Genomic DNA, 129,544 nt, shown 5'->3' on the forward strand with positions numbered 1-129,544 from the left:
GGGAAAGCAGGCAAGGATGTCCATCCTCCATTGCACGAATGACCATGGGCTAGTGATTGGCTTCAGGGGGACTACAGGTTGGTGGTGGAGATTGGAGTGTTGTTGGCAATTGTCGCATCTTTGAACCAACTAGGTCGCATCCTGTTTCATCGTCGATCAGAAATAACATTGCCGGAGTGCCTTATGTACCAATGTACGTGCGACAGGATGGTCTCCACAAATGCCTTCGTGGATCTCCCTAAGGATGTAGTCTGCCTCGGATGAGGAGAGGCATTTCAGGTAGGGTATAGAATGTTAGTGGCGGTAGAGTTGACCCTGGATAAGGCAGTACCGAGCTTATTTGTGTTGGAGCTTCTTTGCTTCTGTCCGATCTTCTGGAAGTGTGCCTTTGCGGAGGTACTATGTTGTAGGGTCCATCCAGGACGGGTCGTGCTGTATCGGGAGGACGAGGAGAGTTGTCTGTGTGATGCTCGGCTGGGCTAGGGTGTCAAACCATGCTATTTTGCCGAGGTTGGTTCTCGGGGAGCTGGTCAACTTGGATAGTGTATCGGTTCTTATGTTCTTGACTCGAGGAATTTGCTGGATGTTGAAGTGCTTAAGTCGGTGGATGAGCTCCTGCACCTTCTGTAGGTAACTAGCCATTGTTCTCGTCTCAAATTGTCCATGGATCTGGTTGACTACTAGTTTAGAGTCACTGAAGGCTTCTATTCTTCGAGCTCCCAGGTCTAGGGCAAGGTGTAGCCCGGTGATCAAAGCCTCATACTCAGCCTCGTTGTTGGATGCTTTAAACTCGAACCTGTGGGCATGCTCTAATACCGTGTCATCCGGGCTGAGGTGAATAAGACTAGCTCCACTGCCTTGCTGATTGGATGAGCTGTCTATGTGTAGGGTCCATATTTGCGGTGGCGTGGCAGGATCCTCGGTGGTGTACGTGTATTCGACAATTGGGGTGCATGCTCGATGTTGAACTCACTTAACTCCACACTCCATTTGATCAAGCGGCCAGATGCTTCCAGCCTTTGGAGGACTTGCCAAAGCTAGAGTCATTTTCTCTATGATGGAGTATCGGGTTTTTGTGCTGCCAAGGACTTTATTGGTATAAATTGGCCTCTGTACCCGATCTTCCTCTTTGACTAGTACCGAGTTGATGACCTCATCCTTGGCTAAGAGGTAGAGCAATAGCTCATCCCCTGGGCTTAGCTTGGTGAGGAGAGGTAGTGAACTTAGGTACCTCTTTAGTTCTTAAAAGGACCGTTCACATTCCTCGGTCCATTGGAAGTCCTTCTGTCGTATGAGGGATTTGAAGAAGGGCAGATACCGGTCCGCAGATTTGGACATGAACCTGCTAAGGGAAGAAACTCTTTCGGCGAGCCGTTGTACATCTTTCTGGGTTCGGGGGGATTGCATGTTGAGGATGACCTATATTTTCTCTGGGTTTGCCTCAATCCCCCTTTTCGTCACCATGAACCCTAGGAATTTACCCGAGCCGACCCCGAAAGCACATTTGGTCGGGTTCAGCTTCATCTTTTACTTCCTAATGGTATTGAAGACTTCCTTTAGGTCGGCAAGGTGTTGATCGGCCTTCTTGCTCTTCACTAGCATGTCATCGACATATGCCTCTACGTTTTTGACCGAGCTGACCTTTGAACACCTCATTCACCAGTCGTTGGTAAGTGGCACTGGCGTTCTTGAGGCCAAAGGGCATGGCCTTGTTGGTAAGAAGAAGAAGAAAGAAGAAGGAAGGGAAAGGGAGAGAGAACAATTAGAGGTTTGGGGAATTAGAGTCGTCGCTGCTCTGCTTCTGGGTTTGAAGGTAGAAGACGATGAAAATTTATGATTTCTGATTAGCTCGAATGAAGGATTTAGGGTAGTATTTATAATAATGCTAGTATCAGTTTGGTAATTTTAGGGTTTCAAAGGGGGTATTTTGGTAAATTTGAAAAAAAAGGGTCAAACAGGTCTTATGGTTCAACGGTGGGGATTTTGGGGCAAAAAAATGGAGGATTGAGATGGGTTTGACCGTGAAGTGGGGCTGTACATGTGCGGGTTAATGAGATCGCCTAAAATGGAATCTTTTTAGATGGAACGACAAATGAGGGTATTCTTGGCTGAAATTTCAATGGGTGGGGTTTTTGGACATTCTAAGTTGATTGGTGGGGTCATATTGGGCCAAATGGTCATGGATCAGGAAGATTTGGAAAGGGCTTGATTCGGTTAATGCGGAGGTTCAAAATGGAATCTTTTTATGATCGAGGGGTAAATAAGGTTTGCTTTGGGTGAAATCTCACAATGTAGGATTTTTTGGTAGTTTGAGATGATTGGTGATGAGGGAAGATTTGGCCCTCCTAAGTGAAATCTCACATCGTGACACATGGCATCTTGGAACAGTTGGATAACACCTAGGCATCACCTAACTGATGATTTGGTGTCCCAGATCATAGTTCGTCTTCGCCCTGACCTGGCGACTTGTCTTTGCCGCCGACCTAGCAACCTACATTTGTCACCGACTTGGCGACCTGCATATGTTGCCGACCTAGTGACCTGCCTTTTTCGCCGATTTGGCGACCTCGACCACAATTTAGGTCAGCTTGTAGTGCCTCATCCAGGACCGACCTATGACCTCGACGCAAGGAGCGGCCTCCCTCGAGGGCTTGTCGACCTGACAGAGGACCAGGTGGTGACCTGCGAGATGTGCTAATTGACAAATTTGACATGCATATCCTAACGTTCCCAGGTTTCTTGGAAGTTGGTTCACGTACCGAATATTCAGAGGATGGTCAACGTGCATGGCAGTTACCTCCAAGGATCTCGGAACGGTTAATCATGACTTCCTGGAGATCTCGGATGCGGTGCGTAAAGCAGACGCCAAACAATGCCTATATAAGGACATCAACCCCCAAGACTCAGGTACGCACGATTATTTGCTCACTAGTACACTTATCATTAAACTTTTGGCTCGCAATGCTAATTTAAGTATTGTAACGACTTAATCGGGTTAGCCACCTCGGGTTCTCTGAGCTCACTGTTTTGCAGACCGAACCCACTCGCCATGCAGCCAAGTTCTAGATCATCCTCCAGCTAGGAGCATCCAGATCGTGCTCCATCAATTGGTAAGGTGAAATTTCACAGGGCTTGAAACGAAATCTTGGTGTGATTGAAGGATAAATGAAGGTTCTTTGGGACGAAATTTTATAAGTGGGTGTTTGGATGTGTTTAGCATATGATGGTGACGTCTAGTTGGTTGAAGGGGGTCAAGATCGTAGAAATTTAGGTCAACGGGATATTTTGGAACGGAATATTTGTTTAATGGATAGGCAAATGAGAAAATTTAGGGTTGAAACTTTATGGATAACTGTTGTGTCTGGAGTTTAATGGTGTGATTTGATTAATTCGGATGTATCAACATCAAGGGAATCAGGTGGAAGCATTCTATAACGACTGCATACCGGTAGAAGTATAAAGTTTAATCAAACATCAATACTCACCATGGCGAGTATCTTTTTAGGTGAGTGTGCTGTTGGTAATTCAGCGATGGTGAGTATTGTTGTAACCCTAACTCATGATTTCCTTCCCATCATCTTTTCCAAAATTTTTCTACAAGGGTTCTCTTGGCAAAGAACCTTTTATCTTGTGGAATAGGAAGGGTTTTCTTCGAGTGGGAGAAAGAAACTTTTTTCCTCCCCGCGTTTTTCCTATTCCGATCTGTTGAAACATTAGACTGGTTTAAATCCGGTCTATTGTGAGATCCATCAGTCATTAAGACCGTCGGCCCTAAACCAGCGATACAGACTGTTTCTTGTAGTGCTGGTAAGAAACGAGGTATTTTGAGATTGGTTAGGTTTTAAGAGAAATGGCAAGAAAAAGAAGATAGAGAAAGCTTATTAGAGTATTTTAGTAATTTAATGCCTTCCGTACTTAACGATCAGGGGTTATTTGGTACAACGTAAAAGTTAAGGGGGGTCTTTGTAATATTACCATTTTATTTAAGTTAATTAAACATATAACGTGTATGAATGGGAGATGCTTGTGAAGGGCTTTCATGTTGTTGTTAGAGAAAAAATGGAAAAAATAAAAAAGGACAAAATTTAGAATGGGTCTCTTAGGGCAGTCAATGGGTCAATTCTACGTGACATATTCAGACTGATTGTGGTTCTTGTTCTATAATTTAGTTCCAATTAAATTTGGGTCGGTTATGGTTTTTCTCGTTCCAAATCAAATATTTTGTTTATAATATGTAAAAAAGGTTTCCTAGCTTTCTTTGTATATTTTATCGAATTTTATGCATAAAACTATAAATTATTTATCAAAATATATTTATTAAAATTGTATTATAGATTATTTATCAAAATATATTTAAAAAATTATTTATAATTTAAAGTATTTATTTATTTTAAGTAAATTTATTTTCAAATAAATACTGTTGTATATAAAAAATTTCGGGGATTCAGGTCTCCATGGGAAACCCGTCCCCGTCGGGGATCAGGGATGGAGGACAAAATTTATCCGCAATGGGGATTGGGGATGGAAACGATGATTACTTTTATAATCGGGGTTGGAGACGGGGAATATGATCCCCACCCCAAACCCACCCTATTGCCATTCCTACTGTCAAAGCTACAAAAAGATGTTCTGAATTGCCAAACGGGCTTTTAATCGGGATGATTCTGTTTATGATTTTGAATTTATCCCACCTCATAACTGTGACGGGTTGACGGGTCGGGTCGGTCTAGAACCAGACCCCACCCGCTGAGATCTAATATTGGTTAGAGGGGAAATTGTTAAATTGTTTGAAATTTTGATATAAATAGAAGAGTTTGTTTTCTTTAAAATCTCTACCCACCTAAAACCATGGAGGACGTTAGTAGCAGCAGTCCAACTTCGGTGAAGTGTCCGAGTAAGACGAGCGACTCCAGAGGTGACGTTGATTTCTCCGACATTCCACCTGGCTTCAGATTCACTCCAACCGACGAAGAACTCGTCGTTTTTTACTTGCAGAAAATGCTTTTAAATAAACGGTTGCCTGCAAACATGATTAATGTGGTTTCTCTTTACGATTACAGTCCAGAAGCACTAACATGTTTGCTTCTTCTCGACATGGGTGGTGGTGGATGTCATCTTTTTTTTCTTCCTTGATTTCTTGTTCTTTCTTTCTGCTGGGGTGGTGGTGGATGTAATCTTTTTTTCTTCCTTGATTTCTTGTTCTTTCTTTCTGCTGGGGTGGTGGTAGATGTAATATTTTTTTACTGATTTCTCGATTTCTTGTTCTTTCTCTCTGCTGTGTATCTAATGTATCCATTGATACACAGAGAAACATGAAACGTACGTGGGTCAGAAGGAGTGGTATTTCTTTACCCATACCCATAGAGATCGGAAGTACCGAAATGGATCTCGGCCGAACCGGGCTACCGGAGATGGGTATTGGAAGGCCAACGGAGCTGTTAAATCGATTTACAGCGGCGGTGTGCTTGTCGGGTATAAGAAGCCATTGCTATTCTACAAGGGAAAGCCTCGGAATGGTGAGAAAACGAACTGGATCATGCACGAGTACGGGGTCGCTGAATACATTAATCCTCGTCCTAACGAGAAACGCGATGATATGAGAGTAAGTTGTTTATTCCAATTTGCTTTGAGCAAGATTTTCAACCTTCTTATCTTTTTCTTATCTGATCCGACTCTCTTGTTCTTTCCTTGCACCGGCTCTCTTGCATTCTTCGTTAATTTTGAGCAACCTTTCGTTTTCTTTTATGTCTTTCATATCGAGTTTCATCTTTAATTTTGAGCATGTACTCTTTCGTTTTAAATACTAAATCAATCGTTCTTCTTCCTTTAAACCCTATCTTTTTCTTTTCGTTTTTGATGCAGTTGGACGAGTTTGTTCTCTGCAAGATTTATAAGAGGCCAGGAAAATCATCGGCAACGACTCGGGTGGCGGGAGATCGAGAGAAGGCCAAGGTTGATGGTGAGGACAGAGAAACAAGCTATAACGACTGTGATCTTGATATCCCACACACACAATCATAATTTTATGATGAATATATTATCATGCATAAGGAAGATCAACCTCTGCAGTGTAGCAATTTAGAGTACCGGCAGAACTTTCCTAACAACGACCAGAGGTTCGCAAATATGGGGTTGTATCATGGATCTGCTGAATTGGATTCGGACTACTGGAACTCCAACTCGAATCTGCACACTACTAATAATGGTGCAGATAACCCTTGCAGATCAGTGCAGGGAAGCTGTAACGATCTCTTTCGGCAGTTAAGTGATTTCTTGCTTGATACGTTGTCTCCGTGTACTGCTGAAGCTTCAGTTGTACCACCAGAAGTCAAAACAGAGCAGGGTGACGATTCAAGAGTTGTTCCACCAGTGCCACCACTCGGACGGAGGCGCATTGGTGCTTCTCCGTCACCATTGAATTACAACTTTGTTGATGTTCCCCCGTTGCCACTGCAACAATTCAATCACAACCTTGTGGGTGATCCTCTGGTGCAACTACTGAATGAAAACCATTTGGGTGTTCCTCCATTGCCAAGTCAGCAGGTTGATGCTCCTCCAACAGCAAAACCATGGCCGGCGAAGATGATGTTTCTGCGTGTATATATATTGATCAGTAAATGTTTACATCTGAGAAGTTGATCATATGTAGAAAATGATGTCTTAATGTGGGAACTAAAAATCATTCAGGCTTAACTATGAACTTTGGACCTTTGGTGTTTGGTGGAATAAGTATTTTCAGTCTTATGAATTGCTATTTCTTTTCTTTGCTGCTGGATCTTTATTTTATTAAAAGATCTTCTTAATGTTGGCAGTTTGCACAATTCAAGTATGCGTGTATATCTCATGGTCACATCACAATATTCCCACATGGTGCAAGTCGGATCTAGAGGTTCTAGCTGGATCTTATCCAACCCAAAACCAGATTTGGGTCCAACTCTTTTAAAGAGCATCCATATTTCTAATTCGGGTGGAAATTAAATAAATAGTGTCTAATGCCGCGCGTGTACATATTATAGCCATCCAAAACTGATCAGACTAATTATATATTCCGAATCTATTATGTTAATTCAAAAATGTTCTCTCTCTTTACAAATTGCTATATTGGAGGTTGATCTGGCATATCTTCAGTAGTGTAAAATTCTTGTTAGGGGATCTTTCAAGTTGTATCGATACGTATCATATTGACCCTATAAAGGTGTTTCGGGGTGTTGACCGAATCAGAGGGTGGGCGGACCTTAAACCAGCCCCTCTGAAAAGTTTTTCAACCTTGAAGTTAAAATGAAAATATTCATAATAAACAGATGATTCTGTACATCTGGGATATATCAAGAACTGTATGGTATGGTTATAGCTTGTTTCTCTGTCCTCAACATCAAGTACTTCGCCAGGTTGGTGCTCCGATGTTGATGTTTCAGTGTATATCTACTTTATGGAGGTGGGTAGTTTTCTTCTTGTTTTCATTAAAGTTGGCTTATTACCGTGATCACAGACATCAGGAATTGGATTCGCAACATTGAAGAACATGCTTCTGACAATGTGAACAAAAACAAAGCTGATATGATATGGATGAAAGCAAAAGGGTAAGGGTTCTGCCCTTGGATTTGCATGTCTTTATTGGTGGTTCAGCAGTGTTTGGTTGAGAAAATGAATTAACTTAGGCTCACAGCAGTGTTTTCAAGCACGTGAACCTTTCAATCTGTTTAGCAGCAATCCATTCTAATAAGGGAAACTTTTGGGGATTAATATTAATAGCAGCAATCCATTCAAGATAGGGTTCCTGTCAAATGGGAGAAAGTATGCAGGCCAACATCTCATGGGGGCCTAGGTGTCTTTAGAGTTCCTCTTTGTTCTGTCTGACCCCTATTGGTTATTAAATTTAGGCAATTTTAAACTAACAAAGGTTTCATGGCCTAATTCGAGCTTGATCAATTCCTTCATATCTGCCTCAATTAGATGCTATTTTTATGGGTTTTGCATGGCAAATTTTAAATATCCAGTGATTAAAAAGCTTGGGAAAAAAATTAGCTCTGCAGAAAGAGAACTATCTTTCTGAAGGAGACAAGTTGACCTATATTTGAGTGCCAAGGTCAATCCTCTGTATGGGCCATCTAAGTTTTGTGTCCATATTTGGCTTCCAATTTTGTCTATTTAGGTTTAGGGGGTTTGCCAAGATCAATCTGAGGCTCAGAAATTATTTAAGGAGGTGGAACTGGGGGTTTAAACTTCCCGGTGGAGTTTTGGGACAGAAAGGAACAGACCCAACTTTTTTTTTTTTCCTCTAAAATTTTCTTGTTTAAACCAGAATGCTTATTATATTGGTTAAGATGGTGATTTGAAGTCATAAAGAGGGAGTAATATACACTTGGGTTGCAAATTAAGAGATCTGGACTAGATGCAGATGAATCCATTCATCACAATTTATGAATGTACTACAGTGGGAGAACCCACAGCTGTCTGCTGTGGCATGTGAAGATGCAGCAGCTTCTACTCAGTTGGATTAATGGGGATTCTTTTTTCAAGGTGAGAGCTTCAGCTAAACACCAATTCTGCCGATGTCATATACTATTGCTCTATTCTCCTACCTAACTACATAGACAGGAAGTTGCTTCAACCCCTTTTTTGGTTTGTTCTTGCCATCTTGTTATCACTCTTTTAGAAGCACAGAGATGTAATGAAACTTTTCCTCAGGAAAACTGTCACAGGAAGCCACATAACAAAGATACTTACAACTGATATTTGAGGGAATTGGGCATGGAATTAGCATTTGGAAATTATGTTCCATTGAATTGGATTGGATAGAATTAGGTTGGAGTTGGATATATTTGAAAATTTTGCTAGTTTAATTCCATTTTGGTTTTCAATCATATAGCAGTCTGTTAGTAGGACACGGATGGAAGGGTCTTGAATGGACCCAAATGGATCCATGAGTGCATATCCAATTAGGAAGGCTCTTGCTGGATTTAAGGGTTTTAGATCTGAATAGAACATGATGTGCTGGATCCACTTTGGAATATGGATCTTTTGTGATGACCTGAACCTGTTATGTAGAGAGAGAGAGAGAGAGAGAGATTATTTACATTCTGATTTGAAATAATGAGGAAACTTTAGTGTCTAGTGGTTTTTTATTTGGTGGTTTGGCATTATATTTTATAAAACATATATATAGATACTGATTCTGATCAAATGGATATTACCTTACTTTTATATTTTATTTTGTTTATACTTAGGACCCAAATTCACTTAATTGTAGTTTGATATGGTCCATAGAACACATTTTTATTTTGTTTATTTCTGAATCAAATAACACATTTTTGTTTTTCACTTTGCTTTGAAAAGCACACATCCAATAACACATTTTTGTTATTCACTGATATGTTTTTTCCTGAAAAAAAAATCATAGTCTCATAGATAACATCCACAGCAGCAGATTGCTGGGTTACATGGTGTGACAATTGCTGTCTGGCTGTACCACTAAAAATTGCTTTGTATGTTGTGGATGAAGGCTTGGGGAAAATGTCTCATGAAGGATTAATTAATTAGTAGAGACATGCAGATCCTTGACTCAAGGTGTATGCTCTGTCACCAAGATCTGGAAACTGCTTAAGAAGTTAAGATCTTTTTATCCATTGCGCAAAGAGTAGGAGAATCTGAATTTTTCTCTTGGCATCCTTAAATATCAGTTGGTGCTTTCAATGTTCTGTGAAGGAATACTTGCGGAGTTGATATATTCATGGCTTCAAGAGAATGGGAAAACTGGCCTGGTACTCCATGCTTGCATCTATCTTTTGGTTGATTTGAAAGGATTCAAACATAAGATCAATCGAAAACAAGAAGTCCCAGGATGATGACTTTTGAGTCCCAAGGATTGTTATCTCTACTGTCAATTTGTGGCTTTCAGTTTTTAAAGACTACAGTACCTTTTTGTGATTATTTAAGTGCACAGAATCTGTTAGGTGGAGTTAGTCCTCTGTCCTCCATGTATTTTGTGGGCTTACCGCTTTTCCATGATATTTAAGTCCTATCCTTTCTCATAAAAAGAACCCGAAGCCAAGAAAAAGCCTCCATTCTGAGTAGGATTACTTTGTATGCTTTTGGTATAGGAATGTTTCACCTGATTACTTATTGCCACTATGTAAAAAAGGATTTAATTGATAAAAAATCATTAAAGAATCCCTCCACCACCTAGCATCAGATGTTGACCAGGAAAGCATTTCACCTGATTACTTATTACCACTACATAAGATTTCCTTTGCATTGCAAGCTATTAATAGAAGCATTTTGTTCTGTTTTCTAGCAAGCATTTCTGTTTTCTGGTTGGGATTCTAACAGCAGTTCAGACATTGGAATCTACTGCTTTGTGTGGGATTATACACTATTATTGGAGGTCAGCCTTTGCTGATTCTTGGAGTGCCAGAACCTACTGTGCTTGTTATGTCCACATTCATGTTTAACTTTGCCAAAGACAGACCTGATTCGGGACCAAAACTCTTTGTGGTAGAACTTACATGATCTTTTGGCAGGGTATGTGTATGGACTGCAATCTTGCTGTTCTTGCTGGGTATTTTAGGAGCTTGTTCTATTATCAATAGGTTTACCTGATTGGCAGGGGAACTGTTTGGCTTGCTTATTGCAATGTTCTTCATGCAGGAAGCTATTAAAGTAAGATTATAGTGCTTAGTTTTTTTAATTGATTATTTTTCTTGGGTTAATGTAAAATTAAAAAAGATGAAGGAATACATAGAGACCGTGCATTTTGTCATAAATGATCAATTGGATGCAACTTGGTAGATTGATTCCAATTTCAACTCATGTGTTGGATTTTTAGGGCATTGTGGATGAGTTTCATACCCCAAAGAGAAAATCCAAACTTAATGGAGTTTTTACCTTCATGGAGGTTTGCAAATGGGATGTTTGCTTTAGTTTTGTCATTTGGCCTTCTTCTTACTGCACTGAGAAGTCGGAAAGCATGACTGTGGCGATATGGATCTGGTAAGCATGTTTTGGATTTAGTTTATGCTTGAACTGACTTGTTCTAGAGCAACTTTAGCAGTACTTCTTCTTACTTGACTGAAAGAAAGAGAGGCATCTTGTCCATCCATTCCGGCAATAAGTAATGGTTCTTAACACAATTGTGAATGAGAACTGGTGGCCCTCCTCTTGCAGACATGATTTTATCCGCTTTACAGAAAATATGAAACTAAATCTTTTGCAGGCTCGCTATGAGGCTTCTTAGCAGACTATGGTGTGCCATCGATGGTTCTAGTGTGGACTGCTGTTTCCTGCATACCATCTGGTAGTGTTCCAAGAGGGATCCCTCGGCACCTCTTCAGCCCAAATCCATTGTCACCAGGTGCCTATGAGAATTGGGCAGTAATCAAGGCATGTCCAAATCACCCTTGCTGTTTTTTTCTTGATTTTCTATTTATGCAGCCCATACAGATCTTAGTCCATTATGAAGAACTAGTACTGATAATTTGTTCTTAAAATTGACAGGAGATGCTAGATGTGCCCATTCTCTTTATAGTTGGAGCTTTTATTCCAGCAACAATGATTGCAGTTCTTTACTATTTTGACCACAGTGTGGCATTCCAGCTTTCTCAGCAGAAAGAGTTCAATTTGAGTAAACCACCGTCTTTCCATTATGATTTACTTCTCTTGGGTTTCCTGGTATTGCAAACCTTCTTTCATCCTTTTCTTTATCCAATTACTGAAATCTTTTACTTAATTATTTTTACTTCGATCCATAGTACATATTAACCCTTGTAGTAGACCTCTAAATTCTTCTGTTCAAATTTCAGATCATATTGTGTGTTCTTCTTGGTATACTACCATCAAATGGTGTCATCCCACAATCTCCAATGCATACAAAGAGTTTGGATACTCTTAAGCACCAACTAAGGAATCCCAAAGCATTGTTTTTTTTTTTAATTTATCAGTAGTCACTCTAAACCGTTCTATGAGACTCAACCATCATGGTGCAAGAGCATAGCTACTCCTGTTAGCTGAGCCATCAGCTGAACTAAGGTATTGTATGTTGAGCTATGAGGTTCTTGGTTCATTTCAATCACACTTACCTTCTATACCCCATCTTGTCAAGGAAAATTAGGAACATGTATGGTTTGAGATGTATTTTAATAAATCGTTGTTCTAAGTGGACCTGGTTAAAGTTCTATTTTTGTTAGACTCAATGCTTTTATTTTTTCACTTCAAGAACTACATTTTTCAATTCTAACAAGGACTGCTTACCCTGCAGCTTCTATGTAACTGGCTTGTAGCCACAGCTTGCAAAAGTATGAGTAAGAACTCAATCTTGGGACAATTATATGGAAATATGCAAGAGGCCTACCAACAGATGCAGACTCCATTGATCTATCAGGAGGCTTTCAGTTTGAGTATGATATGTAATGTCTAGAATTTGAATTACAAAACATAAAAAAAATCTACTTTCTTCTCTCTATCTAGAGTGACACAGCTAGAGTGGGGAAAACTAGCACCCTTGACCTAGCTAGGTCAAATCACTTTATTAGGTTCACCAGAAACTCCATTCATGGGCCATGTTCTTCTTAGTTATTTGCATGAGGTGGTGTCCTGGCAGAGTTGACAGAGCATTACCATGATGAAGGCATTTTCATTTGTCGAAGGGATAATGATTCCTAAGCTAGTTCATATATATAATTACTTTAGAGTCTATGATAGTGAAAAGGCATAATACCTAGAAAACTGAGAACCAATCAACTGATATTCGTCAATGTTCACTAGAGGTTCTGATTGGTCAAAGTTCTTCCGTTATCATATCATTCTGACATCATAGAAGTTTCCTTACTTTCAAATATATTATTCATTTTGGTTATTACGCAATTGTGGCTCTGGCTATCTAGAAAACTGAGAACCAATCAACTGGTATTCGTCAATGTTTTGAACAGTGCTGTCAGACTCAGATAGGACCTGACTGTTTAACCATTTGGATCACAATCTAGTGGCGAAAAAATTGTTTCTGAAACACCTAATTTTCCAAAATGTTAAAAAATGTTGACTTGGTTAAATGGCAAAATCTCAGTCTGGCAAACGTGAGAATGAAGGTTGAAGGTTGACTAGGTAGCTCCATGAAATTGAATTGTGGGTTCAGTATTCCAGCATCCACTTCACGCGTGCCAACATGTTTTCACTAAGGCCATTTCTGAGCCAGATCATTGAATTCACAAAAGCCAGGCTCCCCTTTGACTCGGGAGACATAATTTGAAATCTTGTTTTAATTTAGATGCCTACTACCAGCTTGATTTGGGACTCTGGGTTTGGCACCCATCAACTAGGAACTTCTGCACAAGTCCATTGGGATAACCATGTATCTTGAATATTATTTGATATGAATGCGTTAAAATATTAAGTTGCATTAATTTCTATATCCAAGACCACATTTTTCTTTTGCCCTTGGAATTTTTTAAACCTTTTGGTTACCATGGAATTCCATATGCAGATTCTCAGCCTGTTATATCAGTCTGAGAAGCTTTAGGATTTTGGCTTTAATGCCATACTCCCCTACTCTAATTCTAACCAATTACAATGGTTTCAAACTAAGCAGATTGTTCGGGCATTGGAAGGAGACATCTCTATGGCCGATCTGAACGAAGGCATCAGAACTGGGCATAGCAGGTCAAATCCGGGCATAGCAGTCTACAGTTCCTATGGGAGCTCAGATTATGACACAATGCAGTACAATGAGGGCAAGAAGAAATTCAGGAATATTGGCATTAGGCAGCCAGGAGTACATTAGACTTTCTGTCCCTCATAAGAATATATGGATCTTGAGTTCATAATAAGAGAGAAAATGCGAAGAGAAGTTTCACTTGCAGGTCAAATCCGGGCTGCCAAAAGCAAAAGAGTGGAATGTGTAGCAGTCACAAACTCTTTGGTTCATGTTATATCTTCTTCAAGTTCTGGGAATTCTATAAGAGGATCAGGGATGGTTCCTACACTATTACCTCTGCTACAGGAAGTAAATGTTACTCATATGCACCTTGTATGTTGTTCTGTAAAAACTCTACAAAAGCTCATGGATTACAGTAATGCAGCTGTTTCCCTGTTCAAAGATCTTGGTGGTGTGGAACTCCTGTCTCAGATTAGAAACAGAAGTGCATAGGGTCATAGGTCTGAGTGGTGCAGATGACAATTCTATGGTTAGTTGTGATCTCTCAAGATATGATGATGATCAGTTGTACTCCCAGAAGCGGCTTATCAAGGCTTTACTGAAGGCACTTGGGTCTGCTACTTATGCTCCTGGATCATGCTGGACTAATCCAATCCATGACTGGAATGCTTCAAGTCTTGGACCTGGATGCACCTAAGGTTGTTACTGGAATTGTCAAGGCTCTTGAGTCAGTAACCAACGAACATGTCAACTCTGCTGGTCTTAATTCTGGGAAGGGTGAGCACTCATGGAAGCCATCTGATCAAAACCCAGCCAGAAGAGTAGATAATGGTGATGATCAATTACAAGTACATGACCAAACTATCTTGTAATTCTGGAGTAATCCACTCCAATGCATATATAAATTTACTTCTGCACATGACCAAGGAGAAAATCTCCTCAATACAAACATCAACCAATAAATTCTTTTTCATATTTATTAATAAAAAAGTTTCCGGGTGAATTCTGATCTTGATCAAACTATCTTGTAATTGATGTTTTTTTTATATTTTTTGTATTTTATCTCGGTATAAATGAATATAGAGAAAACAGGTAGTTTGAAAAAATTAGAAAAAAATGGTTATTTGAAAAAAAAACTTTTAGCAGCAGCCGAATTAGAAGCCACTAATAGCCTTTTGAGTGGCAGTTGAGCATTTATACCGGCAGCCGTTATAACTGCTGCTAGAAAGTTTTAGCGACAGTTCTTTTAGCGGCAGTTTGCCGACTGCCGGTAAAAACTCTAGCGGCAGTTTTGACTGCCGCTAAAAGTCAATTTTCTTGTACTGAATTTCATGAACTGATTGATTCTATGACCTTGCCAATAAGCAAAGTCTTCCCCTTTCCTTTATCAATACTCAATATATGATAGCACCAATACTATGATGCAATTTACAGAGATTCTGACATAATCCTTATGCTTTATATTGATTATTTACTAATTATAAATGCTTTGGAGTTGCATGATTGGTTATTGAGACTGCTGGATTCACACATTGTTTTGCCTTTGTCATTTTTCTTTACTTTGGGGGACAATGTGCATGATTAAAATGCATACTACAACAAAATCGGAATATAGTGGCGGCAAAATCCGCCACTATAGATTAAGAAAACCGCCACTATAGAGGTTTAGCGGCAGATCAGCGGCGGATAAATTTCCGCCGCTGTATGTACCATCGCTGTAGGTTATAGCGGTTTTTACGAAAACCACCGCTATATGTGATCAATAGCGGCGGATATATCTGCCACTAGAAGAAACCCTAGCTGCGGATAAATCTGTCGATAAAAACTGAACATCCCCACTATAAAAAAAAAAAAAAAAAACTCTTGCATTTTAGACGCAGATATATCCACCGCTAAAAAGTAATGGCAGATATTTAGTGATGGATATATCCACCACTAAAAAACTAAGGGTAGATATGTAGCAGCAGATATATCCGCCGCTAAAACCTGTTCAATTTGCCCAACCTAATAAATTGAGATAAATTTGCAATTTATCCAACCTGATAAACTGAGATAAATTTGCAATTTATCCAACCTGATTAACACATATAACATCACCAAAATTTCACATAAATTTTAATAAAAATTAATTACAAACAAAAGTACATCTTAAATGTGAGTTCCATACATTGATGATATAGAAGAAAGTACAAAATTCTTATTACATATAGTAATAAATCACAAAAAATTGTATCTTCAATATCTTCAACAACGCCTTCTATCATTCTTGTATTGGTTCAACCTGAAAAATAAGAAAAAAAAATATAAAAATTAGATTGTGCATGATATATATATCCATCAAATTATACATTAAATTGAAATAGGAAATACTAAAGATTTTTGCTATCATGTTGTAGGGTTTCCCCTTGGTACAAGGACCAAGGAGGATTTAGTAGGAGATTGAAGGCATTCCCTATTAGGGATGAATTTGCAAAGTGAAGTCACTTGACTATAAGGGATATGTGATTCAAGTCAAATCTAGACGCTGGAACTTTTAGAGTTTACAGTCCAGTAAGAAAGTTGAGAACATAGATAGACACATTGGCCATAGAATTTAACTACACATTTCAAACTCGAAAAGATTTGTAGGGTACTCCTGTGATTGGAGAGCAGAAAACTTCCTCCAATAAGAGTTGATGTCTTCCTACATGTGAAATCACATCTAGAGACCACAGGTCAGGTGCTTTTGTTGCAAACACTGAGAATCCAAATCTCTCAAGTTTACAAAAATGCCAAATCTGAGATATCCAAGAGATATGCAGAGAGGCTTCGTCGTCTAGCATAGCTAGTTTTAACAGTTCAACCATGATTCTTAATCACTGTAAAGAGAAGAATGATATATATAACATTTAGGTCTGCCTTTTTATTTCAGAGATCTGATTTGAGGTCTATGTTATGATTTTTCAAAGGAAAAAAATAGGGCAAGGTTAAACCTGCATTTAGGACCTTTTTATTTCAGAGCAGATCACATACTTGAACATTTTACGTTGATCCTTATGATAACAGTAAAGAAGAACACTAGACCACTTGGTCACATACCCAGGTGGCCCACCCTTTAGAAAATCTGTTGAGTTCTGTATACCCCTTGTTAGTATAGAAAATCATTCAAACTGTTCGCTTCACTTCTTGTCCATTGGAATTGAAGTTGTAATTTATGTGCCAACTTCCTCCTCTCAGTACATTACTCTATTGCCAATTTAACAAGCTGTTGTTAACTAAATCTCTTACTAAGATGTGGGAATCTCCTACTTTATTATTTCTCACATTTAGCAGCTTTCCCAGTTTAATCCTTGGTGTACCTCAAATAGTTCAAGCTGTAATGAGTCTCCTTGTCCTACTGATCCTGAATACAAAGACACAAGTTCACCATAGCTATTTTGAATACATCACCAATGCTTGATACTCCATTTCCATGATAATTTAACTTGAAAAGGTTTTTCAATAAAAGCATGGGAATCTTGAACCCAAGGTTTTGGTTTTAGAAAAAAGATGAGGATGTAAACTATTGGCCTCCAAAAAGGTCAAGAAATGACCTTTCTTTTAATTTTTTAATTTTAATCTTTATGTTTTTATTGATAACAAGAAGCAGGAAGATGTTCTTGCATAGACTTTTCTTTTAATTATTAACCATGTCAAAGGGGCCTATTAAAGTAATAAAAAGCTTCTAGTTAATCAATGAGGTAAAACTGGATCTGAAGATTCTTCAAAATAGTAGGTCAAGGAGATCAGAACAGAAATAAAAGCATTAGCTATTCTGAGAAATACTTCAAAACACAAATCTGCTATTCCTACATCTTCTCTAGATAGAAATCTGTCCTGAAAAGGCCCCATGCATTTGCTTCTCCACTCACTATTCATTGGGAAATTTTCAGATTAAAAACTCTTGTCCATGCAAAGTAAGCATGTCTTTGTGGGCAGTTTTCAAATTAGAAATATTTAAAATATGGACGATGGCTAATATAACTCATGGAAGATGTCAATGCATGGAAACTGTTGAGGTCTAAGCTAAAGGTCTAAGTTGGCTAATATAACTCATGGAATTAATAAAAGAGAAATGTGCACAAGAAGGTATACAATTAAAAAGAAAGGAAAAAACAAAAACAGGGGTCAGACCCTTAGGAATTATTGAGAGAGTTTATATGAAATATAGTGCCAATATGCACATGGACCCTATCTTCCTCCAAAATTATTTCTGCCTCCAAATTATATATTTTGAAATTGATAAAAACACTTGTTGTAACAACATAGACATGCCCAAACTTTTGGTTGACAAAAAAAGAAACTTTGTGAAATACTGACCTGAATTGTTAGGATCTTGTGAAGCAAGTTGCCTGACCTATTAAGGCTCTGTGCAGTAAAATCTTTATGAACACTTTGAGTACTTTATTAACCAAAGCAAAGCACAAGGCGGTGACACCTGGCAGGACAGCATGCAAGGGCTTGGGAAAAGTGCTCTGTTTGGTACCAGATTTCTTTGTCCTCCATTTGTAATCACTTGTGCTAAGCCGGCTTAACTAAGGCTTGTTTCTGACAAAAAGATATTTTGGGGTCAGGCACAAGTGTGACAGATTGTAAAAGGGTGGCATGTACCTAACACATCTCTTCTGATCAACAATTCAACAGATTATCAACTCCTCATCTTCAGCTTTCTAGACTTATGCTCTCTGGCACACCCCTTCTTCTTGGAGGATTTCATCTTTCTGCATGAGAAACCATAATTTCCCTTTTTGAAACTTCTCTGTAACCCCCCATGGAGCTCTTCATCCATATTTCTACTCTCCCTTGAGTTGCAGAGGTCCATGTTATCCGTCTACCAGAACCTTTAGCTCTCTTATAGTGGTGTTATGCACTCCAACTTTTTTATTTATTTGAATCAGTAACTTTCATTAAAAATATCAGTTAATCACTATACACTGTCAACAGCTCAGAGTATGAGTGTTTGTTCCAATCAATTTCAATAATTAGAACACAGCACAAAAAGGTTTTCCCTGATGGTCCCCTGCTTTGCCAAAGTATCAGTCACAGAATTGGCTGACCTCTTTACCCACTTGAAAATTACTCCAACATCCCTTGCTACACTAAGTAGACAAGAAATGGTTCTTACGCCACAAACTAGGTATAAAAAGACTAGAAGAGAAATGGAAAATTAAGAAGAGATAACTTACCTGTTGAGCTGGGAATAGTAGAGGGAAAATGGAAGGCTTCTTGTACGGTTAGAAAAGTTTGACCTGCAAAACCCATCCAAATAATCAGGAGATAGTAAAATCAACTATGTTTAGATGCCCTCCCAGAGATATAATCAAATAAACATTTTATTTTTAAATTTATTCAAGGAAATAGGGAATGCTTAATATTCCCAAAAAAAATTAATTTGGGTAGAATAATTTAAAAACAAAAGACACCTCTGTTGACAACTTTGCTTGTACTACTCTCTAAACAAACTATTCCTCATTATGCAATGGAGTACAAACATACCTTTCAAGTTTCCGTCTTAGTGGGTGCACATTGAAATTTGTTTGGTCTTCTGAGAAAAAGGTGATTGGTTTTGTCAGTTTTTTAATGGTGTTATAAAAAATATTTAAGTGTTTGAGGTTCAATGAGGTAATACGAAGGAGCGATTACGATGTACTGAATTTATTTTGCATAGAGATAAGACTGCTATTAGATGAGGAAAATTGGATTAAAATGAGAACTTGTGCAACTAATAGCTAAATCTCCCCTGGTTGAAATGAAACAATTCTTAGTAGTTACAAAGGGTTCTCAGAAGAATGGACCAATTTTGGAAGAGTAAAATTAGTAGCTTGTTGTGGTAGATGGATGTGGAACCAGATACAAAGGCTGGTTAGGGATTTTGAAATTCTCTGTATAGGTTGAGTGCAGTTGGAGAGTTTATGTGAGCAATCGGGGGTGGGATGCTGATGCCAATATAAGAAGGAATTATGAGAAGCTTTAGCAAGAGAAAATTCCTAAGGTGTTAGAAACTATATAGAATTGGCAATTACCCTAGTTTAGGAATAAAAATACAATATTTTCTCTTGCAACCTGCAATGAGAGATTTAAGAGATTCAATTATTTATTAAGGATCTTATAAGGTGCTTCATCATTATTAATATATTTGATGTTGTAGGCATGAAGTAACACGTCCTCTTTCCCTGCCCACCAGGTTGCTAATAGTCTCTCAATAGTGAAAATGAATCTTATCATCATACTGTGGTTGTCATAAGAGTGTAAGTTTGGGCTATATGGATATTACCTGGATTTACTGCTAAAATGTGAAACTCAGGTTTTGGGTTCTATGATGCAACTCATTGAAAAATATCAATTTAGAAGTTTGACAAATTTCAATGGAAAAAACAGAACGTTTAAAGTTTTCTATTTTTTAGTACAGGTAAGATGCACCATTCACTTAAATACAACTAAAAAATTAATTTAGTTTCTCTTTGGTTTATTTCTAATTGAAGGTGTTTGTTATAGGTTATGGGTTCCAGAATGCAACTTCTAATGAAAACTTTATTCAGAAACTTAATTAACATATTTTTTTTGGTGGAATAAGCACAATCTTGAAGGTTTTCTAGTTTTAGTGAAGTGCCTTTCCACTTTGAATATAGCCAGGCAATTAAGTTTGCAGTTGCAGCCTTGTTGTATTGCTCCTGCTAAAGTTTGATCTCCTAGTAGAACCCAAATCAACATCTCAATATTGCCTTTGAAGCCACTTATCCGTTAGTGAACCTTTCAGGATCTTACTACATTTCTATGTTGCATGTTTGAATTATGAATACAAAAGCCTTCATAACAATATATCTATATATGTTGTATCACTCTGCTTGCATGTTATGTTTCTGCTGTAACAGACTTACCGAACTTGGGTGTTTTGCTATTTGTATAGGGATGGAGTCCTACAAGTCACCCTTCCTAAGTTTTGAAAATTCAATACACATACATATTCAATGTATATGGGTTAGTTGTTTTGTATAAATCGTTTCAATTAATTTTTGAAGTTCATTAATGTATGCATATAAAGATACCTTACTGTTGTAAAGGACTATGTAGATGCAGCCTTCAGTTGCTACTATTGTATTGGTAATGGTTCATCTTCTAGAATCCAATCAACTGGTTGGAACAATGATCAATTGGATGGTTGGAATAGAACAAGTGTTCTAGTTTTAGAGAAAAATAGCACGATGCAACTCAACATTCTGGGTAAACCATTAAAGATGTGAAGGCTTTTAAACCATTCATGCATATACAACTACATTTATATAAACAATATGTTGTCTTGTTTCTATCAAAGCAAAGCCTAGTGGTTCTCTTGGCAACATTTCAAACTTCAACTGTTAATGATCTATTATGTGGTCTGGTCTCTGTGTTCCAACAATTTGGTTATGGCAGTGGAGAGATACAGCCATTGCCAATGCCTTAACCACCAAAACTGTGTTCCAACAATCTGGTTATGGCAGTGGAGAAAATCCTACAATCTTTTGTGAGTTTTAAGTTATTGATGCAAACTGAAAAAGAGCCAAAGAAACTCTGTGGTCTGGTCTCCAAGCTTCAATGGAATAGAAAGCAGGGAGAGTTAGTGTCCAAACATATTCAATGGAACAGAAACTATGTATTGCTGTCCAACTTTCAGGATCTATATCAATGATTTGGAGGTTGGAGGTGGGCCACAGATAGAATGTTCCAAGTAGATTTAATGCTATTGTTGAGTTACTAACATGTCCATTACTAGTTATATAGTTATATATAACTATAGTTCAGACTACAGATAAAGGTATAGAGATTGAAGCAATGTTTTAAAACGTGGAAGCGTGACGGGAGGCATTCCATTACCTAGAAGCATGATGCAGGGCATTCCACTACCTAGAGGTGTGAGGTGTAAGCCTCCGGAACACAAGGAGGCATAAGCCTCCTTAAGAGGAGGGGAGTTAGGAGGAGGATGAATAGGAAGGAGGGATCTCATTTTTTCTTTATTTTTATAAAAAAAAAAATCTTTTATACTAAGAAGAATAAAGATGCATAACATTAGTTGAAAGGGGGGTCTTGTTGAATCTTTTATACTGGATTCACACATTGTTTTGCCTTTGTCATTTTTCTTTACTTTGGGGGACAATGTGCATGATTAAAATGCTTGTTTTCTGAATCCCTTGAACCATCAATACATCTACAGGTAAATAAATATGCCTTTTTTGGTGGTCAAGATTCTATAGAGAACCACAGGAAGTATGGAGAAAATCTAGAGGTATCATTTCTTGTCCTTCATTGTATATTCATAATACATCTGAACAAGAAAGTTAAATCCTCCTAATTACATGATAGTGATAATTAGAAGTCTCATATATATATATATATATATGTTGTGTGTGTGTGTGTGTGTGTGTGTGTGTGGTTATATTGTGGCAATGGCCTAGTAAATATACATTACTAAAAGAAATACTTCTGAATATGAATCAAATATCTATTTCTGGAATCCGGAATATGACTCAATTCTTAAATGCTTTATGATTTGTAGTATAACTTCCATACAATTTCCTAATATAAAAGATGAATATGCTCATCTTGTTTGCTTAGCTCCCTATTTGTGTCCATGCTCACAGGTGTTGATATGGGGTTTTGTTGAATGAAAATTTTCATCTGCTGAGCATTTAAAACCTGCCATAGAAGTAACTTTGTGGTTGATATTCTTTGAACTTAATCAGATAGATATGCCAATTAAGTACCTTGGCTTTTTCTTAGAAGATGATGATGAGCTTCAACAAATCAGGAAGGTGAGATAATCTCCAATATACTAGATTTTTTTACATGGAAAAAGCTTGTATCGTTTTCTTCATATATTGCTGCCTGGGGTTAGATCTTAAAAGCACTTAAGTTACTATCTTCCAGGAATATGATGCAGGACGGATGCTAACTGGTGAGGTGAAGAAGCGCCTTATTGAAGTTTTGACAGTGTTGGTGGAAAGACACTGTAGGGCCCGAGCTGCAGTACTGATGAGGTACGGCTTTTTTTCCTTTCTCTAACTCCTTGATGTACTTTGGGATGGTTAAATGAGTTGGTATTGCTGCTTCTAGTTTTAGTTTACCTCAACATTCTTTCATGGGGATGTTGATATCATAAGTAATTAGGTTGACATAGTTTTAGTTTACCTCAACATTTCTATCAGTGAAGATTTTCTAATCTTTTTCCGTTCCTAGATTCTTGTTCTGGGTCAGAGGTTTGCACTGTCAAATTTTACATGTAGAATAGTGATCAACCAACAATTCATTTGAGAAGATTTATTAGTTCTTTTCTAACTATAGATTATCTTTTCCTTCGGAGATTTTTAATATTATACTTTACACTGAACTAGTGATCAAGAAAATAAAGAAAATGCATTCAGAAGATGATTTTCATCACAAGAGATAAGTGAATGAAAAGTTTTAGCATTGGTGTGAAAAGATATTAATTTTTACGTTACAACTGTAAAAATACTAATTTATTTTCGAAAATTTGACTAAACTATGGAATATAAGGGGCTGTTTGATAACCAGGTGAAATGGCTGAACTGAATGGCTTATTGCTTTGTCTTTTAGTGAATAAGTTTTTTTAGGAGGATGTTGAACTTTTTAATGGCTGAAGCTGAAGTTAAGTTAATCACCATACCCTCTAATATTTTATTAGTTAATTATTTTATTCACTAAAAGAGGAAACAATAAGTCATTCAATTCAGACCCTTCAGCCATTATCAACTAGACCAAATATTTGCAAGCCAGCTTCTATTTGCAGCACATGTTTTCACTCAGCAGTGAGCAGTCAGCAGCATCTTGTAGAGTAAATGTTAGCATGTTATGTGCAGTTGTTTTTTGAAAATGTTCATCTTGATAATTTGGTAGCTGTGATGTTGTACAGACCTATCTATAATCTCTTACAAATCAGCTTGAGGAGATGAGAGTCAAAAGGCATGATTCGGAGCAGTGGATGCATCATAGGTTGCTGCCACAAGAGCTCCGTGAGCGAGTTAGACAGTACGATTAGTACAAGTGGTTGGAAACATGAGGGGTGGATGAAGAGAGTTTGGTTCAGACCCTATTGAAATCTTGTACAAACCAAGAATTTATCAAATTGAAATTAAAATGTATTTGTGATTCAAATATTTTGAATGGAGAATGTTTTTTTAAATTTTATTTGTAATTGATGTTTTTTTTTGTGTTTTATTTCGATTTAAATGAATTTAGAAAAAATAGGTAATTTGAAGAAAATTAGAAAAAAAATAAAAAAATAGGTTATTTGAAAAATATACTTTTAGCGGAAACCGTGACTTCCGCTGAAGAAGTTCATGGCTGCTACTAAAAAAGCATGCGCCAAACTTATAGTGGCAGCCAAATCAATGGAAGTCTTCTTTATTTATTTCTTGTCCATACTTCTGGAATGGGTTAAGAATTTCAATTGTGCATTTAACTGCAGATTCCACTTGGGTTTGTATTAGCAATCCCACCTTTCAACTATCCTATTAACTGCCCTGATTGCTGGAAACTCTCTGGTTCTCAAGCCTCCAACTCAGGTATTCTACTAAAAATTTCATTTACTCTAATAATGAGGTTGTCTACTTGTCTAGGTAGTACATGCACATATTTCAAATTCCCCTTCTAAAATGGCTACAACTCTTTAACTATATTTCAAATTCCCCTTCTAAAATGTCTACAACTCAGGTAGTACATGCACATATTTCAAATTCCACTTAAATGGTGAAAATTCTTTGTCATTTGCTAGTTATTCTAGATTAATTTGTTTCCATAAGCTCACTTTATGCATGCTCTGCAAGGTGCTGTTGCGGCTCTCCATATGGTTCATTGTTTTCACTTGGCAGGTTTCCCCAAAGGTCTTATCAGTTGTGTTATTGGAAAAGGTTCTGAAATTGGTTACTTTCTCACAATGCATCCTGCGGTGAATTGTATAAGGTTATATTTCTTACCTTGAGGCCATCAATACTCCATAAGTTGGTGCTTACTTCTTTTCTGAAATATACTCAGTTAATCCTGCCTCGCAAGCATGTTTGGTGTGTAGCTTCACTGATGGAGACACTGGAATAGCAATATCAAAGAAAGTGGGCATGGTCCCTCTTCAGATGGAACTGGGGGGAAAGATGCATGCATTGTGCTTGAAGATGCTGATTTGTATTTAGTTTCAGCAAACATCATAAAAGGAGGCTTCTCTTACAGGTATGAGGATTCAGAGAACCTCTAAACTTGTCATTGAATGATTTAGCTTTTCATCTTAGCAAATTCATTTGACAAATACATCTGGAATGCATTCTATTTTCTTTTGTTACAACGGCCAAAGATGCACAGCTGTCAATGTTGTTTTGGTGATGGAGCCTGTAGCTAATGCTCTTGTCAACAAAGTCAAAGCAAGAGTAGCAAACTGACTGTTGGAGCACCAGAGGATGACTGTGATATTACACCAGTTGTCTCAGAATCATCTGCGAACTTCATTGAAGGGCTGGCAATGGATGCCAAGCAGAAAGGAGCAACATTTTGCCAAGAGTACAGGAGAGAAGGAAATCCCATCTGGTCCCTCTTGTTAGATAATGTCCGACCTGATATGAGGATTGCATGGGAGGAACCATTTGGTCCTGTTTTGCCAGTCATATGGGTAAACTCTGTCAAGGAAGGAATTCACCATTGCAATGCTAGCAATTTTGGATTGCAGGTAAAGATTTCATCTTCTTTTCCTCCCCTATTTTCAGAATAGTCCCCTTCAGCTTGGAGGAAACATTGAATCATTGTTTTCTCCCAACTTAACATAATTTCCTTCTAGGAAATTGTCCAATATCCTTGAACCCAAATGAAGGCTATCATATTAACTCTGGATCTAGCCCCCTATTGAAATTAGGGTTGCAAAGGGTTGGGTTTCATAGAAATTAATTAGCATGATTGAATCATTAATATGTGGTGCTATAGCACCGTGGTCTCAAATACATCTATTGGCACTTCATTATGGTCTGCTTGATGCAAAGTGGTGTTAAAACATTTGTTATCTAACGACTTGTCAAAATAAGAGAGATTATTCTTGCACTATGATACTAGTTACCATCCATATTTGATAGTAAATGTAACTTTTTTTCTTTTTGTAACTGTAATTGGTCCTATTACAACTAGAATTCCATCTTATACATGATTTGAACTCAGGGTTGTGTCTTCACGGGAGATATCAATACGGCAGTTTTGATTAGTGATGCAATGGAGACGGGAACAGTTCAAATCAATTCAGTCCCAGCTCGTGGGCCGGATCATTTTCCTTTCCAGGTATACATGGGCTCTCTGAAACTAATTCAACATTAAAATTTTCAGTGACTATACTCTTCATATGGAGATTCACTGGATTAATTGTTATTTATTTGCAGGGTGTAAGAGATAGTGGAATTGGGTCACAAGGAGTCACAAACAGTATTAACTTCATGACCAAGGTCAAAAGCACAGTCATCAACCTTCCATCCCCTTCATACACCATGGGTTAATAGGTTTTATTAGAGACCACCACTTCTATTGTAGTTAAGTCCTTGATGGGCATCCTTTTCATTGTTTTTCCTTTCTCCTTTTTCTTATATTGTTATTCAGAGGATTAATGGAGATCCGCGTGGCTGTCTGGTTAGAATCATGGGGGGTAGCTAGTAGTTCTGATTATCTATGTACGAGAAATGATTTTTCCAACTTTCTCATCTCAGGCCAAACCTCCAGTTTTGGAAGTTTTGAGCAGTCTATGATGTGTCTGTTCTACTGCATAAGGAGAATATAATATGGAATGATGAATATAAGCTATTTTAATTGATCTATGGTTTATGTCGTTTGATTTGCAGTTTGGTTTGATAACTACTAGCTAGATTGTTTCTAGCAAAGCAGATTGGTGTAATTCAAGGTGTACGTAGTAATGATGAAGGAACCATTACCAATTTATGGATCAGCTTGGGCAACCATGTCTAACTGTCTTTTTATAGGTTTAGCGATATAGAGGAGTCTTTATCAGATACCATAGCCACGTCACCTTATCATAATAATCATGGATATCTCTTATCATATAATGACAACCAGAATTTGGAATAAACCCATTAGTGAAGATTACGATTTACTTGGGTGTTCTATTTACACTGTAAAGGGGAGTTTTACATGTACAGCATAAAGAGCTTACAAGGATAAGATATATCAACAAATGATGGAATTATGATAAGAGCTATCCATGATTATGATACAATATATCATCATGAAGTTGGATTTGCCAGTTCGACACTCTATCAGTCTTGTGTTTGTGAGCATGTCCAGTTTGGCGGCCTCTTATTGAAACCACTTCCTTTTGTTTTTATTCAAAATAAATTAAGATTGTAATCACTAATTTATCCATTCTCATGGTAATGTGGCATTCCCAGAAATTCTCTCAACAGCATATGCTGTTGGGCCACAACAGCTAAAGTTTTTCCCACTTCCTTTACTATGGCCATGTTTGGGAGTGTTTAAAAATAAGTGCTTATTCGGACCATTAAGCACTTATTGGTATTTGCGGAATAACCTCAAAATAAGTGTTTATTTTAAAAATAAGGTCTTATTTTTTAAAACCAAATCTCTAGCTTTTTCTTAAGTGCTTATACAATAAGCACTTATTCAATTATTTTCTTCAAAAATTATCCCTAGTTGAATTTTAAAATACCACTCATAATATTATCCCTAGTTGAATTTTATAAAGTACTTTTATAAAGATACTTTTATGGAATCACTTTTATAAAAGTACTTTAGTAAAGGTGCTTTTGAAAGGGTATTTTCTTAAAAGTGCTTCCATAAAAGTACTTTTATAAAAGTGCTTCCATAAAAGTAGTACTTTCATAAAAGTGCTTTTATGAAAGTACTTTCATAAACGTGTTTTTATGAAAGTACTTTCATAGAAGTGTTTTTATGAAAGTAATTTAGTAAAAGTACTTTCGAAGAGTATATTTTGAAAATTTGAAAGAATATGAAGGACAAAATAGTCATAAATACTTATTTAAGTGCTTATTAGAGAAAAATGCTACCAAATGCCTAATATAAAATAAGCATTTATTTTAAAAAAAAATAAGCACTTGAACACATTTGGGGGCCAAATGGAAATAGGTGCTTATTCAAATAAGCACTTGTTTTTAAACACTTATTTTTAACTTAAGCACTCCCAAACATGACCTATACACCGATGATTGGGTCTAGACTTGGTTCTTTATAATAGCGTAAATTGCTGAAACCCCCATTGAATTTCTTGACCATTGCTGGAATGTCTCCTAAAGTTTGGTAATTGTGTGTGTGTTGATTGCTCCCATCGATTATTCCGGCTCAACAATAAAATTTAGTGAGCCTTTGGTTATCTTTGTTTGCAATTTGGTAATTTTTTTTTTTCTAAGTTGGTTATTGATCTCTTGCTAAGAACATTTCTTGGCTTTACAAGGCTACACAAACCAGGGGGCGAGGGAAGGAGGCTAGGCCTTCCCCCAACCTTAGTGGCAACGGGATTTGATCCTAGGTCTCTACTACAACTAGATAGAGAACTTATCAACTAAGTCACCATCAATTGGCTGTCATGCTAAGCCGTTGATTTATGTAGTCATAATATACAAGCTATATAAAAAGGAATAGAGTTTGAAGTTTGATAACTAAAATGGGAAAGAAAATTATTTTTGTACTATTTTATACGTAAAGAACTAGAAATATATTAACATTTTCGCGAATCACTATTACTTGATTTTTTTCACTTGAAAATGCATTTTAAAAAAGCAGCTTGTGCATTGCACGAGTCATTTTCCTTTCCCCCATTAAATCCATTCTTTCATCTTAAGTTTATTTTGACTCTCTTAATAGAGCAAGGGTATAAATTAGATAGGTTGGTTCCATTTTAAGCCTAACCTAAGACCAACCCTAGATGTAGACCCTAGCTATAGACCCAAACTAATGCCAATACCCAAATTTGCCAACCTAAACCTAACCAAAATTTCTCTCATGACCGAGTTCAGATTTGCTCCTCATAGAGAATGCCTCACATTGACCTCATAGTTTGTTCCAGTCGTGCATCAGGAACATATCCCCATGAATAAAAATTTTCAATTTCAAAGATGTTCCGAATGCATGACTAAAATGAGCCGTGAGGCATTTTTTGTGAGGAACAGATCCGAACTCCTTATGATCTCCTCCTCTCATTTTTAACATATGGTTATTTATTTCTAAATTAGGGTAAAATGCAAAAACCTCCCCTAAAGTTTCTGACAATTACAAAAATCTCCCCTTTAATTTTACTTTAACAAAAATCTCCCCTAAACTTTTAAAGAATTTGAAAAAACCTCATTTCCATACGGAAAACATTAAACCAGTGCATCGTTTTTTTGAAATGTCCATTTTACCCTTTTGTAAGTTAGTTAATATACTTTTACTAAAATACCCCATTTGAAAATCGACCAAAAAATGCCCTTCGACCTATTTATCCTTTTCTAATCCCTGAACTCAACCGTATGAGGAATGCAATTCTTTGATCTTTAATCCAAACTCTATTGGTTCCGAAAAAGAGTAATCTTGAAAAGTCTTTGTCATTTTATTCCTCCTCTTTCAATGTCCCTTAACTCCATCAACTCAAGAAGAGGCAGTCATTGACTCTTTCACCACTAAAACTTACTCCAATCAGGCAAAGAAGCTACATTCGATGCTTGGGACAATGGGGTTTCTTTGAACTCTATTGATCACTCTAACAACTTTCTTCAAGATGGGTTTTGAAATTTCTTCGTAAACATGTCAAGTTTACAAAAGATTAAACTCGTATACAACCAGTTGAGATCGAACATTTCAGATGCGCTTTCCTCTATTGATCTCCACTCAAATCAACTCTATGGGTTGGGCCACTATCAATGCTTTTAGACACTAACAAAATCAGATTTCTAGAGCTTGTAGACATTTTAAACAATCAAATCACAGGTGAGATTCCAAAATTCTGTGAAGGTTCAGGTTTGAAACTGCTGAACTTGGCAAGCAACAGAATTTCAGGTCAAATTCCAGATTCAGTCTCAAACCTGATTGAACTAGAAATGTTTGATGTTACAACGAACCAGATTAAGGGCACCATCCCTGCAAGCTTAGTCCAATTACCAAAGTTGCAATGGCTCAACTTGCCCATCAATGCTCTTAGTGGCAAGACATCAATGTTTTCAATGACGAGATCCTAGACAACTTTCTAGGCCTATAGAGTCTCAGGCATGCAAGTTTCAGGGCAAACAAACTTTGTGGAGGGATACCACAAGGGAGGCCATTAAACATTTTCCCTGTGGCTGCTTACACCCATAATCAATGCTTATGTGACAAGCCCATGCCGCCTTGCAAAATAAACAACCTACAGGAGTAGGGTTAGTGAAATGTTGATCCAATTGCCAATGGGCATTTTTTCATGCCCTATCAACATTGTTAGATTAGATTAAGAGACAGTTCTATTTCACAATAATTGAAATCCTTTATTTTTTTTACTAAATACATTATTACACTTATTGTTTGTTTGTTTTTCAAGGGAAGCAATCCATTGGATTTGATAGTGAATTTAGTTAGCTCTATACTCAATACTATTTAGGCTATTCAAGAATAAGAACTACATCATTCCTTGTATTAGTAGTCAATCGTTCCATTAGAATTGCGAAGACACCGAATAACTCATTTATAGGCATGTTCATCTAAATCATTGTAGAGAGAGAGAGAGAAAGAGAGTGAGAGAGAGAGAGGGGATGTGGAGTTGAAATTAGATTGCTATTATGAAATGGATTCCACTAACAAAATTGGATCACATCTGGTTTAAGCATTTATAGGTGGCAATCAACCCATACGTTAAGGTTACTCAAAATGGCCTCTACGAATATATCTTATAATCTACTCTTCTACTTCCGCTTCTGCTTCCTCTTCCATCTCTGAGCTTCCTTGCTCCTGGTATAGTAAACAAGCATTTGCAATAATGTTATTAATATTATGACATCAAAATGAGAATTATCAAAAGCAAATAATTCAATGTGTTAGTGGGGAAAAGAAAATAAGCGTGGAAGTACCCAAATTCATCTTGATCTTAGAATTAAGGCTAGAACTATGCATATCGATAAGCACCACGAGGACATCCTTATTATATTCTTCATTGCAAATCAATAGAAACCCAACTCCCATCATTAACTAGTAAAAATTAAGATGCTACCTTAAGCCCAGTACTTGAGTAGTGATAGTAACAATTTAGCGACATTAGAAACAAATCCTCATAGAATCAAAATACTACACATACTTCCTCCTAGAAACCGAGAAACAATAGATGAAGATGCATAGAAACAAATCGCAAGGCTTAACAAATAGACCTTCTAAAAGCCCAAAAATCTTAGACGAATAGAACAACTAAATAATAGATGAACTACTGATTGAAAAGATGAACCTTAGCATCTAGTGAAAGTGCTTCCATCCTTGGCATGTTTTAGAGTAATTTTCTCCACTTCAACCCCTCTTTCTTGCTCTTGGAGTAGACTTCAGTGAAGCTTTCGCCATGTTTTGTTCAACAAAGAGACCAAGCTAGTGATATATATATATATATATATATATATATTAGATTGATTGATTGATAGATAGATAGATAGATAGATTGATTGATAGATAGATAGAGAGAGAGAGAGAGAGAGAGAGAGAGAGAGAGAGTGGTGAAGGACTCAACAACTACCTCGTCTTGAGTCGATGGAGTTTAAAGGGACATTGAACAAGGATTACTCTTTTATTGAACTGATATAGTTCAGATGAAAGATCAAAGAGTTGCATTCTTCGTATAGTTGGGTCTAGGGATTAGAAAAGTATAAATAGGTCGAAGGGAGTTTTTGGTCGATTTTCAAATGGGGGTATTTTAGTAAAAGTATATAAACTAATTTATAAAAGGGTAAAATGGACATTTTGAAAAAAACTATTGCACCTGTTTAATGTTTTTCGTTTGGGTCAGTAACGGAAGGGAGGTTTTTGTCAAATTCTTTAAAAGCCTAGGGGAGGTTTTTATTAAAGTAAAATTAGAGGGGAGGTTTTTATGATTGTCAGAAACTTCGAGGGAGATTTTTGTATTTTACCCAATAAATTAAATTATTAAAAATATAAGAAGTGGCAATAAAAATGATCTTCTTTCTTAATTTTTCTATTTTCTATTAAAAACTATCATTACTTTTTATAATAATCTCTCTTTCTCTTTCTCTCTCTCTCTCTCTCTCTCATCCTACCTAAAAATAAATGCTTGTACCATCTCCCTCCCTTATTTTCTCTTAATCTTTGAACCCCTATTGACCCTCTTTGATAGACCAAAGGTATAAATCAAATGGGTTGGGTTAAGACCAACTCTAAATATGGTCATTGGCTAGGCACTAATAGTAAATGTTTGTAACATTTTCCCTCTCCATTAAATCTCTCACCCATGTTCTTATTTAATCCAAAAATGTTTTTGATGCTACTCGATCCAAGGTGTTGCTTGAACTGAGGTTGCAGCCAGATAGTCCTGCTAACTGGGTAGAGCCGAGGTGGAAGGACGAAGCTGCACTCCAAGATTTGAAACCAAGAAAGTGGTTAGAGGCTTGAGGAGTTATTCCCTAGGTAGGTACTTCGACGCTCAAGTTAGTGAAGAGAATGGGTGGTCGGCCAAGTAGTTGAGAAAACATTGTTGGTCCAAGCAGAGTAACAATATGGATGCAAGAAGTCAAAAGTCTCTTACCTTGAGCGGAGATTACCTACTTATAGCCAAAGATCTGTGTCTAATTCAAATGAGGCTTCCGGGGTTGTTGGGATGACGTTGTCCACCGAGGTCTTTGGGGTAAGACCTAATCCCCGGTGGAGCTATCCTCCTTATCCGTACAATGCTCTCCTTGTCTTTGTCGCGTTTATCTGATGACATGGTGTCAATGTGGCCAAAGTGATAAAGCAGCCACGGAGGTGACATGTGGCATCCAAGGCCACTGAAACCATAACCTAAACACCACTCCCCTAGTTTCGAAGTCGAGGAGTGTAGTGCTCAGTCACGATGTGGCATGGAAGAGCTCTCTAGTTCTTGATTGAGGAACTTGAATGTGAAGTCTGGTTGAGTGTCTTATCTAGGTTGATCAACTTGGGGTTGAATCGGTTTTCTAGGAGAACCAGTAAGCTCGAGGCCAATACCGTTTCTGAGATGGGTTGGTAGAGGCACCATTTCACTTCCTAAGGCTACACGTGTGCGAAGGGCAGTGGCATCGTTTCATCTTCCCGAGATGTCAGAGGGCGGCGTTTGTTCTGGATTGTTGAAGGCCCTATAAAAGGGGGTGAAGAGCATTTTTACTTTGTCATTTGTGAAGGAGGTGCTCTTAAAGCTCGTCAAGAGGTAGTCTTCGGCCTGATGTTGCTTTAATTTTGCGATCAAAAACTTCAAAGTTTGGTAAGATGTCTTCCTTGTCTTTTGACTCTTCTCGTTCTTCCCCTTCCTCCACTTCTTCTTATGCTTCCTTTTCATCTTGTCTTGAGTCCGAGCCGAGGTCTCTTGTCGAGGCTGTTATGTTCAATACCCATGAGGCTAACAATTAGGGATCCGAGCCGAGGAGTTTGTGGTAGTTGATTCTGAGCGGGTCATTGAGGCCGAGGAGGGGCCGTCAACTAGGGAGGTCGACCTTACTCCACGTGCTGGTCGTTGATTCGAGACCATGCCATGTTGTCTGACACTCAGGGACATAGTTCAGATCCAAGCCTTGTACTGTATTCCCGAGGGATACAAACTTAGGTGCCCAAGAGCTGGTAAAAGGCCCATAGATGCTTGACCGGGCGAGCTTTGTGTGTACAAGCACAATTTGATAGTCGGGTTGAGATTTCCGCTATGTGAGGGACTCATCGAGGTGTTCAAGTGGTATCAGGTACAACCTGTCCAATTAATGCCAAACTCTTTTAAGTTTTTTATTGGCCTTCGTGCGTTGTCCTGGAGGCTCGCCCCTACCGACCAAGCTCCAGAAGCCGAGGACAAAAGTTAAAGCACCTGACTTGGCCTAGCTCATCGAGGAAGAGAGGGCATCGGTAGGGATGACCGAGGAGGTCGATGTGATGGAATACATGTCCTTCTCGAAATTGATCAGTGTCAAGCTAATGAGTGAGGCAGTCGATTTGTTTGTTGTGTTGACACCTTCAATTTCTCCTTGTCCTGAACTCTTTTACTCAGTGCTGATGTGTTGTTTTGCACAGGTGTCGAGATGGCTACTCGTGAGATCTCTCGCCGTATGGGGGCCGTGGTAGATAGGGTGCAAGCTGTAATGGCTCAAGGGGCTCAGCCCCGAAATGAAGAGATGTAGACGAGGTCCACAGAACACACTCCTTGGCAACTGAAGAGGTCAAGGCAGGCTGACAAGGAGGTAATGGTGGTTGACCCTGAGGAGGGTGCTCAGGCCACCCACTCTCCTTCATTACGAGGCAATGCGCCAGAGAGCGACAATCTCGTTGTTTACGTGCCATAGTGGAACATTCGGCTTGAGGATGGGATGGAGACAAAGGGCGTCCCAGAGCAGCTGCTTCAGGGTCTGCTAACTCTAGCCATCAGGCATGAACTAGTCAGGTCTTCGAGCGGTGTTCTGGAAAGCGCACTTTTGCGCCAGGTCACAACGATAAGTCTTCTTACTTCTTAGTCATTCCTAGTTTGGTCGGTTACCTCTGCTATGTTGACGATTGATTCCTTTTTTGCAAAGTGCTTGCTCGCTTTCGGATGGTGTGATGCCTTTACGAGGCAGGGCAAGCCTAGGTGGAGTGCTCAAGGGCTCGATCAACTGAGCTTGAGGCTGCAAGGGCTTGGTTGGTTAAGCTCGAGGCTGAGAATAATCAGTTGAAGTGCGACATCGAGGACCGCACCTCCCGCATGAAGGGGGCATGGAAGGCATTGAAGAAGGAGGCCAACAAGAGGGTGGCCTGGGCAGGAGAGGAGGCGATCACCATGTTCAAGGCCTCGTAGGAGCACCAACACAAGGTGGATGATTTTGCCTTGCGCGTCTGGGAGGGGGGATTCTACCTTTTTTGCGACAAGGTTGCATGTCGGATCTCTAATGCTATCGAAGTGATACATGGTTTAGGCCCATATGATCCCGTTACACCTACCGAGGGCAACACCGTTTCCGTCGAAGTGCCCAAGGAGGCCGAGGAGTTTTTTGTCGAGGAGTAAGGTGTTTGGCTACCACCGCTGTTGCTGACTTGCTTTTGGTGTTTGTTCCCTTTTTTGTTGTTGATGATGTACATGGCTCGGTATGCCAAGCCTTTACACTTGTAGTTATTTTCTTAATTAATGAAAAATTCACTTTTTGTTCCTAGCTGTGTACTCCACTCTCTTTTGTTTTGTCATACTCAATTGTAAGCCTTAGTCTAATCTTGGTTGAGGTCAAAGGTAGCTGAGATCTTCAGTCTTTGGCTTTCGCTAGTCGAAGTGCTTTCGAGCTCTCATCACTTGGGGGATGCTCAGTGGCACTTGGTCTTAGGGAGCCTTGTGCTCTTCGTGTTTTGGTTGTTCCTTAACTAGCTTTGATCTGATTGCTTGTGTGCAGAGTTCGATGACTGCCCTCTAGCCTTAAGAGGCAGGGTGTTCTTCTTGCTTTGGGCTCTGGCCATCATCAACCGAGTCAGTTGGCTTGGTTGGCTATGTATTGCTGAGTTAGCGCATGGCTATACATTATAGGCTCTGGTCGTTATGGGTCAATCAAATTAGTGTGCAGATGGTCCAACTGTTAGAGGTAGGTTGGGTAAAGCATGTTGTGTGGTGCATGTTGTGTAGTATGCGTTGTGCAGTGTGTGTTGTGCGATGTGTGTTGTGTAGCGCATGCCGTGAAGAACAACGTTATGTCATTATTTGAAGAGATAATTTTGTCCCATAACGTTTTGTTATCTTTTCCATAGGTAGTAAAGTTATTCATTGGATATCACCCAGGAAAGAAACTTACCTTCGATTGAAAAAGAACATGAGATTGTTGGTCAACGGGAATCACAATCTTAATGAGCAATTTGTGGAACAACGCCTAAATATCTTTCAACCTCAACTGGTCCTCTCTTGGAGATACACCCAAACCATCAAAACCTAAATTTGCCAACCCAAATCTAACAAGTTTTCCATTCAAAAACACACCTGTTTCGGCCGTTCGTGTTAGGTTGAGTTATTAAGGTGTCAACAATGAGCCATACGTAGTCTCAGCTCCTACCTCTACTCCGGCGTCATCTCCGGTGAGTTCCTCCTTTCCCTCTTCTTTATCTATTTTATTTTATTTTTTGGTTTCTTGATTTGGCGAGCCCCAATTGTCCTCTCCCTCTCTCTATCTATCTGTCTGTATGTCTATCTAAATCAAAGTTGAACAAAGTCATCACACATGAGGATGAGGATGTCCATGTTATATATAGTAGCTTGTTGTTTTATCATAAAATTAGTAGTAATAGACTTAGAATTGCGCAAAAAAGTTTCAGTATAGCTAATGGTTTGAGTTATTAAGGAGGCTATAAACTCCTTAACAGCTGGAGCTGAATTGCTTATTGCTTTGTCTTGTAGTGAATAAGTTATTAAGAGGCTACAAATTCCTTTACAGCTGAAGCTAAAACTGCATTGAATAGTATGTCCTCCAATACTTATTCAATTTCTTTATCAACTAAAACACATAGCAATAAGTAATTCAGTTCAGCCACACTGATTGTTTTCAGATGGCCCCTAAACTGATAATTAATATAGAACTTGCAGCTGCTAATAACAGATTAATGGCGAATAATGTTGGCATCAACTGGAAGGCTTATTGCATTACTTTATGGACTAAGATACAGCAGGTCACTCTGCATCACAAATCTCTAAGTAGAAGGTGATCCAGGACTATAAGAACGTGGATGAAACAATAAACCTGGCTCATGGTGGTTTAGATAAAATATGAAGTAAATCAGGCAGTTTTCAAGAGTTTTAAATAGAAGATTAACTTGGATTCTGAGATTGGCAAATGGTGTAGGCGTTTAGCTGATTGTCTTCCTAGAAAAGGGATAAATAGGGAGCAAATCCTTTGGGGAACAAGTGATAATTTGGCATCGATATGCAGAGATGATCAATCTATACAGCCGTGACTGATGAGCCCTAGAAATTGTGTTAGAAAAATGATTATTGGACACAAATCACATGGAAAAATATGCGCAAACATCATATTCTTCTACTTTTTTTAATCAATAACTGCATTTTTTTTTTGTGATAGAAGGTAAAGTATTTCATTAGAATGATAAAACATAACATATACAAAACCGTATTTCATCAGAAGGTAAAGTATTTAATTTAAATTTTTTGTTATATAGTAAGAATATTAACTAAATCTATAATTATTTAAATAATTTTTTCCAGCCAAGTATAATTATTATATAATAGATTTGTTACTTCATAATTTGCATTTAAGGATAAACATTAATGATTTGGCTTAACAATTTTAATGACTATGAATAAATATTGATTCTTATTTAAGGTTTAATTGTTGTATTCGGTAATTATTATGGGGCATGCTTTGAGTAAACATTAACGATAATTAATGGTTGTTATTTCTTTTTTATTATTTACTTAATGATTGTTAGTATTATTATTTTTATTATTATTTATTTCTATAAATAATTGATTGTTATTATTATTTACTTAATTCAATAATTTTCAGCAAGTAATTATTTGGTTTAATTTGAATTTTTTTTTTCATTTCGTTAATTATTTATAATAGACATTTAGGGTAGGCTCTTTATTTGATTTAAGAGTTTTACCATGTTTTATCTAGATAATGACCCCAAACTAAGGGGCAACTACAATATCATTTAATTTGAAATTTAATATTTAACAATAAAAAATCAATGTCCTATCGAGTAACCCACCCCCAAAAAAGTATCAATAACTTTGAAATCATTAATCTATTTATAAAATAGTAAAACTAGATGGGTGTTTATAACAATATCACCAATATTGCTTAATATTTAGAGACATAAATGGATAAAAAGCATTTAAATGATATTCATTCAAAGAGACAAAGAAGAAAGAATATCATTCAAAGAAATGCTAAGAAAAACAATCCATGCCAAACAACATTTGCAAATGAATCCATCATCGAAGTAAGATGGGCCTCCATGGGCCCAAGGCCCTAGCGTACATAAATATGACTTAGTGGCAGGATTCAATTGTACTAAGTCCAATATGGTCAATATCCTATTGTAATAGGGTGGTCCCAATGGCAAGACCACTAACTCCCACACAATGGTACATGTATCAGAGTTATTTCTAACCCAACACCCCATTCACATTGGATTGGTTAGCAAAGTGGGTTGAGGTGGCTTGATCCTTGGCTAAAAATAGCCTTGCCTAGGAAGAGAAAGGGTCCTTTTTTCTCCTTTTCAACAATTACACTACAAAAAGCTCTTAAACACCAATACCGAAGATTGCAAATAACCACAAACTACTACAAACTCCAGCAACTGCATGATCAAGAGAGAAGAAAGAAGGAAAAAGTTTCTTCATTCTCAACAACACACTTGAATTCAAGCTCTCCCAAGAAAATCAAGCCACTACAAAAGGGCCATTCTTAAAGAAGCATCCTTCATAGTCGATCAAGTGCAAAGCCTAGAGTGAAGAAATCTACATCAAATCTTCCAAAGCACCAGGAATAAGGAAATTTACATCAACACTTCAAGAAGTACGAGAAACACACCAAAAGCCCTCGTCTTCACCAAATTCGACCGTTAATCAGAGGTTGCTCACATCATCGAGCAGAAATCAATGAGAGTTAAACTCCCTTATATTTTTTTGTTACAAATTTATTTTTGTAATTTGACTTTATATTTTGTGCTAATTGAAATACACAAATTTGTGTCGACAATACTGCAGTGGCCCCACTAGGAAATCACTTCATTTAATTCAAGGTGGGGCCATGGCAACGAATCAAGGTCTCCAATTTAGTTGTTTGAGCATAGGGCTACGACACTATTGTAGCAAATGTATGTTGTAAATGGGTTAGGTTGGGTTGAGGTTGAGCCAAGCCTATCCATATCTCCCTCCAAATTTATCTAAAGTGAAGAGCTTCCCCTCTATTGAAAATTGCAATCTCCCTCTAATTTTTGGATAAAATATAAAAACCTCCCCTAAAGTTTCTAATAATCATAAAAACCTCATTTGAAGTTTCACTTTCATAAAAACCACCCATATAGTTTACCCAAAACCTGTAGTTACCTCCCTTCCATCTTTATTCCAACAAGGAAGATTTCAAAGCTATGAGATTACCCTTACAACTTATTAGAGAAATTTTCAATATAATTTAAAAGGCCAAATTTCAATATAACTTGGAGATCTTTTTTAATTAAAATTGCAAGTTTATTTTGTGAGTATTTAGTATTTTTTTCATGTAAATTGATAGGTGTAAGAATAAATTGTATTTTTGAAAACCTAATGCCTTAGGCCAAAATAAAATCTAGATGAGCTTGAAGGTAGGAGCCTATATAATTTTTCCTTGAAATGGTAAATACCAAAACAAAATGGCAGCCTCTAGATATCAAACAAAATCACATTGCATTTTTTTTATATTATTCAGATTGATATTAGGTGTGTCAATGGTATTCGATAATCCGGTTTTAAATTCAAGATTCAACATAATCGAATTGAATTCAGATAATTCGAATATCTAATCGGTCAAATTTGGATATCCTATTAATACCAAATAGTTAATCGGATTCAAATTCGGATATGACCTGATTTAATTTGATAAATATCTGAATTCAATTGATTATTTAATTCTTATATATAATATATAAAATGTTCAAATATTTTCTATATTTTATATAATAATTAAATTATATAAATAATTTATATATTTATATACTTTATATAAAATAAAATATTTATTAATCACCTAAAATAATTAATTAATTGATTTCAAATCGAATTGAATATTTAAATATTTAATCTAATTCGAATATTAATTTTCAATATCCATCAGATGTCAAATTTTATAATCAGATTCAAATTCAAATTTTGCCTGATTCAAATTAAATTCGACCTATTTACACCCCTAATTGATATGAGAATGCAAAATAAAAAAAATCACAAACATAATATTCTAGATCCTAGTGAAGTGGTGGCAAAATCTTATGACTACATAGATTAATCTGATTCGAATATTAATTTTCAATATCCATCAGATGTCAAATTTTATAATCAGATTCGAATTCAAATTTTGCCTGATTCAAATTAAATTCGACCTATTTACACCCCTAATTGATATGAGAATGCAAAATAAAAAAAATCACAAACATAATATTCTAGATCCTAGTGAAGTGGTGGCAAAATCTTATGAAGTGGTGGCAGGATGAACAAAGAGGCTTTCTCACAACAAAGAGAAACGGAGGTTTACATCTATATGGATGGGCCGTTTAATCCAATAATTGAAGAAGGATTCACCAAGTACACAAGCAGAATGGTGTGGGCAGCAATATATGGCCATAGGAAAGCAATTATTTTGATATATAAGAGTATAAATCTGACTATTTTGACTGATCATCAAGAGATCGTGAGAGCATCATTGAAGGAGCGGATTAGCAAATACAAATACTGCACCTAAAGGAGGATATTTTGAAGTTTTTTTTTTTTTGGGTAGTACAGATAGGTTCATTGCAGAATTTTGATTTACACTGCAGTACAACATTTCAAAAGGTCAATTATTCTCACCCTATGCACTAATGTCTCTTCGTAAATTGGCATCAATTCCAAACTGGCACTTACCTTGATTATACTTTAGGCATATGAATTCTGACCTTGGGCTGAACCATCATTTTCCTTTTTTTTTTCTTTATTTTAATATATAAATAGAACTTATAATAAAGCTGCTCATGAATTAGATTATACTGCCTGTATATGTAATATCCAAACTACAGAACCTGGACCATCATGTATGAACTTTTTGATGGATGAATGAAGTTTGTTTTTGTTTAAAAAAAAATAAGCATTAGACCAACATGACAATAAAAAATATGAGATAACTTCAGGTTTTTCCAATAATTCAAGGGAGGTTTTTATGAAAATGAAACCATACGGAAAGTTTTTACGATTGTCAAAAATCTCAAGGAAAGTTTTTATATTTTACCATTTTTAGGGAGGTCCTTTCAACATAGGGATGGCAATTTCTATCCTACCCGGTGGGTATTTGCCCCTACTCTATGCCATGGGGCAGTTTTCTTTGTTTGAAGGATGGGGACAAGTTTTAGGATTCTACACAATATTAGGAGCCCAACCTCCAACTCATATATTATTGGAAAGCATATAAACTTTATGTATTAAGTGTTGAATTAATAATATTTTGAATTTTATGAAAAAGATAATTGATAATTTATGCATTTTTTATATATGTAAATCAAATAATTAAAGAATTTATTTAATTTTTATATATAATAAAAAGTAATAAAAAATTAGATTCGAGTTTTAAATCCGCCTTAACCCTTCGAATGTGGAGAGGTTGGATGAGGGAGGGTTTTGCGTTTTGGGGTGGGTACGGGTTGGTTGCGACTTGCGAGGGTTAGAGAGGCGGTTAGGGTCTGAATTTACTAAACCCGCGCCGTTGCCATCCCTATTTCGAGGTTTCAAAGGTATCCTCTGAAAATGGGAAGCGTTGCGCAGATTCCGACTAGCTTCGGCCACGAGCTCAGGGCTTGCCTTCGTTGCAGGCTCGTTAAAACTTATGATCAGGTAGTCGTCTTATCCAAGGTTTATTTTCTTCTCTTACTCTCTTATTGTTGATGCTTTATATTTCTTGTTTCTAGGGTTAGGGTTCATTTATTCTTCCTCCTTGTCTGGGTTAGCTCACGGAGCTTAAGTTCTTCCTTAAATTTAGTAATTGCCGAGCATTATCGAAAAGTCTTATTTCCACTCGTTTGTTTTCATTCCTTTAACTTTTTCACTCGTATTCTGCAGTGAATGACCTGGAAGCGATTTTCTTTTTCTTTTTTCTTTGATCGACAGTATGAATCGATAGATAATATCTAAAAAAAATGCTCTATCTTTTAGCTTTGTTTGCTTTATTTGCCTAAAGTTTGTTTCTCATTTTCCATATTTTTGGCATGTTGACGTGTTCTTTTGGTGGTGAGCACATAGTTTAGAGAATCAGGCTGCGAAAATTGCCCCTTCTTTAACATGGACAAAGATCACGAACGTGTGGTGGATTGCACAACTCCTAATTTTACTGGGTATGTTTTGTCCTGTTGATTACCTGATTATTTCATCATTTCTGCTTTCTTAATAGAATTTAACTTCGTTTAAATGCCTATGGATATGGTTGTTAATTAAATATTGAAAATGTAGAAGGGGTATCTAGCTACACTTTGAAACTCAAATGATACTCACTTTATGGAAAGAAAATAATGGTGCATCTATCTTCCCTTAGTTCAGGTTGATTTCACCATGCCATTGGATAACATGAAAACTTTATTCTCTTTTTGGTAGCTTTCATGGTTCTGTTGTTTGTCATCTCTTATTGTCATGTTTGTTTATCTTTTTTTTTTTTTTTTTTTTTTTTTTTTATCAATATCATGATTGTTTATCTTGAACTGGAGAAAATTTGATTAACGTTATACCCATAAACAAATTAGAGCTGCATTATTCAGAAATATTCCAATTAGAGATAATTGAGATCTAAAGTTTAAAGATAGTCTCTTTTTGTATTCTTTTTATAGAATAATTTCAGTCATGGACCCAAGTAGAAGCTGGGCTGCTCGTTGGTTGCGAATTGGTAAGTTTTTAGGTGTATCACTTATTTTATTCTTATTTTCATTTGTGCAATTCTATATTTCACTATTGTACCAAGAAAAAAACTATAGAATATATTTTTTTATCAGTAAAATGAAATTTTATTAATGTAGAGAAATTACAGGGGTTATAGTTAGCCTCTGCTACCCCACTACAGTGCATCCACTAACATATTTATTTTCACTTTTACAATTGGGCCCAGAAGCAGTAATCCCTGTTCACCCCTTGTTTGGCTAGCTGATCTGCAAATCCATTTGCAGTTCTATGGGTCCACTGAATTGATAGTTGCATATCCTTGGATAAACTTTTAATCTTCTTGATGTCATTTCTGAATATCCAGGGTGTGTTGTCATGCTGTTTTAGCCAACTGATAATAACTTTGGAGTCCCCTTCCACAACCATTCTTTCCACCCCCATCTCCTTAGCTTTTTGTATCGCATATACCATTGCCTTCAGTTCAGCTGTAATGGAATTACCCATTCCAATAGGACCCGAATAAATCCCCAACACATCTCCTCTTTCATTTCTTATAATCCCTCCGATTCCAGATCTTCCTAGGTTTCTGAAACTGCTGCCATCAAAATTTAATTTGACAAATCCTGGTTCAGGGGGCACCTATTCCTTCAGGATCTTCCTTTCAGCTGAGGAAGAAGAAGCAACCATCCTCCAATTTCTGATCATATCATCCACTATAAAATTTGAAAATAAGTTCAGTGTTTTCACCCATGAGATCACCTTCATCATAACACTTTCTGTCACTTCTGCCTTGCATCTTTCCTTATCTTCAAATAATCCCCGATTTCTTTCCTCTCATATTACCCATACTATTGCTGCCCTTGTGCATCTCCACAATATTTCCCCTCTTCTGCTAGCAAGAGGACAGGAAACAAGAATATGAAAAGCATTCTCACCATTTGACTTACATAAATAGCACCAATTTGGTGAAAGGCACCAGCTAGGTCTTTTCCTCTGCAACAGATCACTAGTGTTAATTGCACTATGATATACTTCCCAACAGAAAGCACCCACCTTGTGAGGGATAGGTCGACACCGAGCTTCCTGTAAAGGGAAGGGTTCCCCGGGTTGGGTAGGAGAAGACAAAGACTTGAAAAAAGAGGCACAACTGAAAGCACCTGGTGGATGGGGAGACCGAAGTCTAGTGTCTTGTTTAGAAGTGTCAAGCCACACCCCATCAAGCACCTGAAGTAGAGAAGACAGACTCCAGTTCTGAGTCCCAAGCATTTCTGCGAAGTCCTAGGTTCCAAGTCGGACCAGACAAGGGTGGGGAGGGGGCAAGAAAATCAGCAACAGGTCTACCTTTGAAGGATGAAAGAGAAAAACTGCAGGGAAAGAGGGTTTTTAAAGGAGATTCCCCCACCCAAATATCTTCCCAGAATTTGATTTTATTACTTGAATTAAGATCAAATTTGATGTGACTAAGAAGCGAGGGGGGAGAATTTTGTGAATTGCCTTCCAAGGTGACAAGCTCGAAGCCCTATTGGAAACTCCAGCATCCCATCCATTCTCTAAGAGCGCATGAATTCTGGTTACCACTTTGTGCTACAACCTATCTGTCTCACTTGGGAATCTCCATAACCACTTGCCTAAGAGAGCTTCATTCCTCTCCTTAAGTCTTCCGATGCCTAGCCCTCTCAAATCCTTCCTTCTAGTTACTACTTCCCATCTAACTAAATGATCTCTCTTCTTCTCATCAGGTTTCGATAGAAAGTCCCTCATTATCTTCTCTAATTTCTTCCCAATAGCTTGAGGCATACTAAACACTGAGAGATATTAAACTAGAAGATTTGCTAAGGTGGCTCTGATAAGAGTAATCCTTCCCCCCAAGGAGATATAATTTCTCTTTCATGCTGCCAGCTTCTTTTCTGGGTTTGCACCTAGAGGGAGACCTAGATATTTTAAAGGCCACTCACTCCACAGACAACCTAATTCCCCTGCACAAGAATTGATCTCTTCTTGGTATAGGTTAACTATAGAATATTCAATTCAGTGACTTTTGATCATTTTATTTATGTTTCTTTTAAGTAATCCCTGAGATTATACTAAAATCAATCTAGCAAAATACATTTCATATGTATAAATTAGAAATGATGCTGTTGCAAAAAAGCTTCTGGATATTACCCATTAATTCTACCATATAGTACTTGTGTAATAGACTGCATCTTGTTGTGCATTGAAAGACATTTTGTAACTTAAGTAACACAAATGTTTGGAATTTTGAATTCAGAAAATACATGGCATGACAGTTAGGAGTATTAGTGTATCAGATGTCGCTGCTTAATCTAATGTAATGGATAAATCGAGGAATGATGCATATGAGGTCACCCACATAGTGCCTTAGGAGATGATTGTGCCTTATCCGCCAGTGTGAGCTTGTCTTACACTACCGGTCCCAACTCCCAAGCCTGGATAAAGGGGGAGGGTTGTATCAGGCTTGCAGCTGGCACAAAAACTTTTGCCAAACCTAGGGAATGATATTATTCTTTGTTTGGGTGGAAGTGCTGCCATTATCTGGACCATTTAGGAGGAAAGGAATTCAAGATTATTTTTAGACAAGGACAGAAGTAAAGAAACTATTTTAGAGTTGATCTTTACCAGTGTCACAGTGGCTGGGAACTTTGGAACTCTTTCAAAGCTTCTCGATGGATGGTCTGTTAAAATGTTGGAGAGCAGTTTCTGCTTCACCCAGTTAAAGAGTCTTCATTCCTTTCTTGGATCCCTCTTCCCAATGGCTTTTTCAAGCTAAACATTGATGAAAATAGTGCTGGAAATCCAGGGCCTTCGGGGTTTGGGCATTGGAGTTAGCGGCTCCCTTAGGCCTGAGATTCTTGCATCTTTAGAAGGTGTACAAAGAGCCAAGGAGCTGAGCATTAACAAACTGATAATAGAAGGGGCTTCCAAACTGGTGGTGGGATGGTTGAAGGAGAAGCAGAATGGACCGTGCGCTTACAATAATGAAAAGAAAAAATTCATATATCTGACTCAGGGCATGGAAGTTAAATTTTTATGGATTAAAAGAACTGCCAATACCTTTGCTGATGGGTTAGCTAAACAAGGGGTCAATAGGGCAGCTTTGTTCTGGTTTCACTTGTAATTTTTCTGTTTTTTTACTGTTTTCTTGGGAGAGTTAAGAGAGCTAACTGCTTACCTCTCCCTCTTGTACTTTCATTCTAATTTAATGAAATCTTTCTTTGCATTATTGATCTATATATATATCGCAAAATGAAGATTGTAGACTATTCGTTTCTTATCATTCTTTTGCTGTATATTTGAATTTTGAAGTTTATTATATACAAGATTGCATCAATATCATAAATTCATTATGTATCTTTTTACAGCCGACTAGTCAATGCTAGGCACCAACTAGTCATGTCATCACCTAGGGAGGTCCAATTGAGTGATCAATAACCATTGCTTTACCACATTGACAAGACTGGTTTTGAGAGACAAGTTGTGGTAGTAATCAATATCAGTGTAGGTGATGCATGTATTGTGATAGGTAGGGTTAACATGATTGATATGGGCGACTGAGTCCTGGCTCATTACATGAGAGAAACCTGTTCCTTATTGCATATCATCTTCTCCCCCGTTTAAGGGGAGTTCTTTTCTTTATTCAGTTAAAAATTGGAACTTCAAACCTGACACATGCTCTAAAAATACTAGTAGTCCTGTACACATCATACAACTGAGTATCCTTCTAGGCTTCTACAAACAATTAACCCCTTCCAATATCTATAGAACCTTCATTCAGTTTATGGTCAGACTCATCTCTATTGCATATTAAACTTCAGTTCAGTGAGTATGCCATGAGCTTGTTAGTTGTTCACTAACCTTGGGTCTCTGACTGCTTTCCTATTCAAGCCCTTAAAGGATTTTATTGGTGAGTATGTCTCTATCTTCTGGCATCTTTTTCAACCATGTGAGTTATGAGTATGATCACCAGGGTAGGACTCGGGATTCAACAGTTGTTTCATCACATCATGAGAAGCTTCCGTTCTACATCTTTTTTAGTTGAGTTGAATGTAATTTGATTTATACCCTTATGGCCTTTAAATGATCTCCTACGACCTTTTTAGAACCTTTTGATTTGGCATAAACTGGGAATTATGGTTGGTATATTTTTTAATATTTATCTTTTGATGATGGCAGATGACAATTTTGCATTTGAAGCTCAGTACTTTTTTGCGTTGCTATGAATTGCCTTTTAATTCTTTAGGAATTGGATTTGAACTTGTTGAAATTATCCAGATTATTAAACTTGAGTTCTTATTTGAACTTTTGTAGGGAGATTTGTTCCAGGTTGCTACACTCTTGCAGTCTCAGAAGCACTCCCGGAAGAATTTCAGGTTTGCCTTTCAAGCATGGTTCAAATTATCGATACACCTCTGTGTATTGGCACTTTGAACCACACACCTTTTTTTTTTTTTTTCAAATTTCAGTTTTAAGACTGCTTATATATATATATATATATATATTATTTAATAAAGAAAGGGTTCCCAAAAAGACCTGTAAACAGGTGTATCAGGCACCTAGAAAAACAAAAAGCGCATGGTTCAAAGCACCGATACACATTCATAAAAAAAAGCACCAATACACCCCTGTCGATACATTTTTTGAGAAACTTTATTAAAGAGAAAGAAAGAGTAAATGAGATTCTGTACAAAGAAGGATAGCTTCACATAGGGTACAAAGGCATATTACTATCACTATAAAGGTTTTCCCTGGTGCCAGGCTTGGCTAAACTATCTGCTACAGAGTTTAGAGCCCTGGGAATCCAGATTAAGGTTGCATTCAAGGAGTATAACAAATCTCTAGCCTCATCCAGGTAGTGAGCCAGTCTCCAAGGTCCACCTTCTCCCCAGGCCACTTTATCATGTTGCTAGAGTTGCCTTTGACCACCAAGTTGGTCAAGCCTAGACTTCTTGTGATACGGAGGCCATTTAGCATTGCTAGAACCTCAGCCATTGTAGAATCTGCATCCCTGTTGATACATTTGGGTGTATCAATACTTTAAGCCATGATGCTGACTCATCAGTATATGAGGATAGTACGACTTAGAACCAAGGTTTTTAAAACCGATCCGGACAACGAACCAGTCAGGGGTCCGGTTCCTGGGTTGAACAGACCAAACGGTCAGCCCATTCTGACAAAAAAAGGTCAAAACCATTAAACGGTTTGAACGGTTCAACCACCCGGGTCAGCAGTTTGCTGACCAAATCAATGTTTTTTCTGCAAAAATCCGGTTTTGGGGAAAAATGGAACTGGTCACCTGACCAGTTCCTGGCTTTTCTGGTCTGACCATCCAGTCCGATCCGGTTTTGAAAACCATGCTTAGAACCACTGGGTTTTCTTGACCCTGACCCTTGATTTTTCTGGGTATTCTACTATGTTTTGATCAGTTGAGGTTCTTGTTGTTTCTGAAATGCCAGACCCACTTCACTACTGGATGAGGCTATATTGTTGGTTTATGAGTTGCAGAGGGTGATGGAAATATTACTTTTGAATTCCCATCGAGTCCCCAAACATCAAGACCAGAATTTTCCACCACATCACACTATTTGTTACTACGTATAATAACTTCATCACAACTTATATATTCATTATATATATAATTCTCTATGGTTTATACAATTGCCATGGAGATAGCCTGGCATATGGATTAAGGAGGCCTACTGCTTGTTTTCTTTGAATGATTGCCTAAGAATTGAATTGACTGGCAACAAGCTGGGTCGTATTGGTTAAAATCTGATCGTAAAAAATCGACTATTCATTGGATTGTGGTTATCACATCGAGTAGTTTCTTAGTTTTGGCTTGGGGGATATACAATGTCATCAAAATTCCAGGCCTTCCATCAACTCCACGTGTGTACAAGTGGATGGTGATGTTGACTGTTGAGCTGAGATGTTTCATAATTTAATTTAGATTGAATTTATGGACGTTCAGGACTCTTCCATTTTCTGGTTTTGGGCGATTCACATATCCATAAAAATAAAATATAAAATAGGATTAAGGTTAAGAGGTAGAGAAAACAGGATGGAAAATTGGGAAGACAGAAAATGGTAGGCTGTTTAAAATTTATCATTATTTTTTTGAAAGGTAAAATTCTATCATGTAAAGTTCTAATTTCTTCGCATTCCCCAATGATAATTCAAAAAGGGCCTGGTAATAACCTAGCTTGAAATTAATTAAAACCTCCTTGAGGCATTTAGTTCTTACATTTTTCTGGTATCATTCTGCAGGCCATATGTGAAGAAGAGCGCGTGCAATATGTGCCACCAAAACGTGTATAGGCGCAATAGCACCACGCCGCCAGTGACAATGCTAAGCAAGTGCTCTATGAATGAGACCATTAACCAGATTTTGGAATGGAAGACATGGAATATTTCCAGGAAGGCAATCTGTTGCTGCCAAAAATTGTTTAATCAGGGTCACTAGTTTGTATAATTTTTCCCCAGAAAAAAGAGCCAGATACAACAGGTTTAGTGTGTAATCAGACATAAGATTATAAGAATGCATTGAGATGTGTTCTGAGTTGTTGAAAACTACTCTTTGCAATGGTATATTGATATTTGGTAATTTGTCCCTCCCGTTCCGTGATAGAGGTTTGGCAGACTCGAATTTGTAGCAAAGCAACAGGTTCAGTGTATCGTGTGCACACACACACACTATATATATATATCTTCCTGTACAATCAACAAGAACACCATTGTTCCACTTCAGCTCACAGATCCAGCAAAGTATAAGAAGAAACCAAACAATAGAGTGATGCCCAAAAATGTCTACCAAGCAACAAACAGTGAAATAAATCTTGTTAGACAATTAATTCTGAGTTAATGGTTGTCCACGTGACAATCATTCAGAGCTGCCACGGAGACAGAACATCAAAATGTTGAAAAAACTAAGGCATGATACGTGGTTGCCAAGGAGATCGGCTTCCGTCAGAGCAAAGTCTGTTTGAACACTGTTTGAGAAGCCTTTATAGTCTTGCATTGGGAATATCTCCGTATTTCTATGTTTTATTTCATGGGAAGATATTCCCAATGCAAGGCTATGATGGCTGTTTGAATGGGCTTTGCTCTGACTGAATCCCAGTTTGGTTGGCAATCAACAAATATTCTCTCCATATCTGTAAATTTTTGCTGCAAGCAACCCTTCATCAGATAAAAATTATTTTCATCGACTATGACCCAGATAAAATCTATTGGGCAAAAGGTCGAGTCAATGATCTAGTCATCTTGCAAATAATCAAATTTGGCAGTATGACTATGAGATATGAATGAATAATCAAGAAGACAAGACAAGACACCGCTGCTATTTCTAACTTCAAAAGAAAATCAAGAATCAGACATATCAAGATCCATGTTGAGATCTTAAGCTATAATATTATGTAAGAGATCTTTTTGTTTATATATATTTTTTATTTTTTGATAAATAACTTTGACTTACATTAGAAAATATCAATATATACAAGCAGTATAAGCATCCCAAAGAGAGGAGAAAGATGCAACCTCTCACATAATTAACTTAAGAATACCAATGACCAAATTGCAACTGGGCCAATACAAATGATCCCTATTTATCCCTTGCTTCACTAGAACCCATTGTACCCTCAAAGTCATGCTATTAGTTAGCCATTTGAACTTTTTTATTTTATCCCCACAGGTCCAAATTACAGAATCCAGCTTCTCCTTACATAACTACTAAAAAATCTCCCTACTACTATTATTGTGCTATTATTTCCTAACTGCTATGTCATATATATATATATATATATATATATATATATATATATATATATATAAAAGAGAGAGAGAGAGCGCCAATCCAACTAAGAGAAACTACTAGACTACTTACTACGCATAACTAAACTACAATTAAACAAAGCCTAGAACTAAATGACCGCAGCCAAACCATCAATAAAATGAGATGTTGAGGCAAGATCAGAGCAACATGAGGAACAAATTTGATGCAATTCTATGGTTATGCAAAGATTTGAAGAACTTATAGAAATCACGGTGCTTGTGATTTTGGACGGAGTAAAAAAATCTTGATATGACTGAGAACCTTCCTGCCATTTTGCAAACTGCCTTTCAACAACCTATAGCCTTTCAACTCCTTGGGCCCAAAGCTCAATGGAGAAGGATCAAATTGCAACTTTACAGGGCACAATTCATCAAAATATTCTAATCCAACCAATCCTCATTAGAATTTGGAGAAAGTTCCTGATGCATTTTGGAATTTTTAAGTGGATTAGGATCAAGTTCTCTCTCAGGCTTTTTACAAACAAAGGTTTCAAACCTCTTGTCCTCAGAAATAGTCTCATCTTGTGTGGACTTAATGGTAGGTCTCTTATCTGAAAAAGGCTTTAGGCTTGTATGTAAAGAAAGGCTTTGGATCTTGCTGCTCTACTGAACTACTCCACCTCTCATCTCTATGATCAGCAGGGGAGACAACATAGGAATCATTAAACTCAGAGCAGGATCCTGGCAATGTCATCTCATTAACCACTTTGATGACCTAATTGCATTGGTGATTCAATTCTGTCTCAGTTGAAAATGAATCCCCTTCATCCAAATCTGAATTTCTCTGTCTCCTATCAATCTCGCGAAGTTAAAGAAGCATAGGCAGAGGAAGCACGGGACCTACAAGTCATCATCAAATTGCAATTTGAATGACCACTTATGCTTTGGCTTGAAGGCTTCCTCAAGAAAAATGGTGGCAACTGGGGCAAACTAGGAACATCCAAGAACTCTAGTGAGACCTTCTTCTGGTCTACAAGAACTTCAAGGAGTTCTGGGTAGTTAGAAAAAGCCAACTGTAAAGCATACATTGGCAGCCCTGCCCACATTCTCCTCGAACCAATCTCATATGCACTTGTAGGCAATCTGATATCATTAAGAACATCAGTAAGCACAGGAGAAGATCCCATTTGGACGATACCAGAAGCCTTCAGTTTGTCAGGAATAAGTTCACACCAGTCTTGAGTATATGGAGATGTTTCAGTCAAATCCATTTGAGTATTTTGCGTATTTGATTCCATGAGCTTGGTTAGATATCCATTTGAGCATTTTGTATAAAAGCAATCTGGCCGACCTCCCCTCTTTTCCCCTCGTTCTTTCTCCTCTCATACAGTTTCTCTCGTTCCTGGGTGCAACTGACTGCCATAGTGCCATTTACACAAACCAGTCTCTTGTAGGCTTATGTCTTTTGTTAGGGTCATTGAGGTTTTGGTTTGGAATCTGGATATTTTAATCAAATGGAAGTCAAATATGGATTTCACAAACAGATCCTTTAGGTATTGAACTAAATTTATTGTCAAACTCAGTTCAATGGTAATTTTCTCCATCCTCATTGGGTGCTGGCTTCCCCAAACCGATGGGGTTAAGGATGGAGATTGCCCTAGCAAGGATGGGGTGGGACTCGGGATGGAGGGATTGGTAGTGATACCTGTTATGGTTGTGCTTTTTTTTTTTTTTTTTGCGACTGGCTTTTATGAACCCGGTCCAAAGTAAGTTGAGAAAACCTGATGGTATGGACCCGATTCGTATTCAACTTATGGTACGAACCAAATACAAAGAGTTATGTATTTTGGGGGTTTTTCTCTTGTATATTTAATCCTTATCTTGTGAGAATAGAGTGAGACATTGGGTGTATTTAGGGATTTTTTGTGAGTGAGGTTGTGAGTACAAAACTCTATATTCCTCTCCATTATAGATTACATAGTGGATTGCTATTCCTTCTTTGCCGGTAGACAGACATAGACTAAAAGTTAAACCACATAAATTTGTGCATCCTCTTTGCTTGCTTCTCCTTATCTTTGTTTTTCTTTCATTTTGGGGTGTCATTTGAATTTGTATTTCTGGGTTTTGCACAATAATACCTGACTTGGCACGGGAACAGAAATGGAGAATGAATTCCCCACCCTGGCTCTACCCCTGTTATATATTAAATATATAAATTATATTTAAAATGTTTTTATTATTTTAAAAACTTTCCTTCTTTTAAGTAAATCTATTTTTAAAAATAATTTTAATTTAAAAATTTCAGAGATTTATGTCCCTGATGGGGAATTCATCTCCATCAAGGAATGGGGATAGAGGGTCATTTTTATCCCCAATTGGAACAGGTCAGGGATAGGGAATATGATCCCTCCCCGTTGCCATTCTTACTCGGTTCAATTGGATGTGGGCCCCGCCAGATATGGATTGATGGACCCTGCTCTTTGCTCTAGATGGGTCCAAATTTGGACCTGGTATGGCTTAGAACTTTGCATCAAAGACCAAGGTACTGATACTTTCCCGTAAGATGAATCAAGCAGCAAATGGAACTTATACATTGACCATTGTAACTTTGGGAGACTTTATGATCAAAATGAAAATAAATAAATAAAACAAAGGACAATTACTTATTTAATCCAAGAGGTTTGAGGAAATTACTTATAAAGTTATAAGTAGTTTAAAAAACTACTTAATATGCCTTTTTAAGAGAAATCGCATCAGCACCCCGGCACTAGTTTGGCTTCGGTCAGTGCAAGCCCGGACTTACACTGTTCAAACAGCCTCATGCAACTTTATATTAGGAATATCTCCCTACGAAATAAAACACATAAATACAAAAATATTCCTAATGCAAGGCTGTAAAGACTATTCTAACGGGCTTTGCACTGACCGAAGCCCAATTCCCCTGGCATTCCCCACAGCATATTCCAATTCCCAACTGTGTATTGTGAACATCTCCCCATGACAAGTAAGTGAAATATTCTCAATACACGTTGAGATGTGCATGTGGGGCGCACTGTGTAGTGCGCCAATCTGAACTCCTTTTAAGATGCTCCCACATAACATGTATTGGCCTTGGGGTAATGAAATGCTTAGTGCTGTTTATAGCTATTGTCAAATTTTTTTTTAATCCCAAATTCAGCCTTTCATTTAAAAACTCCTTTAATTATGAAACACCCTACATATGAAACACCACCCAACTGAAAATACCAACATCCTTATTTATTACTGGTACCTAGTTTTCTCTGAAAATGGTCATAGTTGCTGCCTAACAAATCAACTATCCTCGTAGCTACAATAGTTGAAAGTTGGAAGTGGACGGAACAAAAACTTCTCACAGTGAAGTGGGTTCATTTCAGAGCTCGCTAACCCAAGTATAGTGAGAGTTAGTGGGAGTAGGAAGACAAATTAATGTCCACAAATAAGCTCTGAAAATGATAATAGCTGGATTTTAATTATAATGATTCTTTCAGGCTGTGAAACAAGATTAAAGTCCACCAAATCTATAGAAAAGGATCGACAAATTAAAGCAATAACAAACCGGGTATTAAACCATAGAACAACGAATAATACAGTTCTGATGCAACGAGAACTATACAAAATTAATAAGAAAAAATAAAGGTTCGTTTTCACTCTCTTCCACTTCTGTCTCTGCAGCTGTGCTTAAACCATAAGATTTCCGTGTTTACTCTCAAAATTCAGCTGAATTTTAATGAGACCATCAACTAAAACAATAAAGGCGATGACCTGCTTGGGGAGAAATTCTGGGTAGTTGTCTTGGAGCAAGTAGAGGGCTTGACGATGTTCTAGATTTCCAGGCAAAAACCAAGTTGTCTTGGAGCAGGTAGGTAACTTTTATGATGGTGTTGATGTTGTTGGGGGTGAAATCAAGGTGGGGTGGTACAGTAGCTACTGCCCATTACAGGGGTATGCTTTGAAAATTTAAAGAATAGTTAAGGATACTTTTGTCTTTTTCTTATTTTACAGGATTGCTTATCATTGGTTCCACAGCCCGCTGAACAGCCATCACGTTCAGCTAGTCTAATCCTTGTGTATTCTTCAAGAGACGAGATAGAAAAAGCATTTTAGGAGAAACCATGCTAGCAGTAATTTCTAAAATCCGAAAAAAAGGCATGATTAGCAAATGAAAAGAAGCAAACAGGTCCCTAGGTGGATCTGGTGGTCAGTAGGATTGGAAAGTAGTAGTTATAGAGGTAGGTGGATCTGTCAGTGTTTTTTTGGAGGGATCTAAAACTTGGAAAGTAGTAGTGTAAGCAGATATCTTGGTTTGCAACCATTCCAGCATTTGACTAGATGTTATTATATTTCTGCCACCAATAAGATGAAGATCTCAAGTTTGACATTTTGATTGATTCTTTTAACTACCTTGCTCTCCACAAAGTTCTGTTATGCCTTTTTTATGCAAGGAGTAGAAAATATGGTTGAGCTCCTCCTTATTGTTTAAGCCCAAGGTCTTGGGGGAAAAGTTGCAAAATGTGCTTTATAACAAACAATAAAATGAGAGAACCCAGTTGATGACTTGCAACTTCTTGAGCAAATGAATTACCAGGTCCAGATGCATAGTAAACTTTTGAAATTGAGAAGCATCGGTGCCTCTACTCAAAACATCAATCCTTCCTGCTCCTTGATGGTTGAATCTATCAATTTACCCTGCATCTCCTTGATGATTTACACTTGTCTTTTTAAAGTAGCTTGCAGACATGAGCATGAGAGCCATATCGAAGAATGATTAAATAGGCTTCTTCATTATTGCATTTAAGTTTTTCTCAATTTTGTTAGGTAGAATGTGGACCTACTTTTGAATAGGTCATTGTAAATTTCAACCTTTTTCCAGTTGTTTTTTGAAGGTAAAAATGAAATTTCATTAAAAGAAGAAAAAATTACATCCTAAGAGGTGACAAGGCATCACCCACATACAATCAGAAAGATGTTAAAACTTATAAAAGTGAATTAGCTAACTGATAATCATCTGAAGATGATCAAATGAGCTTTGGAACCTCGGCACTCATGTCTTTAGATCTAAGATTTTTAATTGCTATTACAGAAACTGATTTACAGATCAACCCAGTCATTATTTCAACTTAGATCAAGTGACTCCTATATGGATTGCAAAGACCTTTACCAAGTTATCCTCTTGCCTAGCAATGACTTTGGAGAGCATTATTTTAGCTTAGCTTCAGCTATTATTTGGATATTAACTTCTTTAAGCACCACAGAACAATTCCTTTGCCTCCCTCCTTGTTAAGAAAAAGACAAGAAGAAACTACTTAATCCCCTTTTTATTCTTGATAGCCAAAATGGACACCTACTTTGCCATGCTTCCTTGATACCATACCATATTTTCTTCACTTGGGTAGCAATTACCACAATCTTCTTTCCTAGCAATGTCAAGAGAAAGACATCAAGAAATAATTAGTCTCCATTCTATTGTCAACAGTCCAATTGGATTACCTTTGTACAACTTCTGCAAACTCTCTCTCTGAAAATGAAATTGAAGAAAAGTAAACCAATTGATTTCACTATAAAACCAAGATCTCCATGGAAGTACCTGGCGATACATGAGTATTTCCCAAGTGTGAAAGGACATAATTTCAAGTTTTGCACAAAGTTAATTATTGTCTCCCTGGCTTATGACACTGAACCATGCAAAACCTCACCTAGCCCAGACCCATTTTCTTGATAATTGAAAAAGGAATTTATTAACACTAGAAAGAAACTGATACCAGACAACCTAGGGAGAGGCACAAGTTGCAACCCTACCTTTAGAGTGAATATGGCAACAAGAATTCAAAACAAAACAGAGAAGAAATAAGATTACGAAGCAGCCCAATAGAGGCATTCCCTGTTAACCTCTTGTTCTGCAAAGAAATAAAATTTTCTTTTATTGCATACATGTAGAAGTTTCAATCAAATGTCCAAATCAAAATTCTTTGATGAAATAAACTTATTGATCCAAGTAGCCTAATCGATTTCTCTAATGGAAGTCTCATTGCTCCCTTACTTTGCAGCTTTTCAGCACTCACTTCTAGATTTGCTGGGCACTAGAAAGTGTAGATCGTACTCTCCTATAGGGCTGGACAAACTGCAATTTTATGAGCTCTCTAATATTTTATATATTGCGAGAAGCAGAGCTCAAGGGGGGTGTGAGATTCTATTAGGGTTTCCATCCTCAAGGATTTATGGTTTCCTAGGAGATGCCTTATTTCTTTGTTCTTGGATTGAAAATTTCCACCCACTCTCTAATATGTGGTCAGGATTAGAAAGACTTCTTAAAACTGCAAAAAAGTCCAACAACACATTTCAATTAATTTTTGAAAATTATCACATTGGTCACTACATGCAAAGTGAAATTACATTTCTGTTCCTTTACACTAGTGTCCAAATCTAATTGGGATACCATGTGTAAAGTCACTGTATGGACCGATCACCACTAAAAGATATTTAACAAGGAGTCCTATTCCAACAGGGAAATCACCTGAAACTCAGTTTTTTGCTTTGAAACTCTTTCAAGGCAATTGCTAGCATATGATCACTTGGGCATATTAGGGGTTCCTAGTTCAATCAGGACAATACAGGACAGGCCCTAGGAAGTCCTTCCTGAGAGTTTTAATACCACAAGGACTATTCTCATATTTGCTCCAAGCTCTTCTGGAGGCAGAATACCAAAGTCCTAGTGCAACTAGGATTCCTCCTTAGGAGTCCCAATTCAATTAGGATTCTCCCATACTCATCACGATGTTACCTTGAGACTTATATAGGAGCCCTAACATCATTGAGAATCCTCTGCTAAGAGTCCTAGTCCAACTAGGATTCATAGTTAAGGCCCTGATTCAACTCAACCTCTTAGTAGTGACACTCTCTTCTTATTTGAGGGTGCAGATCCCTTATTGGACATTCCAGAACCATAAAATCACAACCATCAAATGTATGGAGTCTGATAGCTACAGATCTTCAACATTTGTTCTTATGGTATATTAGCGACTGGTCATAATCTTAAAGCCTTGGAACTCCTGTCCAAGGACAAAAAAAAAAAAAAAGACTTTGCATCTAAATGATTTGTGTAACTTAAGTGACAATACATTCTTCCTTGAATCAACTCAATTGGATTATATCAATGTGTATCCTAGTACACACCCACATTACAAGTGAGTTGCCCAAACTCACCCTTATAAGGAACTAAATGTCCTACAGTACTACCTGAGGACCTACCAGTCATAACTGACCATAATTGTAAACAAAATGCCTCATAAATAAGTCTTATTTTATTGACAAAGAGGATAGAATACATAGTACATTTGGTTTCGAATGAACACATGTAAATCTCTCTCTCTCTATTTTCTTTTATCAGCGAGCATGAATTTTATTTAACTCTCAGATTAGAAAAAGTTTATACAACTTAGTGATGGGAGTAATGATCCCATTTGAACCCTCTTTTCTGTCCCTCATTACAGTGCAGCCCAAAACAGTTGCTGTCTCAATGCCCCTTGTTTTGCTACATAATCAGCTAACCCGTTTGCACTCCTTTGAGCCCATTTGAATTAAGCCTCTACCTCCTTTGCAATCTTTTCCACTTCCCTAATCACATGTTTAAATGTCCATTGGGTATGGCTGCTGTTTGTAGCCCAGGAAATGACTACTTTTGAGTCCCCTTCAACTTCAATGTGCCTGTACCTCATCTGTTTAGCTAGCTTCCAACACTCGCCTTTCTATTTCTTTATTATTTTCCTTCAAACCAAATATAATTGACTGGGGGGTAATCCATGTGAAAGTACAATATCATCATTTTTCCAGAACCCAAATTCCATAAATGGCACATACCAAGCATTTAATAAAGCAAAGTAAAAAACAAACTTACAGTTTCTTTAAGACCATTTATTGGCACATCAAACATGATCCTAGTCCAATTTATTCCCATTCGAAAAAACACTAATACCAGTGTCTCTACCCAGATTAAATTCAGTATCAGGATCAGACCAAAAGCTCAGCCTTTCCTCCCTGAAAACCAAGTAGACAACCAACTCATATTAAATATAACAAATCAAATATACATGATTAATATTACCATAATGCTAAATTGCTAGTATAGAAGCAATAGGTTTTAAAATAGTGGTGACAAAATAAAGAGGAGGTGTTCCATTAAATCCATGTAATATTGGCTCAGGCTTTGGCTTGCCTTACCTTTTTGTCAGAAGGTATGGTATATTCATTAATATGATTCAAAAGCCCGTGTACAAAGGGATATACAAGTATAACCTATTTGTATACAAATTTTCAAAAACCAAAACCGAGTTGTGTCCCAATCCAAAAAATTCTTTGTGAACCAAGCTCCAAGATATAATAGTCCCATTTGTTCTTGACAAAGATCTCTTCACTAACAAAAATTCTTTGATCTGCCTAACTCCTTGCATCTGGAAAAAAGAAAGCTAACCATTAGAATAAAATGACATTCAAATGCAAAGGAAATTGAAATGAACAATAGAAATATACCTTGATATTTTACATTAAGATGGAATTATCAAGGAGCTTTAGAGCAATTAAGGCCTAAATTTAAATTAAAAGATTCATAAACCTAGTATTAGAGTGATGGATAAATATTAAAAAATCAAAATACAAATCACTTGTAAAGCCATTCTTAAGCCCATGTGCATTCAATTTTCAGAATAAGTGGGAATACAACTATTTGAAAATAAATTAAAGAGAAGAGGATGGTCTAAAGAACTATGATGAGATTGCAAAAAATGTCATTGGACACTACCACATTGGATATTGAGATGTTGAAAAAATAAAAAGCTCTTGAGATAGAACCAAGCTTCATTTTAGAATGCACAGGAATCAACTTAGGATAAAACCTAAATCTATGAAGTAACCTGCTAGTAAATATATGAGCAGACATATCTAAGCATAAATTAATTGGTTAAAACTCATTTTCGAAAAAAAAAAAGGTTAGAACTAAAAAAGAATCATGATATCAAAAAATCTACTTTGCAGAATTAAAGATGAGCAGATTATCAAGAAAAAAACTCATTTCAGAAATGAGATGACAACATAAATGGATTCCTTTAACACTCTTTAAGTTTTTCACTTCCAACCCTTATATATGATATGCTTCAGGTTAAGAGTGAATAAACTGTTCATCAGTTATGGCTTAGGATAAACTTAACCTACATAATGAATGGAAACATTTGGGTAGGCTAACCTGTACAGGCAAATGTCCTTGACCTCACCCAACTTCTTATTCAAGGGTACAAAAGGGTACAAATCAGAACCGTCCAAGCATTTTACCACCAAGGACGATCCAATCAGTTGTTTTTCCTTCTTACCATAACTAGCCAATTCATTAGTGTGACATTCTAAAATGCAGACACCATTGTGAGTTGTTCACGGGGGGAGGGGGCAGGTTGGACCATGAAAATTAAACAAATCATTAGACCATGAAAGAAACCCCATAAGTCCTTATCACCTATTGATGCCCATTCCTAGATATTCCTGGAAGGGAAATAAATTATACGCATGCACCCAGAATACAAGAACAATCAACTGACACCCCCCCGCCCCCCCCACAAAAAAAAAAAAAAAAAAAAATCAATTCATTGGCCATACCCATCTTCAATTTTAGAGAGATTAATAAAGGAGTGTGCATCAAAAGTTCATTACATGCCACAATGAAGGTCACTTTTTGGGCCTCTAAAATCAGGAATGAAGTGAAAATGAGAAAGAAGAGGAGATATTGCCATTACATTACAGTAAGTTGAATTGTTCTGTAAATGAAGAACATATTGTATCAAGCAAGAAAAAGAACATACACATCTATCTGTTCAGAGGTTCTAACTGAACTTCCATTTGTTGAGAGGAATGCAGCCCTTGTGTTCCATTTGAGTGCAGAAGATCAGTAGAGTCATCCTCCTCGATATTGCCCAATACCCAATTGCTTTTTCCAAAGCTTCTGTCCCTTCTTCTCTTTCTTTCACCATTTTCCAAGTACACAACTAGTAATGCACCCATCAAGAACCATATTATTAAAGCCCAGTTAAGCCCATGAACAGTCTCACCTCCATATCTGTCTCCTAAATGATTCATCCCACTAATAAGTGCTGCAATTCCAGCCACAATGGCACATCTCCCCGTCATGACATGGAGATACTCCCAAAGGATCCGTTTGGAGGAAGCCACTTCACCATTATCAGGTCTTTTTGGCCTTAGATATGCATTCACGGGCTGAAAGCAACCCAAAAGTATAGCAATAACTCCAAACTTTACATGTACTGAGTTAATGAAGAAACCCCGAAGTTCAGCAGCAGCAAAAAGAACACCAAGCACAACAATTGCTAAACCTGAATACTGTAAGTAAACATGAATCTGGAACCATCCATCACCCTTTAAGTGTTTTAGGTACCTGGCTGCCAATATTCCACCTGGAAGCAGGATGCCCCAAGCAACAAACATCATAAATCCATGCACAGCTAAAACTGGGCGCAGATCCTGCTCTGCCTCTGCTGAGCCACTTATAAGCAGCACACGAACAGGTCTGCTACTTGTAATAGAATGCATATTTCTCTCACTTAAATGATCCTCTGACCACCTAGCACCCATAGCCCAAACAACCTTAAGAGGAGTTGTGGGGTCAATAATATTGTTGCACTCTGGCCTACTACCTAGAGCACACGAAGGCTGCAAGGGACGGGAAAACTCGAAAGTGATAATACCATTCTCTGACTTGCATCTTGCATGTGTCAAATTCTCGTTAGTAGGATGCACACTTATGGCCTCCTTCCCATCAATCCAGTATGCGTTCACGTGGCCTTTGCCATCATTGTCAACCCAACCTACATAAGCATAGCTATTCACCATTCCACCACCAAATGCTACTGCAAGATAACCACTTTTTTTCTCACCTCGAGCTGCTATAGATATTGAATCACCGGACAGTGTCCAAAAAAATGTAACTTGCTGGTCATCCAGAACAACATTGTTATTGTACATATCCGAAAGACCCCCATCCACAACCTGAACTTTCCAACCCATTTTCTGTTCATAAAATGATTGATAATAAACCTGATCTGGTGTATTCCTGTCAGGTGACCAAACCAATTCTGTTGGACTTGCTGGAACTCCTTCAGCTTCTGGCCCTCCAGCATATATAGTTTCCAGTGTGTTTCTAGAGGTTGCATTCCCACCAATTGGATCAGAAGTTATGTATAAAGCAACGTCATGTCCAGCTTGTATTGAGAACTTTACTGGAACCCCTCTTTCTACTCTCAAGACAGGAGACTCTTTCTTGTTAATATAGAGAACTTTTGAAGGATTGGGAGGATTTGGGTAATGCACTGCTGGACTTGTTGTAACAATAAGCGGGGTCTTTCCATCTGCATAAATAAGGTCCCGATCCTCCTTCTGTTCTGCTTCTAATGGCCCTAAGCAATCATTTACATGCTCCGATACATTGAGAACCAGGTGCCCATAAGTCACAAGAGGAGGCCCACCATGGTTTTGGGGAAGGTAATATGGGCGGAGAGCATCAGGAGGTCTAATCAGCCCCAGAGCCCATATTACAGTCATGTTATCCGTATAGTTCACAGTTAAGTCATACTTTGTGTCAATAGATTTGAGAGGCCGTTGATATCGGATGAAGGACACTCCGTCCTTTCTGTGTCCATATACCAACTTGGTGTTGTCCACCAATCCAATGGGGGCAGATCCCTCATAGATCGTATCAGGACAAACACCCTGAACTTTACCATCCTTATTCATTAAGCACTCACTGTATCTGGTAATGTAATAATCATCAGCAAAAGGGATACCTTCCTCTGTAAAGCCAGTCACAGCTACATCAGCATGAAGCATAAACTCAGAAGAAGACGTGCGGTTGGCCCAACCGAATGCCATATAGTATTGGCTTTCTTGAGCTGCCTCCAGCCCAATGTCAATCAAGTTCTCCTCAGGAGCCAACGTCCACCTAAGACGGTAATTATTGGCAAGAATCTTGCAGTTATCGAACATGGTAGGTTGTTCATAAACCCGGTTCTTTCCTCCAACAGAACTGTTCCCAGCCGACGGAGAGGGTGATGGTGCCAAATTAGAACTAGATGCTGAAGAATTCGACGAAGGGTTCGAACCATTCCTAGGGTTTTCAAGAAGAACATGTCCAAAATCCGAACCTGTTGGTGTGTCCCAGACGGCAACCACTTTGATCTGATCCAATGTGAAATTGTTCAGAACAACAACGAAGCTTTCGTTTCTGTACGTTCTGTTCAACGGCTGATCAGATATCACAAACCCGGTCGTTAGATTCTCAAAAGCATCACCTAAGGCGCCCCACCAGTGTACATCAGCACCCTCAATCATATCGAATTCGCTAACCCTAAATGAACAATCATTAATCACTTTCATCACCCCTCTCAACTGGTGCTGAACCATAAAGAATTCTGACTCGAAACCAACCAGAGAACTGTTACTCGCGCAATTTCTACCACCGGAATCCGCATCGCAAAACTCAAACAGAAAGAATAACAAAAATGCCAGCCCCTTTAAACCACCGAGCATTCTCGCCATGATAACACGATCCGGGTGATTCAGATCTATTAGATGTATTTTCTGGTATCTTGTAATTTAAGAAAGAAAAATTAAAACTTGAGCAGAGATAAACAAAGAAGAAAAATACCTCTCGATCTAAGTCTAGGGTCTCTTGGATCCCGTTGTCCACAATGCTGAAGAGGTGTTCGAGATGAGGCCGGAGAGAGCAAGTTGGGAGCACTCGGTAAGCATAGAGATTCATGCATTTCCGGCATCATAGATCAATAGACAATAGTCGGTTATTTACTTATTTCTTAGATTGAATTTGAAGCGATGAGCTAAGCCCCAGCCCCCAGCCCCCATCCCCAGGATTCGTTTACTACAGAACCTTCTCTGGCTCTCTCCCTCTCCACAATGGCCACGTGTAAAGTGAAGAACGCGGTGCTTCTTCACCAAACTTGTACACGTGGCATGCAAATGAAGAAAAGATTGGACAATCTTACCCTTCTGATCTTATGGTGGGACCTGTGATGGATGCACAAGATCCTATGTGCCGTGACCACGTCCTATACGGATGTTTGGCATAGATACCGTTTTATGAGAAAACGGTGCCACGCCATATACGGATGTTTGGATAGACCTCACAAAATGTTGCTTCAAATAATACCATCTTATTTGATGCCGTGTTTTCGGAAAAATACATTGTTCTAGATCATGTCTTGAAAATCGGGAAATTATAATATGACGTAATATTAAATTCAATATTTTATGAGAAAACTGTGTATTATTGCTGATGGTATAATGATGTGGCATTCATCTTGGATGCTGTATAATACAGATTAATTGATTTTCTTGGTTTTAAAATCATACAAGTACAAAATATTTATTAAATAAATATAAATAAAATAAAAAATCCTAAAAATAAAATATTATTTTCTCCAAAAATGCTTGTGGCAACATCAATTCCAAACAAAAAATATTTAAAATTCCACATGCCCACCATTGTTTTATGAAAAAATGGTTTCCCAACATTAATACCAAATACCTACTTAATAAAAACCAAAAAACCTTAAAATCAAATTGAACCGAAAAGTCCAATGAATTGAATCAATCGATTTAATTCTTTTAAAAAACTGGTCATATCGGTTGATTTTGATTAAAAATCAATGATTAACCAAACTGATTGATATCTATGTATATATAATTATATAAAAATTCGATAAAATAAAAAAGTGAACCGATTAAAAACTGAACCAATAAGTCGATTTTTTATTTGATTTCATTTAGCAATTTTTCAAAAACCACCGTGAACACCCCCTGCCCATGTGTGCGCAAGGAGATGTATATAATAAGAAGACTGAAGAAAACAATTGTGGAATGTGGACTTATGAAGAACGTGCAAAGTCGGCGATTGGGACGAGCATTGGACCACTTGAGTCTGAGATGGATCTCACTTCAATTTTTTGTCATGTGCACTGAAAGCCAAAGGACAATTTTGACCTCAACGGCAGATCTCCAAGGAGGGTTGAGGTTCCTTCTCAAATGCAAGCTGATACATCAACGTCATAGATCACGCATTCTTGCATCTTGTTTGGTAGCGGGGGAGTTCCAATCTGCGCCCAAAAACGCCCCCAAGCTGCGCTTGCCTTAAAATGCGTGCAGAATTAACGGAACGGACGTTAATTCATTCCATTAGCTCCTAAAAGACCCAAAAATCTAAAAATCTCATCTCATTTTCGCTTTTTTTTTTCTCTCATTTCGTTTTAACGGAGCACCAAATTTGGGGCTGTTTGATAAATTTTTTTTTGAAAATTTTCTAAAAGTTTTAGTAATTAAAAGATGATGTGAATTTTTGTATTAAGATCTTAATAACTTGAAAATTGTTTGGTTAAGTCATGTCTTTCTACATGAAATCGAATTAAAAAAAAAGAATGAAGAACTTCATTTGGAGCCTTTGGAAAATAGTCTGAAATGAGATTTTTATATATTTTCGGGATTATAATTTTCTGCGGCTAAATCTTTTTTCAACCAAATAAAAAAAATCAAAACAAGAACTATAGATTTTTAAAAAATCATTGATCTGCAAGAAAAATAAACAAGGTTTATTACCGATAACGTCGTAATTGGTTTCATAATTCGTTGAACAGCCAAAGCGTTCAACTGATCCGAATTCGCCAAAAGAAACCAAACGGGTAGCATCGGACAACCGAATAAGACTCCACGTTTCACTTCCTACACGTACTACCAGACTCACTCCCACCACGCTTAGTCAGAGCTCGAATCCAGTGAACCCGTCGGTTCACAGGAAGTGTGCACCCTCTAATGGGAGGCATGCATGTTCATTTTCACCTGAGCCCTGGCCCAAGAGAAAGAGACCATCGACAGCAATTTCACCAAGCTCTGACGGCATGAATCCAACTGGCGATAAGAACAAGTCGAATCCCTTCTTCTCATTCTCCTTCCAACCCTATTATTCTTCTTTGTTAATATCTTCTTCCTTTCTCTTCTAGCAATAGACCACCGGCGACGATTCCACTGTTTCACCGAATTCCAACGACATGTAGTCAACCAGCGGTAAACATCCTTTCTTCTCCCTTTTCTTTCAACCTTGTTATTCATCTCCGTTAATATCTTCTTCCTATTTTTTGGCAGGAGGCCACCGACAGTGATTTCATTTTTTCACCAAGCTCCGACAGCGATTGCCATGTAATTCTGATGACATGTCACCTAGCGGGAGGTTGGTGCCGTCAAGCTCGAAGAAACAATTGTGCCTCCGAGTTTTTGCATGCTGTGTTGACTATGACGAACCCAAACAATATTGAATGGAAAACGGAAAGAACCTGATTTCCATTGAAGGGGTACAAGTGTTTATTGTTTATATGTTCCAGGCAAAAAAGCTGATGCCCTTGAAGTCATGGGAACATATGGAGATTACATTGGAGCCTTTTAATTTTGAGCTTCTTACAGTTTCTCCGGTGAAATTATTATCAAGCAAAATCCAATTTGCTCCTATTGGATTAGTCGACATGCTTAATACTAGTGATGCCATTCAATCACTAGAGGAGGATGACGAGATAAGTTTGCTTCAAATTGGAGTGAAGGGAACCAGAGAAATGAGGTTGTTTGCATAAAAAAAAAAAGAAAAAAAAAAACAAAAGTTTGTTTAATTGATGGTGAAGAGGTGCCATTTACGTTCGAGGAACACATGGTTGTGGTTCAAGTTCCATGGCCTACTTCTGTGTTATTTATAATTGATTGCCAGCTTTAGAATCTGTGGTGGGGATTGGATCCACAAAAATGGATGCTTTTGTGAAAGCCACAAAAAATGGATTGATGTTTGATTTTTATTGAACTAAATTTATCATGGTTTTCAAATTCAGGCGATTGGACCGGAAAAATCGGAAACTAGTCAAGTGACTGATTCCATTTTACCCCAAAACCGTTATTTTCCTAAAAATCATTGATTTGGTCAGCAAACCGTTGATTCGGGCGATCGAACCATTCAATGGTTTGGTGATTTTTAATTTTTTTAATTTTTAATATTTTTTTGTCAGAATGGATCGTTTATTCGGTTTGAATAATCAGACCATTCAACCTGGAAATTTGACCCCTGACCGATCCATTGTCCGATTCAGTTTTAAAAACCTTGAAATTTATGTAATGTGAATAGTAGTAAAATGTGCTTTGTTATTTATTGTTAAGGAAGAGGAATAATAGGGTTGGAAGGGGAAGGAGAAGAAGTTACTACTAATTGACTCCATTTCGTCAAAACTCTGTGAAATTGTTGTTGGTGGTCTCTTGCTCTTGGGCTAGGTTCGGGTGAAAATGAAAATGGAAGAAAGGGGAATTCGAACGAATGAGAGGCAAAAGGATTTGTTTCATCTAATTTTGTCTTTTTCTAACAAGTTGAACCGGATTGACTCGCTTAACGGGAGTATGAACCAAACTTAACTTTAACGGAATTGCTGGATTCAAAAAGGGTGTTGTGCATGCCTCTCATTGGAGGGTGCACGCTCCCCGTGAACCGACGGATTCACTGGATTCACCCTCGCTTAAGTGGCATTTGATAAATATGAAATTTTATATTTGAAAAGTAAAAAAGATATTTTTTGTGCTGAAATTTGAAAAGAAGCATCAAGCATAGATGCTTTTCTACTTTTTAGAAGCTCTCAATCCATAAGTTTGTGTTCGATCAACCCTTTATCATCTGAAATTCACTAATTTTATTATTTTACTCCTATAACATACTATTTGGAAATGTTGTATTCAATTTGCATTATCTCATAAGAAATCATTTTCAACCTCAAAATAATATTGAAACAATACAAATAAAAAAATAATAAATTATTAATTAATAAAGAAACAATTAAAATTAAAAAAATAATTAATGACTATAAAAATATTAAAATAGTTAATAATTTACACAAATAAAAATTAGAATAATTTTTAAAAATTAAGTAATTAAAAATTACTAGTTAATAAAAATAATTATTAATTATTAAAAATAATTTATAATTAATAATAATAATATTATCATTACTACTCACCGAACTGTCGTTGCAACTTGTAGTGACAGTAGCGAGAAGAAGGGGAGAGAGAGAGAGAGAGAGAGAGAGAGAGAGAGAGAGAGAGAGAGAGAGAGAGAGAGAGAGAGAGAGAGAGGAGGAGGTACCGCCGCCGCCGCAACTTGCAACGACAGTGACGGGAAGACAGGGGGAGAGAGAGAGAGAGAGCGCGAGAAGGAGTTGCAATGGTGGTGACAGGAAGATGGGTGAGAGAGAGTGAGAGCAAGAGAGAAGGAACCATCGCCACTACAAGGTGGTGGGAATACAGTAGAGAGAGACAGAGAGACTGCAACAGTGGTGGTGGCGGTGGAGCTTCGTTAGGTCGCAATGAGGGTTCGATTTGAATTATATGAAGGACAAAACATGTAATATTAAATTTTTTTTGAGGGCACTTATGTCTTTTATACACCTCTGAATTACATCTGACCGCATTAAACAATCACTCCACCTCCTAGAAATTAAGATCCGAAATCTAATTTCAGATCTACAATAAGAGGGCATATCAAATGAAGGTAGCATCTTAAAAGCAATATTTTTAGATTCAAACATCTAAAAGGTGCAATCAAATGCCACCTTAGTGGTACGGATGGGCAAGTTACGTCGTTGCACTGGGTTTTTGCCTTGTAAACATCTGAAAAGTGTAATCAAGCTCCCAGGAACTCTTTCGGTGCTACTTTGATATAAACCCGCAATTTGTTTTCAAGTTTCATTTTGTCATGTTTTGTCATTTTCTTTAGTAAGTTTTTGTATTTAGTTTTATATAGATTTGTCGTGGGTTTTAATGGGTGTTCTGCATTTAACTTCAAAATAGTTCGTGTTTGATCTCCTTTCAAGCATCTTTCCTTCTCTTATTTTCATTTTTTTTTTCTGTTCTACACTTTATGTACATATTTCTCGTTGTAGGGAGGATAACTATCCATGGTTGTCTCATTTCTTTCTTAAAAACACTGTAAAGTGGGTTTGGTTGTTCTGTCAAAGAGATCCCTAGAGGTGAATGGAAACATGAATTCATGAAGGGAGCAGCTATCAATTTCTTCATGAGATTGTTGTTTAACATGATGAATGGAGAATTAATCAATAGTGAAGTTTAACATGTATAATAGAGGTCTGATCGTCAGAATCGATGATTTCTTGCCAAGCTTGGATGGATGGAAGTGCAAGGGTCAGACCAGGGGTCAGGTTACACAGCGCAAGTCGAGTCTTGGAGAATAATGAGCGGGAATAGGGAGCGTTAGCTCCGCATGCGTGTAAGAGGACACTTGGCTGGTTTTCATTGTGTGGGGCATTTGAGATCAGTTTCTATGAGGACAAATCTTGTGCCTACACTTTTCTAGCAGCCTTTTATAATCTTGCATTGGGAATATCTTTTCATGAAATAAAGCACACAAGTATATAGATATTCTCAACGCAAGTCTGTAAAGGCTGTTTGAATGGGTTTTGCCATGACTGAAGCCGAACTCCGCCAAGCATTGGAGCTAAGATTTGAACTCAGTAGGGGTTGGGATCATTCAGTGACATCTGAATCTGTTATTCACAGAATGTTTCTCACACCAATCTCACAATGTGTGCCAAAGGCACATCGGGAATATCTCTCATGCTTCATATTATTATTTATGGGGACATGTTTTTAATACACAGTGGGATGGGGTTGTGAGATCGGTGTGAGGTATACTAAAGCAAGTGTTTGCACCACTGTAAATAGCACGGGCTGAATAGATAGACAGAGAGAGAGAGAGAGAGAGAGAGAGAGAGAAATAAGAAGAAGGAGGAGGAGGAGGAGGAAGAGGAGGGATTTTTAGGATAAGACAACAACAGGTATCGTTCCCTAGATAGGGCAAAGGGGGAGAATAGATAATCCCAATCTGTTTGATAGGTTGATCAGGTTTAAAAAATGTATTTATACATATTTTTATCTTGGGTTATGTGAAATTCGCTTTTAGATGAAACATCATTTTTAATGTTTTTATTTTTGTGTTTCCATTTTATCTATGTGATGCCTAATAGATCTTGTATGTAATTACATCGCACCTCATGCTTACAATATATTTTTTGATCAAATCCTGCTTTCACCAGGGTTGGGGTGGATAACCCCGTTTCTGAAGCCCCATAAAAAAAAAAATCAAAATCAAAATAGAGTTGGTTTATTATCATCACTTTATGGGCAGAAAATGAATTGGAAAATGGTTCAGGTTGTGGATGAGGTCTTTAATTCATATACAATAACAAAGTTGTTTTGGAATGTCAGCAAGTTACATACTTTTGGACACAGGGGCCTTTTACACTGATTTTCTTTTTTTTTTTTTGGTTTCAAAACAAATCAAAACCATCTTATTTGAAGACAAAAACACAAGAAACATGTTCTTGATTGTGCATGTGTTTTTTATTTTCGAAACTGAAACAAAAAACTTGTTCTTAAATCTGATTTCAAAATCATGTTTTCATTTGATTATTTAACATTATGTTTCATAAATCACATAATTTCTATACTAGAAAACTTGTTTTTGTTTTAAAAACTAGTATTTTGTGGTTTCAAAAACATGTATCATTTGTTGAAACAAAAACCAGCTTATTTTTTTTTCCTTTGAAAACAAAAACATTCATATTGTAGAACCCCCCTAAAATGTTTTTATGGTTGGGGGCTTGCAATGTAAAGTTCACTACCAAGGTTTTCTGTTTCGATGGGGGGAAGCAGTCTAAAGTTCCTCTTTCTAGTGATTGTCTTCAATTGATTAGGTGGGGTTGGAAATTAAGAGTGTCTCTAAGATGTAATTTCTACTTTGGGTGTGTGATTTAGACGATTGTTGTTCCCTTTGTGGTTTTGATCTTGAATCTATTATGTTTATTTTTTTATTGTTCTCTTTCTGAAGTTGTTTGGTTTTCTTTTAAATGGGGTGTAAGGATTAAGGATACTTAATGATGATGTTCAGTCTGTGTTAGCGGGTTAAATTTTTTTTTTTGTTGTCTCAATTACTTAACTTTGTGATAAGAACGATTTTCTTTCAATTTGGCTGGATGTTATTACTGATTCAGATTTCAACTGGAGGATTCCTCAAGTGGTTTCTGGGTTTGATGTATTTGTATTTTGTGATGGATGAATTCCAGGAAGTGATTTGGGTGCTTTTGGTTTTTGTTTGATTCAGTTTAAAAAGAATAGAAATACAAATATGTAGAATGCAAAACTTTATATTTTGTATTATTATATATGTATTTATATTGTACATATTTACATTTATATTCTTTTCAATTGAGCCTATGATAGTGATAGTTAATAATTTTGTTACTGGTGCAGGACGTGTTTTGGAGCTTAAAGATGGGGCTTTAAAAGCTGAATGTGTAGCTATTTTGCGGGTGGTGAAATTTGCTAGTCATATAGGTTAGAATGCTGCCAGTGCCTTCAATATATATAGGTTAGAATGCTATTTTGGTTATGTTTTTTAAGCGAAGCTAAGACTCCTTGGTCGTGTTTACATTTTCTAGACCTTACCAATCTGGTTGTGTAAATATTTATAAAGCTAAGGAGTAAGAATCAAATGGCTCATAAGTTGGTTCTATTTGTCAAATCTGTTAAGAAGGGTGTATTTTGGTACAGGGAGCCTCATCCTGATGTATTTTGGACTATGGTTGTTTGAATGAATTCATTTAGTTTTAGCATTACAATGTTTTTGGGCAGTGTCTAGTGATAATACTTATGGCAGCCTGAAGTGAGAAAAAAAGTGGTTATATTGCAATAGCACTTAGTAGTGGTGAACTATACTTGTAGATTGCCATAATTAAGTGGGCAATACTTGGTTCCTATTATGGTCTCCAATCCAACCACCTCTTGGTTTTCATGTTTAAACTTTTAACCCTGAACTCTAAGAGTTCATTTGGTTCATATTTAAAATTGGAATGAGAATCCCTTAGAATCGGAATCAGAATCACTTATTTTCTTTACCTGTTTGGTTCAGATAGGAATCAAAATCGGATTTGGATTGATGATGTTTGATTCATGAAGAGGCTAGAATCTAAATCAACCATGGTTTCTAAATTTTTCCCTAATAAAAACATATAAAGAAATAAAATTTCAAGTCTAATACAATCTAATTAACATGTAAAGAGATAGAGGGCTAAACCAGGTTTTGGTTTCATCATTTCACTGTTCACATGGTATGACAGCTCCTTTGTCATTGAAAAACTAAATTTCAGCTTCCAAACTATCCCTCTCTCACCATGCAAAAAGACCACCGCAACATTATTAGACATACAAAAACCATAAGAACTCGATATCTCACATGCTGAGGTAATGTGCCTTTAGGATTTCATGTCTTCATTTCATCTGTTAATTAGCCTAAATTTCCATGAAATGATCACTCCCACCTAAAGAGGTCATCCTGTTAAGTTATATGTTTGAAAGTAAGAGAGAGAGAGAGAGGTAAATTAGAAGGATTTAGAGTTACTAAATAGTAATTTGGATTGGCAAACCAACAAAAGAAATCTAGATGACCCATTTAGGAAATTTTCCTCTCAGTTTTAGTTAAAGAAAATTGTTTAAAACTTCAATTGAAAATAGTGATAATGTTAAAAAATTTTCCCATGTTTTCTAGATAGCTCAAGGAAAGCACCTGTATAGGAAAATCAGCTAGGAAAGTCATAACTGACCCATCAATTGGATGGACTATGACTACACCATGTATCCTAAGGAAAGTCATATTGTTATATGCATGTTGTGGTACATATTTATAATTTCATCAAGTATGAATTGCAGGTTGCAGCTATTACTAACTGAATTGCTTAAAATCTCAACTTACTTGAGACTGAATTTTTCTTTCATTCTGCAGTAGACAATAAGAGAAGCTTTCAGACTTAAAAATACAACCAAAACATTATCAAGAAGCCCAAAAACTGTTTCTTTTGGGCTGCACTTAAAAGTCAAAACATTATCAAGAATTAAGCCTAGAAATTTGTTCTCTCTATCAAATAGCTATGCAGCATCAACTACCAAGTGTAGTCTGCACAGTCACAGTGATTCAAAAATCCGATTACATGCTAGCAGAGAATTAATTATATACAAGCAAGTGCAAACACCTATATATAGGGGTGTCAACGGTATTTAAAAATCCGATTTCGAATTCGATATTTGACATAATCGAATCGAATTCAAATAATTCGAATATATAACCAGTCAAATTCAGATATCCTATTCTTATCGAATAGTTAATCGGATTCGAATTCGGATTATTTAATTCTTATATATAATATATAAAATATTTTATATAATTTATATATTTATATATTTTATATCAATAAATTATTAATTTTTTTATTTATTAATTATCTAAAATAATTAATTAAATGAATTCTAATTGAATCGAATATTCGAATATTAATTTTCAATATCCGTCGGATATCGAATCGAATTCTGATATTGCCTGATTCGATTCGAATTCGATCCATTTACACCCGTACCTATATAACATTTTTTGCCTAGGCACCTAATAGCCATATAAATTAAATGGCTTAATTTTCTATCAAATTTTGATTAATTCAGTTTTGTCAAATTACAGAAGTGAGGGACTTTTTTTGGGGGAGGTGGGGGGCACAAGCATCCATTGATAGCTAAATTTGTACTGATTGACATACGAAAATATCATAGCTAAGCTTTATAATTTGTAATTAATTGGTTATTGTCTCTCTGAGAATCGTTAGTAGATTAACCTCTAAGATAGCAATACAGATGTGCTTACAAATTTTTTTTTCAATAAAACACTTACAATTAGATTATTTTATTGCAGATTTGAAAGAATCCATTTGATATTTTAGCCATTAGATTGAAAGTTCTTCACCAAATTTCTGTACTATTAAAAAAAACCAATGCCCAATTTTCTCAAATCATAATAGGTTTGAAATTCCATCTAAACTTCCTTCTTTTCCTTATCTTTTGCAGGACCGAAATAGCCCATTCATCTAAACAAGGTATTCACAGAATAAGTCAAAGATCTCACTTCCCTAAAATAATTAATATAGAACCAACATGCAGAATTTTCTGTCATTTAATAAAATCTTTGTTTATGTTACTGATTAAAAATATCATCCTTATGATCATGGAATGCATCTCCCATATGGTGATGTGTGATTTGAATTAGGAAGAAATAGTTAAGAAGTATTTTAGGAAGGTAGTTATGATGCTTGGTCTGCTCAGTGCAATCAAATATCATTTTTTTTGCCTCAAACATACCCTGAAAATATTATTTTCAGGGTCATGGAACATCCAGTTGTTTGTTACAACTGTTTTCCATGTACTAGGGTTTCCCTTGAATATCACTCTGTAGCCTCTTTCTCTAAAAAAATTTCTGTTGTTTTCAACATTTTAATGACTCTAATTTGATAAAATCCTTTAAGTAATTAAATTCAAGATGAATAATGCTTACTTTTAACTAATAGATTTTTTAACATCTAAAGTGGCTTTTTCAAACTTCTTGAGCAATGCCACAAAAGCTTACTTTTATTATTTTATTCATTATCTAATGGATCTATCAATGACGTCTCCAATGCCATTTGGTTTTACTTTATATGGCCTTTCCATTATAATTTGAGGGTGAAAATGGCCCTTTTAACTTGTAGGGTCTAAAGTGATTATTTTTGGCAAAATTCAAGGGTTGTTGAAGCCAAAAATCATATTTAGAAATAAAGTTACTTATCATTATATTAATTGGAGTAAGAGGCTCATATGTTAGTTTAGTTTGCTAAATCTGTTAAGTAAGATGTGTTTTGGCATAGGGAGCTTCCTCCTTGGTTGGTGTTCAATTAGGGGTGGGTTTGAAATGAGCTGAGCCGAGCCAAATACCTAGCGATTCGAGCTCGGCTCGCTAATAGACTATCAGGTTTAAGCTCGACTATAAATTAAATGTTTTATAAAAATAAAAATTATTTTTTATTTGACATATAAAAAATTAAGAACTACAAAAAATTAAATATATTATATATATAAAAATTAAAATTTTATATATAATATTTTTATAATGTATATATATATATACACACACACATATACATATGTATGTATGTATGTATCTATACATATATGTAAAAGCTGGATTTGGTTCACAAGCCTAATGAGCTGAGCTTTATTAAGCTCAAGCTCGGCTCGATTAGTAAACTTGGCTTGAAGCTTGGTTTAGACCGAATCTAACCAAGCCTTTTAAGCTCAAACAACTCATGAAAAACTCAGCTCATGGTCACCCCTATGTTAAATCCTGGTTTATCTTTTGACTGCAGTTGTTAAATGAATTTTAGTTGGCAAAAAAAGTTACGACAAAAAAAAAAGTGATCTTGTAGTAGCACTTAATAGTGAAATGGTGAACTGCCATGCATTAGCATTTTGTAGTGGAATGGTGAATAGCTATTTTTACAAGGTCTCCAAAACCTTGATTTTTATGTATAAACCTTACATCTTTAAGCCCTAATCCCAAACCCTCAAATCTGAACTCGACCCCTAGGCAATTCAATTACTAGAAACTCCGATTGAGGACCCCTCCATTCAAATATGTTGAACATAAGGAGGTATTTATTGCCATTACTTAGGGACTGTAAGATTCATCACCAGTTGAGACAATGCATGCATCTCTTTGTTCCCTAAATGTTGAGTGTGATTCAACAATTTGAGTTGAAGGAGAGCCCTGCAATTGGCGATAATGGATATAATTTTCCAAGGAATTGAAGAAGAAGCTTGAGACAGAGCATATACAACATGTAATGAATCTGATTCTTCAGACTTGGCACTGTATAGCCAATTGAACACCACACAAGAAAAGCTAAAGCCACTCCAATATGTTTAATTAGCAGAAGCACCCATTAAGTTTCCATTTGAGTTATGTATGATATGAAGATCTTTACAAATCTTGTATAAATTTCTTTATTTTACCTTTTCCTTCAAACCAAACAAGCCATAATTTCCATCAACATTAACAATCGGTGGTCGTGTCTATTCCCTCCATCAAAGAACCATATTGTGACAGTAGTCCCGATATTCTAAAGCATGTTCAAGGCATGCATCCAAACTCTCCATAGCTCTGGTGTAATATTTTCAAAAATCAAAGCGCATCTTGCCTTCCAAATACACCAGGCAGTACACTTCATTTACCACAGTAGTGTATCATTAGAGTCTATTTGGTTATACCAAGATTGCAGCCACTCTACAAAGAGCAGTTAACAAAATCAATTCGAGTGGTGAGCCCTGATCCAAACAGACTCTTTCTAGTAGGGCTGTACACGGGTCAGAATTCATAAATTAATTCTCTATATGTATTTATCACCATCCTCCCATAAACAACATCCCCCTTGACACAGACTCGAATTGTACAATCACATTATGAATAATAAATATAAGATATGAAGCATGTAAAAAATAATATATAAATTAAAAATAGAAATATTATATATAATCATAGCTAGTTTTTATAATTTTTAATTTTTCATATGTCAAATAAAAAGTATTTTTTATATGTATAATTTTTATTTTTATAAAATATTTTACTTACAGTTGAGCTAGAACTTATAAGCTTTTGATTCAAACAATGATAATGTATTGAAAAGCTGGGCTCGAATAACACACTACATATTCAACTCGGTTCGGCTCCAATCCACCCCTATTCAGGGATTCAGGGAGGGAGTGAATGATGGGATGCTTGGGATTCATGGGACCTCCCACACCTTTATATGTAGACCATTGCTAACCATCCAACAAAGTGCCCGACCTTATATATTTCTGTTTCTATGTTGCACAAATAACTTTTTACGCCTTTCAATGCTGTGGTCAGACATCTCACCTTTCAAAACCTTATATTTCAAAAGGGTTTGAGTCATTTGATTATGATACTAAATACATGTAATATCATGAAAAACTTCTGACGAATCAATTATAATCTTAAACATGGTAGTCTGTTATTTATCAAAATTCATAGGCGAATTTTGATTGATTGAAACTCTTTCAATATCATATCTTTCCCACATCATAGATTTTCCCATTTCAAAAGTTGCGCCAATAAGATGGTTGGTTGGGATATTAGCCACACCCTAATTTAGAAATTTGCCCAAATCCCAATTAAGGCTGGCACTAGGGGTGTTCACGGGTCGGGTTGAGTTGGTCTGAGTATTTTTTTTTAACTGACCCAATCTAATTAGTTTACTTATTGATTAAATCGAAACTGACAGACCCTAAAACAAACCGATCCAAACATGAAAGGTCGATTTGAGTTTGTTTATCGGTTTTTATATATATGTTTTAAACTAAAATATCTATATCTAAATATCTATTTACACTTAAGTTTATTTCTTTTTATTTTTTATGCAAAACCAAAATATATAATTAAATCGATTAATTTTTTTATGCAAACTGATTTTTTGTATATATATATATATATTTAAATTTATATAAAGCTGAATTAAATATTTTACCATTGTATTATATTTGTATTGATTTTGCGTTTTTAGTTTTTATCATAAATAACTTTTTTTTTCAAATTTCAAACAAGACAAAAATTATATATATCAATATTTAACATATAGGGTAGGGACTAATTAGTAATTACCTAAACATATATGATTAGTTCGATTCAATTTCAATTTTCTTGTATGAAAATCAAAACCAAACTGAGTTATCGATTTATTTTCTCATACAAATCAAAACCGACCGATGGTTTTAAAAAATTGATCAACTCGGATTGGGTCGGGCCGATTTGATCGGTTTGACATTTAATATGAACACCCCTACCCATTAGTGGGTCAAAATACAAAGTCGTAAAATCTAAAACTTTAGGGGTCTTTATTGCAAAATAAAATTCACAGCCCCGAATAGGAAGAGGTGGCTCTTTGTAGTTAACACTTTTTGTTTTGAACTCCCTAGGTTCAAACTCAATTCGTTTTACCTTGGATTAGGGGTGCAAATGGAAATCATGATTGGATTCAATTGAAAATCCGATCCTATTTGATCGAATTTGGATCATCCCTAGTGGATCTTCGGATCCTATGATCTATCTTATATATATATATATATATATTATTTAATTATTTATAAATATATTATTTATATTGTATTTTTATAAATTTGTTATGAAAACATGTATATGATAAAAATAATTAAAAAATACTTGTATTTTTTATTTTTTTATTAAAATTGGTATTTTTTATTTTTTATTTTAATAATTTATTAATTAAAAAAATAAATCGTATCAAAACACATCAGAAAATCCGATAGGATTCGAATTCTGATCGAGTCTTATTAGATCTGCATCCCTACCTTAGACAGCCCATTACACAGCCATCAAATTCAGCAATTCCAGACTCGTTACATTCATTCCCTGATTCCCTTTCTCACACACCCAGCCAGAAGCAGAGACACTGTAACATACTAACATCCAGTTACTGCTTTGAAACAAGCGAACCCAAAGCAGATCCCGAGTCCCGACTCCGTTCAGTTGCCGATATGCAGCATAGCCCAATTCCATCTATTCTTTTTGTTTATTGATCTGATAGAGAGAGTTTCGACCCTCGAGAGGTTGCCAATGGCCTAACGGGGTTGATTCAGAGTGAAAAGCAAGTGACCAAGAACTGAGAAAAGCGAAAGATAAGTTCTTTGCCCATTTGGCCAGTGCTTCAACCTCTAATCTTATATGATGGTTCCTCCATATGAAGAGAGAAGATAAACACAAGAGTAAAAGATAGATGAAGAGTAGATTTTTGAAGTGGAACCAAAAGATCAAATAAAGGCCATAGCAGTGATCAAACTCTGCAATTTTTCTTACAATACTATACATGTTTGAAAAGGCAAAAACATCCCCTTGTTTTGATACAGTCCTGTAATTAATTTTTGAAATCTGTGAGGTCTCTGCTGCTGCAAAGATGGAGAACGGAGACGACTGGTTTGCCCTAGACAAGCTTTACCATGTGCTCTTCTGTTTTTTTATCGCCATTATCGTCTCAGCTCTGGCCGGCCTCTCTCGATACTCGTTTTTAAGAAGATGGAGTATCTGGTTGGGATCCCTGGCCTCGCTTGCATCTGGTGCTGCCAAAGAAGCTGGGGACGAGATCGGGTTGTGGAAGTCTGCCGGTGCCTCTTTTAAGGACGTCATTGCTGATCTCGTCGGTATCTTAATAGCTTTGTGCGTTCTTTCGCTCTCCAAGCCCTCGTCTTCGCGGATAAAAGTGGAGGAAACTACAGAAAATGGAGTGCTTTCGATGGTATAACCATCGCTTCAGTTCAATCATTTCAACTATTTCCGACTTTTTTCAGTGGTCGGGTGAGCTTCGTTGCTCAATTCTGTATAGTTTTGTATTCTGGAAGTAATTGGTTTCTTAGATCGAAGATAGTGATTATTATGCTATGAGAGACATGATTGAAAACTTGTTACGAGAGAAATTTGATCTGAAAAACCAGGATTTTTTTTCTTTTTTGTACGAAGATAACAGATTTGCCTATCATAGGTAAATGGATTTTAGGTCCTAGCCACTTCGAGTCATCTATCTACTCCTCGCTGTTGATAAATTATCTTTTGTCAAACCCTAATACACCTTCTATTACAAGGCGGATCTATTTGGTTTCTTCTACTACAGCCACTTGATTTCTTTAGCAAGGTTTTACTTACTATTTGGTAATGATGCTCTCACTCTGTTCCTTAAATGTATCTTTGTGAGTATGGAAAGAATCGTTCAAGAGATAAGCTTCATTATATGCAACTATACAATCTAAAGTTCCTATGAAATATCTTGCTTTCTATACATGTTTTAAATCAGACTCGAAAAGAGGATTCTCCTTTTGTCATAGTACTACTTTTCATCTTCTTTACGAGTCTGGAGAATTACGAGGTTTTCAAGCTCCTGGATTACCGCCCCCCCCCCCCCCCCCCCTTTTTTTTTCTTTTTTAGCTTTTCAATCTCATGTTGCTATTTGCTAATCTTGTTTGATTTTTTATGATGTTTTTTTTTTTGATAATTGATTTTTTATGATGTTATTTGTTTCATGCCTTTGCACTCCATATAAGATTCGATTGCTCTTAGTTTTACTCTTGCTGATTTCCTTGCACACAATCATTGGTAGATTGACAATACGAGAGAGTCATTCTGTGACACATCATGGATCATTCTCTAGTAATGTTTAACAATCATGTAGTTGGGAAAGAAGAGTTAGAATGGTTCTTTATTGTGAAAGAGAAGTTTTCTGGCACCATCTAATGCTTATGTTCTTTCTGTCATAAGCATTAGATGGTGCCTTCTTTTTCTTTTTTCATTTGAAGTGAATACTTGTTAATCACTTGATAGACAACTTTTGTGATTTGTGACATACACCATTTTTTTGGTAATAGATATATACTTCGATGAAGGACAAGGAAAAAGCTCCTACAATCTTTACATTGGCAGGAAGGAGAGGGTAATTGAAAATTTGAATTATTAGAAAAGAAATTCAGATCTTAAATAGAGAAGGAAATGAGAAGAAAGATTGCATCTTTAGAGGGAGAGAGAGAAAAGAGAGAGCAAGATCACACATTTACCCACAGGTAACTTCAGGACAAATTTTTATGCCTTTCAACTCTTATATTTCAATTACATTAACTGTATTTATAAGCTCAGAATAAGGCCTAGGATCTTGCTTTACAAATTTCAATTTCACTTAAGAAACCGAGTGAAACCAATTTCTAGTTGTTTTTTTTTAATATCTGTCACAACTTCTGATTGTTTCATTATTAACTGAAAGAAGTGGCATCATTATGTCTAACTTTCAAAAATTCTAAAACCTCTATAATAAGAATGTTTGAACTAGTTTGGCCCATTAAGACAGCTAACTATAGTCTTGACAATGCTTTAAAAGGTGTGGGAGGCATATGCCTCAGACATGTCTAGGTGCACAGACGAGGTGCACTTTAGGATATGTGCCTTGCATGGGTCTTTGACACAACACTTTCAAAAGGTGCATGCAATGTTTTAAAAGCGCCAGTCGCAAAAAAAAAAGCGCAAGGGCCAATTTGTGCCTGAGGCTCAAGGCGCAAGGGGAGGTGCACACCTTTTTAAGCAATGCACAAAATAAAAAAAAAAATTAAAAAAGCCAAAAAATTTAAAAAAAATGCAAAAATTCAAAAAAATATTAAACATAATGTTAACAAAAAATATAAACTTAAATTATAAAATAAATGTTTTAAAAAACCTTTTATCTAAAATTAAAATACATAAATATAACATGTAAAGCGTATTCTATGAGCTACCTTTGTACCATGCCCATCGAGACAAGCCCAAACAAGTCTATGATAGGGTTCGAAATTCTTATTTCTCACATAAAAAATAATGATTTTATAACTTTCATTGCCTTTTAATATGGACTTGTTTGGGCTTGCCTTGAGGTGCATGGTACACATAGAATGAGGATGCATAATGTTTAACATCACATTAGCTGTTTGAAGTAATGCAATTGGGAAAAAAATAAAGAGATTAAGAGTTTACATGCTTGAATATGTTTTCTATGTTATGCTTGATTTTATTTTTAAATTTTCATTCAAATATGTTTTACATGTTATGTTTACATATTTTAATATGAGATAATAGGTTTTTAAAATATTTTTTTATCAGTATTTTTAAAACATTTATTTTAAAATTTAAGTGTATATTTATAATTACTATTGTGTTTGATATTTTTAATAGTTTGCATTTTTTTTTGAAAATTTGGCATTTTTTAATTTTTTTAGCATTTTTGCTCCTTGCTTCAAAAAAGCTGCATGCCTCACCTTGTTCCTCGAGTGCAGAATGGCCCTTGCGCTTTTAAAACATTGGGTGCACCTCTGGGCGAGGCACTCCCCAAACACCTTGAAGTGCATGCTAGAGGTGTTATTGAGTGTCAACTTAAACTTGCAAAAGAAAATAATGGTAATAACCCGATTTGGGTTGGCCAGCTGCCTAGATTGATCCTCCTTCTTGCAATCTCAACAACTTGCTTCTTGTACATGAAAGCTCTTCCAATGAAAGCTAATGGACTTGCACGATTCAACAAATTTTCTTTTCTTTCAATGGTTCTACTTACTCTAGTACTTGACTAGAGAGGCTAGAGCTCTAGTCTTTCTTTGTCAACAATCTCCTCTCATACAATGTTAAGTTTGGTGGTGGTAGAATGGAATGGGGATTCTCCACAAAAGAAAAAAAAAAGATTGTTAAAAGGGAGGGACCTTATCCACCCTACTTTGTAGGTGATTCCCCCCCATTAAGGAATCTCCTCATACTCTAGCCAATGAGAATCATACGCATCCTCACATTAGCTTAACCACTCCCCACTCTCTCTCTCTTATCTTTATCCTTCACATTTAAATTTTAAATTAAAGTTAGAGATAAGGGGAAGTTGAGAGATTTTAGGGCTTATCAATTTGGACTCAACCAGATGGGAGTCCTTAATTGAGAGACCCTCAATGACTACATTGGAAGTAGTGTTTTAAAAGGCGTGGGAGGCGTATGCCTGGAGGCGTGCCTCCAAGCGAGGTGCCCCCCAAATGCCTTGAGGCATATGCTAGAGGTGCTGACACCTCTAAGGCGTATGCCTCATACACTTTTTTCATGAGGCATGCTAGAGGCATACGCTTCATGTGCCTCATGCACAACCCATGTAAAATGATAGAAAAAAACAAAGAAAAAAGAATAGAAAAGGGAAAGGAAAGGAAAGAAAGGGAAGGGAAAGAAAAAATAAAGAAAAGGAAAGGAAATGATTGTGGACTAAGGTTATCTTGAGTATTCATGGACAGATAGATAATGGGTGGGATTTTGGGCTCATGGCAAGGACTAACTTAGCCTCTCCTTGGAAGTCCATTCATGCCATTCTTCCATCCTTTCTGCATCAGGTATGACCATTGCTCTGGGAATCAGGTAAAATTTTAGGAACACCCTTGGGTGGGGGATGCATCTCTAAAAGACCAATTCCTCTCTTTATTTTCCCTTTTTCGTTTCAAAGGGAAGTGTGTGTATGATTTTTTGGTCCCTTCTGATCAAATTTTGGGTATGATTGGGATTTGAATGGGGTGGCCTTGGATCCTGTTGAAAGCTTTTATTTTCCTAAGTATAGTACCACAGGGGTACTATTGTACTTTTACCCTTTTATTATTTTAGTTGCTGTCACCCTAGTATATATAACAAAATAGCTAGCGACGCCAGCAAGTTTTTTGACTCTCAATCTTTTCTCCTCTCTTCTGCTCTCTCTCTTCTCTCTTCTCTCTTCTCTTCTTTTCTCTTCCATCACTATACTGATAACAGATCCTTCAAAAAGGGATGGTAGAATTTGGACTTTATCACCCTCAAGGGCTTTCTGTTGTGCTTCTTTTTTTAAATCCTTGACACATCAAACCGACAACTTCATACAATCTTTTCCAGTCAAGGGAGTCTGGGGTGAGCCGATCCCTCCAAGGATTGGAGCTTTTTGTTGGGAAGCCTTTTTGGAAAGATGTAATACATGTGACTTACTCCAGAGAAAAAGTCCTAATTGGTGCTTGTTCCCATGCTGGTGCACCCTCCACAAGGCTAATGGTGAAAGCTCATACCATTTATTAATTTCCTACCCTTTTGCTTCTGATATATGGGACTGGTTTCTCACTTTATTTGGATCCCTTTGCCTGATATACAAAGCTTGTTTGCTTCTTCTTTCTTTAGATGGCCTAAGAAAAGGGGTAGGGCTATGTGGAGGTGTGTGAGGGCTGCCATATGTTGGACTCTATGTGTAGAAAGAAACTCAATGACCTTTTCTGATAAAGAAAGGAACAAAGAAGGTATCATTGAAGTGATAATGGTTAGGGTGGTGCACTGGTTGAAGTCTTGGATATGTTTGCTGATGTCTCTACAGATATGCTGCTGAACAGATGGTGGGAAGTGGCAAATTTTGCCCCTATTTCATTAGGTGTCTGTCCCTTGTGGTCCCCACCAGCCCCAGGATTTATAAAGCTAAATTTTGATGGCAGCAATGAAGGCAACCCAGGACCCTCTGGTGCTGGTGGTGTGTTCAGAGATGAGAATGGGAAGGTGATTGCATTGTATTCAGGCCCCATTGGGAGTGGAAACTCTCTCAGGGCTGAGATATGTGCTTTAATGGAAGGTCTAAGGAAGATGAAGGAGTTGAACATTCAGAGGCTTGGTTTTAAATTAGTTACAAAAGGACAGTAGACTTGGGAAATTTGCAAATGAGAGGAGGGAGGCTAAGTGGCTAACCATGGGGTTGGAGGTTCAGTTTCAGTGGGTGAAGAGGACTGCAAATGCTTTTGCAGATACATTGGCAAAACAGGGGATGGGAAGGAAACAAATGTTTTGGGCTGTATTATAATTTTCATTTCTGTTCTAATCGGGAGAGTTAAGCCTCTTTACCTCTTCTTTGAATGATGTAATTAATTTCTTTTAATAAATTGATTTCTGTTATTGATAAAAAAACTAAATTCTTCAACCAAATTGCATGTGCCATAGCATTATGACATCCTATGAGTTCTGCTTCCATCGTGGAGGATGCTCTAAGCTTTTGCTTAGTACTTTTCCATGACACGACTCCTCTCGCAAGCAGAAAAAGCATATCTTGATGTCAAGGCTTTGTTGTCGGGGACAAGGAAAAAAACCATGCTGTGTTCTTCCTATTAGAATGGTATCAAGAAAGGAGAAACAAAACACTTATGGACATGGTGACGCATATGATGTGCAACTTGTCTCTACCCCAAAATTTGTGAGGGGAAGCTCTTCAAACTGTAGTATACATCTGAATAGGATTTGAACAAAAGCAGTTCCTAAGACACCTTTTGAATTGTGGGTTGGAAAGAAGCGCAGTCTAAATCATGTACGCATTTGGGGTTGTAAAGCCGAAGTAAGGGCATACAACTCATAATTGGGGAAACTGGACCCAAGAATCATAAGTGGAAACTTCATAGGATATGTAGAAAAGTCAAATGATATAGGTTTTTCTACCCTAATAATGCTTAAGGGTGGTAGAAGCTAGAAATGCTTAAGGGTATACACCTCTGTGTTTTAAAACATAGGTCCTGAAATGGTAACAAATTAGAAAATAACTTCTTCAAAGAAAAATAGAACCTGAAACTGATGTAAAGCCTAATCATATAACAAACACAAAGGATGTCATCTCTACTAGAATAGTTGAATAAGCTAACACCATTTGTTTTAGCTTGGCTACTATCAGTTGCCAAGTTGTTTTTGCAAGATTGAAATGGTAAGGCCCTTTTGATTGCCCTGAATTTGTCCTGAACTTGTTTTTTTTTTTGTAATTTTTGGAATCTTAAATCCTTTTTAATCAACTATGTTTTACAAACCATTCTGCCCTCTTAACCCCTCTCCCCCAGCAAAAAAGGAAAGGCAAAGAAAAAGACTCGGCAGTTCAACTTATCAAGATATCAAATTTCTTCAGCCCTCCAAAAACTATAAAGGATTTAAAGTTGTATTTGCTTTAAATAAATTTGTCAAAAACACAAACTCAGTTTAGTTTGATCATGCCAGTTGCAATATCTTAACAATGAAGAAGAAATGGCTGGAAATGTGTCTTATCTCATGTCTGTCTCCTTCAGTCTTACATGATGAGTTGGAATTTGATGCATTCCCAGACTGTCTCAAAACGATACAATAGGGGCTTGGGGACACGTCCAAACTTGGAATTGGCTATTAAAACGTTTCTGCTTTTTTTTTTTTGTTGAATTCTTTCACCATATACTTGTATAAGATTGATATGTAAATCTAAAAGCTTATTTTTGTTACCTTGAAACATTCTATAAGAAGAGATGGAATTAATTGTGTATTAGATGTTCACTTATGCTAATCACTAATGTATGAAATTGTAATCATATAATAAATTGTAGACAAGGTTGAATCAAATCAAATCGTTAACCTTATTGTAAATTGTAAGGTAATTTCTGCTTTTAATGCTGCCAAGAAATTAAAAGTATATGCTAGTGCCATGCATCTTCATTTTTCTTAATATAAAAGATTTTTATTAAAAATAAAGAAAAATGAGATCCTCCTTCCTCTTCATCTCCCTCCTCTTAAGGAGGTTTATGCCTCTTACATTCTGAATTATGCCTTACACCTCTAGGTAGTGGAAAGCCTCGTGTCATGCCTCTGCATTTTAAAACATTGGTTCACACTTAGCATAAGCTACTAAGTTATAGTTTTTTATGCGTTTATACCTTATTATTTTCATGAAGACTTGTGCTTAGTGCTTTTTATGTATTTTTGGATTTATTTGTTTCCCTAGCATATATGCATGACTATCTTAAGTGTATCTTGATACATCTCTTAAAATTGCCTTTCTAATGCTTAGAACATTTTTCATGGTTGTACTTCTGTTGAGGGTCATTTCTCATCTCCTTTCAACTTCAACAGGATACTTAACTTAGCTTGGGTAATCTCATTTAAAGATGGGTGAGATCAACCAGCAAGTTGGCTAATGTTCTCTTTTGGAGATGACTATGTTATCTGTTTCTGTGCTTTTGATTTTCTGTACTTGTCCTAACCGGAGGTTCATTTTTTCAGTTTGATGCTTCCTTGCCCATGCCGAGTTTGTACTTGCAAGGAGAAACTGGAAAAGAGGGCAGGTTCAGGAGCAATAGTATACCCATTTATGTTAATGGGGAAGTGATTATTACATCCTATCATTGGTGAGTTTTGTTCTCCTAATAGTGAATCTCCAATACTACACCTTCCTCATTTTTTGTTAATGGTTTTTGGAAGAATGTTCAGAAAATCTGAGTGATGCACTTGTAAGTATGAACAACAATAGACAAAGTTTGCTCAAATCATATATATGTTACCATCCCTCACTTGAACTCATGGGTGCTATTAGCACTATGAAATGACACTTGCCTCCATTGGTTTGTCAACAGGAACTAACACAATGGTAAAGCCTACCTGAAATCTCGGCTGATCAAGAAGAGATGCAGCTTTGATTGTTTTATGGGGCTGGCAGGTTTTTCTGATTTTGGTTTTTATGATCCATTGATATTTGAATAAGAAATTGACATTAGAAAACTGAAGAAAATGGCCATACGAGCAGTACTGTCTCAATTCAGGAAGTGTTTCGAAGGATTCTAGAGGTGTTACAAATAAAATAAGCAAAATTTTGTGAATCACATTCTTATCTCTTGCCTGTGTAATGGTAAACTCTTGGGCTGACCAGTGTGAACCTGGGGTTTGAGTCTGAACTCTGAAAGCCAGCTACTATGTCCAAAAATTAAAAATAAAAAATAAAAAAGAGGAAAAAAAGGAAAAGAAAAGATAAAGGTTAGGTGATTAGGTCCATATATCCAGTCCACCCTTCCGAGATCGATGATAGCTGGGACCAACATTGGGCCTTTTGGCCCTTTTCTACATTTTTTCTGTCACGACGGGATGCTTGTTCTTGCAGAATATGTGCAGAGTTTTTGCTTGCTGGAAACCCAGGTTCTTTTCTGTCGGCGTACATTCAAATTATACGTGCATTTCTATTTAGTCTTTGTTTGGTTTATGACAAAATTATTGAAATTGGGAAAGTTATGCATAATATCCTCAAGGCATTTAACGAAGGAAAATCTATGATGTGGAAAGACAGTATCGGAAGAGACGAAGAGTTTTGACCAATCAAAACTCAACCATGAATTTCGTTAAATAACACCTGATTGGTTAAGACGTTAAGACGTTTATGATTCTAGTTGATTGGTCAAATGTTTTTCATATTTTTCCGATACCATAGTTGAAACCTTTTATAAAATCACTTTATAGTAGAGATGGCAATTTTCTGTCTTTACTAGTACCTGGCCTCCCTGATCTGATTAGGTTGGATATGGAGATTGCTTTGGTGGGGACGGGATAAATTCAAATACTCGATTGTGGATGGGATGAGAGTGAAGTCCCCGATTGGAGACAAGGATGGGAGTGAGGTCCTTGCTCTGACCCAACCTAATTGTAATATTTTAAATGTTTTTTAAAATATTTTTTTTGTATTTTAAAATATATATATTAAATATTTTAAAATATTATTTGTATATATGTTTTAAATTGATTTATATTCATTTCAACTCAAATAGATATTAGTTAAGTGTTAAACTAATTTAGATTAATGATTCTTTTTCCTTTTTTAAGTAAATCATTTTTCAATGCAAACCTTTAGGTTATGTTTGATTTGAAGGAAAAGGTAGGGAAAGGAAGGGAAAGACAAGAAAACCAATACAAGGTTTGTAAAGGATTCTCTGCCTTTCCCTTCCTTTTCTTCCATTTTCCTTCAAATCAAACATAACTTTAGTTAAAAATAAAAATGGAATTGAAAGATTCAGATCCTAAGGAAAACTAGTCACCATCGGGAATCGTAGATGAAGTTTCATTTTTCTCCTTAAGAGGGATTGGGGTTGGGGGCAAAGAGTTAATTAGAGGGTGTTTGGTAACATAAATATATCATGGATGGGATTGTTTTAGTCCTCACCATGATAGAATGCAATGTTCCGATTTATGTTGATAGCCTTTGTCCATAAAATGGTATGGATAGGGATGGGCCACACCCCAATTTATCCTCAATAGTATTTTCTTGTGGATGGGCCACACTATGGCGCAGACAGTTTATGGAAAGGATTTGGTGTAATGCACTTGTGTTACATTGGTCCAATTACCTTTATTTTATTTAATCTTTAACATATTTTCATTTATATTGAAATTCTTTTTTAAATTGTTTATTGTTGAAGATAATATTATAATGATTTTTCTAAACATTGAACCAATTTTTAATTATTTTTATCACCATTTTTTATTAATCAAAATGGTTTTATACTATTATATAAATTCATCTTATATATGTTTTATCCCTTAATAATTGACATAAATGACAAATGTATTTATTTTATATTTATTAGTAATTATGTATTGGTGTTTTATTTTATCCATATTATTTTATATCATTATTTTAAATTATTTTTGGCTTAAATTTATTTTCTTTCATTCATGATCGATTGTATAATCCACAAGCTGTATGTGAGATGTATGGAATCAATAAGTGTAACCCACAAACTGTCTATCCCCTATGGGTATAAACAGTTTTTATTTATAGTTCAGAACAACTGCAGTTGTGTGGTGTGGATTAATCCTTACCACAGGGTGTAGTTTAGACCAGTCTACACCCATCAACTTCTCATCCACATTACAAAACACCCCTTCAAAAATTGGGATCGGAATTTGGAGATGAAGAATATGAACTCTGCCCAAACCAGACGCATTGCCTTTCCTAACTTCTCCATTTCAATACTTTTCTTAGAACCCAAATAAAGAGTGAACTAGGCGATGTTACGAGCGATAGAGTCTTGGGCGTGGGACTAGGGTTCAAAGCATCGACTCTCACAGTTTTATTAGCTTTCAATTGATCCACCATTATTATTTAACTTTAATAGATGCCTCTAAAAGCTATCATTTAGCATATTGCTTGGTTCAAAATTTGATACCAACTAGTGAATGACCCATACTAAGTACAGGGAAGTTAATTACATATATATATATATATATTGAATAAACATTAATGATTTTTATTATCATTTTTTATTATTATTTATAAATTGTCATCTTTTAAGACATTCATATAGTCTACGGGTCCACATAAATTGACCCTTATATGTCAAACCTACAAAATTATACGGGTTATTAAATTCAACTTGGTCCATTTATTACATTAATTTAACCATTCTTATTCTTCTTATTATTTTATTTTAGTATTTAATTTAAAATTTTTGTTATATAGTAATAATAATAACTAAATTTGTAATTACTTAAAATAAAATTTTCCAGTCGAGTATAATTATTATATAATAGATTTATTAATTCATATTTTGCATTTAAGAATAAACATTAATGATTTGGCTTAACAATTTTAATGACTGTTAACAAATATTGAATCTTATTTAAGGTTTAATTACTGTATTCGGTAATTATTATGGGGCATGCTTTGAATAAACATTAATGATAACTAATGATTGTTATTTCATTTTTTATTATTTACTTAATTAAGTACTTGATGATTGTTATTATTATTAATTATTTCTATAAATAATTGACTGTTATTATTATTTACTTAATCCAATAATTTTCAGCAAGTAATTATTTGATTTAATTTGAATTATTTCATTTTTGTAATTATTTATAATAGATATTTAGGGTAGGCTCTTTATTTGATTTAAGAGACTTACCATGTTTTATCTAGACAATGACCTCATACTAAGTAAGGGGCAACTATAGTATCATTTAATTTGAAATTTACTATTTAACAATAAAAAATCAATGTCCAGTTGAGCAACCCACCCCAAAAAAAGTATCAATAAGTTTGAAATCATTAATTTATTTAAAAAATAGTAAAATTATATGGATGTTTACAACAATATCACCAATACTGCTTAATATTTAGGGACATATGAATGGATAAAAAGCATTTGAATGATATCCATTCAAAGAGTTGCTAAGAAAAACAATCAATGCCAAACAACATTTGCAGATGCATCCATCATCTAAAGCAAGAGATGAAAAATATATGACTACATTTAAATCATCATCATTATGGCTACAATCAACTGATAATATAATCAGGACTCCAAAGCCCATCCAACAGAGGAAACATGAAAGAAAAGAGAATAATGGTGCCATCCTAAGTATGAAAGTCACCTCCAAGTTAGGTGGTAACACTTCTTTTGCCTAATCATGGTTATGGATTTTAAGTCTAAACTCTCCACAGTGCATGTAGACTGGCTAGAATTTATCTTTAGGAAAAAGTTAGGGAAACCTATACATAACCTAATGATATGTTTGAATTATGGGATTTGGAAGATAGAAATAGGAAATGTAGGTTGAAATTATAATTTTGGACATGTTGATGTGTCAAACTCAAGTTAATTAGAATAATTATGGATTTTTAGTTCATTCATTTAGTGGTAATTTGATTTTTTTTTATTCCATGTCTTTATTGAGTAATATAGAGTAATAATATATTAATAATTATGGAATCGGTAATAATAATAAGTATATTATTATTATTATTTACTAATATTATATTCTTATTATGAGTGTATTGATTTTGAAATAAGTAATATTAAATTATTATTATTATTATTTATTTTTATAATGAAGTAATTGATTTGTTATAATTATGATTTTTAGTTAATTCCTAAAATAGTAATTTCTTTTATAATTCTTTTAGTTTAACAATAATGAATAACTGAAAGTTTATAATTTAACTTTCACTAAATGAAATATTTATTGAAGAATAATAATAGTATTAATTATAATTACTTATAATAATAATAATGTAAATAAGTAACACTAATTATATATTTATAAAATAACTAATATGAATTAATATCAAAATAAAATGATTATATCCCAATTAATAATTAACATTATTAAAAAACTTATTAAATATCATTAATTAATTAGCATTATGAAGTAATAATTATCATTATTATAAGTAAGGAATTAATTATCAGTAAATAATTATAATTAATAATTAATTTTTATCATAAATCATTATTATTAGTAATAATTAATTATAATTAATTATAATACTAATAATATAATTATATTAATTAATATAGGTATTAATTATAATTATTAGACTTGCCAATGGAGGGGCGGCTCAACAGGTATTAGCTGAACCATGCAGCGCACAAATCGGCCAAACATGCGCTTTCTGTTTCTTCTCTTTTTATTAAGGGGTCATTTGGCATGTCTTTTTTGAAAGATCTGTTGTTCGACAGTTAAAAGACGATGTGAGCTTTTGCATCAAGATCTTAACAGCTTGAAGACTGTTTGGTTAAGGTGCATCTGTTCGTGTGTCTTTCCGCGCAAAGATGAATTGCAAAAAGAAAAGGTGAAATGCTCCATTTGGAGCTTTCCAAAAATAGTCCAAAATGGGGTTCCCACGTCTTTTCAGGGCTGCGGCTTTTAGCAGCTAGATCTTTTCCCAACCAAACAGGAAAAGACCAAAATGCAAGCTGCCAGGCTTCTAAAAAGCCGACAGCCTATGCAAAAAGACATGCCAAACGGGGCCTTGGTCTTTGCCCCCTGAATTTCTTATTGATACTTTGTCTTCCAATTGTAATATTCAGCAAGTTTCTTGATGAAAGTAAGCTGTCATCACTCAGGCTTGTTTGCCTTAAAAAAAAAAGTACATTAGCTGGTTTGTTCTACAGGGAGATGGATCCAAATCCTGCATAAATGTGGTGCGCCACTCAAATGTCCCCTTGGAGGATTTGCAATTATCAACAAATACCAAAAAAGGATAAATTGCTAAAACCTCCCTCGAAGGTTTTGGTTGTTGCTAAAACATTTTTTAAAGTTTGAGAATTGCAATCACCTCTCCATAAACTTTCTGACATAGTTGCAATTAGATTCCCTTTGTTAGATTCTTGTGAAAAGAGACATAAAATATCCAAAATACCCATGCAATTGCTTTTGACTAAAATGTTTATTTTCCAAATTTTCTTTCATATGAATCGCGAGCTAAAACCCTTTCGTTTTTTTTTTAATTTTATTTGTTTACCAAATTTTCTTTATAAAGTTTGTATTGTTTTTTTTTCTAAAAACCAGCCTCATAATAATTGCATGGGTATTTTGGACATTTTTGTATCCCTTGTTAGAAGATTTTAATAGAGGGGGTCTACTTTGTAACCATGTTAGAAAGTTCAGAGAATATAATTACAATTACCAAACTTTAGGAGAGGTTTCAGCAACGGCTAGAAAGTTCAGTAGAGGTTTCAGCAACTTACCCAAAAGAAATAAGAAACAATAAAGACTTAAGAGGCTAGGATTTTTATTTAAGTAGTGGATAGATTTTATTAGAGACCATTAAGACCAAAAGGGAAATTTTGACTTCTTATGTTTTTAATGATTTAATTTAAAAAATAATTAATTACATTTGTGAAGAATGCGTGGTGAGGGGACCCTTCAACTCCCCTCTCCTTACCCCACAACCACCAGGCTAAGGCGTATGTACATAAAACAGCTCAAGCTGTAGTATTTATTTATTTATTTTTGTTCAAATAGCCTAAGTTTTCTCATTTCGTTGGTACTTCCTTTGTCCAAATGTAAGGTATTGATAAGCTGACAAAAGGAATACCGGGGAAGTGGGGATTTCTGACAAGGAACCCTGCTCTCTCTCTCTCTCTCTCTCTCTCACTCTAAATATGATCCATTCGTTGTTTCCATTTTAAATAGGGAGATTTTCCGTTTTAAATTTCATAAGCATCTTGCTCACACAGCTCTGCCACCGTCCAAAGTCTAATACTTTGACAAAATAACCATTTCTCATAACCCTAAAATATAAAATAAATCAGATCTCATAGTACATATTGATTACAATTTCAGTACAACAATAAACTACGTAGAAACAAAACCCATGTTATTTACGAAACTGCTAATTCCCTACAGATGTGCTGGATTTGAAACAGAGGGGGAAAGGGAGGGATTACCTTTCTCTTGCTGTCCTTACCTTTTCTTTCAAACCAAACACATCCTAATTTTACATGATAAAGAAAGAAAGAAAGAAAAGAAGAAAGAGAATAAAAACTTATTACCACTTTATTCTTTTCCAAATTCATCACTTCTCAACCTCTGCCCAACTTGATCATTAAATCTAACTAGAGTTACCATCTAACAAGGATCAACTCTAAAATCACTGTCTCCCTTTCTTCTCCTGTCCACTAAGATCTATAATTCTACAGTAGACAAGTATTCTACCAGAGTGGACATTTTTATCTTTTGTTCTGTCTCTGGTGAATTCATCTTATGGCATCTTTCTTATCTTAGTTATAAGTGTACAACTTATACAGATTGCATTCTCTGGTCATCTCCTCAGGCTCCGGGCAGCTGCGGGCTTATCCTGGGTGTCACTGTCTTCCGGCAACTTGACCGCAGAGTAAGCACCTGCCCCACATAGTGCCCCAAGGATGGGGGCTGTGAGGTAGACCCAGATGGCCTTGTAGTTGTTTGCAGCTATGGCTGGCCCCAGAGTTCTCACTGGGTTCATGGAAGCTCCAGTTGTCTCCCTGTACCAAAACATGAAAACGGCAATCAAGGAGAAAACTCTGCAACATGGGAATTAAAATCACTGACACAGATTTTTATAATGATCTGTTCAAGGTTATTAAATGGGTCGTCTTATCCATGTTCTCTTGATGGATCTCTGAACCTCTGTCAGCCACATATGGGTGAATGACAAAACTGATATCCAGAGTTCAGAGCAACCAAAGTCGCTTCCTAGTGGTTGATGTTTACTGATTGGATCTCATTGGAGGATGAGAACCAGTCTGTCAGACAGACCGAATTGAATGGTTGAACCGGTGATGGTGATGATCCTTCTGGGTCCCGGTCTGACATCATTGATCAGAACCAGAACCACAAACTTAGCAGAGGCCTGCTGCATAGAATTAGAGTACTCCAAGCGGAATACTGAGGAACTCCGGATCTTCTATGGGAATTGGGAGGTGGGAACCGGAGGATACTGGGCCAATCATGATATTGGCCTACGTGTATGAAGCTGATTTCCAATATTACGTAGAACTGTAGAGGATTTCCAAGTTCTAACTCATCACAGTGAGGGGTTCAGGGTTGTAGCGTAAAGAGTTCCATTCTTATGCATGAAGAACTGTAGAAGATTTATTGAAACCAGAAGTGTAAATTGGAAACTTGTGATATACCCTGCAATCAGTATGTTGAGCATGACAGTTGCTCCAACTGCAATTCCTGCGAGCTCTCCCACCTGCATGTATGAAGAACCATTGAAAACAGCACAACAGCACAGAAGTTTCCAAGAAAAAGCAAAAGAAAAAAGCTCTCTCTCTCTCTCTCCCTCCCTCCCTCCCTCTCTCTCTTCTCAATTTCAGTTTTCAGCACACTTACAGCTCTTGTATCAGTGGCCACAGCTGTAACAACGAACATGAGGTTGAAGGAGATGATGAGCTCCAAAACAAAGGCCTGGCCGTAGCCCCCAGAAGGAATGGTGACTCCAGCTCCCATGATGGGGTGGAAAATCCCCTTGAGTGCAAATGCAGCGCACAGAGATGCCATCACCTGTGCTGCTATGAACATGGGTACCTGCCAAAATAAACATTTATAACTCCAGAAAACTTCCCACAAGGAACCAGAAACACAGAGCTGTGCTAACTAGCTACTACAATACATGTTTCCATGGAAAGTGTCTCAGTGCTGCAAAGGCAATGGTGACAGCCGGGTTGAGATGGGCGCCGGAGATGTGACCAGTCGAAAGTATGACTATCATCACGGCGAGGCCTGTGGAGGCCGCAAGGCCGAGGAGTGTCTCCGATCCCTGTGTCTTCTGGTTTACAATGCCGGTGGCTGTTCCTGCAAAGATGAGTATGAGCGTGCCTATGAACTCTGCTCCTACCTGGGTTCATCTCCACAGTAGTGGAATTTAGAATGAGTCAGTCTTCATTAGTTATAACTTTTGATCAAGTTTTCGATAAAAGAGCTTCTGTGTTTGTGTGGGGCTCCTGTCTTACCTTTCTTGCAAGAGAGACTAGAGGAGGAGGTATTGAACAGCTGACACCACCCAAGCTTCCTTCTTCCATGGCCCATGCTTCTACACTGAAACACCTGCAGCTCTGAAGAAGGGATTTTCTAGTGTTCCTACTTCTATCTGCCTTGAACCCACCAAAGAGAGGAGCCCCAGGTGTGCCTGGAGTTGCAGGAGTAGAAGGAGCTGATGCAACATCTTCAGAGTCCACCATCAGTACAACACAGATAACACAGAAAAAAAAAGAGGAAATTTGGTTCCTTCTGTCTTCTTTGTATTTGTGAAGTGGAAGGGTTCGGCTTTATATATATACTACTAAAGGGTTGTTTGACTTGAGAATCCCAAGAGAAAAAAGAATAGAAAAGTGGTACAAGGGAAAAATATTGATGGGTAGAATCGAATTTGGCATAGAGGTTTGTGGTGGAAATGGTTGGTATAGAGCACTTGTTGAGCTTCAACATGAATCATGGTTTTCCTGTCTCCTCCACTAGGTGTCGTACTCATCCAGAAGTAATGGAAAAGACCACTCTCACAAGCTACTATTTTTGTCACAAAGAAAGAGAGAAAGCTTAATTAGAAGCAATTTATAAAGCAAAAGCCACTCACAGACAGATGTGAGAACTTGCAAATAAATAGATCACTTTGACAGCTACTATGCTCTGGTCACTAAGGCCACGTTTTTGAGAGAAATAGTAACAAAATTTATGAGATACTTACCTTCAACTTCCACTTTATAATCTCTCTCTCTCTCTCTCTCTCTCTAAACTGGAAATGCATCACTGTAGGGGGTAATTGAAGAATATATAATCAAACTGACAATACCTCAATTGGGGGAAGATCAGCATATTGGTACCTCCTTATGTTGTGCCTAAAACACTGTATATGACATATTTGTGACCCATAGATGATCCCTTAAACAGGGGCTTATCAAACAAATTTAAAGAGAAAGCATGATAGAAACGCCAAGCTAGTCATTGGTTGTTTGGGTCCTTTGCTATACTAATATGAAGTTCAATGAAGCATCACCTTAATTACATTCATCAAGGACCTTATTAGGACCATTGATATCTGTCATGTTTGGGAATCTTGTCTCTGCAATGAAAGAACTATCACTGAAAAATACTGATGACCACCACTTAACCCCAAGTAGCAGTGCAGGACCAGGAACCTGCCTTCTTGAACAATTGAGAATTAAATTTCCTGAAACAGTCACAAATTTTTAGGATGCTTTCTTGCTCTAAAACAATATAAAATTGATTGAGCAAGAATTCTCTAAAGAAAAGGTAGCACGGATTCCCTTTTCCATGTGAACTTGATATACTCTCTCCTCTCTACTTCCCATGTCCCTTCTAATTCCAAAAACAAATAAATAAATAAATAAAAATATTGGTTTAAGCTTCAGCCTCTCCTTTTATTTTATTAGGTTATAGCTGGGGATGAAAAATCTTTGATCAGATACTACTATTCTAAATGAAAAGTCCTAAACTTTTCCACATTTTTCCTGTCATCAGAACAACTTCTCTTACCTTACAAAGTTGCAACAACATGACTAAAATTGAGAGGAAATGATGGCATCTCTGTATAGGTATATCATTCTCACTTGAAAGGAAATGATGGCATCTTCCACTAGTTCAAAATGTTAAATGGGTGAGACTCCACCTTTCTATGCATGAGGACACCTTACCCCAACTACTGGGTTGGTTTTGGTCCATACTCAATGTGTGTAAGGGTGTCAATGGACCGGTTTTGGACTGGATTGGACAGACCAACAAGGCATATTGGATTGGACCAATTCAGTCTAAAATATTTATTAGATTGGATTGAACCTGGTCCGCCCCCAATAAATTTATATTGGATTCAGTTGGATTAAGCCAATATCTGATCCATTGATATAAGATAAGAATATAGGTGTCAATGGACCAGGTTTGGGTTAAAACCAACCTAAATTAAAATGGATTTGAACAGATGAGACAGTCCAGATAATTGAATTGAACTGGTAAAATATGGTCCTAAACATTCATTGGATTGGATTGGACCTGGTCTATTTGTAATGGATTCACATTAGTCTGTATCGGATTGGACCAAATCCAGTCCAATTGACACCCCTAAATGTGTGGTTTGTTGGCAAAAGAATGAAGAGTCCGGGACATGCTAGTTTTGGAAGGAACTAATACTAATTAAACCAGTCCCAGACCATCATTTCTAGCCTGGTCCCAGCACTTTGAACCATTCGAAACTTGATTTGGGATTCACTCGCAGCAGAAAAATAGCTCTTATAGACATGCTTGAGATGGCCAAAATGCTAGGCACTTGGACAAAAAAAATGGTGCTCCTGGGGTGCACAAGCCATTTCCCTTTTGGAAGGTTAGGGTCATGGTCATTCTCAATTCTCAAAGCACTGAGTTTAGTATATGTAGATGGATATAAACAAATTAAAGTTTAGTTTTGTAATGATTATTTTGTACTCTTACCAAATGAATTTTAGTTGTGATAGGTACAAACACAAATCTCGAGATTCAAATATATCTGTTTTAACATTGATCAACTTCGAGTGCATTGGATGCAAACTTTTCCCTCATTTTGAGTGTAAATATGTCTTAAAATTTGTATTTGCTGTATTTTTCAAGACATAAATACACTCTCAAGTCTTACCAAATACTATCAAAATTGAACCAGCCAGAGTGTAAATATGCACTGAACTGGCATATGTAATCTTCCCAAACAGTCTTAAGAACTTTACCTCAATTTTCGGTTTCTCTCTTGATTTCTATTAGGGGCGTTCTTTTTCCGGATTTTGAGAAAGGGGAAAGTTGGTCAATGAGATTTTGATTCCCATTGACCAAGAATCCCATGTTCTTTTTTTCAGATTTATGTGGGGAATAGGGAAAATTTATTTTCTTGGGTATCATTTACCGAGGAAAGTGATACCCATCTCCTAGGTGGGTAAATGACTTTCCCACCTTGGGGAAAAGCTGCCTATACTTCAATGGGACAAAAATGCCCCTTGTAATAATGGATTTTTATGACTAAAATGACCATTGTCTTGTTTGCATGGGAAATAAAAGAACATGGGTAAATGCATTTACTCGGGTAAGTCTTTCTTGGGAAACACTTACTTGGGTGAATGCATTTACCCGGATAAATAACTTACCAAAAAGCGAATGGGGCCTTAAACCAAACACATTTCATTGTGATGAACACTTGTCACAGGCTGGATGGAAGTGTGGTAGATCAGCTAGACACTTGAAAACCATGAGGATGTTTGGAACTGTGGCCGTTTTTCAAAGAAACGGGCATGTCTCGAAAATTTGGCGTTTCATGCATCGGTGAACTGTTTTCTCCAATGGTTGACTGATGTGCATCCTATGTAGTGCTTACCTGTCAGCGCATACATAAAAAACGGTGATGAAAATCACCTTACCAAACAGTATATTGTTGCTCACTGCCTGTGTGGTAGAAGCATTTTTTATAAAAAATAGGTCTTAGAAGTATGGGCATTTTTTCTTCAAAATCGATCCAAAAAGCACCCACACTTCCAAACACCATGCATGTGATGAAAAGAAGAGAGAAACCACCCGGGATGAAATCATTACATATTTGCATGATACACCCTTTTATTTTCTTGGCATTTGGAAATGTAAGCCCGTCATCTAGAATGGACTCGTTGCATCAGCCATGCACGCGAAGTGAGAGTGAGAGATGCTTCACGTCATCCATACATGTATGCAAAGTGAGCGATTGAAGTGGTTGTAAGGGTGCAACGTGACCAGATTTCCTACTCATCATCTCTGCCCACCCCCTTGGGCCCTACCCACGGTACATTACAGCTGCACATCTCACAATACAAGATAGAGATGTGCTGCAATTCAAGGTAGGTAAAGAGTTTTGGGCAGGAAATCCGGATTAGGATGCAACTTGGATGGACTCGGATTGGATTAGGGTGCAACTTGGCTGCAATTCAATGTAAAATCTTAAAATCAGATGCCCGAGTGGTTCTCTTCTGGGGCATACACGCTTGATGGCTGACATGTAGCGTTTTTATTGGTCAAACAGCCCCAGAACAGCCATGAAGTTCAGCTAATATAATTCAGATCTCATAGAAGTCTATTTTGAGATCTAAAGAACTGAACTAGTCCTTGATTTTAATGCATTGTAAATGTATTTTGAAGAAACAAACATTCAAAATTTGAATCGACAGGGGAATTGAACTAGCAGAAAATGACATCATTCATTCTTCAAGCATCCCAAAACCCACTTAGCTAGTGAACTAATATTTCCAAATTTGAGAGTCTCAGAATCAAACCCATAAAAGAAGTAAGAAAATTATCGAACCATGAACCTGGCAATAATGGTATTGATGCATTTATTCGTTGCGAGCGTAAGGCATATATGGTGTAGTAAGTATAGACTTAGTCAATTGGATGGGTGTATTCTAATTTGGTTTGGGTTGATCCATGAAAACCTGGGTTGGTTTATTCTAGAGAAATTCAGGAAACCCCAGACCCTATCATAAACAGTTTGTGCACCCTTTATGCTTCCTAAGGGAGATTTACAGTAGAAAACAATTTAAACTTTGCTTTGCACAAAGAAAAATGGTTCTGATAAAGGATACCAATATTATTCCAGATAAGGATGAGGCAGAGATAGAGTTGATGTGGATATAGACAAACAACTTGTGTTGGTTTCGGGTCGAGGTTTTATGCCATTGGATCCAAGCTGATTCGGCCCAACTTGAGCCTGACCATAGATTTCATGTTTGCATATATTATCATATCTTTATATGTAAGTATTAATATTAATATATAGAAGGCATCCAAAATCCAAGGTATATTTATGGAATAGTTTTGCCAGTTTGCTTTAGGGTTGCAGTTTGGCCTTGACTCCTATTCATCTATTCTATAGGTTGTTTTTGTTTGTAGTGTAAATTCAATCCGGGTGTAAATTTTGCATCTAGACTTTATTTATATGTTTTCTTTTGGGAAAAGTACAGAAACACATGATGCAGAATTCTGAATTCCAGCCCCCTTTACAACTAGCCCCCTCCCCCCTATAAGCCACATCCGGCTCGTGAATTTGGCATCAATTCATGGTTATGATGCATTCACCCTGTACTTTGGGCCTAGTAAAATCTGATCTGGGCTGATTGGTACTTCTCCCTTTTCCTTTTGGTAAGTTGACCGTTGACATGTCACATCAGTTATTAACATATAAAACGGTTAAAATCCCTTTAAGTCTTATTATTTATGGTACGGGTGACCCTGAGAAGCAATACATATGATACTTTGAGCCTTGCCCTATCTAAATAAAAAATTGGCATTTTTTGTCTTATTTGCATTCCTTGACCATGGAGATTTTGCATATCAAATTGATGCAAAAATCACACTATTAACGTTCATTGTATCTTATTCTTGACTAGAATATCTCTATTTTTTAATTTGGTCATTTTCTAATTGTGAAGACACAAAATATAATTTTTTGATGGATTGACACAAAATGTAATTGGAAATACTGCATTTCTCCTCATTAAGTCTTATGTTTAAGGTATTAACTCCTATTCATATATTAATTAACCATATTAATGAAAATAAGTGTGACAAATAATAATTATTTTTATTGATGATAGAAATAAAATACAAATTCAAGACCAACCCAAAAAGGAATTATTTTCCTGTTTGGTGGTGAATCAACAATTCAGCCTTTTGGGTCAAACGTGTAAACCTTTAATTTCATAGTTACATAATAATAAAAATTAAAAATATAAAAACATACAAAAGTATAAAATACAAAAAAAATTGTAAAAACATTTGCAGTGAATATATTAAACACAATAAGTGTGGCAAATAAGAATAATTCTTATAACCATACAAATATAAAAAAATGTAGAAAATTTTGAAAACATATTATTTACTATTATCACCATATAGACTTACTAGTGTTTGAAAAACTCTTAAACATGATACTAGCTATAAGCATGAAAACATGGGAAATGCATCCATGTTTTTGATTGGTCCATTGCAGCATACCTGCAACGCATAGCAACAAAGTAAACCAATAACTTGTGTCTAATATCATTTAGCCAATTAAATTCAAACATTGATCATGAATTAATTTGTCATTTTGAGACTGCATATATGCTTTGGAACTAAACAACACTTATCCTAGTTGTATTCTTAGTTAATTATCATTCGTCAAATCATCCCTCTACCACTTACCTAGTTCACTAGGTGGTTTTTATTCCTAAATGATATGGCTAGACGAAACCTTTTTCTTATTCTGCTCTCAATTTCTCATCTATATAGATTCCTCTTGTTTCCAATTCTTTCTTGGAAAGTGCTGGAGATTTGTTATTAGTGCAAACAATGAAATTGCTTGCTAGACTTTGTTTCTGTTGACTCATGGTACCTGTTTTCTAAATATCATCAACAGGAATCTTCCCTCTTTTGCGCCTCGTTATTGTCTATTAGCAAAGGATAGAGAAGATAGTAATTATATTCAAGAGGTTGAGCTAAAATCAATGGTGATGAAGATGCATACCTAATTAGGTGTGCTAGTGTTATAATTTTTCATTAAATCTTATAAGTAAGGGTTAAAATATCAATATGTCCGATATTCTCAATGGATATCGGTGTGTATCGATACGACTAATACCCGTTTTTTTTAATTTTATTTTTTACTTTTCTAATGTAATAGATATTGAAGGGTCCTGCTAATTTATAAAGTTTAAAATGTATAAAAAAATTCTATATTTCCATGTGTATTCAAAGGAATCAATTCAAATAGTTTCCATATTTTAATTTTTGGCACCGAGAGAAGCTCAAAAAAATACCATTGGAGCCAAACTCGAGTATAATAATAATAATCAAAGCTCGATGGGGTGTTTTCAATATATTTGGTTGAAATCTTATATGGTTGATTTTGTGTGGTCTAATAACCCACCCAACTCATAATATGATGACAATCCCCAGTTTTCTAGCCGAGCTAATAAGCTCAACTTAAACCCTTACCATAAATAGAGCCATGATTGGGCTGCGTTTTGCCTGGACAGATTTTGGTTTTGGGGTGTGAAGAATAAAATAGTAGGGGTGTCAACGGTATTCGAAAATCTGATCGAATTTGATATTTAATATAATTGAATTGAATTCGGATAATTCAAATATTTAATCGCTTGAATTCGAATATGACCTGATTCGATTTGATAAATATCTGAATTCGACCGATTATTTATTCTTATATATAATATATAAAATATTTTATATAGTTATATATAATAATTAAGTTATATAAATAATTTATATATTTATATACTTTATATCAATAAAATATTTATTTTATATATTTATTATATATCTAAAATAAATAATTAATTGAATTTGAATTGAATCAAATATTTAAATATTTAATCAAATTCGAATTTGGATATTACCTGATCCAATTCGAATTCGATTCGTTTACACCCTTATAAAAGAGAGCATAACTAGGTTTATATGGAGCTTATCTAAACAACTTTTCTACCATGTGAAGGGATGATATAGCTAGAGGCATAATGTGGGCCATGCCCCATTTTTGTGGGCCCCCCACACTTTAGCAATCATGCTATGCTGGCATGCAAGTTTTAGTGGAAATAAAATTCCAAAAAATTCATTTGAATCTAATGTATACAATTGATTATATATGAAGTAATAAAATTAAATTTAAAACACTATGTTCCACCCCCTTCATCTTCTTGATCTTAATCTACATCATGTAGTGAACCATGAGTTAAAGTGTCATGTCTTCCTTAATCTTGCAATCTATTAGTCACATTTAGCCAATCTTTCAAACATATGCATATCTCCAAACTTTCATCATTGATATAGTTTTTCTTATCATCCAATACACTGGTACTTGTACTAAAACAAGACTTTGATGGAATTATATACAGTGGAGGGGGTTAATAGATATAATTTTTTTTTCCATTTTCTTTCCACTAGGTTAAAATATTAAAATTACATAATTTCTTAGATGTGAGGAAATCTATTAAATTAACTTGTAACTAAAAATAAAGTTTAATAAATGAATTTAAAGACGAAGTGGTAAATGATTGTTGGCTTTTATTTATTAATGACTAAACTTTATCTATTTCACCACTAGAACTAGTGGTTAGGGTAGTGGAGGTTATACAAGTTCTACTATGTCCTAATGTTTGTGATTCATATATACTATACATTTCAATAATAAATTTTTAACTTCATCTTTTCTTTTTGTTCCAATATTAATTTCTAAATTTTCATAATCAAATTCAAGTAAAACATTTAAACCATCATTTTAAATCTTAAGATCTAATATTATAGCTAAATAATATAAAGGATAAATATTTTTCAAATTTAATTTCCATTACATCAACAATATTTTTAAATTTTTAAATAATTTCTATATTTTACAAAAATTCACTAATTATATACAATTGATTAACTAAAATACAAGATGTTGGGTAGTAAACACCTAAAAATAAATTAGTTGCATCATAAAAAAAGTTGTAGAAATCTTTTATATAAATTGCAACTTCCCAATCATCATCAATTGTAAATTCATGGGGCATTTTCCCATTATAAAAATTAGTAAGAATGTGTTTATATGTAATACAACTATGTAACATAGTATATGTAGAATTCCACCTATATGTTGAACATCTAATACAAATTTTTCATATTTTATAGTGATGATATAAATATTTAAATTCTTGTTTTCTTGTTTCATAAGCTTTAATATACCTAAAACAATTTTTAATTTTAGAAATATAAGGTGAAATAATATTTAAATCTTCTTGTACACATAAATTTAAAGTGTAACATGCATGTCAAATATGAAAATAATTTTTTATTTGAAATGATTTTAATTGAGATTTTAAAATATTTATAGTTGAATCATTAGTACTAACATTATCGAAACTAATAGAAAGAATTTTATTTTCAATACCATAAGTATGTGAAGCATTTAAATACTTACAACAATTGCTAGGCCAATATGTGGCCATTCAAATCTTGTGAAACTTAAAATTCTTTTTTTGTAAAAGTCATGATTCATCAATAAAATGCCCCATGACATAGACATAATAAATATTTAAAATACATTTCATTATTATTTTTCTTTTCAACTAACTGGCCATGTGTTTAGCTAAATGGCTAGTGCCACCTTTACTACTATAACTAAAATTGCTTTTATATTTTATGCTAACAACTCTTTTTCCCAATCCCTCAACATTTTCTATATTAAACATAGTTTAGACTTTATCGGTCTTTCTCTTGCCACCCCTAGCACTAGTAGTAAGAGTGGCTTCATTAGCAACAATACCACTAACACCCATATCAGTGCTATCATACTATGATTGGGCATCATCTAAGTTGTAGGAAAAGGGATTTTGAGAGGAACCAACCATTTAAAAAAATTAAAATATAAAACCCTAAAAATGAAAATTAATCACCAATTACCTAGTTCATTGGTTTAATATTCCAAATTGATTTCAACTAATGAATCTTTTAAGCAAGGTTTAAATTTTCAGAACTCATTAGCCCATATCTTTAAGAGTTCGACTTCATCAGGGCATTGTTCACACAAAAGGAGGACGTGGGACGCGTCCTCCACTTCGTGTGAACATTTGAAGCGTGCAGGAGATTTTAATGTCGTTACAAACAAAAAAAGTGGAATCCATCCACTTTTTCGAGTTTTCACTTCCCGCTCCTCTCCTCTCCTCTCGCCCGCTCGCAAGTTCTCTTCTCTCTCTCCTCCCTTCCAACCAGTGGCGACAAACAACCATTACTGGTGGTGAACAATAACCATCACCGGTGATCGGGGCCAACATCAGGTATTGATTGTTGCCAGTTGTCGGTATCTGATGATGATGGCTACCATCCAAACCGGTTAGGGTTAGTTTCTTCAGGGAGGAGATGCAAAGGAGAATACTTGAAAGAAAAAGTCAATACTTGAGGTTGACCCCGATCATTAGTGATGGTTATTGTTCACCATTGGTAATGGTTGTTTGTCGCCACTGATTGGAAGGGGGGGGAGAGAGAGAGAGAAGAGAACTTGCGAGCGAACAAGTGAGAGGAGAGGAGAGGAGTGGAAAGTGAAAACTCAAAAATTGGATGGATTCCACTTTTTTTGTTTGTAACGACATTAAACTCTCCCACACGCCTCAAATGTTCACATGAAGTGGAGGACACATGGTGCGTCCTCCTTTTGTGTGAACAGTACCTTGATTGAAGCTGCCCTGAGTGAAGTCGAACTCTATCTTTAAGGGGTCAGCATGGGAAATGCTATAAAATCCTTTGTACTATCTTGTGGTCGTATTGGGGTGTATCGACTAGTATAGTATGACTTTTCTATAGGCGAAAAGCAAATTAAAATCCTTTGGGAAAGAAGGCTTGTAACTCTCTCCAAAAGTCTTCTTTCTCTCCCAAACTCACCAAATTGTCTTTACACATTCTTGGGGTGTAAGATCTTTAAAAAGGACCCAAAAACAACCTCCCAAACTTTAGATTTTTTTAAGTTTTTCAACTTTTTTTAAAATTGCAAAAATAGGTATTTTTTCAAATTATTTGATAATATGTTGCAATATTTTGTGTTTCTTTTTGCTTTGATGCTTGTAAATGCTTCTATATACATTGATATACTCTTCTTGTATTGAAAATCCTATATATTTTGGTGCTTTAAATAGATCTTTCTAAGTTTTTAAAGAAAATTTTAAAAATATTAAATAACAAAGGAAAGAAAATTTTATATTTTTGGTGTAATCACCCCATCTAGAATAATTATGTCATAGATCTATGAATGATCTACCACATCCATAGATCTATTGAACTTTATTGTAAAATATCTATTTTTTATTTTTATAATTTTTGGAATAAAAAATATTTATTTTTTTCTTCTTTAGTATGATTTAACATTAAATTTATTATATTGTAGATCTATGGATGACCTATCATATCCATAGATATATTTAAATTTATTGTGATATATTTATTTTTATTTATTTTTTGTAATTTTTAGAATAAAAATAATAATTTTTCTAATTTAGTTGATTAACCATAAATATTTACTATGTTTCAAATCAATGGATGATTTACCATATTCATAGATTTATTGAAATTTCTTGTGGAATATTTATTTTTATTTATTTTTTGTAATTTTTAGAATAAAATATATATTTTCTAGTTTTTGGTGTGATCTAACCATAATATTTACTATATTGTAAATCTATGGATGATCTATCATATCCATAGAGTTATTTTTTGTTACATATTTATTTTTTAATTTTTATTATAAATTTTGGAATAAAAAAAAACAATTGTTTGATTAAGAAATATATAATTGTTTAAAAATTATAGAAAATGTTTTATTAAATAATTATTAGACTTATATTTTGTAGATATAACCTTATTAGAGTATAGCCCAATGTTTTTAAAACCGACCCAGAGGTCGACCTGTTTTTTCTTCCAAGTTGCGGGTCATCAATTCGACCAAGCGGTTCAAATGGCTCAACTCAATGATGTTATATTTAAAAATATTAAAAGAATGTAGTATATATACATTGATATAGTCGCCGCTCGCCAGCAAGAAACAAGGCTAGAGATCTGGTCTGGTGTCGCCCAAACTCAGTGGTGTTAAGAACATGTGTTGCCCAAACTTGGCAGTCTGGTGCCGTCCAATCAAAGGCCGATGTTAAGACTGGTGTTGCCCAAACAGAGGCTGCGTTAAGACTGGTGTCATCGATGACTAGAGACAAAAATCAGATTCCCTTAAACTTGTTTAGCCGTTAGTTCTCTCTATTCTCTCTTGAGTCTCCTCTATTCTCTAAATCTTTAACATGAAACATAAACCCTAGAGGCTAGAATAGAGAAAGTGAGAAAAAAAAAAAAAGAGAAAATGAGAAAGGGTTGAGCTAATGCTGGGAGTTGGTATTTTTGGGGAATTCTTAAAATTTTTAAACCTAAAAATTAGAACTAAAAACATAGGTCAATCGCCCTCTAATTGGGTTACCGGTTTGACTATTTTTTGGCAATTATTGAGTTTTATAAGAACCAGACTTGAAAAGTTGATAAGGTAACGGTTCGACCATCTGGGTCAATGGCGGGTTGAAAACCTTGATATATCCTTATGTTCTAGCATGTTGATTATGATATATTTTTTCATAAAAATTAGTAAAGCATGTGATTTTTTATGTATATATAGCTCATTTAGGTCTTATATTTAATGTTATTAATGTATTTTTATGATTTATTGGAGTAGTTATAGTGTTTCCATGCATATCTTAACTTTTCATCTATACCTATGCATATCCAAGGTATATCTCGATATGCATACATACCTAGAGGCTAGAATAGAGAAAGTGAGAAAAAAAAAGAGAAAATGAGAAAGGGTTGAGCTAATGCTGGGAGTTGGTACTTTTGGGGAATTCTTAAAATTTTTAAACCTAAAAATTAGAACTAAAAACAGAGGTCAATCGCCCTCTAATTGGGTTACCGGTTTGACTATTTTTTGGCAATTATTGAGTTTTATAAGAACTAGACTTGAAAAATTGATAAGGTAACGGCCTGACCATCTGGGTCAATGGCGGGTTGAAAACCCTGATATATCCTTATGTTCTAGCATGTTGATTATGATATATTTTTTCATAAAAATTAGTAAAGCATGTGATTTTTTATGCATATATAGCTCATTTAGGTCTTATATTTAATGTTATTAATGTATTTTTATGATTTATTGGAGTAGTTATAGTGTTTCCATGCATATCTTAATTTTTCATCTATACCTATGCATATCCAAGGTATATCTCGATATGCCTCTTAAATTTGTCTTTCTAATATACTTAGCGTTTTTTATACTTTGAACATTGCTTCTAAATTGCTAACTTGAGACACTTAAACAAGCCTTCTCCTTATTGAAATTTAAATAAAATTGAAAATTAGAGACTAGGAAACAAGATACTAAAAAAGTATGTGAATATAGGAGAATAAAAAAGAATATGAGAATTGATGTGATGAGAAAAAAGATAAGGATATTTATAAGAATTGAAAATAATTCAATTAACTAAAATGCTGTTTTTTTCATAATTATTGGGAAGCACCAAAAAGTAAAAAATAGTTGTTATCTATTGGTGGTCTGATGTATGCCACCTTTGTGCCATGTGCCCATGTCGTACCGGACCAGCATGTGGATTGTGTTGGACTGTGGGTCATGCTGGTACAACCCCTTGTTCGTGTTATACCGCACCAGCTCGCAGGCCTCAAAAGTCAAAACCCAAGCCCATCATGGTATAGGTGTTTGGGTCTAGCCTAGCATGGCCCATTTAATTTGTTACAGTGATCGGGCTATGCCGGCCTGATTGAAAACTTGTTCACCCTTTAGCCCATATCTGCCTCGCACTCAATCTTTTATTAGTGTTTTCCACAAATTCATACAATACAAGTGATATTTATTCTTTATAATTTATGACTGAAGTTTCTTTGTACTGAAGGTTAAATTAGTCCGGATATTTTATTCACGACAATTCTATCCACACTTACCCATATCCATACATGAAGAACATCTCATGTTATTATGTACGGGAAATGTTTTCAATGCACGAAAATAGTATTTTGTAGATAGAGATAAGTGATAAAATATATGAAACCCATGATAAAAGTTAAATAGAGTCCGGATCTATTTCTCACAGAACACTCCTCACACAAACCTCACACATGTCCCAATGGAACCGGATCTGCTCCTCACACATGGGTGTCTCACAGGCACATCCATCGTGCATTGGGAACATCTTTCATAAGTAAGAACTTATAAGCATAAGGAAATATTCAATACAGGATAGGATCTGCATGTGAGGCGCCCTGTGTGAAAAGCAGATCTGGTCTCTGTTCCAACTGCACATCGGAAATATCTCCCATTCTTATAAATGGAAAATGTTCCTAATAGACGGAGGGATGTGGCTGTGAGGAGCAAATCCCAATTTAGTTAAATGGGAGTGGTTTATGTATTTTACCACACCTGCATACCTTCAAACCAAGGAATTGCAATGAACAACGATTTCATGCAACTCTTTCGTTCACCGCCATACAGACGGTGGCCCATCAAAGACATGCTACTTGCTACAAGACAAGTTCAGCATGTCTTATCATGATCCCGAACTTGTCTGTAGCGCGGAGAAAACCAATTGTCCATACGCTGCATTTCTCTGTGAAAGCCACATCTTCAAAAGTTCGTGCTTGTGCCACCGGAACATCAAATGATCAACTGTCTCCCCTCTCAGGTTCTATTTCACTTTTCAACGCCGGAAGAAAACGGACCTGTCCGGAATCCGGATCGATTTGTAGAACATCAGAACAGAATTCCCGGTTCAGCTTTTTTGTTCTTCGACTCCACCTTCTGAGGATTGACTGAACCGAGAGAGAGAAGAAACGATGATTGGAGTAGGAAAGATCAAGCAATATAGTAACGTCCTCGATAAACCCCTCAGCAAGGGCAAACAAGAGGTCTCTGTTTCGTCTTCTCTTCTTTCTTTCCAGTCTCCTTTGGTTGATTTCTTAGATTTTCCATTTCTACCATCATTTCCATCTGTTTATTGATCCAGTCTGACTTTAATCCGTACCTTGGAGGCATATAGGTCGTCATATTCAAGATCTCTCAATTGATTGATTAATTTCTACTGTCGATTCCAGCCAGGTGTTTAGTAGATACTCTGAGATGATTTTGTTATATGGGCGATTTCTTGTTTTCAGGTCAGTTTGAGTGCATTCGCATTCTTGTTTTCGGAGCTTGTGCAGTACAATCAGACTCAGGTTGACAACATTGCTGAGTTAGAGAGAAGGTGATGACTATGCCATCTTTCTTCAGATCCTTTTTAGTTATTGATGAAAATGTGATTCCGATTAAAGCTTAAAGCCATGTGAATTTTATCTATTAGTTGGATCCGTGACTAGAATGATGGGAATTTGGTTGTTGTATTGACATATTAGGTATTCTCATTTTTATTGTAATTGGCAAGGGCTTGTATTGGTGGTTTACATGAAATAGTTAATATTTTTACAGTTTAGCTATAGATTGTGACCATCGGGGATAGCACAGGTTAGAGGATGCAGGCTATGCTGTTGGAGCAAGAGTTCTAGAACTTCTGTGCCATAGGGATAAGGTATGGCATTATCTAAGTACTTCTAGTAAATTCTTTTCTCATAGTCTGTGATGGAAACATAAGGTTTAATGAGGCTTTTTAAAATTTTCACCTTTAAGGATTCATTACATATTATTAATTTTCATTAGAAACCTATACTAATCAAAATGTTGTTCAACTTCAATATGGTATTTTCAATACCAAGTCACTGAGAAAGGTCAAAAATATACGAAATTCTCTGAATTAAGTGCAAATTATATGTAAGAGATTTTGGCTAGGTTGACTGATTTTTTCTAAATCTGATACCACAGGGAAATAGGAGGGAAACACGACTTCTGGGGATTTTGTCCTTTGTGCACAGTACAGTCTGGAAGGTGTTGTTTGGAAAGGTGAATGGATTCTCTTAATTCTTCTTTTTAAGCAATTACGTGTTGCACTCTTTCAAATAATGCAACGTCTTGCATATTGCCTTTTCAATATGAGCAATTATCCATTTCAATTGAATGGAACAAATGCACATTGTTGTGTATTGGTTTCTACCATTTTTACTGCTAAAAGCATTGTACAAAGAGGTCAACTATTGAATATATCGGAATGCTTCTATGCATATCATCTCCAAAGATTCTGCTAAGATTTCTTTTTTTTTTTTTTTTTTTGAAATGAAAATTGGATAGAACTATCTTCTTCCTATGATACCTGGATACCTGTACAAGCGTAGCACTCTAGTATGGGGCGCAATAACAACAAATGCAACACTAGAACTGCATGGACACTTTTAGATATAGTCTAGAGCATTGACACTTCTAAAATATGTAAAATGGCATTTTATGACAGATTATACTAAAGAAGATTTGTATATGTTAGAACTTCAATTAAATTCGGCAAGACATAATTCTTGAGAAAAGACATTAGCTTCAAAAACTAGATAAAAAACATGATATAAGCAAATTATTTGGGATACCTATTACCTTTATCCCTGTCTAGGATTTTAGGAATTGGAGTGTCATATCCCCATTTCCTGTATTCCTGTCTGTCCAGTATTTGTATCTGTGTATCATAGTCTTCTCAATGTCCTTACTCCAAAGAAGTTTCTCATGTCTATTGCTGATCTTTTGATTTGCATCGTGTTTGTTTTTTTTATAGGAGATAATATGTGCTTAATGGTCTTCATAGAAGCAGTTTTATTTTTTGTGATAGGATGGAAGCAGATTTTGATGTTATTTTTTCCTGTTGATGGTGTGCATTGGTATGATTTTCTTTTGATCTAGATTCCAACTTCTGAGTAAGCCAGATAGCTTCCCTTGACGCTGTCACATGGTCACTTAAAGAACTACAATCCCTTGTTGAGGATTTGATAACTTGGAGGGCTTGTGGCCTATACTGGATCAGAACTTTTCTTTTTGGGAAGCTAGATGTACAGCTAGTGAGTTTAGCAGGTTAGTAGGTGAAGACAGTGTTCAAACCCGGGTTTGTGGTATCTAGGAAAGCATCATTCTTAGAAAGCTGCAATTTGATGTATAGGGTTTGTAAAATTATATGAAAATTAACAACTGATCTTCATGCTTTAAGTGAAACTACAAGTAAAGCTCTATTTTGATGGATGTTCGTTGGGCAACCCATTTAAATTAGGCATTGAAGGGGTGATCAGAGACAGTACTGGGGCTGTAATAACTCTTTTTTCAGGTCCTGTAGGTCATGGGGACTCCACAAGAGCCGAGTTGATGGCTGTTTTGCAAGAGCTTAAGGCTGTGTAAAAGACTCCAGTTGGGTAACATAGAAGTAGAGGGAGATTCTTAAAACATTGTGGGTTGATGGGGAAAAACAGTCAAAGGACTTGGTATTACAGGCACATATTAAGAGAAATAAGCAGCATAGCAAGGGAGAAAAGGGTCAGAGTAAAATTGGTACTACAGCCAGCACCTTTGCTGATTAAGGAACAAATGTTTTGGGTTGTAATTTATGGGGAAAGTTTAAGAAGCTTGAAATGAAAAGGGATTATATATTGTCAACCATGTTTCAGGGCCTCATTATTTTTATGTTTTGGTGATCTTAAGAGTTAAGACTAAGGGCGAGTTTGTGATATGATTAAATAGCTTAGGTTTTGTTGCCTACCAGTTGTCCCTTCTCAAAAGAGTTCGCTATAGCATCTAGATTGAACATTTTATTCTAACGAATGAGAATCGTTGACTTGATAAAAGCCAGGACTTTAGAGGAAAGTGTCATTGTGGAATTCTACTCCCTAGTCCCTGCATGGTTTTCCATATTACTTTTGATGTTTTGCTCCCTGTCTTGGGATAATGCTGATTATATATGCCAACAACAAGCCACAGCTTATGACAAAAGATAGTCTATCTGAACCAAGCAAACCTTCATCTTCTCATAAATGTTAATGCCTACAAAGTCACAAGGTTTAAGAAAGCTTACATTAATTAAAAAATGTTAAAGAAATGCATGACAAATATTACAATAAATAATTCTAGAAGGAGAGTAAAATGGTCATATATATGCTACCAATGCTAAGAAATGAGGGACTACAAGAAAGAATTAAACAGAGAATGTTCATGTTAACCTGTGTCAATGTTCAAGCAAACATAACAATGCCAAAAAAAATGTTTACCTATTTACCCACTGATATCCACATGATTCATGGTTTAGTCATTTGCAATAATTCATATTCTTGATCTTTGGCTTAGGTTTCTTAATCACATGAGTTGTCTAGAATATGGTTTTCTTGTTTTGATTCTTTTAACATCTTTTGAACTTTCCCTTTCTAAAACAAGTTCCTGTGTTTCCTACATGTTTCTCAGGTAATACATAGTCAACCATTACTTTCTGAAATATAAGCCAGTATGTTGCAAAATTATTGAATTTCATGTTGGAATGTTCACTTTGTATGAGGACTGGGGTTTAGATAAACTCATTTTTTCATTTATTACCAGTTGCCCCATTTGTATCATTTTGTACATTATGGATCATCATATCCATAATGTAAATATGGAATTGCTAGTAATCCAGCAAAAATGTTCAGCTACCCCTAATGCGCTTCCACCCCAAGGCCATAACACAATGTTGGTCCCAGCAATTTAGGGTCTTGGGAGGGGTGGACTGGATATGGACCTAACTTTTTTTTTTTTTTTTTTGCATAAATGGCTGCTCTCAGACTTGGATCCATGGTCTCATGTTTGTCAGCTCAAGATTTTACCATTATACCAAGCAAGAAAATTCATCTCGTTTTTTTGGGAGGTAGAAAATTTTGAAAATATAACCATATTGAGCTTATCACGGGAAACTATGAAAGATTGTGGCATCTAAGCAGTTCCCTGAATGGTTATGCATGTATTAATTTTAAGCACCTTATTATACATGTTTAGAGTTACGGGGCTTATAGCATTTGAACAGTCAACACATTAGGATGTTAATAGTTATATATGTTGATTTATTAAGCTCCAGTATCCTATCAGTGTTTGCAAGGGTGATTATTCCTTATTCCTTTTTCAATCACATAATGGGGAAATCATACTAGAAAACAGACGGAAAATACTCTTTGTTACTGGTCAAGAGGGGGGGAGGGGGTACAAATTGTACAAATGGACCCTGCATCAAGCTGGGATGCTTACAATGGCAAGGTACCATGACTTATAAAAAATCCCTCCCAACTAACAACATCCATCTTCTGGTTATGATGTATCTCTGTACTATTTTATATAGAAATTCATTTGTATAGAGAAACCGTTTTTTCTTTTCACTCTTATGCTTGATATGCCGCTAGGTAGCTGATTCACTTGAGAAAGGCACGGAACATGAAGATGAATACATGATAAGTGAGAAGGAACTTCTTGTGAATCGGTAACGATTTTATCTCTGTATTCTTTAGCATGTGACAGCTAAATTGCCTGATAAAAGTTGTATTTTTAGTCTAACCTTCTCACTAATATACACTTTCTGTTGAAGATTTATTTCAATACCCAAAGACATGGGAACATTTAATTGTGGGGCATTTGTTGCCGGAATTGTAAGGGTGAGTATCTGATTAATAAGCAACATTATATTGTTTCTTTTTTTCATATTCAACCTGTAATTTGTTGGTTGAGATCTCTGAAAAATAGTTGTTTTGTGAAGGGTGTTTTGGATAGTGCAGGTTTTCCAGCTGTAGTCACAGCTCATTTTGTACCTATGGAAGGCCACCAGCGACCTAGAACTACCATTTTGATCAAATTCGCCGAAGAGGTGAAATCTACAACATTACTTTTTTTTTTTTCATTTTCTTTCGTCGAACTTCATGTAGGAAATTTTCTGCTAGACCAGTTCCTCATGTTGGTTTGAACTCTTGTGATCATGAAGTATTTCCTAAACAATTTTTAGATCATTCAATATAATTCTCAAATCTCAAGTGGACTGAAGGAAGTCACAGGAAATCTATACTTATGTTTTTTCCCTTGGAATTAACCAACAACACTGCAAAAAAGAACAAAGAAAAGAAAAGTTCACCATCATAGAGTATGTGACTTCCTCCGTCTGCATAAAAAGGGCAGCCCAGTGCACGAGGCTCCCGCCAATGTGGGGTCTGGCCGTCTGGGAAGGGATGGATGTAAGCGGCCTAACCCTTGCACATACAGGGAAGCTGTTTCCAAGATTTGAACCCTGGTCACCCAGGTCACAATGAAGTAACCCAACTGTTACACCAAGGCCCACCCTCTTTTCCTCCATCTGCATATTACTTTTCTTATTGGAAATGGTAACTTTCATTACTGAATTAGTTAGAGTACAAATGTCAACCACCCACAACAAGAGTGTTGACCCCAGAGGTCCAGAATTTATCTCAAAGATTACAACACAGCCCAAAAAAGATATCCCTAAAGGTCCCTTGCTTTGACAACGTATCAGGCTATCAGCTAAACCATTTTCTGATCTCCTGGTCCACTTGAAAAGTACCCCAACTTCCCTTGCTAAGCAAATTATTTCCCCCATTTGCTGTCTATATGTCCAAACCCCCAAACTTTTTGTCTGCAGCCACCATATTATTAACTTGGAGTCCTCCATCTGCATATGTTGCAATTAAAACTTTTAATATGGTAATACTTAGCTTTGATAAGAACCCCAAATGCAAGTTTCATATGGGCATACAGATCAGAAAACATTGTGGCTGATGCTGTGGCAAGACTAAGGGATGAACAGGGAACAGTTTTATTGGGGTATACTATAATAGGGAACCGTATACAAGTGGAAGGGGTTGGTGCCAGCCTCACTAGGAGAATGCTAACTCATCATTCTTTTATACAATTTAATAAAAAAATTATAGTTACCAATAAAAAAAGAAAACTTAGCTGATAATAGTTATAAGGTAAGGATATAAAAAAGAAAACTTGGCTTCGGTTGGCAAACTCACCACAAGCTGGGTTATATATCTTCCAGAATTTATGCAAATCAGCCTCTCAGACCTTGCTGAGAATTTCTGGGGCATTTCAGAGATTCAAACCTGTAATGCAATTCAGTTCGATCTGAACTGAAGTTTCTGATGTATGTTTGCTTTGATTTTAGGTGTTATCTTGACACCTAAACAGCTTTTACCTGTTTTTGTTTTTAATAAAAAATACTCTTCAAAAAAAAAGGTATCAAAAACCCATTCTGCTATACAGTATGTTACTCTCCACACCCAATTAAAATTAAAATCCCTTCTTCTAAATGAACTGGAATTATTCAGACCTAGAGATGGATCCACAAGGATATGCAAAAGAACTATTGTTTCCTTTAATAAAAGGCACCATATATTTCTAAATATTGCAGCATATAGCAAAAGACACTGTAGCTCACAAACTTTGTCTGCAAACAGATTGGGTTGAATTTGGATAGGGTATATATTCAAACCCAGATTTAATAAGAATACAGGAGTTCTGAATTCAATTCAATATCTGATGGATACGTAACCATGGACTCATAATTCATTCCTTTACTAGTATTGGGCATGTTTATTGTTCACAACTCCTTGTTGCATCTTTTTCCTTAATTTAATAAATCTATTCTTTGTGGTTGCTGATAAAAAAATGGATATCCAATTTGATTTGAACATCAGTAAATCTGTATAAAACTAGCATAAATCTACAAAAGCAAATTTAAAACAAAAAATATGCATTGCAGATAGAAAAAATAGGTTTATCTAAACCCCAAATCCCACTTAATTCTAAAGAATTTTAAGTTAAACTTTTAAAAAAGGTCTTTTGTGTCACATTGTTAAATCAGATTTAATCTGACTGTGTTTAATCAGATTTGAATCCAACCCATTTGCGTCCTATTAGAAAGAAGCACCCATGAAACCTAAAGATAATATAAGCCAGCCGAAAAAACTCCATGAGCCAAAGGCCCAAAGCCAAGGGAAATGTGGAAGTATAAAGAAGTAAATGAACAATAGACTCCTCAGTCAGTAGCTTTCCACATGCAAAATCTATTTGGAAAATAGAGACCTCTATGATTTTAATGATCCACTGTGAGGCTTTCTAAAAAATGATCCATTGTGAGGACCTTATCAAGGAAGACAAACCACATAAGGCGTCAGTCTTAGGGAGACCTTCCTTAAATCATATGAAAGCAGCCTGCTAAAGGATTGTTTTCCCAATCAAAAGCCGTTGATCTAATTCCACATTATTTTGCATGTGGTTGTCAAGTTGAAACAATTAAAAAAAAGAGGAGGCAGCAATTCTTTATATTAATTGGTCTTATGAAAGCATCAAGCTTAACCTAAAGAATTTGGCTGCAGAGAAAATGGAAGAGGAAAATACTAACAAAAGAAATAGAAAAGAAACCAATTGCTTTCTGCTTCAGCTTTGCAGATTGAAAATCAAAGAAAACATGGAATAGAAAATAATGTTATGGTCACCTTTTCCATTTTCCATCAATATTGTGCATACCTTTCTCCCCTAATGTTTTTGGAATAAAAAATCTGATAAAAGAAAAAGGAAAAGAAAATCTTTTGGCAAATTTCTTCAGCTGATGATGATAAATATTGTGATCAGATCTTCCCCAGTGAAGTCTTTGCCTTCCAGAGTTGGCACTTGCATAGTTCACATCAATGTATAGTATTAGTTGTTGATACTTGATATGGCTTTTTTTCTTCAAACATATACCCGCCTAAGTTCCGTTTTTTCTTCAATTTGTGCCTCATATTTCTTCTCATTACCAGTCAGCATTGTAGACACAAGAAACCAATCTATCTATTATTGTAGAAATAAATGAGTAGTTCATTTGCAGTCCATACGCTCAGTTTCCCAAATATAACAGATCCACTGGATAGTTGTGGTTCTCGATATCTTTTTCATTAAAAAATCCCATTATGGAAAGAAATATTAGGCCTACCATTAATAAATATAAGTTATTTTATGTTGATTATGTTTCAGGTACTTAGAAGAGAGGCAAGGCTGGGTTGATGTTTGCACGAGCATTTAGTAGGGTTATGTTAACTGATTAGTTGGATAAAATACTCTCAATGCTGTCAACTTGGAAAGCATATTTGAAGGGCTTGATTTCTCTTTTCCATGGTTTAATTATTATCGAGCGGTGATAAACCCTGCAGATTTAACTTAGAATGTATCTCATTTATGCCATGGCAGATGGTTGGCCTCACTTTTCTACTTTTCTGTATTCCTTTTGGCGTTTGTATTAATGTATGCGTATTGTTTTACCATGCACCGATTTTATTACCCGTTGGGATGGGATTTCACTGTCTCTGGTTGTACGCCATATACTCAGTTCATCTTGTTTTGAAGGAATTGAACCATGTAAAAAGGAGTCAATGGAAATTTTGATGTTTTCTTATATCAATGTCATAAAGGTCCAAAGCAAAACTTGTATAAGTTCAGCTGCAATCAATCAAGGTTTAGAGTATTGGAAATATTAATTGATGTTTGATGTTTGTTGGTGATATAATATTAATTTATGATACCAGCGAAAGATTAAATGTAAAATTAGGTTCAGAGACAATTGTGTTAAAAAAAATGTGGTTTTACAATAAGTAGGACTAAAACATAATATATGCAATGTGCATTTAATAATAATAGGAGTGCAAATCAATGGAAATTATGGAATATTAGGATTGGAGATCAAGAGGTCATTCAATGTAGTCCCTTCCATTATCCTGGTTCAAGAATTCATAACAAAGTAGAGAATAACGAGGATATCAAACTATAGAATTAGAGTGAGATGGATAAAATAGAGGGTACAAAAACGAGGATGCATCTTAGAGTCTTATGTGGCATGCAAATACCACTTAGGCTAAAAGGAAAATCCCATAAAATAGGTGTAAGGCCAATCATGCTGTATGGAGTAGAATGTTTGGCAGTTAAAAACATGTCTAAAAAATGAGGGTACAAAATACACAAATGCCTATTTAGATAAGCAGTAGAACTAGAAAGGCCAAGGTTCGAAATGAAGTCATACAAAAGAACCTAAGAGTAGTTATAATTGATTATAAAATGAGAAAATTTGGACTAAAATGGTTTGATCACATGCATAAAAAACCACAAAAATTGGACTGAAATGGTGTGGTCACATGCATAGAAAACCATCAACAGCAGCTGTTGAGAAAAGTGATCTGTTACAAGCAAGGTTCAAAATATTGATACGCTCGATATGCCAGTAGGGGTGTATCAGGCGAATAGAATGGTGAAACATGATTCGTGCAACTTATCTCATACAATCAGGACAAGGCTTGGACAGTGATGATAATGGATATGCTAGGAAATTTAAATAAATTCCCAAAAAAAAAAAATCAATCCCACTAAACACAAATTCTAAATGACCTTAAATAAGTCATATGTACACAAGACAAGAGGCACATATTTTGCCATTATTTGTATAGTGGAAACACAAAGAAGTATGGAGAAAATTTTAGGAGATGTGTCCTGATATGTTTTAGACATACATGCATGGATACTATGAAAAAATTAAGATATGCATATAGATAAGTTGAGATTAAGAAACTGAAATAAATTCCAGAAAAATATATCGATAACACTAAATATTAATTTTAAGTAACTATAAATAAATCATATGGATCTTGAAAGTTGAAACACAAACACCGTGGTATTTGTACTTGAATCCTATTTGGTGAGAAATTGTGTTTTTCATCCAATGTCAACACCACATCGATTAGGGTGTTGAAACTTACTTCCAAAGTAGTATGGATGTTTCTTGAAACATCCACTAGCTAGGTTAAGGCTGTAAATGGGTCAGTTTGGTTTTGTGGTTTTGTTACATGTAGGGATGGCAACAAGACGAGTACAGGAAATGTTTTGTTTTCCTTCCTAAACCTCCCAATTTGTACCCTCCCCAAAATTCATAGTGGTTACTCTCCCCATATATGAAAACGCCAAACCCTTCCGGACCCTATCCTCTCCACATTTTGTTTTCTTGAGAAATATTCTCTCCACGTTTGAGAGTGGGTGGGTCAGGTTGACTAGTTGGATTTAGAACCCACATCTAATTTCCGATTATTTCTTATCATATATAAGCAATAAACAAATAAAATGAACAAGCATAAAAAATTCTAATTATTTGATTAGAACATGTAAAAAATACATAAAATATCAATTATCCTTCACATAAAATTCAAAATATTATTAAACTCAACACCGAAAACATAAGTTTACATGCTTCCAACTATATGTGGATTGAACTTAACCTAATATTGTATCATACCAGTAACTGTACAAGTTGTAAAGCCTAAAACCCATACCTACCCCAAAATTTGTTTTTCAAATAAAAAAAAAATCTCATTGAGATGGATAGGGTTGTAGTTGCCATCCCTATTTACGTCCAATCTTTCCAACCGAACCTACCTATTCGAATTGAGGACCACACCACTGAAACTGACCGAATTGTCACCCAAACATGAGTCATTTATGGTCAGTTCAGTTCAGTTTGATTGGGTGGTCAGCTATACCATCATCCTTCACTGTAAAGACAATTCAGATTTACTTTTTGCTTGCTGCTGTTGAGCAAGGACAACGACAAAAGCATCATTCTCTTATTTTATTGTTGACAGGGCATCTAATCAACGATAGAAATGTAAAGAGAGTCCTCTTATTTGACAAGTTTTCTTTTAAACTTAATAAACTAAATAGATAAAAATATTAGAGGAAGCAAAAATAACAAAAAAAGTAAAACACATAATAAATAGATAGAAATGAAGGTTTTTAAAATCGAATCAGACAATGAACCGGTAATGAATCCGGTTTTCGGGTCAAACAGTCCCACTGTTCAAACTAAATGAACATGTTCTGACAAAAAAATAAAGAACTGCTAAGCCATTGGACAGTTTGAACAGTTTGACTGCCCAGGTCAGCAGTTTGCTAATCAAACCAACAGTTCTTAGGAAAATAGTAGTTCTGGGGTAAAACGGAATCGGTCACTTAACCGGTTCCCAATTTTTCGGGTCTGATCTGGTTTTGAAAACCATGATAGAGATTAGAGAGAGAAACCTTGGACCTCTGATAAAGGGAGTAGGGTGCAAATTGAAAGTCTTGAATCTTGATTCTTGAACACTTGAATCCCAACCTTGCATTTGGAGTTTGTACTTGTACGATTGGAAATTTGGAATAGTTGAAAATACTAAAACAGAATTAAAAAACAAAAGAGAAAAAAAATAGAGAGTCCTTTTTTAACTTTGTCTTTTTTGATTCCATACTCGCGTTGGAGTCTCGGAAAGTAGAAGGAACAGAATCTAGACTAGAGCATCAAATGTACCAAACGAGGGCTGGCTTGTGGTGTGTTAGCTGGTTTATTTCAGCATTAACAAATCGAATCCAACAATCAGCACTTTAGGGAAAAAGGGGTCAAAGGAGAAATTATTAATGGTGCATGACACTGAATAACAAAAAAAGAAGCATCAAATGTTGTGCCATTTTTTTGGAAACTAAGAAAAAAAAAAAGAAATTCCATTATGAAACTACTATAATGGAATATTGGGATTGGAACATGTGTGATGAGGGAGAGACAGACACAACTCATGAATAGGGCTGTTAATGGGTTGGGCCTACCCGATGGACTTAAACCAATTAAACCAATTATAACAGTTCTGGTTCCATGATTTTGTTCCAATTAATAGTTGGGTTGGTTCTAGTTTTAGTCTATCTCAAACCAATTCAGATCCAGAATCAATTATTTTATTATAAATAGCACAATATAATTAAAATATTTAATTTATTAATATATAAATAATTTAGTATTTTCCTATCATTTTTATTAAGATTATATTATCAAATTTTAAAATTTAAATTATTATTTAAATTAACCATGATATTTATGGATTTACAATTTTGTCCCAATTAATAATCGGTTTGGGACTGGTTCTACTAGACCCTAACCCAGACCAAATCTGTTGATAGCTCAACTCACGAGTAGGTATAGGAGATGTGTAGGACGTTTTCCACTTCTTCCATTGCATTAATAGGCCATAGTTACTATGGGTTGGGTCAGTTTACACACTTAAAAACCGAAATCGACCAGACTTTTGTGTTGTATATAATTTTTGGAAACCAACCAAACTGGATCGAGTCAGACCAATTTAATCAATTTGTTTAGGTAGTGAACATCCCTAGCTAGGGGTGGGCATATTTCGATTGAAACCTGAAAATTAAACGAAAATTTTGGTTTTCCTTTTTTCAATTGGGTTATTTCAGTTAACAATTTCGGTTCTCAAATTTGAAAATTCAGTTAATTAAAAAATCCAATTTAACTAGTCTGGTCTGGTTTTGAAAACAAAATAAAGGGAAAAACTGATATGGAAAAGATATGGTATAGGAAGAGTTTTGACCAATCAAAACCTACCCATGAATTTTGATAAATAACACCTGATTGGCCACTACGTTTATGATTCCAATTGACTGATCAGAAGTTTCTCAGATATCATATCTTTTTGATATCATAGTCATACCCTCTAAAATAAGCATGCATATATCTTAATTTTCAGAAAACTAATATAATAAGCGAGTATTTATAAATATAAATTTTGATAATCAACTTTTTTTAACATTTATTGATAAGCAATTGAAACATGGCATACTAGTTGTCTTTCAACCTAAAGACCAAGGATTACGTCCTTGTAATTTTGATACCAAATAATTATAAGTTATAATAATTACTAATTACCGTACTAATTATAAGTATGGAGCAACCACACCTATATATATCCTTTATGTTTTTTATCATTATATTTGGTATTCACTATTTATCCTAGTTAATTTGAATTTTTATTTAATTTAAATAATTAAATCAAATTTAATTCATATTTAATATGAACCTCACATTCTTTGGAGTGACTATCTTTTATTATATTGGGTGGGGGTCCTGGTCCCCCCAAACTTTTCCCCACCTTATATCTAACTAGGGGTAGCCCATCCCATATACCAACAACCAGATTGGGTTAATGCTTGGCCTAGAGAAAATGTTATTGGGTAGGCAAAGTCACATTAATACTGATATTAATACTGATTTATCTCAATCATAATCCAATTTGATTTTTTGAAATCGTAATTCTAACTTTAACAAAATTCATTATTTTTTCCTATGTCAATCCAATTTGTTTGAATTGGACTTTTATATTATAGGGTCGGATTGAACAATGTCTCAATATTAACTTAGCCCGAAATTTAATAGGATTCATTTTTTAAGTTTAACCTTAACACAAACTTTACATCGAACTTTCCGATAGGATTTTAGTTGTAGAATTAACTATTTATTTTTTCTAAGAGTGGATAGACACATGTTTGAGTATGAAAGGTTATATTTAAAAGTAGGTATTCATCATCATCTAAGCCCTATACCAACCACATGGGATTCCATTCCATTAAGTACCATATCTATTGTTAAATTATTAACATTTAAATCATTTCTTACTATTTCAACTCATGTTATTTTTTACCTGCCCCTATCCTAGTAATAATGATTAATAATATTATCAATTATAAACTATTTTAATGAAAAATAACACGGAGAGACTATTTAAAAAGAGAAATTGTCTAAAACTCACCATGCAACTAATTTGACCTTAAAAAGACTAATAGGTGTTAATATATTACTATTTTAACTGATGCAGCACAGTCTAGTAGGCTAAGACTTGGCTCCTTGCTGTGACGGATGGCACCTGAGAGGAAGAAGAAGGTGAAGGGTTCCCGGGGAGCTCTCCCAGCGGGAACACTCCGATGGCTAAGTTAGAACTCTTGAGGAAACTCAAAGAAGATACAGAGAGTTAAGAGTGCTGAAAGTGCTAACTTCAATACCTTTGCTTCATGAGGGTTGGGGTCCTTTTATACCGGAGCTCGGTCACATCAGGCATAACCGCCACTGCCCTAGCCGTTACCGCCAGGGCAGGGGTGGCAGGTGCAGGTTGCTGCTACTGCAAGGTACGGACTCGACAAGCGTGTCATGCTTTTCAAAGATGGCGGGCAAAACACCGCCTGACAAGGTATTCGAGCATTGCCACCGGATTCGGTAGGTACGGATGTCAAGCTGGCACGGATGTCAGGCAGATCTCCCTGCAATCTATCGAGCTACCATACACCGAACCACCCGAGACAGATTTGCCTTGCACCGAGATGCCGAGGTACACCGAGGTGCCCGCACTGGAGGCAAGCCTTAAGCAAGTTCAAACAGGAGTCTCGACAGTGCTGCCCCGAGATGTTTCTCCCTTGGGACACTTAGCCAAAAGTCGGGGTGCTCCTTCCTTAGGAAGGGAGAGCTCGGGGCCCCTTAGGAGGAGCTCGGGTCTCAAGGGGAGCTCGGGTCCCCTTGCATGGGGGAGCTCGGGGAGCTCCGCCTTTAGGCTTGGGGCAAACTGGGCCTTGCTACTCGACGAACTGTCACACCCATCGAGTCGTTTGGCCGGGCCTCGGCGAGCTCACTGTGCCGAGTAACGGCCAGGTTGTCACGCTGAATTGTCACTTATGCCAAGTCATGTCCACGTGTCCCCGTGCTACAAGGTCGGGCCAAATCACCCTACATCAATTACTATTTTAACCTTCATAGAAAAATATTAAATATATACAAAATAAATTAACAGGTGTTAATATATTACCGTTTTAATATTTAGACATGAAAAATATGAAAAAGTTCAAAAAATATTTTCAAATATAAAATACACAAAAACATAGAAATTACAAAAAATTATAGAAATTGCCAACAAAATAAAAATTATTTTCAAATATAAAATACACAAAAACATAGAAATTACAAAAAATTATAGAAATTGCCAACAAAATAAAAAATATTTTCAAATTATAGAAATATAGAAATTGAAAAATAAAATCAGAAAATAAAAATTGTAGGAAAACACCAAAAATTATAGAAAAACACAGAAATTACAAATAAATAACAAAAATACAGGAAAATTTATAGATTGTAGAAAATAGAAAATGTAAAAAAAATATTGAAAATTATAACAAAACACTAAAAATGCAAAAAAAAAAAAAAACAAGAAACTAAAAACTGAAAAAGACCATTTTTCCTCTAACTCGCCATTCAAGGGTAATTTGGTCATGAAAATTATTATTTATGCTAACATGGACACCTCTGTTAAGAAGCATTAACGGTGCACACTAAGAGAATGTGAGTTTTGGAAAATTAAAACTTACTGACTTGGTGAGTTTTAAATATTTTGAAAAGTTGTGGTGGGTTTAAGGGAAATGTTAAAAATTCATGGTGAGTTTTAGATAGTTTCCCTTTGAAAAATATAGCTGATATGATCATAGTACCATTCAGCATTAGCCCATTAGTATGTGATACAAGCCGATATGAAGATGGCATCAGCCCATACTATGAATACAGGTAGAATAAATTTATGCTCTATTCGCTTTTCGGTAAGTCACTTATCCGGGTAAATGCACTTACCCAGGTAGGTGTTTCTCAGGAAAGGCTTATCCGGGCAAGTGCATTTACCCATGTTCTTTTATTTCCCATGTAAATAAGGCAATGGTCATCTTATCCATAAAAAATCCATTACTAAAAAGGTCATTTTTGTCCCATCCAAGTATTGACAACTTTTCTGTAGATGGAAAAGTTAATTTACCACTTAGGAAAATAAACTTTTACTGGTCCCCACATAAATCTGAAAAATGAACATAGGTTTCTTGGTCAATGGGAATCAAAATCCCATTGACAAACTTTCCCCCTTTCAAAATCCAAAAAAAGAACACCCGTTATGTTTTGATATCATTCCACACATGCCATATATCCATAACAACAAAAACTGATACATATCTACCTATCAATACTTTGGCTGTAATTTAACTATTATGCCACATTTGGTAGGTTCAAACTAAACCTTTTGGAACACTGAACATGCGAAAAATGCAGTAGTCACGATCTCATGAATAAAAGTTGAGTGGCATTTGGAAAACTAAGTCTAATCAGATCATATTGGATAATGGGTGCAAATCGGACTGGCTGGGCCAGATTTTTCAACCCAGGCCCAATCCTAAGAATTAAGTTTAATTTTTATGCTCGAGGTCAAATATGAATTGCTCAATCTGGATTTAGCATGAACTGAATTTTGATGCACTTGGATTGGGTTTGGACTCGGACAGGGCCAGGCTCGGGTTAGGTTCAGGTTACCTAAGGGTTAGGCCTGGTCTTGGCCCAAAAAATAGAAAAAGTCCAAACTTTTGGACCCATGCCCAAACTGACGATTGAAAATCCAAACCCAACCCAACGTAAACTTGTGGGTTGGGTCATCCTGGCTCAGGATGGGCCCGCCCGAATTCACCCCTAATATTGGATAAGAGTAATGGTGGAGAATTTTCTTTTGGGGTTTGTTATATAGATTTTTTTTTGTTTTTGGTTTATAGTAGTGAAAAAAATTATATTAAGTCAGTTACATCATGGAGATTCGCAACATAGACAACACAAATATTATTATAGGAAGTCAAAATTGCATATATGGTGAGAGGACTATCATGTCTTTGGATTATAGGTTTTGTGACTAGGGTTGTCAATTGTACTGGATTTGGTCCAATCCGGTTCAGTCCAATGTGAGTCCATTACAAATGGGCCTGGTCCAATCCAGTCCAATGAATATTTTGAACCATTTTGGACTGGTTCAATATAAATTGGATCAGATATTGGCTCAGCTGCTTGAACCATTCTGCTAAAACCATATCTTTCTTTCTGTGGCCTCAGCTGCAAATTGGTGTATCTGTAGGAGTGATGTGAGTGGCACAGCCCTTCAGAAGACATTAGATTATGCTTGTGGAGCTGGAGCTGACTGCACGCTTATCCTTCAAAATGGGGCTTGCTACCAACCCAACACTGTAAAGGCCCATTGTTCTAATATGCTCCTAAACCAGACATTTTTAGCTTAGATTTTTATGGCGTTGGCATGAAAAATGGCAATTTTGATTCACAATGTTAGATTTGAAGTGGCTAATGTACAAAAACAAAGAACTGCCTTGAAGGGGAGACTAGATCTAGGCCTGCATCTTATTTAAAATTTCTTTGACACTAATAGAGCTGTTACTGGTTTACAGTTGTCACAATGTTGATGTTTCCTTGTCTTTCAGTCTGGTGCTGTGGTCGTTTTGTCTTTCATACAGAAGTTCACTAAGCAAGGATTTTGATTCTCTTTTGTATTTCCATCGTTGACGTGAACGACTGAATCCATAATCAGTTTGATATCGAAGGTGGTTACTGGTGAAAGGCATTTTTGCCCTTTTACATGATAATTAATGTCCGTTAACGGGTAAGGATCAATTTGATATTTTTTGAAAGTTTGGGTATTATAGTGACATGTTTGAAAGTTTGGATACGAATTTAGCACTACCCCAAAGTTTAATAGTAAAGTGAAATTTTCCCAATTTAAAAAGTCAGAAAAGATAGGGACGGACAAAAAAGATCTTGAATTTAAATAATAAGGAATTATTTAAGTACCTATAATTTAATCATGAATAATAGTATGGAATAGCTAAACAGGAAATTCCTGTAGCCAATCCATATTATTGGGACAAAGCTTAAATAATGATGATTATGATGATGATGATGATGATGATGAGGTATAATTGCATCAAAACCAAAACATTGACAGCAGGGCAAAACTTAACAATTATTTTGAATGGAGAATACATAGGCTGGTTTGAAGAAGGTTTTATAAATTCTAGACTCTCCCCACCTCCCAACTTGCACCCTCCTCAAAACTTGTAGTAAAATGAATTTTCAAAATTCAAATCTACTCCACATGAAAATATAAAATCTTCTCTAACCCTTATCCTCCCTATATTTGAGGTTGAGTGATTCTAATATAGTACTTGCATCTAATTTCATATTATATATAAGCAATAAACAAACAAAATAACATAAACAAACATCAAAACTTTCAATTATTTAATTGAAACATGCAAAAAACACATGAGCTATCAATTATCCTCATAAGATTCAAAACATTATTAAATTCAACACATAATATATAAATTCATATTGTCTTACAATAACAATTTGATTGAAAGAATTAGCAATATTTTAGTAAATTCAAGATATGGGTTGGAGAGAATCGGGTTTAGCGTAGGGGTGTAAGTTGGGTAGGTTAGGCCGGGTTTATGATCAACCTGGGCCTGGCCCTAACATTTGGGCTGGCCCGAGGCTGGACCAAGTTGAAAGACAAGCCCGACCTTCCCAACCCGAGCCCAACCCACACTGTAATTTGATGAACATGGGTTGGGCTCGGGCCTGGGCCTGGGCCTGGGCCAGGCTTGGGTTAATCAATAAACCTACTCTAAAATTATACATATATGTATTTATACAAATATGTACACATAATGTAAATAATTAAATAATATATATATATATATATACACACATATGTGTATAGTTGGGGCAGGCATAATCCGGGTTCAAGCTACCTAAAGGTTAAGCCCAGGCCCGGCCTGAAAAATAGAAAAACCCAATTTCTTAGGCCCAAGTCCAGCCCATGTAAAATTTTATGCTTGAGTTGGGCCCGCCCAAGTTACACCCCTAGTTTAGACTTTAGCGTAATATCATTACCCTAACCATTTTTGTACGGATTGCAAAATCTTATAATCCATTCCCCTACCCCAATTTAAGAAAAAAAAAAACATGCAAGGGTAGGTACCCGTCTGAGTAGGGTGGAAAATGCCATCCCTACTGGCTCAAATATAAATGGACGATTTGCACAAGCAAATGATTATATCTATAATTCGAAGGACCACTTGAGGATTTGATTACCTCTCCACAGTAGGAACGCTCTCTCTTCCCCCACATACATTTATTGAATAAATAAATTCGTTAATTCTATAATTTAAGTCAATAATTCTGATTCTTTTCTCAAATTTAATTTCTTATAATTTGCTCTTAGCCAATGCTTACATTACGCTATCATGCATTTGACATTTTGAAATTTTGAGGGAGACATTTCTTCCGTTTTTCCACCATATTATATATATAAGAAAGATCAAATTTGCAGTTAGTAAGTATGGTTTTCAAATTGTCATAGATTCAGACGGTCAGACTATTCAGCCCAGAAATCGCTAAGTAATTGGTTCTGTTTTATTCCAAATCTGGTTCTTGATTAAAAACAGTTGAATCAGTTAATGGTTGATCCGGATGATTAAAATGTCGATCTGTCGACCTGTTTAACAGTTTTTAATTATTTTTTTTATTTTTATTATCAAAACAGACCATTCATACAAATCGAACGATCGAACCGTCAACTCAAAAACCAATGCCCAGAACTATTACGTTTCCTGGTCGTTTTTTAAAACCATATTAGTAAGTAGTCATAATAAAATGTTTGTTGGACTATTGGAAAAGATAGCAACCGTATAGCAGAGTATTACTGTTCAAAGTCCAAACAAGAAATGAAGAGAGGGACAATTTTGAGCCACCGTAGAACTCAATGTGGTCTTGACAGAAATCAAATACAAATCAAAATTTTATTTGGTTGGATAGAGTTCAAATGCATTTAAGTGAACAGACATGCTTATATATACCCACTACTTAACTATCCCTTTTTTTTTTTACTTTTTATCTTATAATCATTAAATGGGTGGGGCGGTGGGGCCCACAATACCAAAGTTTTAAATTATATAAAATGCATTTATATCAATGAATCCTTGCACCAATATGGATATGATTCATTCACTACATATTGTATTATAAGTATATATATATATATATATATATATATATATATTAATCCTTATACCTATTCAAATCTTTGTAGAAGAATCAAAGTGTTAATATGTGTCGTACTATATCGACTTTCAGGATGATACACAAAATACTACAAATTTAGGAGAATAAAGATATTCAAAGCTTCTCAAGGAGAACAGAAGATTTCAAATCTTGCTCTGAAATAGTGTCATTCTCATAGAGTAATGCTGTCCAGAATCGGATTGAGTTTCAAAAATTTTTGGGTTACATCATGAAGTAACTCTGTTTAATACTTTTCCTACCAAAGCAGTTCTTACTTCTTAGACCATAATTGTTCTTCAGCCCATCACCAGTTGGCAACCAAACTAACATTATTCTGGAAATCACTAATATTAATACAAGATTCCAC

At 36.0% G+C, this 129,544-nt stretch overlaps 6 protein-coding genes, 1 long non-coding RNA gene and 1 pseudogene across 17 annotated transcripts; 6 read left to right on the forward strand and 2 right to left on the reverse strand.

Moving 5' to 3' along the window:
- The first annotated feature begins 7,226 nt into the window (after positions 1 to 7,226).
- LOC148843254 (putative boron transporter 2) lies at positions 7,227 to 14,665 on the forward strand. 5 transcript variants are annotated; one of them, XR_016103027.1, is made up of 10 exons: positions 7,227 to 7,388; positions 7,490 to 7,580; positions 10,295 to 10,384; positions 10,521 to 10,659; positions 10,826 to 10,989; positions 11,213 to 11,379; positions 11,494 to 11,667; positions 11,799 to 12,024; positions 12,254 to 12,401; positions 13,580 to 14,665. XR_016103027.1 is itself a non-coding variant. In XM_088956988.1 (9 exons), the coding sequence occupies exons 6-9, from the start codon at positions 11,254 to 11,256 to the stop codon at positions 13,645 to 13,647; spliced, it is 507 nt and encodes a 168-aa protein (XP_088813114.1). In that variant the 5' UTR covers positions 7,227 to 7,388; positions 7,490 to 7,580; positions 10,295 to 10,384; positions 10,521 to 10,659; positions 10,826 to 10,989; positions 11,213 to 11,253; the 3' UTR covers positions 13,648 to 14,665. The 5 variants fall into 5 exon arrangements, 3 of the variants coding, with proteins under 3 accessions (XP_088813114.1, XP_088813111.1, XP_088813113.1); XR_016103028.1 differs by having other exon boundaries at positions 12,254 to 12,392; XM_088956988.1 differs by lacking the exon at positions 11,799 to 12,024 and having other exon boundaries at positions 12,254 to 12,392.
- LOC148843255 (NADP-dependent glyceraldehyde-3-phosphate dehydrogenase-like) lies at positions 14,302 to 26,376 on the forward strand (annotated as a pseudogene). The gene is made up of 10 exons (XR_016103697.1): positions 14,302 to 14,493; positions 21,852 to 21,923; positions 22,381 to 22,449; positions 22,565 to 22,633; positions 24,123 to 24,215; positions 24,476 to 24,616; positions 24,723 to 24,877; positions 24,990 to 25,367; positions 25,847 to 25,963; positions 26,062 to 26,376. The product of XR_016103697.1 is annotated as an NADP-dependent glyceraldehyde-3-phosphate dehydrogenase-like (transcript).
- Positions 26,377 to 40,917: 14,541 nt separating this feature from the next.
- LOC148843256 (transcription elongation factor SPT4 homolog 1-like) lies at positions 40,918 to 49,053 on the forward strand. Its single transcript, XM_088957496.1, has 5 exons — positions 40,918 to 41,402; positions 41,808 to 41,899; positions 42,386 to 42,441; positions 46,761 to 46,822; positions 48,717 to 49,053. Exons 1-5 carry the CDS (start codon positions 41,316 to 41,318, stop codon positions 48,765 to 48,767), a joined length of 348 nt encoding a protein of 115 aa, XP_088813622.1. The 5' UTR covers positions 40,918 to 41,315; the 3' UTR covers positions 48,768 to 49,053.
- A 9,333-nt stretch (positions 49,054 to 58,386) lies between these two features.
- LOC148843257 (DOMON domain-containing protein / dopamine beta-monooxygenase N-terminal domain-containing protein) lies at positions 58,387 to 63,135 on the reverse strand. Of its 2 annotated transcripts, none has more exons than XM_088959719.1 (3): positions 62,935 to 63,135; positions 60,080 to 62,798; positions 58,387 to 58,684 (listed from the first exon to the last, which is right to left on the reverse strand). In XM_088959719.1, the coding sequence occupies exons 1-2, from the start codon at positions 63,046 to 63,048 to the stop codon at positions 60,084 to 60,086; spliced, it is 2,829 nt and encodes a 942-aa protein (XP_088815845.1). In that variant the 5' UTR covers positions 63,049 to 63,135; the 3' UTR covers positions 58,387 to 58,684; positions 60,080 to 60,083. The 2 variants fall into 2 exon arrangements, with proteins under 2 accessions (XP_088815845.1, XP_088815844.1); XM_088959718.1 differs by having other exon boundaries at positions 60,080 to 62,851.
- A 1,829-nt stretch (positions 63,136 to 64,964) lies between these two features.
- LOC148843258 (uncharacterized) lies at positions 64,965 to 66,143 on the forward strand. Its single transcript, XR_016103774.1, has 2 exons — positions 64,965 to 65,360; positions 65,439 to 66,143. It is a non-coding gene; the product is annotated as an uncharacterized LOC148843258 (long non-coding RNA).
- Positions 66,144 to 77,587: 11,444 nt separating this feature from the next.
- LOC148843259 (uncharacterized) lies at positions 77,588 to 86,454 on the forward strand. 4 transcript variants are annotated; one of them, XR_016102816.1, is made up of 4 exons: positions 77,588 to 78,624; positions 79,687 to 79,878; positions 85,859 to 85,983; positions 86,209 to 86,454. XR_016102816.1 is itself a non-coding variant. In XM_088956548.1 (3 exons), exons 1-3 carry the CDS (start codon positions 78,227 to 78,229, stop codon positions 86,213 to 86,215), a joined length of 471 nt encoding a protein of 156 aa, XP_088812674.1. In that variant the 5' UTR covers positions 77,728 to 78,226; the 3' UTR covers positions 86,216 to 86,454. The 4 variants fall into 4 exon arrangements, 1 of the variants encoding a protein (XP_088812674.1); XR_016102817.1 differs by having other exon boundaries at positions 77,637 to 78,565; XR_016102818.1 differs by lacking the exon at positions 79,687 to 79,878 and having other exon boundaries at positions 77,685 to 78,624.
- A 6,425-nt stretch (positions 86,455 to 92,879) lies between these two features.
- Positions 92,880 to 95,633, reverse strand: NIP6;1 (NOD26-like intrinsic protein 6;1). Of its 2 annotated transcripts, none has more exons than XM_088956788.1 (6): positions 95,574 to 95,633; positions 94,843 to 95,395; positions 94,503 to 94,727; positions 94,223 to 94,417; positions 94,021 to 94,082; positions 92,880 to 93,369 (listed from the first exon to the last, which is right to left on the reverse strand). In XM_088956788.1, the coding sequence occupies exons 2-6, from the start codon at positions 95,068 to 95,070 to the stop codon at positions 93,168 to 93,170; spliced, it is 912 nt and encodes a 303-aa protein (XP_088812914.1). In that variant the 5' UTR covers positions 95,071 to 95,395; positions 95,574 to 95,633; the 3' UTR covers positions 92,880 to 93,167. The 2 variants fall into 2 exon arrangements, with proteins under 2 accessions (XP_088812914.1, XP_088812915.1); XM_088956789.1 differs by having other exon boundaries at positions 94,843 to 95,392; positions 95,574 to 95,614.
- A 13,264-nt stretch (positions 95,634 to 108,897) lies between these two features.
- LOC148843261 (Transport protein particle (TRAPP) component) lies at positions 108,898 to 117,798 on the forward strand. The gene is made up of 8 exons (XM_088956967.1): positions 108,898 to 109,357; positions 109,604 to 109,692; positions 109,950 to 110,013; positions 110,304 to 110,381; positions 113,762 to 113,838; positions 113,944 to 114,010; positions 114,112 to 114,219; positions 117,381 to 117,798. Exons 1-8 carry the CDS (start codon positions 109,286 to 109,288, stop codon positions 117,408 to 117,410), a joined length of 585 nt encoding a protein of 194 aa, XP_088813093.1. The 5' UTR covers positions 108,898 to 109,285; the 3' UTR covers positions 117,411 to 117,798.
- The last annotated feature ends 11,746 nt before the right edge of the window (positions 117,799 to 129,544 follow it).

This window comes from Nelumbo lutea, chromosome 8 (genome assembly GCF_056320005.1).
Source record: "Nelumbo lutea isolate HS-2025 chromosome 8, American lotus-T2T, whole genome shotgun sequence".
Classification (NCBI taxonomy): Eukaryota; Viridiplantae; Streptophyta; class Magnoliopsida; order Proteales; family Nelumbonaceae; genus Nelumbo; species Nelumbo lutea.

What these genes read in the sequence shown, in the direction of transcription:
- LOC148843254 (XM_088956985.1), top strand. Translation starts at nt 11,254, where the DNA reads ATGGTTCTAGTGTGGACTGCTGTTTCCTGCATACCATCTGGTAGTGTT. An exon ending in AGAATTGGGCAGTAATCAAG is followed by an intron (nt 11,380 to 11,493) that starts GCATGTCCAAAT and finishes TAAAATTGACAG; the next exon opens with GAGATGCTAGATGTGCCCAT. An exon ending in TACTTCTCTTGGGTTTCCTG is followed by an intron (nt 11,668 to 12,253) that starts GTATTGCAAACC and finishes CTTACCCTGCAG; the next exon opens with CTTCTATGTAACTGGCTTGT.
- LOC148843256 (XM_088957496.1), top strand. Translation starts at nt 41,316, where the DNA reads ATGGGAAGCGTTGCGCAGATTCCGACTAGCTTCGGCCACGAGCTCAGG. An exon ending in TCGTTAAAACTTATGATCAG is followed by an intron (nt 41,403 to 41,807) that starts GTAGTCGTCTTA and finishes GTGAGCACATAG; the next exon opens with TTTAGAGAATCAGGCTGCGA. An exon ending in ACAACTCCTAATTTTACTGG is followed by an intron (nt 41,900 to 42,385) that starts GTATGTTTTGTC and finishes TTCTTTTTATAG; the next exon opens with AATAATTTCAGTCATGGACC.
- LOC148843257 (XM_088959718.1), bottom strand. Translation starts at nt 63,064, where the DNA reads ATGATGCCGGAAATGCATGAATCTCTATGCTTACCGAGTGCTCCCAAC. An exon ending in CCCTAGACTTAGATCGAGAG is followed by an intron (nt 62,852 to 62,934) that starts GTATTTTTCTTC and finishes TACATCTAATAG; the next exon opens with ATCTGAATCACCCGGATCGT.
- LOC148843259 (XM_088956548.1), top strand. Translation starts at nt 78,227, where the DNA reads ATGGAGAACGGAGACGACTGGTTTGCCCTAGACAAGCTTTACCATGTG. An exon ending in AAAATGGAGTGCTTTCGATG is followed by an intron (nt 78,566 to 85,858) that starts GTATAACCATCG and finishes TCATTTTTTCAG; the next exon opens with TTTGATGCTTCCTTGCCCAT.
- LOC148843261 (XM_088956967.1), top strand. Translation starts at nt 109,286, where the DNA reads ATGATTGGAGTAGGAAAGATCAAGCAATATAGTAACGTCCTCGATAAA. An exon ending in TCAGCAAGGGCAAACAAGAG is followed by an intron (nt 109,358 to 109,603) that starts GTCTCTGTTTCG and finishes TCTTGTTTTCAG; the next exon opens with GTCAGTTTGAGTGCATTCGC. An exon ending in TTCTGTGCCATAGGGATAAG is followed by an intron (nt 110,014 to 110,303) that starts GTATGGCATTAT and finishes CTGATACCACAG; the next exon opens with GGAAATAGGAGGGAAACACG.